Source organism: Hibiscus syriacus, unplaced genomic scaffold (genome assembly GCF_006381635.1).
Source record: "Hibiscus syriacus cultivar Baekdansim isolate YM2019G1 unplaced genomic scaffold, ASM638163v2 tig00110372_pilon, whole genome shotgun sequence".
Classification (NCBI taxonomy): Eukaryota; Viridiplantae; Streptophyta; class Magnoliopsida; order Malvales; family Malvaceae; genus Hibiscus; species Hibiscus syriacus.
In genome coordinates this window covers 1098001-1234230 of record NW_024062709.1, presented here as the reverse complement: position 1 = coordinate 1234230, position 136230 = coordinate 1098001, and the positions used below count along the sequence as shown (strand labels likewise).

General features: G+C 34.2%; 4 protein-coding genes and 4 pseudogenes across 5 annotated transcripts; 5 read left to right on the top strand and 3 right to left on the bottom strand.

The window, feature by feature from the left end:
• Nucleotides 1-25519: 25519 nt before the first annotated feature.
• Nucleotides 25520-36703, top strand: LOC120121382 (annotated as a pseudogene).
• Nucleotides 36704-37606: 903 nt separating this feature from the next.
• On the top strand, nucleotides 37607-39913 carry LOC120121465 (heat stress transcription factor A-1e-like). Its single transcript, XM_039140817.1, has 2 exons — nucleotides 37607-38060; nucleotides 38691-39913. The coding sequence occupies exons 1-2, from the start codon at nucleotides 37824-37826 to the stop codon at nucleotides 39774-39776; spliced, it is 1323 nt and encodes a 440-aa protein (XP_038996748.1). The 5' UTR covers nucleotides 37607-37823; the 3' UTR covers nucleotides 39777-39913.
• Nucleotides 39914-40053: 140 nt separating this feature from the next.
• On the top strand, nucleotides 40054-42583 carry LOC120121381 (annotated as a pseudogene).
• An 8596-nt stretch (nucleotides 42584-51179) lies between these two features.
• Nucleotides 51180-89304, top strand: LOC120121380 (annotated as a pseudogene).
• Nucleotides 82787-96726, bottom strand: LOC120121434 (feruloyl CoA ortho-hydroxylase F6H1-3-like). Of its 2 annotated transcripts, XM_039140784.1 has the most exons (4): nucleotides 96173-96726; nucleotides 95462-96055; nucleotides 95038-95046; nucleotides 82787-82797 (listed from the first exon to the last, which is right to left on the bottom strand). In XM_039140784.1, exons 1-2 carry the CDS (start codon nucleotides 96676-96678, stop codon nucleotides 95482-95484), a joined length of 1080 nt encoding a protein of 359 aa, XP_038996715.1. In that variant the 5' UTR covers nucleotides 96679-96726; the 3' UTR covers nucleotides 82787-82797; nucleotides 95038-95046; nucleotides 95462-95481. The 2 variants fall into 2 exon arrangements, with proteins under 2 accessions (XP_038996715.1, XP_038996716.1); XM_039140785.1 differs by lacking the exons at nucleotides 82787-82797; nucleotides 95038-95046 and having other exon boundaries at nucleotides 95438-96055.
• Nucleotides 89872-91476, bottom strand: LOC120121379 (NADH dehydrogenase [ubiquinone] iron-sulfur protein 6, mitochondrial-like). Its single transcript, XM_039140743.1, has 4 exons — nucleotides 91462-91476; nucleotides 91353-91397; nucleotides 90301-90387; nucleotides 89872-90114 (listed from the first exon to the last, which is right to left on the bottom strand). Exons 1-4 carry the CDS (start codon nucleotides 91474-91476, stop codon nucleotides 90007-90009), a joined length of 255 nt encoding a protein of 84 aa, XP_038996674.1. The 3' UTR covers nucleotides 89872-90006.
• Nucleotides 92733-94272, top strand: LOC120121432 (UDP-glycosyltransferase 73C1-like). Its single transcript, XM_039140782.1, has one exon. It carries the CDS (start codon nucleotides 92770-92772, stop codon nucleotides 94267-94269), a length of 1500 nt encoding a protein of 499 aa, XP_038996713.1. The 5' UTR covers nucleotides 92733-92769; the 3' UTR covers nucleotides 94270-94272.
• Nucleotides 96727-102341: 5615 nt separating the features above from the next.
• LOC120121435 lies at nucleotides 102342-103575 on the bottom strand (annotated as a pseudogene).
• Nucleotides 103576-136230: the final 32655 nt, after the last annotated feature.

The following is a 136230-nucleotide window of genomic DNA, read 5'->3' as shown; positions in this document are numbered from 1 at the left end:
TGGTCATCGATGATAAATTGACCCCCTCGTGTTTCTTCCGAAAGTAAGAATGACTTTCCGTTTACGTTAAACCAATTTATATAGCCAGGTGAAACCATGTAACCAATTTCTAATATATATTATCGATGGGACAAGCGTTGATGCCGAATCTCCCACATCACCAACCAGTCTCTGTATTTCACCAACCAATTCACCTTTTTTCCCCTCCTATCAACGTTATGCATCTTGTCCATGTTTCTTGGTGCTTCGAGAATGTATTGTGTAAAACCAAATTGACGAATCATGTAATCAATTGAATGCCACTCAACAATAGCATAACAAATAAGTGACACAACCATCATTCATACATCCAATAGCCCACTCAAGTTAGGTGGGATGCAAACCCTTAATTCATCGTCCAAATACGACAACCATTTTAACTAAAACAAAAAAAATATAAATTTCTTATCAAAATTAAAATGAGATTCAAATTATGTCAATACAATTAAATAAAAATGATAATAAAAAATGTACATCTCCACCAGCTTTTTAATCAATCAATAATTGAATATCTTCTAATTCTTGTGGGATATCACGATGATTTTTAGTCTTGATACCTTGACAATAATAGAAATGCCTATGGGTCATTCACGATCGAACACAAAAAAGGCATGCAGTACCATGCCCATTGGAGAAGCACGAGACACCCGCCAATAACAGTCTTACTATATTTTGTTGACCGACACATTTCTCTAAATAAAAATACCAACATTGCAGACCCCAACTCAATGTGTCAACTTCTTCAACATCAATCAGATGTTGCAACCACATACAATGCATTTGATTTTGAGATTTTTTAGGCATTAATAGCCCTCCAATGAGTTGTAGAATATATGCCCAACAAAATGCTTTTGCGTTGTCCTTCGAACAATTTTTGGGCAATTCTTTAAATTCACTTTTCAGTCATGGTAATCTTATTCGACTACCTTTGAAATTGGGCGGCGTTTTCCGAAGATACTCCATGCATAGACCCCCCAATCATCATCTGCCATAACACATATGGCAGTTCCATCTACTGGTAGCCCAAGTTACACTGAAAATCCTCTAGTATAATAGTGCACTCCCCATATGGTAGATGAAATGTGTGTGTCTTTAGCCTCTATCTCTCAATGACTGCAGAAATCAGGGTGGCTTCAAGTTTACAACCTCCTTTAACTTTTTCTAAGTAATCGAATCCAACCATAGACAAATATGTTTAGATACGCCTCGATGTTGTCATCTTCTGATTGCAAATAAAAACTTCTAATATACGATCATTTTCCTAACAAATAAATTTTGAGCATTAAAATTTGAACTACAATTTATGTGTTCTTGAAATAAATTCTAACAATTTAAATCATATATAATTGATTTCATAATATTCGTAAATTTAAAAAGAATATAGTTCCATATTCTTATCGTATCAGCAAAATGACTCAAAATATGTTCAACATCCAATCGCAATAATGTGCCTTTCATTTTTTTACCTGAAATTAAAAACATTAAATAAATTTGTTTATAATAAATACAAAATAAATAATAAAATAAATTTTTTTTTACTTAAAGCTAAATAATTATATAAACAATTATACATTGTTTATATATATATATAATAGATTGAAAGAAGATAGAATTTAGGTGTATTTTTTGAGTTGGGGAAGGGGGTTTATATAGGGAGTAGGTTGGGGAGTTTGGCGAGAGAAATCAGGCGGGAAGGTTCAAGCAGGAAGCTTCGGGCGGTAAAAGGGGCGGGAACGGTGAAAGGCGTGCCCTAAGGGTAACACCTGTTAGAAAATTAAGGGGAAGGGGTGCCCCATGGGATGCACCTTCCAAAGGCGCGTCTGTCCGTTCGGTATGAGTACTATAAATGGGTGTAGATATATGTGCAAGTATACACAATCGAACAAGTAATAAAGTGATAAGTAGAGTATCGTCTCCACAGGGAATTGGAGAAGTCAAATAGGTTTGTCAAGGCACTTTACTTTGTCACCTAAGTAAAGTTAGTAATGGTATATACAAATGATAATGATGTGGGAAAATGAGATGGATGTTGTGGAAATGAAATGGTGGTACAGTAGCAAATGGATATGTCGTGGCAAAGTGGATGGAAATGTCGTGGCAAATTAAATTGTGATAAGTGCAAACAAATAAAAATATCAAGGCAAAATAAAATGTAAATATATGAATTGATTAATAGGACTTTGGTTTTCTCACACGACAAGCAACTATGGAAGTGAGTGATAGGAGTCACTCTGGAAAATCTAAGTTTACTTCTCCGAACAATCTTATCTCTATGCCTCTTCTGCCCGACAGAGTATACTAAGGTGCCCTATGCTATCTCTAGTAAGGGACTCGATAGATTGAAGATGCCCTGGCAAAACCGGTTGGCGTAAACCCCTGCAGTGATCCTATTGGTCCAGATAACAGGATATGTCTCGGCAATACCTTTTTACGGTAGCATTAACATCTAACCTATCACTCATGCACAACTCCTTTTAGTCGAATGAAATCTTAGTTTATCTTTAAGGTGGATTAGGCCTAATTACTACCTAGAACCCCTTGTTTATGTAGTTCCTCCCTAGTTTCTCTCGAACACTAAGGATATGTTACCAAGGTATTCTCTCGAACCCTAAGAATCTCCTAAGAAATGGCTACTATCGTAGCTCCTACAACCTTAAGGCATTAAACTCTATAAACAAAACAAATTATAGCATAGAAAAGCAACTATTCATTGAAATAAAACTTAAACATCCAAGTGAACTCCCACCAAATAGGCTTAGTTCATGGTGGGGTTCGAAATAAACAAGCACAAAGCAAGTTTCATCCGTTCCTTACAACCCAATAACAAAATATGAAAGCAAAGAACTAAGGGAAGGAGAAAAAGCCTTCGACGTGCACTGTCGGAGCTTCCATCGGCCACCATGAACTGCCCCCAGCGAACTAGCTCCTCTCGGATGTCTAGAACGCCACTCTCTCAAGCTTGTCACGGAGAAATGCCACAGCAAGTAGGATTGACGAAGAAAGATGAGACCTTCTCTCTCTAACTTTTTAAGCTCAAATATGGGTGGAACCAAAGTCTTTTCCAATGTGGCTTCATCCTCTATTTATAGGGGAAAACAAATCCTAGGATTTGGTGTTAACTATCCTAGGAAACCCCAAAACCATGGTTAAGTTGCTTGGGAGTTGAGCAAGACAGGCTATGATACAACCTGGGTAGCTGGTTGAGTGCCCGACATAATCCCGTGGCAGACGCCCAAGGACAGCCAGGATCTGTAGGGTCAGGTGGCGTCATCAGTAGAACCGGCAGTTGTAGCGCTGATCCCTCCAGGCATATCTTAGAGGTGGATTTCTCGGGCAGAGCTCTCGGACAGCTGGATACAGCTGGCTTCAAAAATATCTTCCCGCACTTTAAGCACTTTTGATATGTCGGATGAACTTGGCAAATTCATTTTTCTCAGCACTCTCCTTATGTCATGACATTTTCTTTCTTCTTTTCCTTGCTCTCAATACCTGCGCATCATCAGACAAGTACCTTTCCTATAAAGTAGCACCGCTGTAAAAATAAAATGCCACGGCAAACTGAAATCCACCACATGAAACTAAATACTTCTAAATGCATCTACATGGTCCTAAATGAGCTTTTAAACATTCAATAACCTAAGTTAAAAGGCCCCAAAATATCTTTTACAAAGTTATCACACCCCCAAACTTAAGCTATTACTTGCCCTCAAGCAATGGATAGTGATAAGTAAAACAAAAATACCATGACAAGTTTAGAAGCAGAATAGTCTTATGGGATAAAATTTCAGCCCTCAGCACATATGGCTTCAACATGCTAGACTATGTTTGAGAAATCTAGTATTGTCCCCTAGGGCAAGATTCTTTGTATGGGTGTGTGCGTGTTGTATCCAGCCCATGCTTAACAAATTTATACATTTTCTAAGCAAGCTTTCTTAATTTGCCATGACATTCACAAAATTTACTCCCACCTTGCTTTCTTTTCTTTAATTCTGCTACGAGGGGAGTCAGCTCATCACTTTACCATCCTACACTCTAGGTGAAAAGCAGCATATCTTCCACCCCTGAGCTAGTCAGGTAAAGTCATCTCGTGACTACTTTCATTCACTCATATGCCATGGCATAGCGGAGTGTCCCTCTACAGATATGCCGAGGCATTTATTCACAACTTCATTTTTTTCTTCTTTTTTGTTCAATTTTTTTTCATTTTTAGTGGGTTTTTCATCATTCAAACTTTTATGCCACAACATTTTAAGAATTTTCTTATAAAAAATTTCTAAGTTTCTCAAGCATGAAAAATATACAATCGTGTGTTCAAGGATTTCAAAGAAGCAAGTCCTAAAGTTAGTTCTATCATCCTCAACCAGTCATATACATTTTATCCTAGTCATCAAGATTCATCATCATCGGGCATCCTTAACTAATTCTAGAAAACTATTCAAGCATTTACTCATGTCATGGCATATTTATTTAACTAGTACTATCATGCAATGATGCGAGAACCCTACTTCCCCTAAACTTGAGAGAAACATTGTCCCCAATGCTTACTAAAACTAAGAAAAATAAAACTACATGCTATGAAATATAATGCAATGCAATGTACCTTGACTTCATGCAGGTGGTGTGCAGCGGTCGCACGACAAGTGTGCTTTCTCAACTTGGCGGGGTTGGAATGTTCGGAGTCAGACGCAGGTACGGTTGGAGGTTATGTGGACCCTAACCTTGCAAATAAAAACAAAATAGTCAATTAAAAGGAAGTTGAATAAAAAAATAATGAAATAAACATTTATTTATGCACAGGAATAAATCCCAAATGTAACGGCATCCTCAAGATGCTTAACCAGTTTTGACATCGTGTAAGAGAATTGTAGATTTGTCGCGCTCGACCGGAGCACCAGTGTAAATCAAAATGCCCCACACATATAATAGTTCTGCCTTCAAAATAGTTTGCCCTGGCATTTCGTGTCTTTCATATCTGATTTGTAGGACCTTTGCAGTAGTCCTCTCTTCTTCAAAGTGCTCTCTGCATGAAGCTGAATGGTAGTGGAATGAGACCTCTTTTTGCTCCTTTTTGTTGTGGCAACTTGAAATCATTTGGGCAGCAAATTCGTTGGAGAGGTTGAGGTCATCCCTATGACAGTAGCCACCATCGTGTATGGCCTTGTTCTTTCCTAGGTTGTTCAAGTAAGGAAGCAAAACAACACTAATAAGAAAATTGACAATGTCAGCATACCAAAAAATTACTGCGGCAAATAATAATTTCTCATTAGGGAATTTTTCCTTAATCTCCATTTCATTCCTTAGCTCTTTCACAATTTCTAGCCTAAAAAAATGAGCAACTACTTAGGGTTTAGGATGAGTAAATTAAATAGGATTCAAAGGTTTAAATTTCATACCTGGTCTAGCTATGGGTGAGCTAGACTTACTCATCTCCTTTGGAATATCCTCGAGCTCCTCTTCGTCTTCTTCATCAAGATTAAAGTGATTATCACTGCATAAAAATTTATTATGGCAAAATTCTGCAGCTTTCCTTTGGTCATCAACTCCTACTGGTGGGGGCTTTTCTTTTGCCGTGGTAAAATTTTTCTTGTCTTTATTGGCTGCACTCTTCGAACCCTTATCATTATTTTCCAGTAAATATAAATCTTCTTGCACCTTCGAATCTTCGTGCACAATCTCATAACCGGGCTCTCCGAGTGTCTCTCCCCCAAACTTAACATCTTTGTAGCCACTCCTTAAGGTGAATGTACCACAATGCTCCTTGTCTTGAGCCTTAGTGACTTCAGTATCACTAGGTAGACTGCCATATGGGCAAAAATGTAATGCAGTGGCAATTTGGCCAACCTGACCCTCCAAGGCCCTCAAAGACGAGTTGTGTCTTTAATGCAAAGCTTCTTGGCTTTTTATAGAGGTCGTATGGTCATGAAGCATGGTCTTCGTTGTTGCGATAAAATCTTGCATCGTGGCCTCCAAAGAGCTTGTGTTAGATGAAGATGGTACTCCCTCGTTAGAATTATGCCATGGCATATTCGTTTGAAAACCCTGGGAGTCACTGAAGTTCTGCTGCCTAGCGGGCTGACTAGAGTTATTGGTTCATTGATTTCCCCACAAAAAGTTTGGATGTTGACGTCATCCAAGATTATATGTGTTAGAATAGGGGTTGTTGTTGCCTCGATTGTAGTTGCCCACATAGTTGATGGATTCTTGATTGATCGGACACTCACTCTCATTGTGATTGTCGTGGCATAATAAACATGCTGAATTGGCTGCCTTCACTTGTCTCACCTCGCTTAGACTTTGTAAGTTCTTCAATATATTGGTAATAGAAGCAAGTTAGGCGGACATCATCGTATCCTTAGAATCTAGCTCGAAAGCTCCATGTGATTTTCGCCCAAGGTCAAGCCTTGTAGATGAAAATTGGTAATCATTAGTGGTAATCCTATCCAGAATGTCAAATGCCTCTACTGGTGATTTGTCAAGTAATTTCCCATTTGTCGAGGCATCTAGCATCATCCTCGTGAGCACATTAACTCCATTATAGAACATCACAACTTGAGTCCGGTCGTGGAATCCATGATTGAGGCACTTGCGAAGCAAACTTTTGTATCGATCACAGCACTCATACATAGACTCTTCATCGTATTGGTGAAAAGATGCTATGACATTTCTAAGATAGTTATTCATATCGGGTTGATTATGCCATAGTAAAAAAAATTTGCACAAGTCAGCCCAAGACCTTATCGAGCCGGAAGGCAATCCATTAAGCCATGCCCTGGCCTGATCTTTCAAAGAATATGGAAATAACTTCAATTTCAATACATCTTTATGCACACCTTGTTGTCGAAAGCAGTCACAAACCTTTAAAAATGCCCGAACATATTACCTTGCATCCTCATGAGGAGCACAACCAAACTGTCCAATAAAGTCCAACATGTCAAACATAACCGGTTTGAGCTCGACGTGGGCTTCCTGAATCATGGGTGCCACAATTCTAGGATATATGTTATCCATGATAGGGTTTAAATGATCTCGAATAGTATGAGGCCTAGCTGCATTCCCAGCATTTGGAATTGTCTCGGCATTCTGATCTTCCACTTGACCCATTTCTTGATTTCCAATTTGGTACATCTTTGCTTGAGCACGTTGAGTGCGTAAAATAAAAGCCTGAAAAAGACAAGGAAAATAACAAGTAAAACTATACAAAAAAAATTAAACATGTAAAATAAAAATGCTATGACAAAACTAATTAACTTCCAGTTGCCAATCCCCGGCAACGGCGCCAAAAACTTGTCCGATCAGTTTGAGTACTATAAATGGTGTGGATATATGTGTAAGTTTACACAATCGAACAAGTAATAAAGTGATAAGTAGAGTATCGTCTCCACAGGAAATTGGAGAAGTCAAATAGGTTTGTCAAGGCACTTTACTTTGTCACCGAAGTAAAGTTAGTAATGGTATATACAAATGATAATGATGTGGGAAAATGAGATGGATGTTGTGGAAATGAAATGGTGGTACGGTAGCAAAGTGGATGGAAATGTCGTGGCAAATTAAATTGTGATAAGTGCAAACAAATAAAAATGTCAAGGCAAAATAAAATGTAAATATATGATTTGATTAATAGGACTTTGGTTTTCTCACACGACAAGCAACTATGGAAGTGAGTGATAGGAGTCACTCTGGAAAATCTAAGTTTACTTCTCCGAACAATCTTATCTATATGCCTCTTCTGCCCGACAGAGTATACTAAGGTGCCCTATGCTATCTCTAGTAAGGGACTCGACAGATTAAAGATGCCCTGGCAAAACCGGTTGGCGTAAACCCCTGCAGTGATCCTATTGGTCCAGATAACAGGATATGTCTCGCCAATACCTTTTTGCGACAGCATTAACATCTAACCTATCGCTCATGCACAACTCCTTTTAGTCGAATGAAATCCTAGCTTTATCTCTAAGGTGTATTAGGCCTAGTTACTACCTAGAATCCCTTGTTTATGTAGTTCCTCCCTAGTTTCTCTCGAACACTAAGGATATGTTACCTAGGTATTCTCTCGAACCCTAAGAATCTCCTAAAAAATGGCTACTCTCGTAGCTCCTACAACCTTAAGGCATTAAACTCCATAAACAAAACAGATTATAGCATAGAAAAGCAACCATTCATTGAAATAAAACTTAAACATCCAAGTGAACTCCCACCAAATAGGTTTAGTTCATGGTGGGGTTCGAAATAAACAAGCACAAAGAAAGTTTCATCCGTTCCTTACAACCCAATAACAAAATATGAAAGCAAAGAACTAAGGGAAGGAGAAAAAGCCTTCGACGTGCACTGCCGGAGCTTTCCTCGACCACCACGAACTGCCCCCAGCAAACTAGCTCCTCTCGGATGTCTAGAACGCCACTCCCTCAAGCTTGTCACGGAGAAATACCACGTCAAGTAGGATTGACGGAGGAAGATGAGACCTTCTCTCTCTAACTTTTTAAGCTCAAATATGGGTGGAACCAAAGTCTTCTTCAATGTGGCATCATCCTCTATTTATATGGGAAAACAAATCCTAGGATTTGGTGTTAACTATCTTAGGAAACCTTAAAATCATGGTTGAGTTGCTTGGGAGTCGAGCAGGACAGGCAATGATACAACCTGGGTAGCTGGCTGAGTGCCCGACATAATCCCATGGCAGACGCCCAAGGACAGCCAGGATCTGTAGGGTCAGGTGGCGTCATCAGTAGAACCGGCAGTTGTAGCGCTGATTCTTCCAGGCGTATCTTCGAGGTGGATTTCTCGGGCAGAGCTCTCGGACAGCTCGCTTCAAAAATATCTTCCCGCACTTTAAGCACTTTCGATATGCCGGATGAACTTGGCAAATTCATTTTGCTCAGCACTCTCCTTATGTCATGGCATTTTCTTTCTTCTTTTCCTTGCTCTCAATACCTGCACATCATCAGACAAGTACATTTCCCATAAAGTAGCACCACTGTAAAAATAAAATGCCACGGCAAACCGAAATCCACCACATGCAACTAAATGAATCTACATGGTCCTAAATGAGCTTTTAAACTTTTAATAACCTAAGTTAAAAGGCCCCAAAATGTGGTCTTTTACGGAGTTATCAGCGTCCGGGCATGCGCCTTCCAAGGGATATCCAATCCAAGCAGTTTTGTAGGTAAGACGCGTTTCACCGAGTGTACCTTACTATTTTCCCCGATAATACGTGCTCCCTCAAATGCGTCTCCTTCTCTCAGGTGTTAGATCGGGAAATTTTTTGAACTCGGTGACTGATCGGTAATATTTTATTTTAATTGTATTTTTTTTCAAAAAGCCATTATTGTGTGGGATATATTGTCGACTTCTAAAAGTGGATTTAATTGGCGAGTAATGGAAGATCGGATAATTGTATGAATCTGTTCCTTTTTCTTCTTTATTTTAGAAAATATCTTTAATGATTTTTTGGTCGTCCTCCAATTTGAAGATTTTGTCTGGACTAATTTAGAACAATTTGAGTTGCACACCTAACTTTGATGGATAATTTCTCACCATAGATTTTCTGCATACACAAGAATTTGAACATGAGATCTTGCTTAAGCGATATCAAGTTTCATAAACAATGTCTATACATATACATTATTGATACTCATTTAAGTATGTATTACTAATATACATTATAGACATTTATTTTCTTAAACACCTTACACTGTAAATTCTAAAATCTAAAATCCCATTTGCAAAATATAAACTTAAATCTTAAACAATAACACTAAAACTATAAATTTATATCCTACATTCTAACTCATACCCGTACCATTAAAATGAACCACTATATAAATTAAATTTATATAATATATTACATAAATCTTTTATTTTAATATACTATTATTGTTAGTTGACTTCATAATTAAGTTTTCTTGTTGAAAGTATTAAATAAAGGATTAATCAGGTCTTAAATTCAAATCAGTATGTATGTAGAAAATTATCAATGGGAGGCTCGCCTACTAAAAATCAAGTTTGCCATACATATCTATCTAAATTAACAAAGACAAAATCTTGAAATTAGAAAAGAAAAAAAAAGGATTTATCAAACATTTCGAGCACATGCTAAAGTTGGACAAAGATCTGGACTTCAAAGTGATTTTCACTTGCCCTACATAACTGACAGCTGATGAGATATAAATAATCAATGTTGGATGGATTCGGATAAGCCAAAAATATGGGGGTAAAAAAGAATAATTTCCTCACAAACGTTAATAGATGATAAGCCACACCAATAATGGGGAACAATTTATTAGTTTATTAGGCCCAGTTTTTCTTTAAGGTCTGACTTTGAAAAACATTTTTCAAAAAATATATGTATTTTTTATTTTATTGAATTTGTCTATTATTAACCGTTTTAATCACATTATTGTAATATAGACTCTTTACTATTTAAAATCTATTATTCATGAAAATGTGAAAAAAATATAATTTAAAATATTTAATCAAGTAACTTTTAAATTTATATTTTATAAAATTTAGTTGTTTATAATATTTAAAATAATCATTGTCAAAATTTAAAAATTTTGACTTTTAAAAAGTTAGTAAGAGACAATTTGAATAGGACGGAGATGATAACAAACAAATATATTTGTTAATTAAAATGTTTAATACAACAACAATAAAACCCTATTCTCATATGCAATGGGATAAGGGAGAGGTAGGTTAGTAGGCTGCCCCCAACACTAGGTTGAGAGTAGCTTCCGTGGAAGACCTCCGGCAATCAGAAAATTAAAAATAAATATAAAATATAATGCATGTATAAATAAATACATAGTTGAACAATCTTCATATGCAGTCATTCATATGTGCATCTGTACTGGGGAAATAATCATTGCAAATAAATCCCTTCCTAAAAATCTTTGCATATAGACAGAAACGTAAGTCCCGACTAAATTTAAAAATAGGAAACATGAAGAGAAGGATACACAGAAGTCAGTGATAACAAGCTACGAGAAGGAATAAAGTCAAAATGGATTAAAACCTAAACAAAGGCAACACTACTCCGCTACCCTAGTTCTAAGCCTTCATAAATTCCAATGACATAAACGTATAAAAAGTAGAGGTCATGAAAATTACAACAAAGACAATTAAAAAGAAGACATATATGCTACACCCTATGGCTGTTGACCCACACTACTCGGCTACCCTGGTCTTAAGTCTCCATACTTTCCTATCAGAGGTCATGTCCTTGGTAAGGGATAAATCCTTCAAATCAGATCTCAAACAGTCTACCCACTTCCTCCTTGGTCGTCCTCTCCTTCTGGCACCGTCGACTGTAATCGACTCTACCCTCCTGACCGCATCCGACGGTTATCGCCTAAGGACATACCCAAACCACCGTAGTCTTCCCTCCCTCAATTTTTCGGGTACAAGCACCACCCCAAGGACATCCTAATAGCATAGTTTGGTGTCATGCCCCACAGAGCCCTACCACATGCCTATCGAAGCATTCTCATTTCTGCGGCCTACATCCTTCTTACGTAATCCTTCTTGATTGCCCAACATTCTGATCCATACAATAGCGCTGGTCTTATTGCCATTATATAAAATGTTCTCTTGAGTTTTAGAGGCACCTTCTTATCACACAAAACTCCAGTAGCATCCCTCCACTTTAGTATCATCTACACCCTCATCTTTATGTATCATAGACCCTAGGTACTTGAAACAATTCTTTGAGGGGAGAACGTGTCCTTCGATGCATACTTCTACATCTTCATCGTTTTGGTTCCCACTGAAGTTTGAACATAAATACTCTGTCTTTTCAATATTGATCCTTAGACATTTTTCTTCCAAAGCAGTCATTCAGGTAGTAAGTCTACTATTCAGCTCATTTTTTGTTTCAGTAACTAGGACAATGTCATCAGCGAAAAGCATACACCATGGAACATCGTCCGGTGTCGCACAATAGATGTCATCCATAATCAAGGCGAAGATGTAAGGGCTAAGAGCTGACCCCTGGTGGAGTCTGATTTCCATCGGGAAAGCCTCGGTGTCGCTAACTGTAGTCCTGACGTATGTAGTAGATCTACAGTACATATCACGAATCGCCCGGATATAAGCAGTTGGGATCCGTCTCGTTTCCAAGGTCTTCCAGATTGTATCACGAGGTACGCTATCATACGCATTCTCAAGGTCAATGAACGCCATGTGAAAATCTCTATTTTTTCCATATATTTCTCCATAAGCCGTCGAAGTAGATGAATCGCCTCCGTAGTAGACATGCCTGGCATAAAGCCAAATTGGTTTTCTGAAATCCTAGTAACCTGTCTCAACCTAGCCTCTATCACTCTTTCACATAGCTTCATGGTATGACTGAGTAGTTTAATACCTTTGTAGTTACCACAACGTTGGGGATCTCCTTTATTCTTATAGATTGGTTACACCGTAGATAGGCCTGTAAATGAACTGAACGTTCAGCGAACCGTTCATGAACCGTGCGGCGGGAAGTTCGTTTATATGCGTTTATTTATTAAATGAACGAACATGAACAAGATTTTTTGTTCGTTTAATTAAATGAACGAACATGAACATAGGTCTCGTTCGTTCATTTACGTTCGTGAACGTTCGGTTATGTTCGTTTATGTTCGTTCGATTATGTTCGTTTATGTTCATTCATTTATGTTTAACCCAATCTTCTTAAATCAATTTTGGTGACCAATTTGTAAGTATCTTAAAAATATTAATTAATATGATATTCTGATGACCAACTCCATAATTAATCCAATTTTATTTGGAGATTAAATCCAATATGTTAACCTGTGAGGCACCTCGCACCTATATTCATTTCCCCCTTTTTTTCCCAAACCCTAGTGTTCACTAGAGAGTGGAGACAATCGCTGAAAGCTTCAAAACAAGTTATATTATAGTGCAATATGAAGTTTTACATGTTTGTTTTCATCTCTTTCTCTGTTTTATTTGGCTTAATAGTTGATATGTAAAGTTATTGCAGGTATCTTCACATCTAAAACTCAAGAAAACATCATACTTCTTTCTAGAAATAGATGGGAATATAAAGGTAACAATCGGAAGTATACGAGCATCAGTAAAGAGAAAAATATATAGAATTTGCCAGAAAACAAAACAAAGGTTTCTATGCAATTTCTGAAAAAGAGTGTAATAGGAGAAAATGATTGTTCATATGTAATCATGGACCACTAAGATAAATGTTATAACGTTAAATTAAAGTTGTGTGAATCATTTAATATCTTTAAAATATCGATCGAAATATTTGATATCTTCAAACATTTCATCACTGCTAATCAACTCTTACGCTATTTATCACTGTAGATTTGGTTGATTTGCATTGTCGACTATTTTTCATGAAAGAACAATGGAAGGTAGGGTCTCTAACGTTTATGTTCGTGTTCGTTTATGTTCGTGTTCGTTTATTTATTAAATGAACGAACATGAACAAATTATATTCCTTAATAAACGAACATGAACAAAAAAAATTTGTTCGTTTATGTTCGTGTTCGTTTATGTTCGTCTATTTATTAAATGAACGAATATGAACATACCTCCGTTCGTGTGCGTTCGGTTCGTTTACAGGCCTAACCGTAGACTCTCTCCACTCCTCTGGCATCTTGACAGACTCTAAAATAATATTAAAGATGTTAGTCAACCACTGAACTCCCTCTTCTCCTAGGGTCAACCACACAGTGATAGGAATGCTTAATATTATTGTTAAAATATAAAGTGAAAATGTTAAACATTTATTTTTTATATATAAAATTTAGAAAATTTTATAAACAAAATTTAAGAGTTAATTTTTTTAAGTTTTGTAAAAAAAAACTAGTTTTGCAAACATCTTTTTATTAAAAAAATATTTTTAGCTTTTCTCTTTATTATATTTAATATCAAAAGTATATTTATTCCTAAAATTAACGTAGAAAACAATGGATAATTGACCAAAAGTGTGACATTGCTATAAAATTATTATGATAAATTAAGATGTGTGTTTTAAACATAATATTAGAAAGTAAAAAAAACAATAAGTAAATAGAGTTTTAAATATATTTATATACATACATAAATTCTTATATATGAAATTAAAATGTAATCTATGTCGGCCAGATATAAAATAGACGTTGATGGGACAGTTGTATTTTAAAAAATTTAAATTCTAAAATAATGTATTTATATAGAGAAAATAACCTCAGTGACCAAAAATGCCTTATAATATACGATTTTAACCAACTTTTTTTGGATTTGCCAAAATGACCAACTAAATCGCAATGCGATCGATAATTCGAAACGCGATCTCCGGTATCGCAAATCAGTTTCCAGATTCGCAACGCGATTCTGACTATCGCATTGCGATTTCCCAAATTCGCGTTGCGATTTTCCTAATTCGCAATGCGAATACGTAAATCGCAACGCGAATTTAGAAAATCGCAATGCGATTACGTAAATCGCAATGCGAATACGTAAATCGCAATGCGAATACGTAAATCGCAATGCGAATACGTAAATCGCAACGACTATCGCAACGAGATTCTGACTATCGCAATACTGAATTTCAAATTCGCAACTCGATTTCTGAATTCGCAACAGGTTTTAGTTTCGCAACACAAATGTTTTGGGTATATAACTACGCAGCAGCAACAACTCATAACTAAATCCCTAAATCGCAACTCATTCCAACTCCATCTATCACTCTCTCCGGCGACATCCGTTCCTATATCCAACGACATCCTTCCCCATCCGGCAACATGTTTTAGTTTCGCAGCTCGTTTGTTTAGTAAATTAATTTACAATAATAAATCATATAATATTGATCATGTTTGGATATATTTGTGTTTTGGAGGGTCATGGGAGAATGTTCATGGTGTTTTACAATATATGCCTTTACCCATGAATCTTCAACTAAAACTGTCATTAAAAAATTTAACTTATGAAACTCTAATGTTACGTGTTGCAAATAAATTGAATTTAGATCCCCTAAGTGGATTTAGGCTATCTTATCAGAGAAATGGTAAAGTTTATTTGTTAACCGACAATGAAGATGTTGAACGATTCATTGCTTACATTAGTGTTTCAAGTGATGATGTTACATTGTATGTTGTTGAACCTAGAAGTAGTGAAGTTGGGTCAGTTGCGGGTAGTAATCAACTAAGTTTTTCAACCCCAGTTTATGGTGCTCAAAATTTAATGGTTCCACCACAATTTCATCACCAAGCAAATATTGTTTCACCACATTTCTAATACCAAACACAATCTCAAAACCCACAACCTTTCCCTAATCCAAATCCCAATCAACTTTCAGCACCAAATTCCGATTTTCGTATTGACCAGTTAGACGATGATGAGCCAACAGAAAAAAATTGTGAGTACTAGTCAGTATTCGAAATTTGATCTTGGTCAATACCCGAACTTTGATCTTGGTCAATACTCGGATTTTGATGATTTTTCAGAAGAAGAAACAGACCCTGCGTGTAATGATTTTGATATTGGTCAATACCCGAATTTTGATGATGAAACAGTCGTTGCCGAGGAAGATGTTGTTGATGATAATGAGGAGGAAGTTACGACTGTAAATGAACATGTTGAACATCCATTCTGTAATTCATATAACACTGAAGAAGAAAAAGAAGAAGAAGAAATCCCCAAAGAAAAGTCCCCAAAGAAAATACCACGGGAGTATAATTGGAATATGCCAGAATTACTTCAGATACTGGAAGAAAAGTTGGTAAAGATATCAGTTGATTGTTACAAAAAATTATTCGTATCAAGAAAGATGATTGTTTTGATACAAAGGAAGACTTGAAGATAGCTTTGTATACGAAATGTGTGGAAGATGGCTATCAACTAAAAGTTAACAAATCAAGCAAAGATCGTTTCGAAACAAGGTGTATGATTGACAAAAACTGTACGTGGCGTATGATTGCAAAGAGGATAAAAGATTGCGAAATGTTTCAAGTTAGGACTTTTATTGATAAACATACATGTTCAAGAACCCAAGTTTTTCCTCACCATAGACAGGCAAACAAAAAGGTGTTGGGTGGTTTTCTGGCTGAGTTAATGTTTTTGAATGGCAGGGTATATCGGGGACATGAAATTATGACTAACATGAATGCTCGGTTCAAGATTAGTATCTCATATTCTCAAGCTTGGAGAGCCAAATGTTATGCCTTGGAATTGTTGAGGGGGTCGCCAGAAGCATCGTTTGCCCAACTGCCGGCTTATTGTCACAATTTAAAGCTGAAAAATCCTGGGTCGGTAACTCATATCAAAACAGATAGAGATGGACACTTTGAGTTGCTGTTTATCGCCATTGGTACTGCGGTTAGTAAATCAATATAATTTTGTTGACTCATTTTTGTTAGTTCCATGTATTTCACATTTAAATGATTATATTTCTTGTGTATATGATTTTGTAGATTCGTTCGTTTATTAATTGCATGCGCCCAGTTATTATAGTTGACGGAGCACATTTAAAAGGTCGATATCTTGGAGTAAACTTATTAGCAGTAGCCATGGATGCTAACAATGGGATACTGCCAATAGCTTACGGGGTTGGCAAATCTGAAACCTCTGGTTCATGGACATGGTTTATGGGGCATCTTAGGGATTGCATAGGTCCTATTAGCAATCTGACAATCATATCCGATAGGGCAAACTCAATTGACAACGCTGTTAGAAGGTGTTTCTCAGATGCTTTTCATGGACTTTGTGGTGTTCATTTGTATAGAAATCTAAAATCAAGGTTTTGCTGGTATAAAAAATCACAAATGGACATACTGGAAGGCTGTAAAAGCTTATCGGGAAATGGATTTTAATAAGCATATAAACTGTTTAAGACGTGTTTTGCCTCAGTGTGCTCAAACACTAGAAGTATTCGGGTTTGAAAGATGGTCAAGAGTACATCAACTTGGAGCAAGATATGGTTTCATGACGTATAATAGTGCAGAATCAATCAACGCTCTAAGTCGTCATTCCCGAAAATTACACATTACTATGTTAATGGAGTTTTTTCGAGCCTCTATTCAACAGTGGTACTACAAGAAAAGAAACAATGCAGGTATTATTTCTTTAAATTCGTAACTTATCATATATTTTACTAAGTATTATTTATTTAAATTTACAGGAATATTGGAACATCGTGTTACACCATGGACTGAAAAAAGATAACGAAACGTGTTGTGAAGTCAACGTCATGGAGAGTTGAACCATGTTCAAACACTTTGTTTGAAGTACTGGATAATAACTTAAATGGGCTTGTCGATCTAAATGCAAAGACGTGTAGTTGTATGAAATGGCAAACATCTGGTTATCCGTGTGGCCATGTTATAAAAGTTTCTCTTCATCTAAACCAAGATGATTCAAGCGCATACGCTATGGATTGCTACACTACAGAAGTATATCGACAGACTTATGGCGAGATTGTCTACCCTATTCCACATCATTCTGAGTGAGACATACCAGATGACTTACAAACAGTTTTACCACCAGCCATGTACAGAAGGCTACCTGCCGACCAAAAAGTCACGATCGTATACCGTCTAAGGGTGAAGAGAATAAGAGATCGACATGTAGTTGGTGCAAGGAAAGTGGTCATACAAGGTTGACATGTGGATCACTAGTGCCATCACAATCATCTTTTCCTCTACCAAAATATGGATCCTCATCAAAATCCCAATCACAACCGGCTTCACCTTTTGGGACTGTTAACTTAGGTGATTTTTAAATGCAAACGTTGTATTATGTGTATATTATGTGTGAACTTTTAACATTTTCAGTTAGGCATGTATTAGTAACTTGAGTTTGAACATTGCTATGATATGTTCAGTTGTTATCACTTATTAGACATTCATTTGACTATCGCAATGCGGAAATCGCAACGCGAATATGACTATCGCAACACGAAAATGACTATCGCAACAAAGAATTGACTATCGCAACGAGAGAATCGCAATGCGAAATGAAAATCGCAATGAGTGAATCGCAATGCGAAAATGAAAATCGCAACGCGAAATCACGCGTTGCGATTTTCATTTCGCATTGTGATTCTCTCGTTGCGATAGTCATTTCCGCGTTGCGATAGTCTGTTTTGCATTCAACATAATGCAGATTGAAATCAACAAATCAACAATTACATTTCAATCAATTAAACAAGCACAAATAATAATTATGTACACATCAATTAAATAAATCAACATTTACAAATCATCTTTTACAAATCAATTAAACAATCAAAAAATAATAATGAATTATTTCCTCATCAATTATTGAATCAACTTTTGCACCCATACATCCATTTCACGCAGCTCACTTCAGGATTAACCTGTAGAAACCAAACATTGAATCAACAACACTTTCTACACATCTAAAACCTACAAACAACAAATTATTGAATTCTAGCTACTTAACCAAACATTTTCAAACCAAAAAGAGTATATATGTTTAACAACACTTGAATTTGACTTATAAATTGTTTGTGGACACTTTCATAACGCGGATGTAGGTAGGCAGCGTCTCGCATATATCGCTCCAGCCATAAAATGTCGAAACCACAAGCCTACTGCACCTCTATCTCTATCGGAGGGAGGTAGAAAATGTGTACTTCCTGTCGTCAAACGCTCCAAGCACATGCATACGAGAGGACCACAATCCCCTCTGGCTTCCTTCGTTTGTTGTGGCACGGTCTCGTCTCTGATAACTGTAACATTGAACTTCTTTGGCTTCTTGTTTCCAGACTTAGTCCAATAATTAATTGCATCCAAGAATTTAGCCAAATGAGAGCTCCATCCCTTAATAATATCTCTCAAATCAGACAATGATATGTAATTTATCATGCTGTCATATACTATTATCTTTAGGGATGGGAGCTGAAGCTCGACGAGAAGCCAATGAGTACGGTCCAAAACAGGGATAAACACCTGCATCGAAATGTAATAATTCAAATTGCGCACTTATTTATGAACACCTTTAAAATATTTAAACAAATATACTAACCTTATCGACCTCCCACCATGCATGATAAAGTTTAGCTTGTCCATTAGCCAACACATATGATTCCTGTCGTTGATTCTTCAAGTGAACTACGTGAAAAGACGTTGGCATAATTGTATATCGCGTTTTTTAATATTTTTCTTCAATTTCCTTACAATTAGAAGACGTGTCACCCATGCATCAATATGTTGTTTTACAAAAAAAGACATATATTAGTGAATTACATAAATTTTAAAAAAAATTAATCAAACTGAAATATAAGAAGAAATATAAGACTTACCCCCCATCGAAATAGTCGTTGTCTTCAACCCCTAATAATACACCCCACCAAGACCGTTCAATCAATAAATGCATATCATCGTTGAGTTTGTATATGTCAGCGTAACACCCTTGGCTCCGCTCATGTAGATAAAAATCAACTGCGGTCTTAGCCCAAAGGGTATTATCCAGAATTGTTTACGGTAGTTGTTTCCTCTGCACTTCATCTGCCGGAATGGTACTGGCTAGTAACTTATACGAAAGCCAACAGTCATCCATCATGTCCGGCACGTGAGGGTGCTTCTCAATAATTCGATATATTACGTCGTGTGAATCGGGCTCTAGAATGTTGGGAGGGACCTCTTCAACGATGACAGTGGCCTCTTGAACGGTGGGAGGGGACTTTTGAGGGATAATAGGGGCCTCTAGAACGATAGGGGAGGCCTCTTGAACGATGACAGGTGAGTCGGGCTTTTTCTTATGGATTCTTCGCACTATTGGGGTGAACGGAGACGTAATGGCACGTGCACGCCGTCTGATGCGTGAACTCCGTCTTGCAAGAAAAATCCGACGTAGAGCATCCACCTTAGCGGGCCGCTAAAAATAAATTAATACATAAATCAGTAAATAAACAGACATGATATTAAACAGTGAAAACAAAGACAAATATATTTCAAACTTGCACGGTATTCACCCAAGTCATTATTATATCATTGTTCACAAAATGCATCAGATAACATTCCAGAAGTAAGCACTTATATAAACATTTAAAAGGATAACATATAGGTTTAGTGCAGGTTCAATGACAACCTAAAGAGTAGTAGTTTATTCTTGAAACTTAAATTTTCAACACTGTGAAGTTAGTATTTATCTTTTGGTTGAAGTAATGCAATTCATTCAAGTTTCAATTTGCAGAAGAAGAATAGAATCTGAAACTTAAAATCGCAACACGAAAATGACTATCGCAACGCGAAAATGACTATCGCAATGAGAGAATCACAATGCGAAATGAAAATCGCAACAACAAAATCGCAACGCGAAAATGACTATCGCAATGCGAATTTGACTATCGCAACGAGAGAATCACAATGCGATTTTCATTTCGCATTGCGATTCTTTCGTTGCGATAGTCAAATTCGCATTGCGATAGTCATTTTCACATTGCGATAGTCATTTTCGCATTGCAATAGTCATTTTCGCATTGCGATAGTCATTTTCGCATTACGATTTTCATTTCGCATTGCGATTCTCTCGTTGCGATAGTCATTTTCGCGTTGCGATAGTCATTTTCGCATTGCGATAGTAAACTATTATTCTTCTGCAAATTGAAACTTGAATGGATTGCATTACTTCAACCAAAAGATAACCAAAAACAAATACTAACTTCACAGGGTTAAAGAATAAACAGTTAAATAGTATTGGCAGCAACCGAATGAATTTACTAAGCAATCTAAGTGAAATTACGAGTAAATTTATCATCAAGTTAAATATGAAAAATATTAAACTTACCTCGTTGCGTAGAGTATGAACCTCGTTCTGCAACGATGCTACAATCTCATGTAGAGCTGCTACCTCACCACGTAAAGTAGACACCTCAACACGCCATGCACCATTGCCATCACGTAAAGTACCGACCTCCTCATGCAAGGCATTGACCTCATTATGTAACTCCCCTAACTCATCCCGTGGAGGTAGAGGTGGAGGTGGAGAACAGGGAGCTAAACGTAGTAGAATTTTTACCGGTCGCCTATCATGAGGTGATGGTGGAGAAGAGGCTCGATGATGTGACAGAATAGGTGATGACTCTCGTTGTGGAGGTGTATATTCGGGTCGATCAGGTGATGGCTCTGGGTTAGGTGATGGCTCTCGAAGTGGTGGCTGCTCATCATCCGTGCCATAAAAAAAAGCTTACTAGCTTGTCACCAATCAGTGGCAAGCTCAACTTCCGTGGGTGTCAGCCTCTGTAATGGAGTGTTGGCCTCCTAACAATATAAAAGCTCAAACAAAGTTAAACGTGTACTAGTAATAACTTGTTTATAAACATATGGTAGTATTTGTGTTAACTTACATTATTTATTGTAGTATACGGTAGTAAATCTTCCCATTGATGCAAGGACCGTTTCCTCTTCCAGGAAATAGCCCTAGGAATATCATTAGAAGTTTTTAATGCATATGTCTGCATGGCGGGAAAGGCCTCAAATATCAAAATCTACAAACAATATAATAACAAACATTAGTAATTGTTAAAGAATTAATTATAATTTTGGAAACATTATATAAAAAATTATTACCTTAAAGGCCCAAATAAAGCCTGACAAAGTGTATTTGGAACCATCGCCACGCAAACTTTTCCGATCATTAAAGGCAGACGACAACTTATTCTATGTAGCTCTCCATAGATACAAACCCCACGGAAACAGGTTCCATGCATTTATGTCCTCTACCAATTTAATTAGATCATTAGGAATAGGTTGTCGGGCCTCTCTGCCTAAAAAGCCGACTTGCAAAAGTATTAGAAGGCATACTCGGACAACATCGACGTCATCCATCCGAGTAAAACCATCTTTCTTATTCAATAATCTCGTCAAGTCTTCCACGTGTAAATTCGACTTCTCCGTTGACAGCTCAGGAAAAACCCGGGAAAACCATGATAGGCGGGTAATATGTCTAGTGTACCGATCTACATCATCATGTCAGAAGCGTAGACCGGTGATTAAGCAAAACTCCTCCCGCCCAAAACACATATACGCCGGTGGAAAATCAAACCATATATCTTCATCACGACGTTGTATAGTCTCTGGTAGATCGCTAGTCATGGTTTGAAGAAACAGATGGGTCAACATAGCATCTCCACCCGGATGTTGTACTTTCAGCCATGGCCCGAAGCAAGTATCCTCAAATATTTTTCTTTGTGCAGGTGAAAGCTTCGACGCAATTGTTTTGGCCAGGCTTACTTTATTTCTTAAGGTCAATTGAGCCAAATAAAAGTTATGCAAAAACAATAAACATTCCAATTTAGATATACCAAAAACTACACTGTGAAGATATGAACAATAAACATAAAGAGTAGTAGTTTATTCTTCAAACTTAAATTTGCAACACTGTGAATTTAGTATTTGTTATTTGGTTGAAGTAATGCAATTCATTCAAGTTTCAATTTGCAGAAGAAGAATAGTTTCTGAAACTTTAAATCGCAACATGAAAATGAAAATCGCAACACGAAAATGACTATCGCAACGCGAATTTGACTATCGCAAAGCAAGAATCGCAACGCGAAATGAAAATCGCAGCGACAGAATCGCATTGCGATAGTCATTCTCGGTTTCAAATACTAAAATTGAAAGAAACTTGAATGGATTGCATTACTTCAACCAAAAGACAAAACAAAGACAGATACTAACTTCACAGGGTTAAAGACTAAACAGTTTAGCAGTATTGGCAGCAATCGAATGAATATAATAAGCAATCTAAGTGAAATGGTTAATCTATTATTGAAAACACCAGTAAACTTATCATCAATTTCAATATGAAAAACCTAATAATAATGCAAAAATTTCAAAATAAAAATAATTAAAAAAAGTAACCATCGGTGGTTGATTTGGTTGATTTTCCATTTCTATCCATGAATGATTTTGCCGGAGATGGAGACTGATATCGTCGGCGATGGGGACTGATTTCGTCGGAGATGGGGACGGATGTCGCCTTAGAGAGTGAGAGATGAAGATGAGACTGAGTTGCGATTTAGGGTTTTAGGTTATGAGTTGCGATTACGGGATATACTGTGAACGGTTCAGTGTTCCGATATATTAATATATTCGTGTTTGGAATTTGAAAAAAAAATACGCGTTGGATACGAATGACGCTATGTAAATCGCATTGCGATAGTCAGATTCGCATTGCGATTTACGTATTCGCATTACGATTTTCCAAATTCGCGTTGCGATTTACGTATTCGCATTGCGAATTAGGAAAATCGCAACGCGAATTTGGGAAATCGCAATGCAATAGTCAGAATCGCGTTGCGAATCTGGAAACTGATTTGCGATATCAGAGATCGCGTTGCGAATTATCGATCGCATTGCGATTTAGTTGGTCATTTTGGAAATCCAAAAAAAAATGGTTAAAATCGTATATTATAAGGCATTTTTAGTCACTGAGGTTATTTTCTCATTTATATATATAAAATTTATATTTTTTATTAATAATATGTTTTTACTCTATTAAAATTTTATAAATTTATCTCTCAACAAAAGAAAAATTATTAGATTAATTCCGCTCATCACGTCATCTGTGGTCTCAACAAATAATAATTTTTCATTTTATTTTTTCAAGGTGAATCTTCACTTATTTTCTACGTGTAAACAAAGAGTAGACACTTATTTAAAAATTATTTTAAAATTAATAAATATGATTTACTAGAATCATAAATGACACGATAAACCGATTCTATAAAATAATTTATTCACAACATAAAGTCATGCCTCCGTGTCTAAACGTCACAAATCATTAGTAAACAAATTTTAATGTATTGACAGAGTTATATTACTGTCTGAAGTAGAGCTATTAATTTTAAAATTATAAAATGTCAATAACTTTTTATTTTTTTAAATATAATATAAATTATTTATTTTTAAAAATAATAAAAATCTTAAATAAAATTAAGCCATTATAATAAACATAATTACAGTACAATAATTTTTAAAATAAATAAATAAATAGCGATATAATTTATATAATAAATTATAATTTTATTTTTTTTAAGAAATATAAGATTTTTTAATGTTAGTAAAAATAGTTAGTTTTATTAAAAAAATAAAATTTTAAAATTATATGATTTTATGATCATTAGCACCATAAGAAGGAAATATTAAAGAATAAGTATTGATAAAAATAACGTGAATAAAATAAAGATGCAAATAGATTTGACTGTAATGAAAAATGAACTACAATAGGGGATCAAGTAATTGAAAGACTACTGAAAATCGTGAATCAGAGTCGAGCGTTAAGAGAAAACTATCTCTGAACACAAATTACATATCCAAATTCATACGAGGGTCCAAAGTAAGGTAGATCAATAAGATAATAAATAAGTGTCATATTGATCAGCCGAAGCGATGTTAAATCCAACCTTAAAAAAGTTAAAAAAACATCTAAATGGTTGATAGAGAAGATCGATAACGTGCCAAAAGTCAGAGAAAAACGTGCCACAAACACAAATAATATCGTGTCATAAATGCATAGTGATTAAAAATTGAAAAACAAAAAATATTAAAATGCAATATAAAAAAATAGAAAAATAGAAAATAGATAAAAAAAAGAAATATCGACATTCAACGACCAACATTAAGATTAATTTTGTAGCTGGCAAACTTATAAGAAAAAAAATGAAAAACCTAGAAAAAAGTGTAAGAGTTAAAAATGAATAAATAAAGTATATCAATTATATTTATAGCTTATGTATAGTATAAGCACTAAGAATAAAATTTGACCAAGTAAATAAAATCATTGCTAGATAATAGAAAAGAACTACAAATGGCAACGGGCGGGTTCTGGGCGGGTTTTGCTCCCCGTCCTCGAAATGAATCTTCGTCCCCGTCCTCGCCTAATTCCCCGTCGGATTTTTTATCGGGGGCGTCCCGTTGGGGATTTTTTTACCCTGTCCCTGAATCCGACCCGAAATATTGTACCTGAACCCGATCTTGAGAAAAACCTAGCAGCCGTAGTTTTCATAAAAATAAAAAAACGATCACAAAAAACTAGAAAATTAGTCTACATAATTTACAATTCAAACTACAGTCATAAATTCAGACCCAATTCTAAATAATTATCTAAATTCCAAAATAAAACACATACACAATTAAATACAAACTTGTTCCGATATTGAAATCATACAACGAAGATGTATACGTAATATTAAGTCAAAAAAATATCCAAAATCGTCGTGTCACTTTTGTCACTTTCTTTGGTAGCTCCCTACGTTGAGAAATTTATCAATAAATCAACCAAATTTTACTTTAATAATTAATATAAAAATAAAAAATATTATATATATATATATATATATAAATATATATAATCGGGGCGGGATACCTTGCCTCATCCCCGAACACGAACCTAAAAAAATCCCTAAATTTTACCCCGATACTCAACCCGACGAATATTATTTAAACCCGATCTGATCTGAATTTAACCGGATATTATATAAACGGGCGTTCTGCCATTCCTAAAAACAACTTAAACCCTAAAACCAAAGTAAACTAAACCCTTCCGTTGCCGGCGTCCCCCCGTCTAGCCTCCGCTTTAACATCCACGCCTCTCTTAGATCCTTGGCTTGCTTCCTGCACCCACGGTAAGCTGACAGCTCGAGGCAAAGGCAAACTTGGTTTGTTTTGTTTCCTTGCTCTTTCCGGCCTACAGCTGAGTTAAATCATTGTAAGTTTTCCTTTACAATCAATTCTATTTATTGTTATTAATTTTTCTAATTTTTGAAGAAATTATTATTATAAATTTTTGGTTGGATGCTGCTTTGCATTGGCAGAATGTTTTCGTTTTTTTTGTTGTTGTTGCCTTTCTTCCTTTTTTGAGTTATTTTTCAATTGATTGCAACAAGTTGCTTATGAAAGTATGGGTTTTCTTGTTCGCAAAAGTTTGGATTTATTTATGGGAATCAAAGTTGGCTTTGTTTCGCCTCCTCGTGTCTTTGACTGTTTAGCTTGCTAAACAGAGATTTCAATTAGAGCCGATACAACTAAAACCAAAAACCTTACAGGCAAAACCCCCAATGCCAAAAAAAAAATTCAACATATCTCTTTTCTGTTCTTTCAGGGAAAAATGGCGTCAGTGACATTAAAAAGGAACTATCGATGCTCTCAATCGCTGCAACAGTTTTATAGTGGTGGGCCTTTTGTGGTCTCTTCTGATGGCTCTTTCCTTGGTTGTGCATGCGGCGAATCCATAAAGATTGTGGATTCATCAAACGCCTCAACGAAATCTACCATTGAGGCCGAGTCAGGTACCATCACAGCACTGGCTTTAAGTCCCAATGATAAGCTTTTATTCTCTGCTGGACATAGTAGACAAATTAAGGTCTGGGACTTGGATACTTTCAAATGCCTACGCTCTTGGAAGGTCAGCCTTTACGTCTTTATTTTTCTCCCTCAAGTAATGTTATGAGGATGTTGAACTTGTTCTTTGATTATATAACTATGAACCCAAAAAGTGGTTTTTGATGTTAAAGCAAATTATGTTTTTGAATAACCAAAATTTACTATTGTAATTTTGTTAGGAACATAAGGTAGCATTTTTTTTGCTTAGATGAAGTAAATAGAAATATGTTTTTTTAAATTAGTTCAATTAAACTGCACCTGAAAGAAATTAGTAGCAAAAGTAACAACAGGGTGAAGTATTACTTACTGTAATGATTTCTTTTTATAAATCGCATGACTTATTAAGTACATATATTATTGTGTCAATGTTAATATGAAGCATTTATTATTATAATGACTTGTATAAAGTTCAAGTCAGTGGGTCTCATAACCAACTTCAATTTCAAGTAAAGAAGAATCGTACATCAAAATGGACTTCAATTTTAACTGAGCTTAACATAGGATAGGTCTTTAATTAGGGTACAATGGCATTTTATGATCCAAATTGCTGATTTTGCATTGAGGGGAAAAAGTCGAAGTGCTTGCTAGATGTATGACATATATGTTTTTTGTTGTTGTTAATGTATATTTAATGTTATGTTCACAAACTTGGCGGAGCTTTTGGCCTTATTTTTTATTTTAATATTTACCTCTGAGTAGGGCCATGATGGTCCTATAATGGGTATGGCTTGCCATGGATCTGGTGGGTTGCTTGCAACTGCAGGAGCTGATAGGAAAGTTCTTGTTTGGGATGTTTATGGTGGTTTCTGTACTCATTACTTCAAAGGTCATAAAGGTGTTGTGACTAGTATTATGTTTCATCCTGATATAAATAAAAGCCTTGTAAGTTCCAACTCCGCCTATTTAGTCTTTATTTTTTTTAAATTTTAACCCTTACACTAGTAATTGCTTGCTTTATTTTTCCCTGTAAATGCAATTTTGTCTGATCCTTTTCCTTGTTTCTGTAGACTACTGTTCGAGTCTGGGATCTTCTAGTCAAGAAGTGTGTTGCAGTATTAGAAAAACATTTCTTAGTAGTTTCTTCTGTGGCAGTGTCTGAAGATGGATGGACGTTACTAAGCGCCGGAAGAGATAAGGTAAGGCCGTAGGGGCACTACAATTTTTAAACAGTTGGAATTGACTGTAAGTGGTAATCCTATTTTTGACAGAATTAATGCTTTTTGGGAAACTCTACTTGTTCTCCTTTTAGGTTATTTTAACTTGTGGTTATTGTTTCTTCTATATTTTTATCCCTTCAATTGTATCTCTAACTGTATCTGGTTTCTTCTTCTGTATGATTGTTCACTAGTTTTCAATATTTTGGAGTATCTTGCTAGTGCTTTGTACTTCTAGAGATTTGTGTTAATATTTGCCTACATTCTTGGGTGCTCTGCTTTATGTTATGTTTGACTGGTGTCTATAGATCCTTGTTTCTTGTAATCTAAAAAAAGTTCAGCAATCAATTGTATCAAATTGTCAACCAGAAAGCATTTCTTTGTCATCTCAGGTTGTAAATTTGTGGGACCTTCATGACTATAAGTGCAAGAGTATAGTCCCAACATATGAGGTGCTTGAAGCTGTGTGTATAATTTATTCTGGGAGTCATTTTGCCTCATCTCTGGGTGAATTCCTTCAGCAAAGTGGAAAGAAAAAAGTGGGTCAATTGGAATTTATTTTATCACAGTGGTGATCGTGGAATTTTAGAAATCAGAGTAATTCTCTGTAATTTCTTATTCTTTTCAATAGGACAAATTACATATTTATATACAAATCATCTCTCTAAATTAGGAAACTCTAAGATAAGAAAAATATTAATCCTAGGAGATATGACCCTTAAAATAAGGGATTGTAGAATATTTACAGAATCACTTAATTAAAGGATATTTACATAATCATATATTTCTATAATTTCTACATTCCCCCTCAAGCTGGAGAATATACATTGTATAATCCCAGCTTGAATAGGAATTTATTGAAAACAGGCTTTGGCAAAGCCTTAGTAAGAATGTCTGCAACTTGTTCTTCTGAAGGAATGTATGAAAGTATGGTTGTTTTTTTGTTAACTTGATCAACAATAAAATGCCTATCAATCTCAACATGCTTTGTCCGATCATGTTGAACTGGGTTCTTGGCAATTTGAATAGCATATTGATTATCACACAAAACTTCAAAGTTATCCTCTTGATTAGTGACAAGTTCTTTCAGTAGTTTAAGTAGCCAAATTCCTTCTCATATTCCCAATGCTAGTGCTCTGAATTCAGCTTCAGCACTACTTCTTGAAACGACAGATTGTTTCTTACTTCTCCAAGTTGTAAGGTTTCCCCAAACAAAGGTGCAGTAGCCACTAGTGGATCTCCTTTCAGTAAGGTCTTCGGCCCAACTAGAATATGTAAAGATCTTAAAAGTTCTGTTTTGTGTTTTCTTAAACATTAAACCGTGTCCTGGAGTTTTCTTCAAGTACTTGAGAATTCTATTTGCTGCTGCCATATGCTCTTCAGTAGGATTAGTCATGTGTTGACTTATCACATTTACAGAAATGCTATATCTGGCCTTGTTAAGGATAAATAAATTAGTTTCACAACTAATCTTTGAAATTTCTCTTTCTCTACCAAGGACTCATCTTCTTTGTTAAATTTCAAGCTTGCCTCCATTGGTGTATCATTCGGCTTACAACCAAGAAAACCAGTTTCTTTGAGTAAATCAAGTACATATTTTCTTTGGTTGATCACAAGTCCTTCTTTTGACCTTGCCACCTCTATTCCTAGGAAATACCTTAGCTTTCCCAAGTCTTTGGTTTCAAATTCCTTATTTAACAACTTCTTCAAATTACAAATCTCTTCTTCATCATCTCCGGTAAGAATTATGTCATCCACGTACACAATAAGGATAGCTTTCTTATTTGTAGAAGTTATCTTGATGAAAAGAGTGTGATCGGCGAGGGATTGCTTGTAGTCTTTTTTTAAGATGACTTTAGTGAACCTCTCGAACCAAGCTCTGGGTGATTGTTTTAACCCGTATAGAGACTTGTTGAGCTTGCACACCTTGTTACTTCCTTCAATAGACTTTAAGCCAGGTGGCAACTTCATATAGACTTCTTCTTCTAGCTTGCCATTAAGAAAAGCGTTTTTTACATCAAGTTGGTGTAATTTCCAATCGCAATTTACAGCCAAACTTAGGAGTACTCGAACAGTATTCAACTTCGCCATAGGTGCAAAAGTTTCTGTGAAATCTATCCCATATGTTTGTGTAAAGCCTCTGACCACTAGTCTCGCTTTGTATCGTTGGATGCTAACATTTGAGTTATACTTTACAGTAAAGATCAATTTACAACCAACAACCTTTTTTCCTTGAGGAAGGTTCGTAACAGTCCAAGTAGCATTTTTCTCCAGTGCACAAATTTCCTCTTCAACAACCCTTCTCCATTTTGAATTCTTTATAGCTTCAGCTATGCTTGTGGGAACCTGTTCTTTATCCAAGTTTGCTGTAAATGCTTGAAAAGACGGTATCAATGAATTATAACCAACAAATTTATCAATAGGATGCTTGGTGCACTGTCTAACCCCTTTTCTAATAGCAATAGGGAAGTCATCTAGAGTAGGGGAAGTGGACTTATTGATTTCTTCTTCTATTTCGGCAGCTGGACCCAAATCTAATTCTCGGCAAGCATCAGATTGCAAAACAGCCTCAGAAATATGTTTTCTTTTCCTTGTATAGAAACGGAGTTGTTTGATTGGTGTTGTTTGTGGAATATTTTGAATGAGAGTAGGTGTATTTTCAGGAAGGGTATTTAAAGTGGGTATGGGTGAAGTAGTGATAGATACTACCGATGGATCAATGGGAGTAGTTACAGGTGACAAATCTGTAGGTAAGGACAAAATTGGTGACAATTCTGAAGGTTGAGAATGAAGAGTAGGAGAAGATACCTGATATGGCTGAAAATCCTTCCATGTCTCCCCCTGAATTTTAGCCTAAGTGAAATAGGGATCCTGCTCATAAAATGTTATATCCATAGTGGTAAAAAAATCGTTTTGAAGGAGGAGGATAGCATTTATAACCCTTCTTAAGTGAAGAATACCCAACCAGTACACACTTTAATGATTTAGGATCTAACTTGGATTTATTAGGAGCAATGTTTTGGATAAAAACAGTACAACCAAATATTTTAAGTGGAAGAATGGAGGAGATAGGTTTAAAATGGGGAAAGTATTGCAAAAATATAGATTGAGTTGTTTGAAATTGTAAAACCTTACTAGGCATTCGATTGATTAAATATGTGGCAGTTAATAAGGCTTCTCCCCACAAATATTTTGGAACATTAGTGGTAAATAGAAGAGAACGAGCAACTTCAAGGAGGTGTTTATTTTTTCTTTCGGCAATACCGTTTTGTTGTGGGGTGTCAACACAAGAACTAATCTGAACTATTCAATTTTCCCTGAAAAACGCACCCAAAGACTTAGCAAAAAATTCACTGCCATTATCAGATTTAAAGAGCTGAATTTTAGACCCAAATTGAGTGAGAACCATGTTATAAAATTGGGTAAAAACACCAGCAGTTTCAGATTTATCTTTTAGCAAATAAGTCCAAGTTATCCTACTGTGATCATCAATGAAAGTGATAAACCACTTACAATTATCATCATTCTTCACCCGAGAAGGACCCCAAATATCACTGTGGATCAAAGCAAAAGGGTGAGAAGACTTATATGTAGAAGGAGAATAAGTTGATTTAGTATGTTTGGCAAGAGAGCAAACTTTGCAAGAAAAAGAATTTGGCCTTTTATGAATGAATAGAGCAGGAAAAACTTTTGCAAGATAGTGAAAACTAGGATGACCTAAACGATAGTGCCATAACATAACATTATCAACTTTTTCTAAAGCGGTGAAAGATTTCGAGATTTCGGTTTTAGTAGAGGCAGGAAGAATGTAGAGACCATTCTGCAAGCTGGCCTTACCAATCATCTTCTTCGAGTTCAGTGCCTGCAAAGTACAATCAATATCATTAAAAATTGCAGAGCAGTGCAAGTCGGTGGAAAGTTTACTAACGGAAACGAGATTGCAAGCCAGATTTGGTACGAAGAGGACATTTTTAAGTACAATCTGGTCATTGAGAATAACAGTGACATGTCCTTCTATTTTGCACAAAGAACCATCAACTTTGACAGCTTTACCAAAGTTTGGAAAAAAATTGCAAAACAAATCCTTATTACCAGTCATATGATCCATAGCACCAGAATCGAGGATCCAATTAGGAGACGACTGGGAGGAGAAAAAAACTGTAGCATGAGGTTTACCTTCTGGTTCTTTCATGACCAGATTACCTTCTGATTGAGCAGCAGAACCAAAAAAATTTCTGGGTTTGAAGTGATCTCCGGAGTAGGAGAAGAAGTTGTGGACATCATCTAGGTTGGAAAGAAACTGTAACCTAAGCTGATACCATGTAGAAATCAGAGTAATTCTCTGTAATTTCTTATTCTTTTCAATAGGACAGATTACATATTTATATACAAATCATCTCTCTAAAGTAGGAAACTCTAAGAAAGGAAAAATACTAATCTTAGGAGATATGATCCCTTAAAATAAGGGATTGTAGAATATTTACAGAATCCCTTAATTAAAGGATATTTACATAATCATATATTTCTATAATTCCTACAGAATTGTACACGTCTGGACCTCTGAAGGGTAATAACATGGAATTCTTATTGTAATTTCTTCTTTAAGATTCAAGTTTGATGATATAGATTTCCCTCCGGGATTTTTTTGTCATCCATCCGAGGATACACATCTTCACTTTTACATATACAAAATAAATCTATTTGTTTCCTTCATTGAAGAGTAATAAAGTGGCATCTTTTACTAAATTTATTTTGAATAATTTGGAGGCCGCTTTGTTGTTCTCCTCCATGAAGATACATGTCTTTGCATTGATATATACTAAATATATTTTATTTTGTCATTTACTTTGACAGAGCAATTTGCTTGTACGAGCAGGAGTCCTCAGATGTTACTGTTAGCTCAGACATGGATGAAGATTCTACAAGGGGTTTCATAAGTGCAACTATGCTACCCTTGGATCAAGGATTACTTTGTGTGACAGCTGATCAGCAGTTTCTCTTCTATTCTCCAGCAGAGCATCTGGATGAAAAGTGGTCTTTAAAATTGACCAAAAGGCTTGTGGGTTTCAATGATTAGATTGTGGATATGAAGTTTCTTGATGATGAGGAACATTATCTAGCTGTTGCTACTAATCTTGAACAGGTGACTTAGTAAAGCTTGTTGATGGTGCATTTGGACATTGTACTACATAGAGATTACTTATTTTGATGTTCAATGATCCAATTGTTATCTTGATTTCAATTTTGGATTGAATTGTGCTCCTTGTTGGCCCTTTTCATGTTGTTTTACCCAATTATATTTGATAGATTTCTGCGGTAGTTTCTTGTCTGGATTGATTTTATTAATGTGTTCTCCTTGAAGAGGCTTTCTGTGTGCCTTGTTTGAGTTTACAGACCCTTGATGTGTGTGCATGTGTATGTTTTTCTGCACTTACGATTTATGTGGATGAAGATGTAATTGTCTAATATGTATCGATTAACACATATGCAGGTTCGAGTGTATGACCTTTCCTCCATGTCATGTTCCTACGTGTTGGCCGGTCATACCGATACTATTCTTTGCCATGATACATCTATTTCTGATAACAGAAGGCTTATTCTAACAGGGAGAAAGGACAATAGCGTATGTTTTCCTTCTCTATCCATCATATATATATATATATATATATATGCTTTGCTACTAAGAGTTGAGCCGTGTTAGGGGGGATGGCTGAGCCTGACGATGCTAAGTATTTTTGCATGGTGCATGGTGTGGTCTCTTTTGCCACAAACATTCTCATAGAACATGCATCTTTATTTTCTTCATCTACATTTTTAGTTAAGGTTGTGGGAATCAGAAAGACGATGTTGCATAGGAATTGGCATAGGTCACATGGGAGCGGTTGGAGCTGTTGCTTTTTCCAAGAAGCGCCAAGATTTTTTTTGTTAGTGGCAGTAGGTGAGCACTTATTTTCAGAATCTTGTCTGTTTGGTTGCAATCTAATTTTATTACATGTGCTGTGCACTCTCTGTTATGATCGCTTCTAAACTTTCTTATGAGTTAGTCAAACAACATGATGCTTAATTGCCTGATTGTTCTCGTTCTGTGTTTGTGGCAGGAGTGAAGTGCTAAGATTTAACCATCTCTTATGTAACCTAAAAGTGCTTATTGTTCTCCTTGACAAATGTAATTAGGTTTTGGGTTGTAGTTGACTTAAGATACACTGGGCATTATGTCTTCAAAATTGTCAGCCTCTTTTGGTTGGCAGCATGACATTAAATCATGTTTTAACTTAGAGATTGGGGTATTCTTAAAAGACAATAGAGAAATGAGTTCACGATGCATCTTGGACCTTGTTTTTTGTAAGTTATGCTACATGATGGGGTCATGTTTCCTTAGAACCTGTGGAGTGGTTGTTTTAGATTTGGTACTTTAAAGTATTATTGTTTTCTCCATGTTTTTATTTTGTGCTGATAACCTTATGTTGTTTGGAAGTAGAAACAAAAAAAGGAAACAAAAGTATGGGAGCTTTTAATCATAGCTGTTGGATGCAAATAAGCCCCTTCTAATCCTAGCCATTCAAACTCATTAAAAAAAGAGCACATCCTAGTTATATGACCAAATAAATATAAACATATTTAGTACCCTTAACTAAAGTAGAACAGAAAACATAACGGAAAAATATATATATATATAAACTACTTGAGTGCTTCTGTGATATCTTTATATTTTTCTTTTCTAAGAACTTGTGATTTAAGAATTTATGGTTGCAAACCGTTGCCAAGTTTGCAACTTACTGATTTTATTCTCTTTTTCTTTCTTTTGCATGATAATGGTTTTCTATTCTCACACATGTACCATATTCTTCAGCGATCGTACCATTAAGGTTTGGAACTTTGATGGACTCTCAGTTGACATTGAACAACCTATTAATTCAAAAGCAAAGGCAGTTGTAGCAGCGCATGATAAAGACATAAATTCTCTGGCTGTTGCACCAAATGACAGTCTAGTGTGTAGTGGTTCTCAGGTTAGTAGGCAATGCATCTCAGTCAGCCTCCTATTCTGTTATGGCCTTATTGATTTTCTTTTATTAGTGGAGACTGAAACTACATATATTATCTTTGAGGCATCCTTTAATGATTCCAAAGATACATTTAAAGGTTTAAAATGTGTTTGTTTGGCAATCAGGATCGTACTGCTTGTGTTTGGAGGCTTCCAGAACTGGTACTTGTGGTTAAATTTACAGGGCATAAACGAGGTATCTGGTGTGTAGAGTTTTCACTTGTTGATCAATGTGTCATAACGGCATCAGGTGACAAGATTGTAAAGATATGGGCAATAGCCGATGGTTCATGCATAAAAACATTTGAAGGGCATACATCAAGTGTATTAAAAGCATCATTTCTTACATGTGGAACCCAGTTTGTTTCATGCGGTAATTTCTTCTTTCTCTTCACTCATTAGATTTCTTCCATTTTAGCATTTTGGTGACATTAAGCATGTGATTCACCATTCAGGTGCTGATGGGTTGGTTAAGCTGTGGACAATCAAAACAAATGAATGCATTGCTACCTATGATCAGCATGAGGACAAGGTTTTGAATTATTATTTGTTTATTTTAATGTTTGGGTACGTGCATATATCTTTACTTGCTGTGCATGGAGGAAGATGAAAAGATTTTTAAGAGCTTCACTCGCACATGGAGGAAGGTGAAGCTATGTGGCATTAATGCTTTTAAATTTTTATGATAAAATTTGCTCTGCAGGTTTGGGCATTGGCTGTTGGGAAAAAGACAGAAATGTTAGCAACAGGTGTTAGTGATGCAGTGATCAATCTGTGGTATGATGCAACTGCTGCAGAGAAAGAGGAAGCTTTCCGTAAAGAGGTATGTCATCTATACTTTTGTACTTTGATATTGTTTCCTCTTGGAGATAATGGAACGTATAATTTGACAAATTTAGTATAGGCCCTTGGATATGTTAAGAGAAAATCGTGGTGGAATTATTGTTGTGTAAATTATGTATTAGTAGCAAAAATTTTGACTTTGTTTTTCCATTCCGACGCAGGAAGAAGGGGTTTTGAGAGGGAAAGAATTAGAAAATGCAGTGTTAGATGCCGAGTACACAAAGGCAATACAATTTGCTTTGGAGCTCCGGAGGCCTCATAAACTTTTCGAGTTGTTTTCTGAGCTCTGCAGGTTAGTAATACCTAGTCATATAAGTGATTCCTTAGTCCTACACAACATTTTCTCATAAGAATGCTAAATAGGATGAGAGAAGCTGGGGATCATATAGACAAGGCTCTTCATGCCCTTGGCAAAGAAGAATTTCTTCTACTTTTTGGGTATATACGAGAATGGAATACAAAGCCAAAGCTGTGTCATGTTGCCCAATCTGTTATTTTTCGAGCTTTCAACATTCTTCCTCCAAAAGTGATTATCGAGGTATTCTTTAGCAATAGCTACTTGATATTAATAGCCCCATTTGTCCTTTATTATTGAAGTTGAATTTTAATGCCCGATCTCTTCCTAAATTTTCAATATTATTGTATCTAAATGCGCTTTACGGTCCTAGAAGCAAAATGTTATTTGAAAATGTAAGAAGCATCGCATTCAGGGTTTTCATCCAGGCTCATTGATGTTTAAGTGTTTATTTTTGTTTGATATAATAGTTTTTATACCCACTGAATTGAGCGCTTGAACAAACTATGTTGCAGATTAAAGGCATCAGTGAACTGCTTGAGGGTCTTATCCCATATTCTCAGAGACATTTCAGCAGGATAGACAGGCTTATAAGAAGCACATTTCTCTTGGACTACACTGTCACTCGAATGTCCGTTATTGAACCCGTGACTCAGGATGATTTGAAGACCAAGTCTTCATCACATTCCAGGAAAAACACGGATGATGCGCTTTTAACAGATAATGCTGAAGAAGATCAAAAACAAGTTTCTGAAGGACCGAAGTCGAAGGCCTCAGCAAGAAAGAGGAAATCACGCAAATCTGGTGACACTTGTCGCTCATGTAAGAGGGTCAAGGATAGCTCAGTTCATGCAAGTAATACGGCCGTGCCATTGCGGGCGTAACTGGATGTAAGTTGGATCCTCTTTTCTCATCTGCATGCACATCCATACAGTAAGAGTTTGGCAAATCATCTGAGTAGGGGGAAATGCAGTTAAGATTTTGTTTGTTGTTGACTAAACCTTGGTTATAGATACGTCTATAAAATATACGAAATTTCCATTTTTGCTGCAATGTTGATTTTCAAAAGGAAAAATGATAAATTTTTTTTGAAAATATGATTGATCTTATTTCCATCTGATTTCAAGTTCTATTCAGCGGGCATTCCCATTACTTTTATTACTTGTCTTCATTCTTTGCTTGAATGAATTGAAATATCAATTTGATTTTCAACAGGGGCGTGTATACGGGACTGGAGCTTACTTTTAAAATTAATGTGATGAAAATTTTTAATAATTTAAATTATTATTTTTACTCTTTCATTAATATTTTAATTTTATGCAAATTATAAACAAACTTTATAAAATTAATATATTTAATTTTTTACTAATAAATTTATTTTTATTGAAGGACTCTAAATTATTAAAAAAAACTAATATATGAGTGCAAAGCACCGATAGTTAAAATGAAAATGATCAGTTCTGATGATGTAAATTTTAATACAGGGCAAACGGCAAAGCAGTAATTACAAACATTTTAAAAGTGAAGCGATCATTCATATGCCAAATTATGTAAATTTTAATACATATTAATATGTTTATTTTAAAATTTAAAGAAATTTTAGTTTTTGTTTTATTTTAGTATCATATCGTTAAAATTTTTAGTTTTTATTTCACTTTAATATTATCGTTTAAAATTTAACATTAAATTTTAAAAAGATTAAAAGTATAGTTACTAAAATAAGCTTAAACTGATAGTTTAAGTACTAAATGAGTTAAATTATTAACGATTAGATATTAAAATGAAATAAAATAGATATAATTTTAAAAATTTAAAAATTTAAATACATAATTTAATCTAGATTCTATTTATGTGGCCAAGTAAGTCACCGTGTCTTTTTCGTGGTTAGCTTTGCCACTGAAACAATCAAATCAAAGGAACCTACTGACCTTTCCTTTCCCATTAACTTCTCTTTCGACCTATCCTTTTTACCTACTTCACCCAACAAATTACCGTCGTTTCCTCTCCCTCAAACAATCTAGGTTTAGGAAGGTCCCCTGATAATCTGATCCCAACACCAGTATTTTCCGATACCCTCTCTATCTCTCTCTCTTTCAATTATTCAAAACCGAATGGATTCACTAACAGCTCTGAATGGGTCCGCCGCTGCCAACTGTTATACGGTGTCTCCATTTCTGAGCAAAACCTTCGACGTGGTGGATGACCCATCGACCGACTCGCTCGTATCGTGGAGTAGTGATAACAACAGCTTCGTTGTCTGGAAAGTGCCGGAGCTTGAAAGGGACCTCTTGCCCAAGTATTTTAAGCACAATAACTTCTCTAGCTTCATCAGACAGCTTAATACTTATGTGGGTATTTCTTCGGTTTTCTACTTAATTTTTCTGTTTAATGTTGCAACTTGCACTGTTTTATACTTGTGAAGGCTAATTAGACCTTAGCTTTATGGGAGTTTTAGGGTTTAGGGCTTTAATATTGCTTCTAAAAAATTGATATGACTGAGGTTTACTGTGAATAATCTTCAGTTGGTGGAGCGGAAGCCTGAAGGGAGTTTTCAGAAAACATATGGCTGTTGGGTCATGATTTTATGCATATTTATGTTGTAAGACGAATTAAAAGGAATACGGGGTTGATTGAATGGTGATATTAATTTTGATTAGTTATGTTAAATAACCCAAATCTTGGTTTTTGCTTTTCAGACTTGGATATTTGTATAGTTTTTAGCTGTTGCAGATGACATATTTTCTTTTTCTTGAACTGAAGAACTCATCAAATTGCAATTGTGTTTGTTATCTGCAGGTTTAAGTATGTTCTTGTAATTACTAATTGATTGTGGTCAGGCAGGCAGCGGGGATCAACGGAGCAGATGATATGTGATTCAATTACATATTGAACTTCAATCCTGCTTTAGTCGTGTGTGGGCTTGCTATACTCGGTTTTGCAAATTAATAGTCTTTGATTTTCCTATTTTTTTCCTATAGGGTTTTAGGAAAGTTGACGCTAACCGTTGGGAATTTGCTAATGAGGGATTCCTAAGAGGTCAGAAACATCTCTTGACAACTATCAGCAGGCGGAAACCCGCTAATGTTCACTGTATTCAGCAACCTCAAGTTCAGAGTTTGTCAGTTGGAGCTAGCGTTGAGGTAGGGAAGTTTGGGCTCGGAGAGGAGGTTGAAGCACTTAAGAGAGGCAAGAATATTCTGATGCAGGAGCTTGTTAGGTTAAGGCAGCAACAGCAAGCCACAGATAATCAGTTACAAGCTTTTGGCCAGCGCATACATTTGATGGAGCAGAGACAGCAGCAAATGATGTCTTTCCTTGCTAAGGCGATGCAAAATCCAGGTTTCTTAAACCAGCTTGTAGAGCAGCAAAATGAAGGCAACGGCCACCTGACTGGAGCAAACAAGAAGAGGAGACTCTGTAGGCAGGATGAAGAAAATTTAACTTGTGAAAATGGTGCCATATCTCCAAATGGGCAGATTGTGAAGTTCCAGCCTTTGCTTAATGAGGCAGCAAAGACAATGCTGCATCATTCGTTGCAGATGAACACATTGCCTTGGCCGGAACCTGGTGCTTTGATGACTGATGGCGTTCCACCTTCCAGTGCATTAGACAGCAGGTGCTCCTCCAGTCAGATTTCGGGTACGACTCTTTCCAAAGTCCCACCATCTTCTAGGCAATCTTATTTGCGAGCAGTAACTGCCGCTCATTTAATATGTGAGTATCCTAAGGTGGATCAAATTTCTAAGACCAGTGAGTATCCTGATAACACTGTAAGGCCTGAGGGCATGAATGCAGAGTATCTTGATCCAGTGTCGGCTGTCTTGAACGGTACAATGCCGGCTGACCATGATATGGACACCATGCTTGATGGAAGCCCTGAGCTTCCAGCAATTAATGATGTTTTCTGGGATCAGTTTCTTACAAGAAGTCCACTCACGGGTCACGCAGATGAAATTAACGCTATCTCCCTGGAAAATTGTTCAAATGGGTATTCGGTAGATGAGCCTATGGATCATATTTCTGAGCAAATGGGCCTTCTTATATCAAATAGCATGATGGGGTAATGTCAAAAAATTATACATATATTTCTTGCTTTTATGAGGTGAATCTTTTAACCGACTATTCCCCCGATATGATGTGTAATACCGGCAAAAAATGTTTTTATTATTTTATTTTCAAAGAGAGATTTTTGTTGTTAAAAGCGTAGTTATTTTACATGTACTAAGAACACAAATAGTATTCTTTTTATGCTGTACAAAATAGTTTGTGAGATACTCCATAAATGAATATGTAATTGTAATATCTAATTTGTAGTCAGAAGGAAAAGAGAAAAAGTAAAAGATGGGATCAATCTACAAATGCTACCTAGAAGATGGGGTGGGTCTACCAAATTAAAAATTGAAGACATTCAATTGACGGAGATGCCAAGCGATTTTTCATTAAATAAATTTATTTATGTAATTATAAACATAAAATATTTTCGATATTTTAATCATCTTTTAACAGTAAAATAAGCGATTAGGTTGGTTTAGCCTCAGCTCGGTTTTTGTAAGCAAATTTTAAGGACAGTAATTAAAAGCATAAGATATTGATAAATAAAAACAGAAATAACTTCTTCATATCACTAATGTATGGCCGTGTTTAAATCAACTATGCTTCTTATATTGCATGGAAACTATCAAAATATCCTCGACTGTTGCTTCAAAACGACACAGTTTCATTTAACTAGTATAAAAATAAATAACATTATTGTCCACCCCGTAACATCGTTAACGTCCTAACTGTCTCTCTCGGGTAACAAACAAAATACACCTTCGTTTCCTTTAAATTTTGCTGGAAAAAAAAAAAGAAGCAAAGAAAAAAGAGAATATATTTTTCCTGCGAAGAAAGGTTCGATCTTTTTACCATAAACGGAATTCATGGAGGTTAGTGTAATGTTTATGGTTTTTTTTTATATCTTGTTTGGTTGCCAAGAAAATTGATGACTATTTTCTTCTCATTTCATTATATAGTACTGCCATTTATCTATCTATTTCTTAGCAATTATGTATATGAAGTTGTACATTTTTTATACTATTGAGCGTGATAAAAAGATATAGATTATATATCTATATTGGATTTGTGTAAAACTATATAGGGATCTGTTTGATTCCGTTTCGTCGTGGGTGTATGATCATATGCTAATTGGAAATTGATTGCGTGGATAAAAGAAAATTGCTTAAATTAATGCTTCCTGTAAAAAGATTTACAGGATTTAACTCGTGCAAAGGCTTCCATAATTTGAATTTAATAATTGTGTATGTTTGCATTCCAGCTTGTGCTTGGGAAATTTGCTTTTGATTTAGCCATGTTTTCTCGGCGAGAATGGTTGTAACAATGGGGGATAAAATGTTATTTTGTCTTAACTTTTCATAGTTGGACATGGATTTAAGAATACAATCCTCCAAGTATACACACAATATATTTTACAAAAATGAACATTGACAGGCATCTGTATCCAGCATTGACACTTGAATCCGAATAATATGGTTTACATATTTCTTTTAACAGATCCGATCGGTGAAAGTGAACAACATCTCCTTGAGAGCATCCGAGCAAGACATTAACGAGTTCTTTATCTTCTCCGGTGAAATCGAATATGTTGAAATGCATAGGCTAGTCACTATCTAGACGTTTAAATTTCATCGACTCTTTTTTATTGACATGCTCTTCTCCACTGTACTGGATACAAAGAAAAAAAGTTGGAATCACTTCCCATGCCTTGTGATTCATGTAATTGTTCTGGTATAGTGATGTTCCAAAATCATTTGAACAGTTTCTTCTCTAGGTTTCTTATGGCTTTCCTTTATCTTCTTTCAGTGATAATGAGGGATCACAAGTTGCATATATTACTTTTAAGGATTCACAGGGAGCAGAGACTGCAGCTCTTCTTTCAGTATGAACATGTCTCATTTCTTATGTCGGCCACACACTGTATTGCATTTACTTTGGGATGATACAATCATAGTCCATACACATGTTTGAATGCGTAGGACATACATAAAGGACGAGTACTTTAAGGAGAATGAAGAGTCGGAGTACATAGGTTTAAAGTATTTTCATTCCATTCTTATTAATTCGGAATACGCGGTTTTCTTCAGGGGGCAACGATTGTCGATCAGTCTGTTATGGTAGAGCTGGCTCCGGATTACAAGCTGCCTGATAATGCTTGTACAACACCGGTAGGACATTACTTAAATCCTCTTTGGTTTCAATTACTAATTCATGATTTGTTTGATGACTTTAGGCAACGGGGAACAATACCGGGCAGGGAGAAGAACGTTTAAAGAAGGCAGAGGATGTTGTTAGCACCATGCTAGCCAAGGGATTCATTGTTGGAAAAGACACATTGAACAAAGCAAAGGCCTTCGATGAGAAGCATCGAGTCACTTCGACCGCCTCCGCCAAGATTGCTTCTCTGGATCAGAAGGTTGGTTTCTCTGAGAAACTTAGTGCTGGCAAAATCGCGGTAAATGAAAAGATGAGGGAGGTGGACCAGAAGTATCAGGTTTCTGTGAAGTCGAAGTCCGCATTGGAAGCCGCCGAGCAGTCGGTCAGCAGCGCCAAATCTTCCGCCATGAAGAACCGTTACGTTTTTGCAGGAGCCACGTGGTTTACTGCTGCATACAAAAGGGTTACTAAAGCAGCCGAAGATGTGGGGCAGAAGACGAGAGAAAAGGTTTTGGCTGAGGAAGGAGCTCAGAAACCAGAGGGACAAGCACACGACAACGCGTCTACTTCTCCCAGAGCTGCTAAACACGAAACCAGCGAGCAACCGTCCGATCCCTCGCCAGGACCAGGTCTACTCCTCCTCGATGGTGCAGGAAAATAGAAGGAATGACCATTGGTTTACTTGTTGAGAAAGATTTAAAATTGCAAGGAATATTTCCATCAATTATTTAGTAAAGTTTAAAAGTGTATTTTTACAATTCTGTGTTTATTAAAAATATTCATTTCTGGTTTAATATACGATGAATATTTTAATACGTACTATTTTTAAAAAATATATGTGAATCTTAAAATTAAATTAATTTTATATATTTAAATATATATATCTAAGGGTGTAAACTAAACTAATTTGAACTAATAAAGTTATATTTTTTTATTTGTCTATTTTTTTAAACTATTCATATTCTATAGGTGTTCATTTAAATTTATAATAATGTATTTATTTAACTTTAAATGTATTTATCTCTGATTTGTTTAACACTAGAGAACATATTTGTTTCATGTTAGACCAGTCCCATTTAACATTAAGCAACCATTATTATTTTTTACTTGCAACCCAAAGAAAAATGATGAAATTATACCACTAGTCCTTAAACTCCTTAGGTTTTATAATTTTAAGCTCCAAAATTTATCCAATGTTCAATTTAGTTTATCTTAATCAATATTTAAAATATAAAAGCATAAAAAGAAAATGAAAATCTAATAAACAAGCTTATAAATGAGTTAGTGTTGGAACCGTCTTTCGGGTGGGGCCGTAATTGGGCTTCGACTTAGATTAAATGAATTGGAGTTGCCACCGATCATTTATTTTAAAGCAAATGGGTTGATCGGATACATTATTTCTTACCTCATCTGCGTCTTACCAAAGATGTGTTGGATTTGGGAGTCGGTTACAGTCAAGGAAGGGTTAGCACCCTTGAACTTCCCTTTCGAAACTACGTAATTTCCAGTTGTCTTTAATTATGAAAATTGTAATTTAAAATAAAAGGTAATATAACGATCCAGATTACTTACTTTAGATTGATTTGAAAACATCCTTAAAAGGTCAAGAAATGTGTTAGATAAAAAAAGGTAATAAACCCAACAAAATAAAAAAAAATGAAATAAAGAAGATAAAATAAAATGAGTAAAGAAAAATAAAGAAAATATTAATAATAAAATAAAGATAACAAGTAAATAAAATAAAAAAAATGATAATAAAGAAACAAAAATAAAAAATAAGGAAAATAAATAAATAAATAAACAAAATGAAAAAAATAAAATGAAAAAAAATAAAAAAATAAAGACAAGGAAAAAAAATAAAATATAGGAAAATAATAGTGAAAATAATATACATAGTAAATAAAAATAGATAAATAAATAGAACAAATATAAAGAAAATAAATAATAAAAATAATATATATATATATATATATATATAAAATAATGATATAAAAAATAGATATATATATATATATATAATAGAATAAAATACTAAAAAGTAATAATAATAAATAAATGAAAAAAATAATAAAGAAAATAAATAATAATTAAATATATATATAAATACTAATGAAAAATGAAATAAATTAAAAAATATAATATAATATTTAAATAGATAAAAATAAGAAAATTAAAAAAAATCAAACTATGAAGGGATTAAATTGAAAGAAAACAAAATCGGGAGTCAAATTTATAATAAATTCAGGGTTAAAATTAGATTTAGGGGGCCAAATTAAAGCATTTAAACCATGAGGGACCAAATGGGAATTATCCCACTAATTGTTGAAAACATGCAGACCCAGTGGATCGGGTCGGGTCCACACGCAGATCTTACTCGGGTCGACGGGTCAACTATTTAAGTCATTTTTTTAAATTTCTTCATTCTCTTCATTTAAACAGAAAACCCCTCCCCATCCTTTGCTTCATCATCTCGTTTGTTTATCCAAAGGATGAACACAGTCGTGGGTCTCGATGAACCCATAAAATCAGCCACTATCGCCACCTCGCTGGCTGCCTGCAGCAAAATTAATTTTTTTTTACTTTCGAAAACCTTTTCTTCTCATTTTTTACGAAATCAAAACATTTTTTTTTTTTGAAAAAATAGGCCTCGGAGGCTAGATCTACGAAAGAAGATCTCGAAAACGCCCCTTTTCATCGTCCTTTTGATGCAAAAACGAAAAAAGAGAGGGACAAGCCACATGCAAGGGAGAACCGAAGCAATATACGTAAAAATGCCTCTTTTATTTCTCTTTGAACCGTACAAACACTTTGATTTGCTCGTATTTCCTTTGCCTTTTTCGTGTATATTCTGTGTGTTTTGTGTTTGATTTACATGGGTATTTATAAGTAAAAAAGATACCTATTTTTAGTATCCTATTCGAAATAGAGTCCTAATGCTTGTTGGTTGCTATTCTTTGTTTCCTTATGTGGCTTGGTAATGGCCGAGAAAATCGACGGTGGACTCAGGCTGTTGGAGAAGAGGCGCTGGATGAGATGAGGCTATTGCAACTAGGGTTAATCTAGGCCCTTGGATCATCCCTTGATCTGACGGTTGGGGTGGAGCAGCGTAAATGGAAAACAAGGGTTCTAGAAACCTTAGCACCAGTTCGAGTAGGGTGCTTCAGTGGGCCGGTTTGCGAGTCTATATCTGGGTCGCGTGTTGGACCACTGCTGGGTCACTTGTTATTTGCAAAACAAGCTGTTGATATGTAGTGCCTGCACTTGTGCTTTTTTTATTTGCGTGTAATGGGCCCTGAAGATGCAATAAAATAAATAATGAATATATAATTATATTATATAATATAATATAAAAATAGATAAAATTTGGTGTCTTTAACTGACCCTCTTTGCTCATTATCATGTAAGAAAAATAGAGCAAAGATTAAAAGACACAAATTCCGTCCATATCAAACGTCCTCTGTCGTAGATTTGAAATTCGATATTAGGATTAGTTTATCAATTTTAAATGAATCACGAAATGACTCCCTCGCCGTGAGGTTGAGTTGAACTGGAAAATTTTGAGCACGATATCCTTCATCGTGAAGTTGAAATCAAACTCAAAGCTTTGGCAAGTAGCCCTTGAATTGTCTTCTAGCTCAAGATACTTCGTTATGAAGCTAAAACCTGACCTGAAAACTTTGGTGTTGATGTGTTGCAGATGACTCCTTCGTCGTGAAGTTGGGTCAATCTTTTGGGGTACGATATCCTTCGTCGTGAAGTTGAAATCTTAGATGGCTCATTTGCTGTGAAGTTGAGCTTTAAATTGAAAATGCTTCGTTATGAAGTTGAAATCCAACCTTGTGAGAGTACCATTGTTTTGAGGCCAATATCATTCGTTGTGAAGTTGAAATTGACTCTGAATAAAACTGGAAAGCTCATTCATTGTGAAGTTGAGCTTTGAATTGGATATCCTTCGTCGTGAAGTTGAAATCCAATCTAGAGTTGTCACGATATCCTTCGTCGTGAAGTTGAAATCGTGGATGGCCCTTTCATTGTGAAGTTGAGCCTTGAATTGGATATCCTTCGTCGTGAAGTTGAAATCCAATCTAAATATGAATGTTGTGGTGGGCATGATATCTTTCGTCGTGAAGTTAAATCATGGATGAACCCTTCTGTAACATCCTCAATATCGGGTTAGTGACCAAATTATTAAATTTTAGAATTTAATGACTAAAGTAGAATAATTAAAGAGTTTAAGGACTTATATGAAAATATTGTGTAGGATTAAAATATAAAGAGTGAAGAATTAAAGGACAAAACAATCATTTATAAGGAAAATAATTAAATATGGTTATATATATATTAACCACGTGGGGGAAAGAGGGGAAACTAAGTGAGTTTCCAGAGTTCTCTTCTCCTCTTTTCTTCTTCACGTGTGGAAGCCAAGAGCCAAAGGTGAGTTTCTGGTTAATTGATTTATTGTTAAATTTAAGGTTGAGTTTTGATTATTAGGTGATAATTAAGCTTAAGAAGAGCTTAAATTGTCTTGAAACAATAAGATGAAGATAATAGAGGGAATTAAAGAAAAGAGAGGAATAAGTGAAATCTTGAAAGAGGGTTCTTTAATGAGGTTTAAAAGTGAATTTGACTTGTCATCAATCTAATTAACATGTATGAAGTGTTAGAATTGGATTTCTAACATGTTTAAAATTTGGGTATGATTCTTGAATTTCATAAGGAGGAGAGGATATTGAGGTTAAAGAAGTGTTTATTGAGTAGAAATGAGTGCAAGTATGTGTATGAAAGTTAGGAATATTAAAGGAGGTGAAAGATGAAGATTTAAGCTGAAAAGAGAGTGAATTTCGTGCTTAAAATGGAATTTTTGGGTTGTGTGCATCGGTACATCTTAAATGTGTACCGATGCACTCTCAAATAAATGAGCATCGAATGCAATTAGTGCATCGATGTACCCCTTTAAAATACAAACATCGAATGTAATTTGTGTACCGATGCATAGGTAGTGCATCAATACACGCGTTTAGGAATGCATCGACGCACTATAGTGTGTACCGATGCACTTCAAGGGGAAATAGAATAAACATTTCTTTTGGTCTAAGAAATGATAGATTAGAGTATATCAATTGGATATTGATATGTATCTATGTATGATTATGTAGATATCGAGCACGAACAAGTTCCGGGACGACTATCAAGTTAAGATTCGATCAAAAGAAAGGAAATCATAAAAGGGGATTGGAACTTAGTGAGGCCAAGGTGGTGCATACTAGTTGTAAATGATGTATATGGAAACAAGACTCGCGATGAGTCTAATTCCAATACTTGATTGCATAAATATAGGAATATTAGTGTATGTTTTGAGATGACTAGTACGTATGCATGAATACATGGATAGATTCGTAAAAATTATATTTTATATGAGTGATAATGAATATATGAAATTATAATATAAGTTAGGTGGTATTGACATAAGTGATTATAGGAACATGTAATATAAGATAAGTGAACTCAAAATAATGAATACATGGAAATGATATTTAATTAACGTGATGTATATGTAAACATATGTGAACAAGTTATGGCATAAGTGGTTACATGAACATAGATGGAATAATATAAATTATTAGACATGATATATGTGATTACATGTTATATGATATGAGATTGGTGTTTACACATACATGTGGTATGTGATAGAAGAGGAGGAACATGTGATTAGAGAGCTATAGGTATAGTTAGCATGCCAAGAGTCGAGGGTTACCTATGTCTTTCGAGATATATGGACAGTTTACCTATGCCCTTCGGGACATATGGACAGTGTTACCTATGTTCTTCGGAACATATGGATAGGTTCTTCGGACACATATTTCATATGCCACTTAGTGGATTTTATATGAGTTTGGTGACAACATATGTGTACAACCTCATAGTACTCGTATACCTTGAGTTCTCAATTGTGTGCATGGGCTTATAAAAGATGTAAATAGCGTGTACATGTTTACATGTTAATATGTTATCGTTGTTTATATTGATTCCTGTATGACCATGTGAATGTATAATGTAATATGTATAATTGTTATTAGATACTAGATTATATGTTTATGATTATTGAAATTCTTTATTATATGTTTATGCCTCACTAAGTCTATGATTTAGCGTGTAAGTGATTTACACGTAGGTATCGAAGAATAAGAAGACCAGCCTTAGGAGCAGTAGAGCAGTATATCTTTGTGTGACGATCAGATCAGAAGTACTTTGCACAGTATGTTTTGGTTATGTAATAGATATGTTGGCATGTAAATAGAGTCTTAAAGTATGCATGCTCTGATCAATTTTTTAATGTGTCGAAATCAATTATGTATATATGACTTTTGTGTTATAAAAGTTTACATTTACCATGGTTTTTATAAATGTATGTGCTTTGGAAAGTCAGTGTGACACTTCGGGTTCATATTCGGGTTGGATACGGACTGGGGGTGTTACACCTTCGTTGTGAACTTTAGCCTCAAATTGGATATCCTTCGTCGTGAAGTTGAAATCCAATCTTTTTGCTTCACCAAATTGGTTGTTGAATATCCTTCGTCCTGAAGTTGAAATCCAATCTTTGTTTCAACAATTTGGTATTGAGTTAGATATCCTTCGTTGTGAAGTTGAAATCCAATCTCGAGTAAGTCGTGTCGCTTTGAATTTAATATCCTTCGCTGCATAGTTGAAATTGACTCTAGCTAGAACATGAGTGTTATGCATATACGTGATTATATGGATGCAATGCTCTTAGGTGTGCCTAAAATGCACATGCAAAATATGTTATTTTGGGGCTCTGGAGAGAAATCTCGATCTCCGGTTGCCTATCTTGTTAACTCTTGATTCTGGAATCTTGAGGTTCTGATTCCTGATCTTGAATTCTTCAAACATTTGAATATGATATTCTTTGATCCTTGATTTGGGAAATACTTTTCGATCATCTCAAGTATGTGCATAAGCCTTAATCGACTTTTCGAGTACCTGTATTTTTCAAAGAATCTTTGTACAGTAATATGCGATTATCTTTTGTAGAAGTAAATAAATCATTACGTTTAAGTTCATTCCAAGATGCTCAAAAGAAATTGATTTAGAGAAAAGATTGTATTTATTCATAAGGGAAAAAGAACAAACGATACATGAAAAACTTTATGGAAAATAAATACATAAATGAAGAATGAATGAATGTCTTAGATCTCAATAATGTGGGCATTGTTGAACTGATAAGCTGTTAGGTGACCTTGAACGCAACTTTTGCCAAGGGATCTTCGAAAATGCGACAACGTTCAGGAGAGTGCAACATTTCTCCGACTCATGAAGTCTGTAGAAGATTTAGATGTCGGGATGTTTCCACTACTTGAAATAATATCCAAATCACCCTTTTGGGTTTTCAACTTGGACCCATAATTGGTTGCAAGACGCCCTTTGCAGGTTTTCATCTTGAACCCACCTTATTTTTCTTTTTCTTTTTTCTTTTCTCTTTTGTTATTTTTCTCTTTTTTCAATTCAGGGTGCCCTTTCAGGTTTTCACCCCAAAAATTTTTCTCTTTTTTTGTTCTTTTCTTTTTTTTCTTTTTCTTCTCCGACTTAGGACGCCCTCTCAGGTGTTCATCCTAAGCGAAGTATTTCTTGATTGCATCCGAATTAACGGGATGTGGCAATTTCGGTCCATCCATTTCAACATAGACAATGGCTCCTCCGGAAAAGACCTTTTTCACGACATAAGGTCCTTCCGAATTTGGCGTCCATTTTCTTCTAAAATCTTTCTGGTTTGGCCAAACTCTTTTTAGCACCAGATCTCCTTCCCAGAATATTCTCGGGCACACCTTCTTGTCATGTGCTCGAATAATTCATTTCTGATAGATTTGACCATGATGAATGGCTTTCAGTCTCTTTTCATCTATCAGGTTCAGCTGATCATAGCAGGATTGCACCCATTCTGCATCATCCAGTTTGACTTCAATGGGCAGCACTGCTTTCATTCCATAAGCTAGTGAAAATGGAGTTACCCCAGTCGAGGTTCGTACCGAGGTTCGGTAAGTGAACAAAGCGAAAAGCAATTTCTCGTGCCAATCCTTGTAAGTTTCAGTTGTTTTCTCCATTATCTTTTTGATGTTTTGTTTACTGCTTCTACTACTCCGTTCATCTTTGGTCTGTAAGAAGTATAATTATGATGCTTTATGTTGAATTATTCACAAGCAGTATTCATCATTTTATTGTTCAAGTTTGTAGCATTGTCAGTAATGATCATTTCATAAACCATACCGACATATGATCTATTTCTTCAAAAACTTACAAATAGTGGACTGATTGACACTGGCATATGATGCAACCTCTACTCATTTCTTGAAATAATCAATTGCCATGAGAATGAAATGATCACCATTCGAAGCCTTCGGATGGATTTGCCCGATAACATCCATGCCCCACATAGAGAAAGGTCATGCTGATGTCATCACATGAAGTGGATGAGATGAAACATTTATTTTATCTTCTTAAATTTGACATTTATATCATCTTCTAGCATAGTTGATGCAATCATTTTCCAGTGTGGACCAAAAATATCTGCCTCGACATCATATGTTCATTCGCATGTATTCCACAAACTCCGTCGTGTACTTCTTCCACTATCATTTTGCCTCTTCTGCATCGACACACCTTAACAGGACTTGATCATGATTTTTCTTGTACAAGACCTCCCTGTCAAGGACATATCCAGTTGCAATCCTTCTAATGGTTCTTTTATCAGTTTCAGTGGCTTCCTTTGGATAACTTCGATGATTGATATATTGCAGAATGTCGTAGTACCAAGGCTTAATGTCTTTCACTTCTTTGATTTGGTAGCAATGAGCTGGGTACTCATAAGACTGCATGTCAATTGGCATCATCTCAGACTCCCCGCTACCTTGAATGCAGCTGCCAAGGTAGCTAAAGCATCTATCATTTATTTTCTTCTCTTGGCACATAGTGGAAGGTGACTTTATCGAACTCTTCGAACAGATCCAATATTAGTTTCCGGTACTCTACCAGCATTACATCCTTGGTTTTTTATTCTCCATGGAGCTAATAGATTACTAAGGTTGAATCTCCGTATACCCGCAAGGTCTTTATATTTTGCCAGTGCAGCTCGAATTCCCAAGACACAGGCTTCATACTCTGCCATTTTATTGGTGTAATCAAAGTTCAGTATGCTAGTAAATGTGTAGTGATTCCCTTATAGGGAGATGAGTATATCCCCGATGTCATGTCCTAATGCATTGGATGCACCATCGAAATGCATTATCCAGGAATTGTCTGTTGAAGTACCTGCTTCTTCTAAGGATATAACCTTCAAGTTTCATCTGGGAAATCAAAGTTCAATGGCTCGTAATTCTCATCAGTTCTTCTTGCCAAGAACTCCGATATGACACTTCCCTTTATGACTTTCTGGCTCATATACTTGATGTCAAATTCAGACAACATCATATGCCATCGGGCTAACCTTTCAGAGAGAACAGGTACACCCATCATGTACTTTAAAGGATCTAACTTGGAAATCAACCAAGTGGTATGATACATCATGTATTGTCGGAGTCTTTTGTAGCCCAGACTAGAGCACAACAAACCTTTTTGATAGGAGGATATCTGACCTCGTAATCGGTGAACTTTTTGCTCAAATAGTAGATGACCCTTTATTCCTTCCGGATTCATCATATTGACCCAGGACATAACCCATCAAATTCTCGAATATGGATAGATATAAGAATAGAAGTTTGCTTGGGATGGGAGACATCAAGATAAGAGTGTGAGATAAGTACTCTTTTACTTTCTCGAATGCAATCTGGCAGTTTTCATCCCATGCTCTGGGGTTGTTGTTTTGGAGAAGGCAGAAGATTGGGTCACATTTTTCGGTTAACTGAGATATGAACCGTGCTATTTAGTTCAATCTGCCAAGAAAACCTCGGACCTCTTTTTGTGTTCGCGGGGGAGGTAGATTCTGAATAGCCTTAACTTTATCAGGATCAACCTCTATGCCTTTCCTACTGACCACAAAGCCTAATAACTTCCCGGATGTTACCATGAAGGTGCACTTATTAGGGTTCAGTCCAAGCTGGAACTTTCTCAATCTCTGAAAGAGCTTTATCAAATTCTTGACATGTTCATTCTCAGTCTATACCTTGATAATCATGTCATCGACATAAACCTCTATTTTTATGTATCATATCGTGGAACAGGGTCACCATAGCTCTTTAATATGTTGTCCTAGTATTCTTCAAACCGAAGGGCATCACTTTGTAGTAGAAAGTTCCCCACATCGTGACGAACGTGGCCTTTTCCATGTCTTCGGGATGCATCTTGATCTGATTATACCCGAGAATCTATCCATGAATGAAAAGAAAGCGTTCCCGGCTGTATTGTCCACCAGAGTGTCTATGTGTGACAGAGGAAAGTTATCTTTGGGACTTGCCTTGTTAAGGTCCCGGTAATCAACGCACATGTGAACCTTCTTATTTTTCTTCGGAACTGGCAAAATATTGGCAACCCACTCCGGATACTTGGCCACTTAGAGGAAACCAGCATCGAATTGCTTATTGACTTCTTCTTTGATTTTAAGGAGCATCTCAGGTCGCATCCTTCTCATTTTTTGTTGCACGGGTTTGCATTCTGGTTTGATAGGCAGTTTGTGAACTACCATGTCTTTGTCTAACCCTGTCATGTCTTGATACAACCATGCGAACACATCTTTGTATTCCTAAAATAAGACTATCAAGTTTTATCTTGCTTTAGCCTAAAAAGTTTTGCCGATTTTAACCTCCTTTCTATCCTCCTCAGTGTCCAGATTCAAGATCTAGATCTTCTCCTCATGAGGCATTATTTGTTTTTCTTCTCTTTCTACCATTCTCAACAAGTCGGTAGGTAAGTTGTACTCTTCTTCATTGTCGCATTCATTAAATTCCCCAAGACAAATGACCGTTAAAAATCCACCTCCAGTTCAGGATCATCAGTGTCTGCATTATCATTATCTAGGAACCTAAAGGAAAAGAGAAATATGTAAGAATCCACGTTCTTCCCAAAAGATAGTTGTAAGAATGCATGATATACATAACTAAAAACTCAATATTATAGGTGGCATGTCCAATGGTCAATGACACCTCGATCTTGCCAATTACCTCTCTTTGGTCCCATCAAATGCTCAGACCACGTTCTAGCAGGTTCTCATATACGAGGTATCAATTGGTAACCTTTTCAATGTAACTAAAGGCATTATGTTCAAGGCTAAACCGTTATCGATTAAAACAATTGGTAAAGCGTGCCCCTTACAGTAGGTAGTAATGTGTAATGCCTTTGTTCAGCCTCTCTCTCCGAATGAAATCTCATCATCTGAGAATGAGATGAGATTATCAGCTTGAATATTATTTACCAATCGATCCATCTTACTGACAGGTATGTTATGTGGCATGAATGTCTGATTTAGGGTTTTCAACAGTACTTCTCTGTGTGCCTCTGATTTTAATAATAGTGCCAACATTGAAGTCTGCATCAGTAAGTTGTGGAGCTGTTCTACAACGTTATACTTGCTGTACTTTAAGAACTTGAGGAACTCTTTAGCTTTCTTCTCCTTTATGGTTCGTTGATAGATAACACATCATTCTTGAAAGGTTCAAGTGGTCTTTGCCCAACTTTGCTACCATATTCTTTCAAAGTACTCACCTGACATTTGTACTTCCACGACACTTGTCGATTATCCTTGTATTGAAAAGGTCGGGTTGCTATGATCACCACCTTTACTTGTGTCATTGTTATCGTCTTTTCTTTAGGGGTAATTATCAAAGGACTACCGCTACCGAATCTTTTTTCTTATAACTCTCCAGTAGCGCAAACGTCTACTTTCGGAGAATCTTGTATCTCTACATAAAATTTCAGCTTCTTCCTGTCCATCATGAGTTGGAGTAATGCTTTGAACTCTGGGAAATCCTGCACCTTATGCCTATCCTGATCGTGGTAACATCAATGGTTACTGTTTCCATTCCTGGTTGCCTCTGACTGGGGTGCAAGAAGCACTGCTTTTACCATTTGGCTCCATATTCAAGCCAAAATGGATTTTACCTCTAAAATACTTAATTTGACTCTCTTGCCCTTCTCATTAGTGACTGCGTTAATCCCAGTTTCCTGATGATTAGGTAAGGGATTTTGTGCGATGTTTGGTGTTCCAGAGTTGAAATGGATCCAATTCTTGTTTCACATTCGTTGTACAAACCACTTGAATGTGAGATAATTTTCAATCGAATGCCCCTGTACAACGCCATGGTATTCGCAGTGAGTGTTCTCGTCATACCATCTCGGGTAAGGGGGCTTAATTGGCTCCATGGTATAGTTGTAGTGGTTTTTGAACTTGAGATCGTAACACCTTTGTTGGAGTTGTAGGTGTTGACATTGTTGATCCCTCTATCTTTATTCTTCATGGGAGGCTTTTTACTGGAGTCCCCTCCCTTAATTTTTCCTTGTTTTATGGCCAATTTGATCATCTCACCGGCCATAACTAGATCTGAGAAACTTCCCGATATGATTGCCACTAGGTGCCCAAAGTAAGGGGCCTTCAAGGTCTGAACAAACAACTTCCTAGTTTGATGCATGCACCAGAGTCCATAATACATGCTTCTTTGAACTAATGTTTCTACTCGAACCTATTAGAAGAACAAAGTCTCAAAGATTCAAAGCATATCTATTCGGTAAGTATAATGTGAATGAATCATTAAACGATTCTAATGTTGCTCCCTTTAATGTTTTAGATTCGAGGTCAAATCTTTTTGAAGAAATGGAGGATGATACATGCATCACAAGGCTCACATCAAAGGAAGAAGTAATAACTCTTCCAAATGATCCACTCGTCCAAGCATTGGAAAAGAAGATCAGAACAGAAACAGACTTACGACGACTTTTTGAATAGGATCCTGATCTTATTTAGTTAATATGTATTCTGAAGATACAACCTTATGTATCTTATCTTTCCAACGGTTCTTGAATCGCATCAATCCGATATCGAGAACTCAAGATATGGCTATTTTACTAAAGACGGTGCATGCAGAAAATCCTATACGGGATTAATACGGGATTTTGTAAATATTACGAATTTTCAATATTTTTATTGATTATTTGTAATATAACTTAAAATAGGATGATGCATTATCTTTTAGGATTAGATTTATTATTTTATTAGGAATTAAGGTTGGGTTAAAAATATTATCTTTAGTTATTATTATTTTATTAGGAATTAGAGTTAAGATATGTTTAGTTTATTATTATTTTATTCATTTGTTATTTAGGACCTTTAGAACTTAGCCCATATATAAAGGAGGCTTCATTAAACTTTGTAATTCAAGATTTCTTTGATTAATAATACAACGAGAGTTCGTTTTTGCAAGTGCTGATTGCCTTGTGCCTTCGAAGCTTCTTCTCATTGAGTTCTTTCAAGTTCTTGTGAGGGAGATTAATCTTCACACTCCAATTTGCCTTTTCATCGCGACTAGGAGGGTTGGTTAGAGCCATATTATCGTGTTTGCCTTTTCATTGCGACTAGGAGGGCTCAATAGGAGATTATCCATTGATTTTCCACATATCCATCCACGTCATCAATCATCTTTATCGTTCACCTTAATAAGGGAGATCTTTTGATTTCTTGGTTATCTTATTTTATTTGCAATTCATTTATCTTTTCTTTATCTTTTTTTAATCTTATTTTATCTTGTTTCCAGCACCAAAAAGAAACCCTATCTATTGCCGCCACCTTCCCGATTCATCCCTTATTGTTCTTCATCGAGTCTAGATCTTTTCTAGGTTTGATTCTTCAACAAGAGCAACGTTCATCAACCCGCCACCGCTTCCCTATCAATTGGTATCAGATTTGGGCAGATTCTTAGAAAGAAGCAAGAAATCTTGCTTGTTCTTGCACACAAAACCGTCAAGGTATCCCAACGGAGCTAGTCCAGAAAAGATTCATCGTTTCAGGTTCTTTTTATTTAATTTTAATTTAGATTCAAATCCTTCTTGTTAGTTTGCTACTTTTTTTTAAAAAAAAAAGCCAAAATATTGAAAGTATTGAAAACGAAGGTATTTAGGGCTAATTTTATACAGATATCATATTCATCCTAATATAAATCTCCAGTCCGAAATTTACTCAAATCGGAGTTCATTAGAGCCTTCAAATACGCTCTTCAAGTTTCATCCGCAGATTTGGTCTAGGATCTTGTAGGATTTCTTGAAACTTATAAAGGAGAAATTTCGTGGTGAAAATTTACATATTTTAACTTCATATATTTAAGATCATTCACACAAAAAATCAGAATTTTTGGAGATCAAGAACAACTTCGAACAAAGCGATCAAGAAAAACAGATTGTTTGAGGACTGACTTGTTCAACAAAGTCTACTGGATACTAATGAAGGTATTTGGTTCTGAACCTTTACAGGTGGTTTCTTGACGTATCGAAAGACATTCAAGAATTTTTTCATAATTTTTGGATACCGGTATCCCCCTTAAAAACGTTGCTCAAGTTGATCCAGCGTTTTCTAGGTTTTCTGGTTTGGTCTTTTTTTTCTTTGACTCTTAGTGCTTTAAGTTCTTTTGTTTTTTCTTTTTATTGTTCTTGTGCATTATCTAACACATTATATTTCTTGTGTTAGTAGGACTAAAGAGTTTGCATACTTCTTCCTTCTTTGCATTCTCGTTCTCTTGGAGTCTAACCCTTGTTTGGCCTCTTAGAACTTTTAAGTTTTTTCTTATCGCCTTTGCAAGTAATCAAACTCCAATATGAACTGTGGAAGACTACTTGGTAAAGTGAGTTTTAAAGAGTACAAGATCGACTTACTTGCCTCTCGTTGTGTTACTTTCTTGGAGTGACTTGTGAGGTTTCTTGCTTTGTTGAATTTTCTTCCTTTTATTTTTATATTACTTTAAAATTTTCTTTTGAGTGTTATGATTTTAGGATGGGCGACAATAACAACAAGACACTTACGGCTATCTTAGCCACACTTACCCGACTCACGACTCAAGTTGAAAGATTTGATGAAATCGTGAGAGAACGACAAAAACCACCACTGGATCTACCAAACCAGAATCCAAGACCTAACAATGCTGAACTTTTGGTACCCGGGCGAGAACAACCACGTTTTCAAGTACCCGAACTCTTTGCAAAACCAAAGTTCACGATCCCGTCTTTCAAAGGAGACAATGATCCAAACAGGTACATCGAATGGGAAGGAAAAGTTGATCTCATGTTTGCATACCATGACTGCCCCTAAGCTAAACAAGTTCACCTCATAACCACACAATTCGAAGGATATGCTCGAACTTGGTGGATCCAAACAAGGAAAAAGATCCAGAACTTGCAAATTCCAATAATCAATTCTTGGACCGACCTCAAACAAACCATGAGGAACCGATTCCTATCGACACATTATACACGAGAAGTTAAACAACGACTACACCGACTTCGACAAGGTAGAAGTTCAGTTGAAGATTACTACAAGGAGATGCAGTCCTTACTCAATAGGGCTAACATAACCGAAAAAGAAAAAGTCACCGTGTCAAGATTCGTTGTCGGCTTAAACTCAAACATCACTGATCTTCTTGATCTACAAGGGTACAAAAACCTTGAAGATACACAAAGCAATGAAAATCAAAGCACAAATCCAAAGGAGATCTCGATTCAGTGAACATTACCAAGGTACTTCAACCTCTTACCAAGGTAATCCTTCAAATCCTTCCTCGTCTTCTACTCAATCTTCTTTAAAAAAGCCAAGAGATGACAAACCTGACAAGGAGAAAGAATGACCAGAAAAGAATGACACACTTCCGGTCCTTAAAGATCAAATGATAATTTGTGAGGAGGTAGGGAAAGCAAAAAAAGAAAAAGTTGAGAAAGAGACAAAAGCAAAAAAGGTCACTAGTTATAAAAGCCAAAAGAATAATGACCCATGGGAGGTGAGTGAACCTAAATGTGAGAAGAAAAGAGTGGCTCAAAATCTATGTGTGAACACAAAGAATTGAGAGAGAACCTTCTTTACAAACAACCTTTCATCCTTGTTCGCTTTAGGGAATCAATTGTTTCGATTTCTAACATTAACAAGGATTTGCCTAGTGTGTTTTCATCTTTGTTACAGGATTTTCGAGAAGAGTTAGGTGATCCACCTAACAAATTACCACCGAAAAGAGGAAAACAACACCAAACCAATCTAATTCAAGGTTCCATCATACCTCTTCAAACATACAATATCGAAGAAACCAAAGAGTTAGTTTTGTTACGAAAAGGCTACATCCAGGAAAGCCTTAGTCGTGATGTCATCTTACTGATGAAACATGATTCGAACAACTCCACAGGCTTCATAGTTCGTGCACCGGGAATCCATGTAAATGATGAGAAAATAAAAACAACACGAGACTGGCCCACACCATCTTCCATCAGTAAGAGTTGTCGAATAGTGCTAGGTTACCCTCCTGACAGGTTACCACCTGAAAGCCCTAATCACTATGCCATATCAATAAAGTGTCACCATTTACTAGAGTCCAGAGACCGAGGTAAGCAAAACACAGTAGACGATGCACTACCACGAAAGTATACTCTTACCTATAAAACGCATACTACTATTCTGAGAATTGAACATATCAAAGATGTATATCACAATAACTCGGATATTTCTGATATTTCTACCCATACTTTTAAAAGTTCTTTTAATGAGCTTTATCTTGTATATGAGTTTCCTTGTCAACTAAACAGGTTCTACAGTCCATAAATCTCTTCCCGAGAATTTTTAATTCATGAACCATACTTAGGAGACTTAAGGGATTACCTTAACAATCCAGTTTACATGGTTTTTAAACACTCATTCTCGCCACACACGAATATAACCATGGAGAAATTATCTGAAGCAATCATACAGAAAGGCAACAGTGGTCGGCGCCATGTTGAATTTTAACCAAAACATCAGATTACAAGACTTGTATGCAAAAGAGGATTTCAAGACTACAAGAAATCAGTTCCTACAAAGAAGAAACCTCGACTAAAACGCATAAAGAGACATCACATTGATCCTGGTAAATGTTTCACAAGTTTCCTTTCAACATATCTAATTCTCTTTGTTTTGGATTTTCAGATTCGAGGACGAATCCTTTTTGAGGAGTGGGGGAATGATACATGCACCAGAGTCCATAATACATGCTTCTTTGAACTAATGTTTCTACTCGAACCTATTAGAAGAACAAAGTCTCGAAGATTCAAAGCATATCTATTCGGTAAGTATAATGTGAATGAATCATTAAACGATTCTAATGTTTCTCCCTTTAATGTTTTAGATTCGAGGTCAAATCTTTTTGAATAAAGGAAGGATGATACATGCATCACAAGGCTCACATCAAAGGAATAAGTAATAACTCTTCCAAATGATCCACTCGTCCAAGCATTGGAAAAGAAGATCAGAACAGAAACATACTTACGACGACTTTTTGAATGGGATACTGATCTTATTTAGTCAAGATGTATTCTGGAGATACAACCTTCTGTCTCTTATCTTTCCAAATGTTCTTGAATCGCATCAATCCGATATCGAGAACTCAAGATATGGCTATTTTACTGAAGACGGTGCATGCAGAAAATCCTATACGGGATTAATACGGGATTTTGTAAATATTACGAATTTTCAATATTTTTTTTGATTATTTGTAATATACTTAATATAGGATGATGCATTATCTTTTAGGATTAGATTTATTATTTTATTAGGAATTAAGGTTGGGTTAAAAATATTATCTTTAGTTATTATTTTATTAGGAATTAGAGTTAAGATATGTTTAGTTATTATTATTTTATTCATTAGTTATTTAGGACCTTTAGAACTCAGCCCCTATATAAAGGAGGCTTCATTAAACTTTGTAATTCAAGATTTCTTTGATTAATAATACAACGAGAGTTCGTTTTTGCAAGTGCTGATTGCATTGTGCCTTCGAAGCTTCTTCTCCTTGAGTTCTTTCAAGTTCTTGTGAGGGAGATTAATCTTCACACTCCAATTTGCCTTTTCATCGCGACTAGGGAGGGTTGGTTAGAGCCATATTATCGTGTTTACCTTTTCATTGCGACTAAGAGGGCTCGATAGGACATTATCCATCGATTTTCCACATATCCATCCACGTCATCAATCATCTTTATCGTTCACCTTCATAAGGGAGATCTTTTGATTTCTTGGTTATCTTATTTTATTTGCAATTCATTTATCTTTTCTTTATCTTGTTTTAATCTTATTTTTATCTTGTTTCCAGCACCAAAAAGAAACCCTATCTATTGCCGCCACCTTCCCGATTCATCCCTTATTATTCTTCATCGAGTCTAGATCTTTTCTAGGTTTGATTCTTCAACAAGAGCAACGTTCATCAACCCGCCACCGCTTCCCTATCAATTGGTATCAGATTTGGGCCGATTCTTGGAAAGAAGCAAGTAAATCTTGCTTGTTCTTGCACTCAAAACCGTCAAGGTATCCCAACGGAGCTAGTCCAGAAAAGATTCATCATTTCAGGTTCTTTTTATTTAATTTTAATTTAGATTCAAATCCTTCTTGTTAGTTTGCTATTTTTTAAAAAAAAAACAAAAAAGCCAAAATTTAAAAAAAATTGAAAACGGAGGTATTTAGGGCTGATTTTATCCAGATATCATATTCATCCTTATATAAATCTCCAGTCCAAAATTTATCCAAATCGGAGTTCATTAGAGCCTTCAAATACGCTCTTCAAGTTTTATCCGCAGATTTGGTCTAGGATCTTGTCGGATTTCTTGAAACTTCTAAAGGATGAATTTCGTGGTGAAAATTTTCCATATTTCAACTTCATATATTGAAGATCATTCACACAAAAAAATCAGAATTTTTGGAGATCAAGAATAACTTCGAACAAAGCGATCAAGAAAAACATATTGTTTGAGGACTGACCGTTCAACAAAGTCTACTGGATACTAATGAAGGTATTTGGTTCTTAACTTTTACAGGTGGTTTCTTTACGTATCGAAAGACATTCAAGAATTTTTTCAGAATTTTTGGATACAGGTAACCCCCTCAAAAACGTTGCTCAAGTTGATCCAGCGTTTTCTAGGTTTTCTGGTTTGGTCCTTTTTTTCTTTGACTCTTAGTGCTTTAAGTTCTTTTGTTTTTTCTTTTTATTGTTCTTGTGCTTTATCTAACACATTATATTTCTTGTGTTAGTAGGAATAAAGAGTTTGCATACTTCTTCCTTCTTTGCATTCTGGTTCTCTTGGAGTCTAACCCTTGTTTGGCCTCTTAGAACTTTTAAGTTTTTTCTTATCGCCTTTGCTAGTAATCAAACTCCGATACGAACTGTGGAAGACTACTTGGTAAAGTGAGTTTTAAAGAGTACAAGATCGGCTTACTTTTCTCTCGTTGTGTTACTTTCTTGGAGTGACTTGTGAGGTTTCTTGCTTTGTTGAATTTTCTTCCTTTTATTTTTATTTTACTTTAAAATTTTCTTTTGAGTGTTATGATTTCAGGATGGGCGACAATAACAACAAGACACTTACGGCTATCTTAGCCACATTTACCCGACTCACGACTCAAGTTGAAAAGATTTGATGAAATCGTGAGAGAACGACAAAAACCACCACTGGATCTACCAAACCAGAATCCAAGACCTAACAATGCTGAACTTTTGGTACCCGGGCGAGAACAACCACGTTTTCAAGCACCCGAACTCTTTGCAAAACCAAAGTTCACGATCCCGTCTTTCAAAGGAGACAATGATCCAGACAGGTACATCGAATGGGAAGGAAAAGTTGATCTCATGTTTGTATACCATGACTGCCCCCAAGCTAAACAAGTTCACCTCATAACCACACAATTCGAAGGATATGCTGAAACTTGGTGGATGCAAACAAGGAAAAAGATCCAGAACTTCCAAATTCCAACAATCAATTCTTGGACCGACCTCAAACAAACCATGAGGAACCGATTCCTACCGACACATTATACACGAGAAGTTAAACAACGACTACACCGACTTCGACAAGGTAGAAGTTTAGTTGAAGATTACTACAAGGAGATGCAGTCCTTACTCAATAGGGCTAACATAACCGAAAAAGAAGAAGTCACCGTGTCAAGATTCGTTGTCGGCTTAAACTCAAACATCACTGATCTTCTTGATCTACAAGGGTACAAAAACCTTGAAGATACACAAAGCAATGAAAATCGAAGCACAAATCCAAAGGAGATCTCGATTCAGTGAACATTACCAAGGTACTTCAACCTCTTACCAAGGTAATCCTTCAAATCCTTCCTCATATTCTACTCCATCTTCTTTGAAAAAGCCAAGAGATGACAAACCTGACAAGGAGAAAGAACGACCAGCAAAGAATGACACACTTCCAGTCCCTAAAGATCAAATGATAATTTGTGAGGAGGTAGGGAAAGCAAAAAAAAGAAAAAGTTGAGAAAGAGGCAAAAGCAAAAAAGGTTACTAGTTATAAAAGCCAAAAGAATAATGACCCATGGGAGGTGAGTGAACCTAAATGTGAGAAGAAAAGAGTGGCTCAAAATCTATGTGTGAGCACAAAAGAATTGAGAGAGAACCTTCTTTACAAACAACCTTTCATCCTTGTTCGCTTTAGGGAATCAATTGTTTCGATTTCTAACATTAACAAGGATTTGCCTAGTGTGTTTTCATCTTTGTTACAGGATTTTTGAGAAGAGTTAGGTGATCCACCTAACAAATTACCACCGGAAAGAGGAAAACAACACCAAACCAATCTAATTCAAGGTTTCATCATACCTCTTCAAACATACAATATCGAAGAAACCAAAGAGTTAGTTTTGTTACGAAAAGGCTACATCCAGGAAAGCCTTAGTCGTGATGTCATCTTAATGACGAAACATGATTCGAACAACTCCACAGGCTTCATAGTTCGTGCACCGGGAATCCATGTAAATGATGAGAAAGTAAAAACAACACGAGATTGGCCCACACCATCTTCCATCAGTAAGAGTTGTCGAATAGTGCTAGGTTACCCTCCTGACAGGTTACCACCTGAAAGCCCTAATCACTATGCCATATCAATGAAGTGCCACCATTTACTAGAGTCCAGAGACCAAGGTAAGCAAAACACAGTAGACGATGCACTACCACGAAAGTATACTCTTACCTATAAAACGCATACTACTATTCTGAGAATTGAACATATCAAAGATGTATATCACAATAACTCGGATATTTCTGATATTTCTACCCATACTTTTAAAAGTTCTTTTAATGAGCTTTATCTTGTATATGAGTTTCCTTGTCAACTAAACAGGTTCTACAGTCCATAAATCTCTTCCCGAGAATTTTTAATTCATGAACCATACTTAGGAGACTTAAGGGATTACCTTAACAATCCAGTTTACATGGTTTTTAAACACTCATTCTCACCACACACGAATATAACCATGGAGAAATTATCTGAAGCAATCATACAGAAAGCCAACAGTGGTCGGCGCCATATTGAATTTCAACCAAAACATCATATTACAAGACTTGTATGCAAAAGAGGATTTCAAGACTACAAGAAATCAGTTCCTACAAAGAAGAAACCTCGACTAAAACGCATAAAGAGACATCACATTGATCCTGGTAAATGTTTCACAAGTTTTCCTTTCAACATATCTAATTCTCTTTGTTTTGGATTTTCAGATTCGAGGATGAATCCTTTTTGAGGAGTGGGGGAATGATACATGCACCAGAGTCCATAATACATGCTTCTTTGAACTAATGTTTCTACTCGAACCTATTAGAAGAACAAAGTCTCGAAGATTCAAAGCATATCTATTCGGTAAGTATAATGTGAATGAATCATTAAACGATTCTAATGTTGCTCCCTTTAATGTTTTAGATTCGAGGTCAAATCTTTTTGAAGAAAGGGAGGATGATACATGCATCACAAGGCTCACATCAAAGGAAGAAGTAATAACTCTTCCAAATGATCCACTCGTCCAAGCATTGGAAAAGAAGATCAGAACATAAACAGACTTACGACGACTTTTTGAATGGGATACTGATATTATTTAGTCATGATGTATTCTGGAGATACAACCTTCTGTCTCTTATCTTTCCAACGGTTCTTGAATCGCATCAATTCCATATCGGGAACTCAAGATATGGCTATTTTACTGAAGACGGTGCATGCAGAAAATCCTATACGGGATTAATACGGGATTTTGTAAATATTACGAATTTTCAATATTTTTTTTGATTATTTGTAATATAACTTAATATAGGATGATGCATTATCTTTTAGGATTAGATTTATTATTTATTAGGAATTAAGGTTGGGTTAAAAATATTATCTTTAGTATTATTTTATTAGGAATTAGAGTTAAGATATGTTTAGTTTATTATTATTTTATTCATTAGTTATTTAGGACCTTTAGAACTCAGTCCCTATATAAAGGAGGCTTCATTAAACTTTGTAATTCAAGATTTCTTTGATTAATAATACAACGAGAGTTCGTTTTTGCAAGTGTTGATTGCCTTGTGCCTTCGAAGCTTCTTCTCCTTGAGTTCTTTCGAGTTCTTGTGAGGGAGATTAATCTTCACACTCCAATTTGCCTTTTCATCGCGACTAGGAGGGTTGGTTAGAGCCATATTATCGTGTTTGCCTTTTCATTGCGACTAGGAGGGCTCGATAGGACATTATCCATCGATTTTCCACATATCCATCCACGTCATCAATCATCTTTATCGTTCACCTTCATAAGGGAGATCTTTTGATTTCTTGGTTATCTTATTTTATTTGCAATTCATTTATCTTTTCTTTATCTTGTTTTAATCTTATTTTTATCTTATTTCCAGCACCAAAAAGAAACCTTATCTATTGCCGCCACCTTCCCGATTCATCCCTTATTGTTCTTCACCGAGTCTAGATCTTTTCTAGGTTTGATTCTTCAAACAAGAGCAACGATAATCAATCCGCCACCGCTTCCCTATCATAGTTTCCTTTTCATCAAAGGGTGGATGAACTTGCACAGCCAAATCCTTCCATCTCTATGCATATTGTCGGAAACTCTCGTTATGATTTTTCTCCATGCTTTGTAGCATAACCCGGTCTGGTCTCATATCATTGATATGCTTGTACTGCTCCAAGAAAGACTTGGCTAAGTCTTTCCACATCTTGATATGAGATAAGCTCAGCTGATTGTACCACCGGATGACTGAACCGGACAGGCTCTCCTGGAAACAGTGGATCAGGAGTTGGCCATTTCCCACATATCATGTCATCTTCCGACATAACATAGTGATATGAGTTGAGGGGCAGCTATTCTCGTCGAATTTCTCGAACTCGGGGACCTTAAATTTTGGTGGAAGCACCAAATTTGGAACCAGACTCTGCTCCATTACATCCACTCCATAGTAGTCGTGGTTCTATTTAACAACTTTCATGTGATCTTCCAACATTTTAATCTTCTCTTCCATCTTTTTTGCCTTATCCTCCTCATCAAAATCCGGGATATGGTAATCACCCGGATGATTGTCAGGATTAGTTGTGGAAGTTTGCATCTTTGCAGTAGATGAGGCTTTTCCTTTCGTCCCAGATAAGTCCTCTTGTAGTCTGGGTAAGATCACGGGTGAGATAGCCACTTGTGGGTCGGTGGTATAGTTACCCCCTCAGACGCACCTTCCCCTGGTGCACTTGCTCTTTGTAAACCAGACAATTTGGCCACGATTTATCGACCAAAGACTCATGGCTTTTCGTGATAAAATCCAAGGTATTCTGACTGTTCTGGGTTATCTTATCCTCCAGCTCTTTCTATAATTTCGCCATATTCTCCTCAATTTTTTCGATTTTGGCCTCATTTGTCTCTTCTTTGTTCGAGTGTTATGTGAATGATGCGTGTCTAATGCTTGTGGGGGTAAACTCGGTGTTTGATCTTTCTTCTCCTTCTGAGACATGTTCTATTAGTTAATATGAATGTAAAAACATGGAAAATATAAAAATAAACATGAAATATAAAATGCAAAGAATATAATGCATGGTTTATGTAATTTTGATGCATTGATCCAGAAAAATGTTTGTTATTATAAATAATCCTTATTCAAACAAAAGTGTTTTATCTTTTAAGAGACATAAAAGCAATCTAAAGGTACATCCGGACTAAATCCTCTAGACCCCGAACAGTCTCTAGTAAGTTGACAAGTCTTCTTTCTTCATCTGTCACTTGTTGAATGCCTTGTCTAACGACTCTAGCTTCCATTGCTGGGCCATGTAAATGACGACTTGCCTTCTGTACTTGCTCTAGGAAATCGCGGATGACGGCATCTCTAGCCTTCACCCTTTGTTGAGCTTGCTCGTAACGGAAGCGCCACTGTAAACCTCCGTCAAAGGGCACTATTTAAAGCTCATTTGCTTGCTTCTTGAATCCATCCACAATAGCTTCTAACTCATATATGGTTTTTCCAACTTGCTCTTGTTGTTTCTGAAAGGATTTCTCCAGATCAACTACAAGTAAATAAAATAAACAAAACGATAATAAAGAAATAAAAATAAGAAATAAGAAAAATAAATAAATAAAATAAACAAAATGAAAAAAAAATAAAGACAAGGAAAAAATAAAATATAGGAAAATAATAGTGAAAATAATATATACATAGTAAATAAAAATAGATAAATAAATAGAACATATATAAAGAAAATAATAAAAATAATATATATATATATATATATATACACACACACACAAAATAATGATATAAAAAATAGATATATATATATATATATATATATATATAATAGAATAAAATGATAAAAAAATTAATAATAAATAAATAATGAAAAAAATATAAATATATATATATATATATATATAAATGAAATAAATTAATATATAATATAATATAAAATAAGAAAATTAAAAAAAATCAAACTTTGAAGGAATTAAATTAAAAGAAAAACAAAATCAGGGTTAAATTTATAAGAAATTCGGGGTTAAAGTTAGATTTAGGGGGCTAAATTAAAGCATTTAAACAATGAGGGACCAAATGGGAATTATCCTACTAATTGTTGAAAACACGCTGACCTAGTGGATTGGGTCAGGTCCACGCGCGGATCATACTCGGGTCGGCGGGTCAACTATTTAAGTCAATTTTTTTTAATTTATTCATTCTCTTCATTTCAACCGAAACCCCTTCCCCATCCTTTGCTTCGTCCTCTCGTTTGTTTATCCAAAAGAATGAACACGGTCGTGGGTCTCTACGAAAGAAGATCTCGAAAATGCCCCCTGTTCATCGGCCTTTTCAAAGCAAAAAGGGAAAAACAAAGAGGGACAAGCCACATGCAAGCGAGAACCGAAGCAATATAGGTAAAAATACCTCTTTTATTTCTCTTCGAACCGTACAAACGATTTGATTTGCTTGTATTTCCTTTGCCTTTTTCGTGTATATTATGTGTGTTTTGTGTTTGATTTACATGGGTATTTATAAGTACAAAAGAGACCTATTTTTAGTATCCTATTCGAAATAGAGTCCTAATGCTTGTTGGTTGCTCTTGTTTGTTTCCTTTTGTGGCTTGGTGATGGCCGAGAAAATCGGCGGTGGACTTGGGCTGTTGGAGAAGCGGCGTTAGACGAAATGGGGCTACAATAACTAGGGTTAATCTGGGCCCTTGGATCATCCCTTGATCCAACGGTTGGGGTGGAGCGGTGCAAATGGAAAACAAGGGTTCTGGAAACCCTAACACTAGTTCGGGTCGAGTTCTTCAGTGGGCCGGTTCGCGGGTTTGTATCCGGGTCGCTTGTTGGACCACTACTGGGTCACTTGTTCTTTGCAAAACGGGCTGTCGATGTGTAGTGTATGCACTTGGGTTTTTTTTATTTGCGTGTAATGGGCCCTGAAGATGTAATAAAATAAATAATGAATATATAATTATATTATATTATATAATATAAAAAAGGATAAAATTTGGGGTCTTCAGTTAGTAAATGAACTTATAAATGAACAATTAAATGAGTTTGTTTGTGAATATAGATGAACCAAACACACATTTATTCGTTTATTAAATGAATATAAAAATTTTATTTACAATTATTTATTTAGCTTATCAACGAATGATACATAAACAGTTTGTTTAACACTATATTCATTTACACCTCTATATAGATATATAACCTATATTCACCTCAATTTAAATGCACATATATTATATTTTTATTTAAAATTTTTATTGGTAGATCGAAACATATGTTAGTTCATGATTTTTTTTTAAAATTCAAATATTAAACCAATAAAAAATTCAAATATCAAATTAAAAAATGAAAAATTTAGATATAAATTTGTATATAAACTATAAAGCCATCTCAAAAGAATTGCGGAGTAATATAGTCGGCTCAACGGGGTTCCGGTTCAAATCAAAGGGGAATAGAGTTAAAAAAGCATGCTGAAATAGCCGCCATTCCAATTTCGACGCCTACAAAAACAAACCCTACCAAATCCCTATCTTCGACCTTTGCCCTCACATATTTTTCTTTATCGGAGCGAGAGATTCATCTAAAATTTCTTGCCCTTCAAGCCAATTGATTATAATAAATATGACTTTGAAAGTTAGAAGTCAAAACCCATTCTGTTTTTTTTTGTTCAAAAGAAAATGGCAAAACCATACATAATGGGACTAAGCTCAGCTTTTGTAGCTTCTCTTTTGCCCGAGCTAATAACAATGCCGCTTCTGCTGATGGACCCTTCAGTATTCCTTCTCCAGGCTCTCCTCAGTCTTCTCCTGCACAGTTGCAATCACAGTCGTCTGCTAAGCTGGCAGCTGCTGCTGATAAGGAGGCTTCTGGGAATATTAAGGCTAGAAATGATAATCCTAGGACGTCTTCGTCTGGGTTTGATCCTGAGGCTTTGGAGAGAGGAGCCATAGCCTTGAGGGAAATCAGCAGTAACTCTAATGCCAAAAAGGTTTCTTCAGATTTTGCTTACAAAATGCTCTTATATGATGGTTGTTGTAATCACCATTTTTACCTAACAACAACCCCTCCACGTTTCAGCTCCAACAACTGCCAGTAGTTTCAACAACAGCTGGTTCCCCACTTCAATTAGCATCCACCAGCAGCTCCATGTTCCAGCAGCTTCCATGAACAACAGCTGGTCCTCTGCTTCACACAGTAGCTGCCAGCAACCTAGCTCCACTAGCTGTCCCTCCACGTCCCAATTACAACTCACAAGCAAAACAAACAACAATCATCATTTTTGTTTTAAACATGTAAATGAGTTAATATATAACTCATACAAATCTCATTGTAAGAAAAAAAAATGGAGAGAACATTCAAATAAAAAAAATAGTGTAAAAGAAAATCTCTGCAATTTCGAATACAATGTATTTTTAGGTTCTTGTTTTCTTGTTTTTCTTTCATTTGTTTAATACCCATATTTTCTTTATTTGAAACCAAAAGCTAGAACTAAAATCGGAGAAAGTGAGACGTTTACCTTGGTTGTAGTCAGATCCGGGGTTGAGCGTTCGTTGGTGACGGTTTAGGGGGGATGTCGATGGCTATTCTGGCCACGGGGCAGTGGAGTATTAGCCCTCGAATTGGGCTATTTCTTTAGAGAGGGAATCGAATAGCGTCGGTTCACTAGGGATATGTCCTTCATCGATCCTGAATGGAGCCGGTTGGGATGAGGAACGGTCACCATGGCGGTGACCGGCGAGGTTCGGCTATGAGGGCCTTTGAGCGGCTGTGTATGAGGAAAAGAGGAGGATGAGAGCATATTAGTTTTTTTTAGGTTAGGTTGAGAGTGAAGTAGAATAAACGGGGAAGGATTTTATTTTTTTTTGGTAATTTACGAGTAAGGTTCTTTGTTTATGGAGTTTCTTATTTTGTTCATTTATTTTAAGGGCTAATCGCCAAATGATCCCCTCAATTTTAGCATCTGTTTTCGTTATAGTCACTATTTTAGGGGTTAATTAGCTTAAGTCCTCAAAGTTTAGAAGTCTATTTACATCCTGGTCACTAACCCAAGGTCGAATTACATATAGCCCACTAAACTTTTACCTTATCTTTATATTATAGTCACTTAAAATAGGAAAAATCCCTAAACAATTCCAATAATTTAGGTACATATTTAAATTTTAGTTCCCGATTTTTTTTTATATATTTCGAAATTAGTTGCTATATTTTTTTTATCTATATGCTTTATTTTATTATATTTTAGCCATTTTAATTCTATCTTTTAATCTTCTGAGCTATTTTTTTGGGCATTATATTCGATATCTTTTATTTTAGTTCTTTACTTTATATTTTAATTAATGCGATTTATTTTTATTTATTTAATTTCATTACTTTAATTTTCTATTTTTTCTTTACATTTTTCAATACTTTAATTCTAATTCTTTAACTATTTCGCTTTATTTTATGTTTAGTTTATTTTAGTCATATTAATATATGTATATATATATATATATATATATATATATATATATATATATATATATATATATATATATTATTTAATTAATTTCACAAATTAATTAAATGATAATATGTATTTATTTTTATATATTAAGAAAGGGCGGTCTTAAAGTAACTAGACGTCCTATTCTGGTACTTTAAAAAAATAAATATCCTGCTTATAAAAATATATATATTTACTTCATTATTTTTAGGAAAATTATTATAATCTTATTAATTTATTTATTAATATTAAAGAAAATGCAGTCTTAAATCAACTAGATGTTTTTTTCTAATATTTTTAAATAAATAAATACTTTATTTATAATTTATAAAAATTATTTTAATATTTTTTCCTTATTATCCAATTGAATATGAAAAGATCATAAATTAAATTTACATTCGAATTCTTAAATTTCCATTAATATAGAAAATTTATGATCGACAATGACCAATTTTGAGCGTTGTGGGGTGCTAATCATTCCTCAAACGTAATCGACCACGGATCCCTTTTTATTATTAAAAAGAATGAATTTTTGGTTAAACGCAGATCAATTTATCTTTTAAATTATGTTTTCTTAAAAACTATTTTAAAAGATGATTTTTAAGTATTTGACCTACCTAACCCAAAAAGGTCAATGGCGACTCCCAAAATATTTTTTAATCAAAATCATTTATTTATTCATATTATTTTTCCCGCCAAGTAAAAATTTGTACCCGGGCAAAACCCGATTACGATAGCTTGGCGACTCCACTGGGATCTGGTCAAGCTTTAAAATCAATTATAAATTATCTCTATTAATTAGAAATTAAAAATCCATATATTTAATTTATAATTCTTTCTTTTCAAAATTTTTATATATACTTATTATTTTCATAATATTTTTATTAATGTTTTTATTTTATTTTCAAGTATTAAATTTCATTATTTATTTGTTTGTCAGAGGTTTGAACATTTCTCCTCACACACATCACTTGGATTGCATAACATAAGCTTTATAATCAAGCTTGTCCCTTTTAAGTGGGAGTGAAAGCGATGTCTTTGTGAGAATTTATTCTCCGTGTCAGACCTAGCAAGTAGCTTTCGGGGTTTATATGCTCTATATTTTCGTGATAATTTATTCTCCGTGTCAGTCATAGAGAAATGTGTCCCCTCGAATTGAACTCGATCCACTTAAGTCTGTAATAGACTAGGATTGAGGGTCCCAAGGGGGCACCAACAAGGACAGTTCGAGTACCTTTACTCTTAGAACTGAAACCCTGCATATAATAAACCCTAGAAATTCTCCTGATCTAAGACAATACTGAAACCCTGTCTGTAGGTGTACACAAAGGAGAAATAAAATATAGCTTTTAATTTATTTGATTTCACTTTTCTTTTCTAAATAAATGCATGCGAAATAGAAATCATGCAGTTAGGTTAATTTTCCCAAACAAAGCATGGAACTAGAAAGCATGAGGTTAGGATTTATACCTTGATAAATAGAATTTTTTTCTTTCTATTAGTTGGTACTAACCAATTTTTTTTTTCTTTCTCATATTATTTTGCTCTAACTTGTTTATATTGATTTCTTTGTTTGCATTGCATGATCATAGCACAATCAAAAGGTGTTGACTTGAAAGATTGTCCAACAAATTGGAAAGAAATCGTAAATGGACAAAAAGTTTTATGATCAAACAAAATATGATGCGGCCAAGGAAAGACATCTTGAGGAAACTCCGAGGATAGAAGCGAGAAATGCACATAGAGATCTTGTTATATTAATACCAAAAGTACTCCACAAAGATCCTGCCAGATTGATACCAAAAAAGTCTATGGTAAGAGCATCAGTCAGGGTATTCAGAATAAATGTAGTTTTTATGAAGCTCAAGCATGTTAATTGAAGGATCAAAACAAGAAATTGAGCACAAAAGTGGAAATCATGCATGAAGATTTCCAGAAGATTAGTCAAGCCTTTCAAAAGGCTGGCATAGGAAACATCCCAGAAGAGTGGAAAACAGGAGTCACCAAACTGAAAAAAAACTGTAACATATATGAATATCTTGTCCAAGAACTTTTTGGACAGAAAGGTTCTCTTACAAGGGAAAACGAGCAACTCCAAGAATTGATACAGAAGATGAAAGAGAGTATCACGGAAGAAGCTGCAGTTCAGACAAGCAATATGACCCATAAGCCGATAGACTAACTTGGCTTTAGAAAAGCTAGGAGGGAAAGTTATCCTATATATGTAAAGTTTTGTTGAAGTTAAGACTGAAAGATGTCCCCTATATGTAAAGTTTTGTTTGATGCATGGAAACTTTTGTGTTCAATGAAATCTGTTCTAAGATGATCACTCTTGAGTAACACCTTTTCATATATGCATTTATATTTTGCATCTTTGCATTTTCATTTATATTTTTATGTTTGCTTTTGTATTGCACAATTTGCATTCTTATTATTACATTCACATATTTACATTTGCATTTGCATTTTGTATTTTTGCATTTTTACGTTTGTATTTACATTTACATTTTTTTCATTTGCATCTTTGCATAATTACATTTTTGTTTCAGACTGTTTTACATACATTTAATCATGATAACATGGAATAATTCGTGGAGAATTCCATGACAGAATTTTTGAAATCAAAGTGGAGCTAACTTGGTCTTCCTAAAGAGGGATAATAGCCATGAATGAGATTCTAGAAAGGGTTGGTAGAATCGAGAAATTGCAAGAGAAACTTATCAAGACTCAACAAGAAATGACTGATCATGCAAAAAAATTCCAGGCTAATTCAAAAGAACAAATGACCATGTTAATGGACATGATAAATGATATGATCCATGGAGAGAAACCTTAGAGGATCCCTCTGTGAAGGCTATGAATGAGGTTCTGAAGAATAATGATGAATTTGATGTGATAATGTATGATGATCAAGAACCTATTATTAAGTATGGTAATTCAAGACAGCTTCAAGATTTGGTCCCAAGAGGCATTGGTGAATTAATAGTGAATGAAGAAACAATGAAAGAAAAAAGTTTTGTTGTAAGAAATACGATTTACCCAAAGAAAATTGGCATAAAAAGGGTCAAAGGTTGATCAAGAAGAAAAAGAATGTACAAGGTTTTCAATTTCCTTCCTTCCACTTTTCAAGTGAAAATTTACATTAAAAAATGCTCTCCTCAGAATTAATTACTCCACAGTATATCCAACCACAATGGCCTCTAAATGAGAATTGGACCTATAAGGAGGTTCATTGGATAAACCATATTGGAATTCCAAATTGTTCAGCTAAGGTTCCTAATAACCTTGAGAGAAATTTCCAAGATCCTTTAGAGCAAGCAATTAAAAAATTCAAGGTAGAATAAGGGGTTAAAGTTCAATGCTCAGAAATTATTGCCTCGACGGAGACTAATGTGATCAAATCATGTGAAGAATATCAGACATAAGAAAATGGGAAAGGAAATCAAAGCAAAAAGGTTCCCATAGATGTAATCCGAGATTGGCCCATAGGTCTAAAAATAAACCGGGAAGATGCAACCATGAAAACATCTCAAACACCCATATTAGACTTCTTGAAGACATATGAAACTTTGGGCAGTTTAGAGAACATGACGAATACTACGCCAATCACAGCTGCAATATGTGTTCAAAACCGGGACAAAACTATTGTCACCAATAAGAATTGTTTTGAGCCCAATTTCCAACTGATAAACGAGGAGATAAGATCTGACCACAAAGCTGCTAAGAAAGAAGTAGAGATTGATACGTCTGAGGAATCATCCAAAATAAGCCCAGATAAGATAAATGATCAAGAAATGGGGGCAAGTGTGGACAATGACCCTAATCCTATTGCACACCCAACATCATAGGAGTAATGATGCATAAACAAGTGGAAGTGTTATCTACCACTGTAGTACTTTTTATTTTCAGCATCTTGTTTGAACTTGTCTTTTGTTTCTTTCTCTGTCTTGGTGTGCAATAAATAAACTTGTGTTGCTTTTATGGTTATGAGCAAGGAATCAAATTTTAATCTTGAAAATTTTGAGTATCAAGTAGATTAAATACCCTTTTCAAGAATTATAGATCTTTGGCAAGTGGTAAAATTATACATTCCATGTCCCATCCAATGCCAATTACTTGACCCTTACTAAAACCAAATCTTGACCCCACAAATATTCGAGATTCTGAAGTAATGTCTCTACCTGTTTTTGAGACACCAAATCCAGATGTTTACATTCTTTGGTAGAGTTGATTAGTTTATAACATTCCACCATATACATGACTTCAGAAGTCATATATTTATCCTTCCAAATATAAAACCATCATAAACCAAAATACCTCAAAAGAACCAAATTTTCAATTATCCGTGAATCTTCCTGCAAGAAGAGACAAGATGAGGCATCATGGACCAACTTATCGAAGATAATTTCGAGTGATTGGGGCATACTCAAAGAAGAAGAAAAAAGATTGATTTAGATAAATATATCATGCATTAATTGTTTTCATTTAAATAAAGATTAATCTTGAATATTCATCCCCCTGGGGATACCTCTTTTTCCAAAGGCTTCTGTGTATGAGATGATGAACGACATTGTTTCATTTATCTATATATATATATATATATATATATATATATATATATATATATATATATATATATATATATATATATATATATATATATATATATCCCTTGTTGTCCCCTTTTGAGCCTGTAATATTTTTTTCTGATTCAACCTTAACCAAGGATCACCCTCCACATTGGGGGGCAAGAAGAAGGATATCTGCTCACAGAGATAAAGATTGTCAATTACGAAGGCAAATCATCATGAAATGAAGAGAGTTTTGATACCACAAGGTAGATCAAATGCAAAGTGCTAGAAGATCAATCCATTCAAGAATAACAAAATAATTTCCGAAATACAAGAGGAAAATGAGGTTCTCAAAGCAATTGGAGTCATATACTCATTCATCAGAAAAGAAAAGAAAAAGAAAAAAAAGAATAAGAAAAAAAGAAAAAATTGAATCAAGATGGGTGACTCATTGAGCCTCAAGTTACAAGGTTGATCAAGCGCAATTAGTTCAAAGATTCATATTCAATAAGAAACGCAAGAAATATTGGAGATAAATGAATCTTATGGAAAAATCCCCAGCAAAGCAGATCCAAGTCAAGCAAGGCAATATTAAAGCAATCAGAATGAATTGATATTTGGTTCAACCCTTAAACACTTGTTTGAGCCTCCATTTCTTTCATAACCATGAGCTCTGGCCTACGTTACGTACCTGAAAAGTCCATTCTAATCATACATGGATTTCTATGTGAAAGAGACTATCTTCAGATTTCATTCCGCCTCTTAGGATTGATTTTTTATTTGCAAAAATTAGTTTTTTAAATCTTTAATGCATGATATAGAAGAATGATAAAAGGGGGTTCAAGATGTAAATTTTTAAATAACATCTTGGAACCAAAGGAGGATTCGAGTTAAAAACCTGAAAAGGCAACTCGAATATTGAATAGTGCAACAACGACATAAGAGACGATCTTAAGCTCTTGATGAAGCACCACACATCCAAAAGACGTTCCTGAGACTCTGTAACTAAGAAGTATCTCTATGAGATGAGCATAACAACCATTTCTTCAAGTTAGTGAAAGTTCAAAGAGACATATATGCTAGAACAACCTGAAGATACCTTACTTTACCAAAATCAACCTAAACCTTAAATCAGTCAATAATTTTGACACTTGCCATAAGACTATGATTTTTTGATTTAAAAGCATAGTTGATTTATTTGATATTCATTAAACTCATTGTTTATGATTTGATTTTATTGTGAACCTGTAAGAAGCAGTACTTTACAAAATTCTTTCATTCGTTGATAAAGAAAGGAGAGAAAAAACATTTTCAAATAAGACAGTCTCAAATAAGGAAGGTCCTTGAAGCAAATTGTTGTTTATTCTACCTCTATTGTAGAAAAAGAATGAACAAGGCCAAAATGATGAAGTATTTCACATCTCTTGAAAGTAATTGGTCCAAGAAACCAGAAAGTTTGGAGAATTGAACTTATGACGCTCTCATATGACATTATTAGCAATTCATCAAAAAATATCCTCCAATAATAGAGCTATAAGTCCCATTAAGGTGTATTATGGGAATGAACAAGTCAACACCTACCCTCTGGTTATACCGTGATACTAGTTCAAGTCTTGACACATCATTGCTTTTTCTTCCATATCAATCATTTTATTTTGTTAGGATTATATCCATTATGTCCTTCAGAAGATTGTTGAACTTGAAATTGAGAACTTATAGGCACAAAATAAGACATTGGAACATATTCTACATTTGTAGGCCTTTCATATTGGGTAACATTGGTTACAGGATTCCAAAAATAGAGATAACCAGTTTTACTATCAACCAAACCTTTACATGATTCGGGAAGAATGGGATATGGCAGTGCATATCTTAGAGCAACAAAAAAAACCAATCGTTGTAGTAGTTGTTGTAAGAAAATGCACCAAAACAAAAAAAATCCTCGAGTCCATTCAGATGATGTTTATTTCTTCCAGTAAGGTTGTTATACGGGATGCCACTGATAACAAGGTTGAATCCGCCAAATCTACTCATTAATTGCTCCAACCGATCATCATTCAATTCTTGCACATCTACTTTCAAAGGTATGCCGAGATGGTAGAAAGCAACCTCTGCACTACCGATCCCATAGAAAAGAGACATGACATTGATGTACCAGGGGAACATGTTTCTTAATACTGAAAGATGATAAGCCACTGTGTCAACCTGGAATGGATTACCAAGCGATTTATACCACTCTGTCCGACTATACCCCTCCATATCCAAAAGATGATCACCTCATTCAGAAGAGGCACATATCTAAGACATTTCCGTCAGAATGATTGAGTACTTCATAAGTTTGTGACAACATGAAGAGAATTCCTCAAAATTATTTGACAACACTGCTGTTTAGTGACACCAGAATGAGAGTATTCAAGATAAACAGATTTGGGGCACGAATAAAGCCACAAGAACACACCACAGTGCATTGTTAAAATTGGACCTCATGGGGATCATGATATTCAAGTCAAACAGATGTTGAGAGTGAACCAGAAATAGAATATTGGGGCATTTGGAAGGCCTATTTCAGACAGAAATGATCCATGTGGGGCATTTTGAAAGCTCACAATAGTATGAATATTTGAGCATTCTTGAAGACTCATATCAGCAAGAAAACAATTTTGAATTCATTTTAAACGTGCATATCAACAAATGTTGGAGCACGCTGAAAGCTCATTTCAACCAGAAATAGAATGGTAGGGCATTTTGAAGGCCACTTCAAACAAATCCATATGGGGTATTTTGAAAGCTCACATCAGTATGAAAAAAAATGTTGAGGCATTTTGAAAGCTCACATCAACAAGAAGCAAATGTTGAGGCATGTTGAAAGCCCATTTCAATCAGAAATTGAAATATTAACGCATTTTGAACGTTTATATCAGAAAATGCTGAGGCATACTGAAAGTCCTTTCAATCAGAATCAGGAATATTGATGTATTTTAAATATTTGTATCAGTAAATGTTGGGGCATGCTGAAGGTCCATATCATTTTGTAGAAAGATCATTGATTGGAGCAAATATTTCCAATAAGACAGAAATGTATGAAGAATGAAAATAGTGAAACAGTGATAGTAGAGCTGACTATACATAATTGTTTCATTCATCAGGCAGTTGTATTAGGGTCCTGTTGTTCAACAAATATCTATTCAGCAAGTATGGTTTCAAATACCCAATCTTCTTAACCATGTGTCACATGATAGCGTATTCTTTGTTAAACCACATCAAGGTTGCATTGATAAAGATGGTCCCCATGCAGACCATTCAATCTAAGGTTCAGTTCTTCAAGATCTCAGCTTCGAGTTTGGTATTTTGTGTGCCAGTAATGATTGAACATATTTCTTTGAAGTTTCTGGCAGTTAGTTTTAATCATGCTGTTGAGATTACAAAGTCGTTTTTCACATCATTTTCGCTTACTTGATAATATTGAAGAAAGAGGCTCAGTGTATGTTATTCTTATTCCCGTTGTTGCTGGGATTATCATTGCCAGTCATGATGAAATGAGTTTTCATGTATTTGGTTTATCATGTGCGTTTCATCTACAGCAGCAAGAATTCCATGGACCTCTTTCTGTATATGGCTCCTATAACTGATATGTTTCTACTTCATACAACACTCATTATGGAAGAAAACGTGATCGGTATCACACTGGCCCTTGCCCGAGATGATATCAAGACCAGTTGGTATCTCTTATTCAATTTGTCACTAGTATATCTCGTGAATTTGACCAACTTTTTGGTCATGAAACACGTCAACATTTCACTTCATTCCCACTGAGTTTTGTTCTCAAGTGGTCTTGTGACATCATACAAAAGCTTTAACATTTTGCAAAGAGCTTCCCTCACCAAAAATCTTAGCAGAAGCCACAGGAAATGATGAATGTGTTGTTAAATGTTTTACACACATCTGAACAGAAGCCACAGGAAATAATGAATGTATTATCAAATGTTTTACGAACCAGCGATTAAGGTGTTGAACTAATGTTGTGATCATATGGTTTCCATTTATTGATCCAAGATGAAGTCTGTCTTCTTCAACCCCAAGGTTAGAAGTGAGATATGATGAAGATTTCTTTCCACAGAAGGGAAGCATAAATTTTAACAATAAGAAACTAGTGGAGCCAACTAAGATTGAACAATAGGTTGTTGTTAAACATCTCGACATGATATGGTCCAAGTTGCCTTATTCGAGATTTGATTAGATGTGGACACATGAAAAGAATTAGGATAAATCTTCCTTGTGATGTGTTTCAAGAGTCAAATCAGAATAGACACTACTCTCTTAATTAATCTCTACTGAGTTTAGCATATCTACATCTACATTCTTCAAAGATGATATATTCTCTCTTCAAAGATGATAAATTCTCTCTTCAAAGATGATAGATTCTCTTTTCAAAGATGAAAACTTTATTGGATTTCTACACAAGTTCAGATGAAGAAAACCGATGTTATCAAAGACAAAAATGGGTCATCAAGGTCATAATTCTGATTACGGCAAGAGTTTCATAAATGAAAAATTTCTTCTGAGACTTTCATAAAACAAAGAAGACATAAAGATACAAGTTGATCAAATGGTTCTTCAGAAATATAGCATAAGTTGCTACACTGATATCCAAAGGTAACCCTGAAATAAATGATCAAGTGAAGAAAGACCGAGTTCACCACTTTGAAGTCAAATGAAGGGCTCAACATTCATGCATTCATAAGAACATCATTTGCATAATAGAAAATGCATTACATTGCTATATTTAATTGCATTCAAACATAAGGTTTTACAAATCTTCATATGAAAAAGAAGATTCATGATGAAAAATACCTTACAAGAATAAGGTAGAATTCAAAACCTTAAATGCAGGAATCACTCAAACATCTAAAGAATAGATGGACGCAATCCACAGAAGAAACATTATTTTGAAATGTGGCATGTTACCCAATCAACAAGTTATTTTGAAAAATGAGAAAATGATTTCCAAAGTTTCTCATTTAATCTTTTCTGAAAATGAAATTGTTGAATAGTAAGAAAACGATTTCCAAAGTTTCTTACTTAGTAAACTATTTCCCAAATTTATAAGTCCTACAGGTCATCCATAAGACCTTCAGTGTAGGATGTTTTCAAATAGTAATTTATCTCACTTGAGATTGTTTTACTTAAAACAAATTGCGTCTCTCTTGAGACAGTTTTACTCGAAACAGAAATTTATCTCACTTGAGATTATTTTTCTTAAAACAAACTGCGTCTCTCTTGAGATATTTTTACTTGAAACAGAAATTTATCTCACTTGAGATTGTTTTTCTTAAAAAAAAAATTTGTCTCGCTTGAGACAGTTTCACTTGAAACAATAATTTATCTAACTTGAGATTGTTTTTCTTAAAACAAGATTCGTCTCGCTTGAGACAGTTTCACTAGAAACAGAAATTTCCATCACTCGATGGATCAACATTTCCAGAGGAAGTTCATAATGAGAAGAACTCATCTGAAAAGGAAGAAGAAGTTCATAATGAGAAGAACTTGGTCAACATTTTGCTCGATTCTATCCCAGAATGAGATAAATCAACACCAACATTTTCAGAGGAAGTTCATAATGAGAATAACTCATCTGAAAAGGAATAAGAAATTCACAATGAGAAGAACTTGTTCAACCTTTTGCTCGATTCTAACCCAGAATGAGATAAATCAACACCAACATTTCCAGTGGAAGTTCATAATAAGAATAACTCATCTGAAAAGGAAGAAGAAATTCATAATGAGAAGAACTTGTTCAACCTTTTGCTCGATTCTAACCCAGAAGGAGATAAATCAACACCAACATTTCCAGAGGAAGTTCATAATGAGAAGAACTCATCTGAAGAATAAGAATAAGTTCATAATGAGAAGAACTTGTTCGACTTTAGTTTGATTCATCATCTATGAAGTTGAATGAAAGAAGAACCTCACTTGAGGATCAATATTTTCAGAGGAAGTTCATAATGAGAAGAACTCATCTGAAAAATGAAGAAGAAGTTCATAATGATAAGAACTTGTTCAACCCTGCCTTAATTCATTACATATGAAGTTGAATTAATAATACCCCTTTCGAGGATCAGCATTTCCAGAAGGAGTTCATAATGAGAAGAACTCATCTGATGAGAAAAAAGAAGTTTATAATGATAAGAACTTGTTTAACTTTTTACTAGATTACATCACAGAAGGAGAATCGTCATTCCAGTGGAAGAGTTCATAATAAGAAGAACTCGTCTGAAGTGAGCAAAAAGTTCATAAAGACTAGCCAAGTCGTACACCCCATTCTTCAACCCCCCCCCCACTTTTTTGCCATTGTCACTACTGGTACCTGACCCCGTCAGCTCAACATTTTCGCAAACACCGACCCTTAATCAATAGGGCAATGAAAAGAGGAGAACGAGGACAGCTGACTACCACTAAAAGTCAAACTACGAGTACACATTGTATAATTGAAAACTGTCACTACGTACGTACTATCTGGTGCTTGCAGGTCTGACTGGAGCCTTCTCTCCAACAGTTGCTTCAATCAATGTTAAGTTAAGTATGACTAAAAGGCTTCTTATCCCGCAGCTGACTACTTTTTGAAAGACCGAACAGGAAATGAAAAGTTGTACTACAACAACTGTAAACATTCCCTCGCTCTGACTCTGATCGACTTGCCCATAAAGTACCGAGAAGAACTTATAGCTCAAAAGTTTGAACAATTCAAGCTAAAAATGGTCTTTTATGTCTTTGCTCCATTTCTGTTCCACAGCAACGAGAAAAGAGGGGCAGCTGTAATCACCATTTTTACCTAACAACAGCCCCTCCACGTTTCAGCTCTAGCAACTGCTAGCAGTTTCAACAACAACTGGTTCCCCGCTCCAATTAGCATCCGCCAGCAGCTTCCACGAACAACATCTGGTTTTCTTCTCCACACAGTAGCTTCCAGCAGCCTAGCTCCACCAGTTGTCCCTCCACGTCCCGATTACAGCTCACAAGCAAAAAAAAAAACAACAATCATCATTTTTGTTTTAAACATGTAAATGAGTTAATATATAACTCATACAAATCTCATTGTAAGAAAAAAACGGAGAGAGCATTCAAATAAAAAAAACAGTGTAAAAGAAAATCCTTGCAATTTCGAATACAAGGCATTTTTAGGTTCTTATTTTCTTGTTTTCTTTCATTTGTTTAACACCCATATTTTCTTTATTTGAAACAAAAAGCTAGAACTAAAATCGGGGAAAGTGAGACGTTTACCTTGGTTGTAGTCGGATCCAGGGTTGAGCGTTCGTTGGTGACAGTTTAGGGGAGATGTCGATGGCTATTCTGGCCACGGGGCAGTGGAGTATTAGCCCTCGAATTGGGTTATTTCTTTAGAGAGGGAATCGAATAGCGTCGGTTCACTAGGGATAGGTCCTTTGTTGATCGTGAATAGAGCCATATGGGATTAGGAACGGTCACCATAACGGTGACCGGTGAGGTTCGGCTATGGGGGCCTTTGAGCGGCTGTTGTATGAGGAAAAGAGGAAGATGAGAGCATATTAGTTTTTTTTAGGTTAGGTTGAGAGTGGAGCAGAATAAACGGGGAAGGATTTTATTTTTTGGGTAATTTACGCGTAAGGTTTTTTGTTTCTGGAGTTTCTTATTTTGTTCATTTATTTTAAGGGTTAATCGCCAAATGATCCACTCAATTTTAGCGTCTTTTTTTGTTATAGTCACTATTTTAGGGGTTAATTAGCTTAAGTCCTCAAAGTTTAGGAGTCTATTTAGATCCTGGTCACTACCCAAAGTCGAATTACATATATCCCACTAAACTTTTATCTTATCTTTATATTATAGTCACTTAAAATAAGAAAAATCCCTAAATAATCCCAATAATTTAGGTACATATTTACACTTTAGTTCCCGATTTACACTTTAGTTCCCGAAATAGGAATAATCTCACTAAACATATTTTAATTTATGCGATTTATTTTTATTTATTTAATTTCATTACTTTAATTTTCTATTTTTGCTTTATATTTTTCAATACTTTATTTCTAGTTCTTTAATTATTTCTCTTTATTTTATGTTTAGATTATTTTAGTCATATTAATATATGTATATATATATATATATATATATGAAAGATCAATAAGTATTATTTAATTAATTTCACAAATTAATTAAATGATAATATGTATTTTTTTAAATATTAAGAAAGGACAGTCTTAAAGTAACTAGACGTCCTATTTTGGTACTCTAAAAATAAATAAATATCCTGCTTATAAAAATAAATATATATTTACTTCATTATTTTTAGGAAAATTATTATATTCTTATTAATTTATTTATTAATATTAAAGAAAAGGCAGTCTTAAAGCAACTAGATGTCATTTTCTAATATTTTTAAATAAATAAATATTTTATTTATAATTTATAAAAATTATTTTAATATTTTTTCCTTATTATCCAATTGAATATGAAAAGATCATAAATTAAATTTACATTCGAATTCTTAAATTTCCATTAATAGAGACAATTTATGATCGACAAGGACCAATTTTGAGCGTTGTGGGGTGCTAATCATTTCCCAAACGTAATCGACCACGGATCCCTTTTTATTATTAAAAAAATGAATTTTTGGTTAAACACATATCAATTTATCTTTTAAATTATGTTTTCTTAAAAACTATTTTAAAAGATGATTTTTATGTATTTGACATATCTAACCCAAAAAGGTCAATGACGACTCCCAAAATATTTTTTAATCAAAATCATTTATTTATTCATATTATTTTTCCCACCAAATAAACGGTTTCAATTGGTTGTTTTGAAGGGTTGATTCGGGTTGATTTGAAGGAATTTGGGATTTATTTGAAGGGTTGTTTTCAATTGGTTTGGGTTTTTCTTTTTTTAGTCTACGAGGACAACTGACTTATTTAACTTGTATATTTTCTGTAATATGGTTATTCATTTTGCTGAAATGGTGAAATTTTGATTTTAATGGCTTGTTGTTATTGTTGTTTTATGAAGAAGCAAGAAGATACAAGGCAGAACGAGTTGGCCGAAAAAGCTGCAGAGTTTAAGGCAATGCAAGCCCAAGCTGAAACTGTAAGATTTCTTCTGAAATTCTCTTCATCTTTGTACCATAATGATCAGTCACTCATGTATTTGTTGGTTTAAAGATTAAGTTTGAATTTGCAAACTGTTCCTTAATAACATCAAAGTCAATATGCTCGTTTTATATTGTGCTATGCTGAAGCTAGTTTTTAACACATATTTTCCTGAGTGGATCATGACATCAGCTATGGAACTTTTTTATACTGCATTGCAGTCCTTTTTGTGTGATTAAGTGAAGTATGTATTTTAAGTAGGTGTGTGCATTATCGGATATCTAATATTATTCGATCTGAATTTTCGGATATCCGAAAATTTCAGATAACAAAAGTAATGATTTGTATTCGATCCGAAAAATTCGGATATCCGGATCCGAATCCGATTTTTTTTTTGAAAAAAATTCAAAAAAATCAACATAATAAAAGCATTAGTCAACATAAAATTAAAAGTTTAAGTATTAAAACTGATAATTTAGATACTAAACGCCTAAATTATCCCATTGTTATTCACAATCTTATACTAAGATAGCCCATTTAATAAGCATAAAATTATTGCTCCACTTCACTCTTAAGACAACAATAGAAGACAACTGCAACCAACTTGGAAAAAAGGAGTTGGAACATTCTGTGTAAACCATGAAATTAAATAGCTCCACTTCAAATGTATTTGTGGACTGCATTATATTTTGATACGTGAAGCAACCTAAGGTCATGAACAATGAGGACTCGGTGCAGCAGACAAACCCCATGATTTTGTTTTGCAGTTGGAAATTTTCACCACATTTTCATTGTTTATTTCTTCATTCTTTCCCCATTTTTTGTTGGATGCCTTTACTTGTCCGACTTGTGCTTCAAGCTAGGTAAAATACAAGCTAGAATCCAGAAACCTATACATGTTGCATATTAAAATAATAATATTTATTATGAGGATCACACGCATATAAAGAAGAATGAATAAGGATATGGAGATAAAACCGTGAAATGAGGATCCTAGGCATCCATGCCTTATTGGTAAAATTTACAAATTCACTAATACGGTCCTTCTAACGTGTGAAGTGTGTCTTGGTCTGGTAGTGATTTATATAAAAAGTCTGTCTAAGAAGTACTAAACTCGTAAATGAGGAACTTACCTAATACGTAGTAAAGTTTGAGCTCTGTTTTCTATGAATGATATGCCTTACTATTATTGTATTTGGGATATTTTTTTTCATACTTACAGGTATCTTACAATAGGAATCCCTCATTTTCAGTATAAAATGAAAGAAACTAAATGCAAAATATGATGTTCTCTAATGAGACATTTTGTGTGTAATTTGCCAAATCCTTCATTTCAATCTTCATGTTCTAATCCTTGTGTTATCCCCACTTTGGTGGTTATGGAATACAACAACTATTTGGTGGTTATCCCCAGTTTCCAGATTAATATTCTGCTTTGCAGGTTACCGAGTTGAAGAGGAAATGGCACAGGCTGAACAAGGTTTGACTAATGTCTAATATAGCCCAAACAGCTCTGGGCTAATAATATAGCCCAAATTTTTTTCGGATTTTCGGATAATCTGAAACCAGATTTTGCTCGATCCGTATCCGATCCGAAAATTCGAAAAAAAAATTTGGATACCCGATCCGAACTATCCGAAAATTGAAAAACGAATCGAATATCCGAATTTTCGGATCGAATCAGTAGAATTGGGTTTTTTTACACACCCCTACTTTTAAGGCTAACACTTGATTTTCTACTTCAGTTTTTTCATGGATATCCTTGGCAAGTTTTGGTTATTCGAATGATTTGTAGGGTCCCCCCCCCCCCCCACACACCCAAAAAAAAAAAACAACCACCACCACCCTCATGTGAAGCTCCTTTATTTCTCAGTGAACTAGTCTATGCAGGAACATATGCTTTTTAAACTTGTCGGCGAATTGTTTCCTTATTTATTAACAAGTTTATCAGGTTCTGGAAACACAATGTTCTAGATTTTGTGTGCTTTTCATGTTTATTTTCTGACTTTTTCCCCCAAATGTGCAAATGGAACTCTGTTGTGGTGTTGCCATTTTTCTTGGTTTTTAAATACTTGCTTGCATCCTTGTTGGGCAGGAGAGACAAAGTGTCATATATGATGAACAGAAGAATTTAACTCAGCATCAAGCCCAAACGAAGTCACAGATGGCTCGATATGAGGATGAGTTGGCAAGGAAGAGGATGCAGGCATGTCGTATTGGCCCTTTCTCAATCACGAAATTGTTACCATGTATTAACATTTATGGAAAATAGTATAAATGTTTTATGTTACTGTAGGCAGAAAATGAATACCAAAGATAGAGAAATCAAGAACTACTAAAACTGCAGGAGGAATCAGCAATTAGACAGGAGCAAGCTCGACAAGCTACAGAAGAACAAATTCAGGCACAGCGGCGACAAACAGAGAGGGAAAAAGCTGGTATTGAAAGCGAAACTATCCGAGTGAGAGCTATGGCTGAAGCAGAAGGAAGAGCCCATGAAGCAAAACTTGCTGAAGAAGTTAATAGGCGCATTGCTCATAGATCGTGCAAATGCGGAAAGAGAGAAATGGGTTGCTGCAATAAATATTAATTTTGACCATATTGGAGGTATCAATCCAATTACATGCACTCAATCATTGTAGAAAGCTTTAAATAGCTAGATTCAGAATATGGCATTCTCATTTTAATATTTTGTCAAAAGAGCTGTAACTTCAAAAGATAGTCCATCTGTTATGGAGGGAAAAGGAGGCAGGTGCCATTTTCTCTGTCTTCCTAGTTTCTGTATGATCTAGACCTAGTAAATAAAAATAGTGGCACTAATCGACCTGTTGCTTCTATGTTTAGGGTGGTTGTAATAACTACAATCAGATTATTTATTTCTTTATTAAATAATTTATTCTTCTACTGGCCTGACAAAGAATTTCTGCTGAATTTTGACTTTTTAATGTTGTTTAAGTCCCATTTGTTAATCTTTTATTGGTTAATGTGTGGCTTAATGTGGAACATGCTTGTTCTTTCTAGGTGGCTTGCGAGCCATTTTGACAGATCAAAACAAGCTGGTTATGGCTGTTGGGGGGGACGACTGCTCTTGCTGCAGGATTGTACACCACCAGGTAAATGATGGATTTTGTTTGAAAATTTGTAGTTTCCCTGACTTCTAATATATACATATGACTAAGTTAGAATCAACTGGTGTGCGAGTGTCATTCTATTTTTTTATCAGAATTTGGCACTGCTGTATTTGTCACAATTCTGAGGGTAGTTTCTTATGCATTTGACACCTCTCTGAGACAGAGAAGGTGCAAGGGTGATTTGGGGCTATGTGGATAGAATACTAGGAGAACCAACACTTATCAGAGAATCTTCCAGAGGAAAGTATCCTTGGTCCAACATGTTTACACGGTCTATGAGCACTCTATCTCGCAGTGGCAATAAGGTATCACCTTCAAAAACTAGAAGTGGCTTTGGTAATGTGATTCTACTTCCTTCTTTTCAAAAAAGAATTCAGCAGCTTGCTGTTGCAACTGCCAATACAAAAGCCCACTAAGCACCATTTAGGAACATGCTTTTCTATGGCCCTCCAGGAACAGGAAAAACGATGGCTGCAAGAGAACTGGCTACTAAATCTGTATGAGCTCTTATACCTTTGTTTTTCCATTTATTGCTAGCAACTTATATACCTTCTGCTTTGCAGAAGTTCGTTTCTTCATTAAACAAGAATGCTAAATTTTATCTGAGGAAATGCATACTTCGGTTATTTGAATATATTTTAGATTCTGTTTGGTCAGAATGTTAAGAGTTTGGGTGTATATTCCATTGTATGGACAATCATGCAAGCACTGAAACTTGTCAACAGTTGATTTTGAACTTGTAAGCATCTATGCGTAATTATGGAAATGAAAGATGGGGAGTTTTTTTTTAATATATCTCGGACAATGCCTTATTTGTTGGTTTTGTATGCTTGAATGCTGCATTACTATAATTCATGACAAATGTTTGAAATCTGTTTCTTTTTTATTTATTTCATTTCATTCTCTTATACTTTTGTATTAATCTTCAAGGGTTAGATTATGCATTGATGACGGGTGGAGATGTTTCATTTGGAGCACAGGCGGTTACCAAGATACACCAGTTATTTGACTGGGCAAAGAAGTCCAAGAGGGGCTTGTTGCTGTTCATTGATGAAGCGGATGCGTTTTTGTGCGAGTAAGTGAAACCATTTAGTTTCTAGTGGTGAATGATTTTATAGTTGGACAAATATATACATGTAGGATTTTGATCAGGATGTTATGTTGTGTATATTTTTACCTTTCCTTTTGTTGACCAGGCATCAGTAACTTGTAGATTTGTTTTCTCACGTCTAACCATGATATCTCAAGGAGCTTAAGTTTGCGTATAACCCGCTAATTTCTTTTGCATGATAGAAAAATAAACGATTTATTCTAAACAGTCATCCTTTACAGGAATTAGTCTGTTAACAATTTCCAGAATTAGAATTGTTATGATTGATTATTTGGAAGGCCTAGCTTTGAATGTTGATTTTATGAGGCTCAACTCTTTTCCAGATGGAATAAAACCTACATGCGCGAAGCTCAAAGAAGTGCACTCAATGCCCTTCTTTTCCGCACAGGTGATCAGTCCAAGGACATAGTCCTTGCTCTTGCTACAAATCGTCCTGGTGATCTCGATTCAGCTGTGGCTGATCGTATTGATGAAGTATTGGAATTCCCTTTGCCTGGGGAAGACGAACGCTTCAAACTAGTAAAGCTCTATCTAGACAAGTACATAGCTCAGGCTGGCTCGAGAAAACCTGGTGTGCTTCAGAATATCATCAAAAAGCAGCACAGCAGCAGAAGATCGATATCAAGGGACTGACTGATGATATCTTAAGAGAAGCTGCAGCTAAAACCGAAGGATTTTCCGGAAGGGAAATAGCCAAACTGATGGCTAGTGTTCAAGCGGCTGTTTATGGAAGTGAGCATTCTGTGCTTGACCCAACCCTATATTCGTGAAGTGGTGGATTATAAGGTTGCGGAACACCAACAAAAAAGAAAACTGGCTGCTGCTGCTGCTGCAGGAGGTCAGGTTTGATTTATTTTCGAGTTCCGTTTGTTGAATTCGCATTGAGGTGGAAAATTTTGGCCATAACTGTTGGTTCAACTGATTAAATGGCCCCATTTTTTGAGTTTAGGGTATAACGTTGTCTTTAATCTCTTTATTCGAAGAAGGTTGGTACTTCTAAAACAATAACAAAATCCTATTCTCATATGCAATAGGATAAGGGGAAGGTAAGGTAATAGACTGCTCTTAATGCCAGGTTGAGAACAACTTTCATAGAAGACATCCGACAGTCAAAAAATTAAAAATAAAGATAAAATTCAATTCATGTATAAATAAATAAATAACTACATAGTTGAACAGATATTAACTCGAGGCAAATAAGAAAATAAATTCAATACAAGAATGGGAGAACTCAGTTTATTTTCTCGTGTCAAAAAATTGCCTATCTAGAAAATATCGTAGAGATTTTTCCAATTAAAAACTGAAAATAATTGCAAGCTACGTAAAATTTAGATTTCATAATCTTATATATTTTAATCGTAGTTTCATGTTACTGAAAATTAGATGTAACTGTCGGATATGTGTACTTGACACATATGCATCTCCCATGATAGGAGATAAGAAAATTACTCAAGCTGGGAAATTAAAGATATTGTCATAGTTATACAAATGGAAAATTAGACTATATGGGCTCCAATTTACTTTGGAAATATCTTCTCAAATGACAACTTCAAACACTTATTATGTGAAAAAGAAGGGGGGGGGCATTACATTAAAATGGGTTCAACGAATTTGTTACCAACAGCTTTAACAGAGAAGCACACAAATGCTGCAAAATAACAAATATCCCAACAGCCTGAGAAAGACATAACAGCAGTTCTAGTGATGATGCTTCTGAACGTAGCTCAGGTCAAAATACATGCATACAGCGGGCTCTTTCAAGTCAAGGCATATGAATTCAATTGGGTGTCCCAATGCAGGATTGTCTAAAACCAACAAACCCCAGGGTAACTTTTGTATCAGCAAAAATATTCGTGCAACTTATGTACAGATCTCAACCAATTTGCTCATTTTTTATAAATAAGTATGATTTTAGGTTACTGTGACAGTACTTAATTTATCTACTAATCAGCTTGTTAACGAAAAGTGAAGGAAAATCAAGGGTAAGGACTAATCTCCTTCACAAGCAACAATCCGGCCTTCAACTTTGATTGGAGGGACTTCATTGATTATCTCCATAGGAGATTTCTTGCTTGTATCCTGCAAATTTGGGGTAAAAATGCTTAAATTCTTCATTTCATTGCCCTCGTATTTCAGGAGGCAAAGGCCAATAACTTAATGATCACGCTTTTTACAAGGCACATACTGTGTTATTGGACTTGACTTTACCCTAACGTACATCAATTTTCTTAGGCACTTGTAATATGAGGTAACCATGTTGAGACTTGAGAGTTGAGACAAACATATGCTAACACCATATTCCCATGTCTATGTAACAAGGCATTCATGCACAGGGATAAAGAAACAAGCAGTATAATCAAGGCTGCTCAATAATAGAAATCCTTCTCCAAAATCAATGGATAAAGTCAGTGGGAAACAAAGACCACATATGTAAAACTAGAAAACATCTGCAAAGCATTCTACTTTGTTTGTAAACATGTTATGGACGTTTAAAGGCCGTTTCACGTTATTATATTGTTTCAAGCGTTGATATTCAGCCAACATCTTCAATAATTCAGATCACCAAAAAAACACTATTAGAACACTTGACAAACAACTGCAGGTAGACTGGAAAAAATTGAAAATTTTCAATTAAATTAGGGTTCCAAACCTTCAATATACTCAATTTACAGAATTAAGCACCAAAAACAATGAAAATATAAGGACCAAATAACAAGAGAGACAATAATTTCCATATTTTAGTAAAACATAAAGAAAAAGGGTGGAAAACTTATTTGTTCTTTACGGATAACTGAAATTTAAGCTTGTTATCAGAAATCGACGAAATAGAACACATTATCAAGTAGAGAACCTAATAACTGAATTCAGATTCCACAAGAACGTTAAAAAACAGAAAGAAACACCAACCGATGTTATTCTGATAATCATTTCTTTATACTAATTTCAAGGAAAATCTATAACGGACCTGAAAGATAACATCAACATTCCACAAAATTTTGAGCAGAAAACGAAACGAAAAAGGTGAAAAATATGAGATTAGGTACCTGCATCCATTTCGCAGTGTGATTTCTAATTTGGGTACTAACATACTGAAATTACGAGTCGTAGATCCCAAAGACCCAAACACGATGATCTGATTAGGGTTTTCAGAACACCCGAATATGCCATTTTTATCCTTAAGAAAAAAGACCTCTTTTCCTCGGTGATTGAATTCGAAGCCCGGACGAGCGAGATTCGATGGTTATTAGTTAAAGAGCCTTCACGCGAAGATTATTGGGCTCAGTCTTTGTGGATTGATGCTTGGTCCGTGTTCAACAACTAAAAGGTGAAGCATAGATCACTGAATTATTCAAAAATGATCTCGGTCACTAAATTTATAAAATAAATATTTAAATAAAATAATCACTTAGATATTATATTAATTATAAAATTTTGATAAATTTAACATTTTCTAAATAATTTTATAAATTTTATTGATCATTTTGTAAAATTTGATAAAATTTAGTAATTATTTAATAAAATAGATAAATTTAATGATTAATTTATAATTTTTTAAAATTTAAAAATTAAAATAAATATTTAAGTATTATTTATTTTTTAATATATTTTATTTAATAATAAAATAAAAAACAAAGCCCGATTATTATTTCCCAATTTCAAAAGATATTTATATGCAAGATATAATAAATATTTGATAAAAGTTTAAATTTAAGTTTAATTAATGAAGTGATAATAAATGTAAGTATATTAAATTTGTATTTAATATTTTTATTTATTTTATAATATTAAGTATTTTTTAAAATATTTTAATTATTCGTAATAGATTGACTTTTAATAAAAAAATTAACCTCCATTCTCTATTTAAAAAAAATACTTTTGAGATTAGATACAATGCAGAATATGTAGCTTTTTAGTCCTGAAATAAATTTTAAAATTAATTTAAAAAGTGCTTTTTGAAAAATTAACAAACTTATTTTTAGAAACATTTTAAATAAAATTAGTCATAAAAATAAACTATTTGTATGCTATTACCTAAAAATAATTTTTCACAGAGACGTTCAATTTTAAATAAAATAAACGTTTCAAATTATTTTCAAAAATAATTTACAGCAAAAGTATGGTCAAATTGTCAGAAACTTTACGTATTGTGGGGTTATAAGTTAACATCACTTGATAAAGGACTAAACATTCATTGTCCGCCAAGCATTTGAATTGCAACTGACGAGAATGACCTCACCATTTTCCACATAAACAAACAAAAATGCTTATGTATGCTCTTAGATCATCACCAAGTCCAATTATACTTAAGCTTTCCTTTTTCACATAAAATAAATAAAAATAATAATTGGAATTCAAAAAGAATATAAATACATGTACATGTTAAAATTTATATAATTACTAAATTAAAATTATAACTGCTAACACCAGGCTAAGCTCATAGTTTAGTTTTGAACAGTTTCCATGGCTAGTGCATTGGAGCAGCAGCTTCACTTTGTTGTGTTTCCCTTCATGGCTCAAGGCCATATGACCCCCATGATCGACATAGCTAGATTGCTGGCCAAGCGAGGCGTCGTCATAACCATCGTCACAACGCCTCGCAACGCCGATAGATTCCGAGTAATCCTCGATCGTGCCGTGGAATCGGGGCTCTCGATCCGTCTAGTCGAATTCTCGTTTCCGTGTGCCGAATTCGGATTGCCGGAAGGGTGCGAGAGCTTCGACATGCTGCCTTCCTTCAGCTTAGCCTTGAATTTCTTCCAAGCAGCCAACACGCTAGAAAAGCCCGTCCAAAAACTGTTCCATGAGCTAACCCCACCACCCAGCTGCATCGTATCCGATGCCTTGTTCACTTACACACACGGCCTCGCCAACCAATTTCGGGTGCCGAGGATTGTGTTCCATGGAGTATGTTGCTTTCTCCTTCATTGTCTCCATTGTTTACGCGTCTCCAACGTTCTCGATCGCGTAAACTCGGAGACAGAGTACTTCGTTCTGCCTAACATCCCCGACAAAGTTGAATTCACTAAATTACAGCTCCCACAATTCATGTATGAAAACCTCAAGGAATTTTCCGAGGAAAGGAAGAAGGTGGATCAAGACGCGTACGGCGTCATCGTCAACACTTTCGAAGAGATGGAGCCTGCATACGTTAATGAATTCAAGAAGACAAGGGGGGACAAAGTATGGTGCATCGGTCCGGTTTCTCTATGTAACAAGGATGTCATTGATAAAGCTCATAGAGGCAACAAGGGCTCGGTTGATGAACAACAACGCTTGTTAAGATGGCTTGATTCCCAAGAAACATGTAGTGTCATCTATGCTTGTTTGGGAAGCCTATCGAATGTGATACCTTCGCAATCAATCGAACTCGGTTTAGGCTTAGAGGCATCAAATAAACCGTTTATTTGGGTCATAAGAGGAAGTGATGCATCAAATGAAGTAGAGAGATGGATTTCGGTGAACGGTTTTGAGGAAAGAACGAAAGGAAGAGGCCTAGTGGTCCGGGGTTGGGCGCCGCAAGTTCTAATACTGTCGCATCCGGCTATCGGAGGGTTCTTAACACATTGCGGTTGGAACTCGACGATCGAAGGCATCTCGGCCGGGGTGCCTTTGATAACTTGGCCGCTATTCGCGGACCAATTTGCTAATGAGAAACTGGCTGTGCAAATACTTGGAATCGGAGTGAGGGTGGGAGTGGAGGAGCCAATGAGGTGGGCAGAGGAAGAGAAGATTGGAGTTTTAGTGAAGAAAGAAGATGTTAAAGAAGCTATTGAGAAGCTAATGGATGAAGACGAGAGAAGAAAGAGAGCCAAGAAACTTGGAGAAATGGCAAAGAAAGCTGTGAAGATAGGGGGATCTTCTCACCTTAACATTACACGGTTAATCCAAGATATAAGGCAAAGAGTTGTGAAGCAAACTAGCACTTCATGTTCATTTTTGTTGAATCTTATTCTGATATAAGAAAGAAAGAGATATTTTTATTCTATAACCAATAAAATCTCAATGTATTTATCATAATTTCTTTTATATCAAATTACAATTTTCTTTAAATAAAATTAAATGATAAATGAAAATTTAACTTTAATTAATTGTTGGATTGATTAAAATATAGTAAGGATTAAAAATTTTAAATAGCATCATAAGCTAATAGGGTGACGTGGTGTGGTTGGTTATCTCGTCAGTCTAACACACTGAAGGTCTCCGGTTCGAATCCGGGCGACATCCGATATGTATTGTTTTGCAACTTTTTCTTTTCTAAAAAATAAATAATGCCGTTGCCGTGGACCGAGCCCAGATCACTAGCGTAACTGGCAAGAGTACTCACCACTGTACTACAACGACTGGTTGATATAAGGTTTATAATTGTTTCTAAGAATATATTAATACGTACAGGATAATCCGCGCACGATAAAAAGTTGAGAAAATTTAAATTAGAAATAATCTAATTTGAAGCCTTACCGCCTCTAGGTTCTACACAGATGTTTTGCTGAGATTGAGTACTAGACTTCAATTCTTTTTATGTAAAAAAAAATATTTTAATAATTCTCTATTTGTGCCACTTATAAGTATATATTTTTATTTTATAATAATTAGTGTATAGAATAAGCAAAATAATGGTTTTATTTGACATTGTTGAAGAAAACTTCTATCTGATAAAACTGATAGATGTTAAGTCTTTATCAACATATTGAACATGAAAATTGAGAACAATTTATGTTTGGTGAGAACCATTCAAAACTTTTAGTTAACATCTCTTACATATTCAGAGGGGGGAACAAATTCGCAGATAGTTAGCCACAAGAACTCATCCACGGTTGAATACCATCTGATATCCATGGGCACCTCTCGGTTGATGCCCTCATAATAATCTTTTTAGGCATTTGTTCATATCATCAAAAGTTTCGCCTCACTATATATCAACCATTTCACACTAATGGAATCAAATAATAAATTTCAAAGGTTTAAGATTTAAACTTACAAAAGAATAAAAATAAAATAAATAATAAGATTGAAAATGTAATTATTCTAAAATAAAAAATAATATTATTTTGATCTTTTACAGAATACATGATTTAGGAGATTATGGCAAGTTTTGGGTAGATGTTGTTTATCTTTTTTTCATTACAAAATCAATAACAACATTATATTAGACAAAGAAACACAATATGATGTTTATAATTCAGCAAATTCAACTGTTTTCTTGCCGTCATGTGCTTTACGAAAGAAATATTTGACGTAATCTGAATAAAGAATTTGTTTGTAAATTGGTTTCTCACCACTTGCAATTAATTCAGGTAATGGTCCTATCATATCAGCAGGTCTTGGATTCACAAAAATGGGAATTGAAATCCTGTTTTTATTTCCGTTAGCGACCACACGATGTTCAACACTCCTATACCTTCCGTTGCTCATTATTTGCAAGGCATCTCCAACATTGATCACTAGGGAACCTTTAATTGGAGGAACATGGTTCCAATTATCTCCGTCGTTTTCCCTTACAAAAAGTCCCCCGATCTCATCTTGAAGGAGAATTGTGAGGGTAGAGACATCAGAGTGACGACCTACTCCAACAGTAAGTTCAGGATTTGGACATTTAGGATAGTAATTAAGGTTAGTCCTCATTGAACCCATCAACAATGATTCTTTTTTCTCATCAATCTCATTGACATTTAAACCCTTCATTAGAACTTGCAATAGTTGTTTGATAACAACTTCCGACTTCTTCATGTAATCTAACACTTGTTCCCTATAAATTTATCACAATAAATTTATCACAAAAGGTTGGTTAATATTTGTTTGACAAATATGGTGAATGTTATAAAATTTAATGATTCAAGAAAATTCACCAAGTATTTTTTTTTACCTGCAGACTGAAGGCCATAATGCAGAAGTCTCTTCTCCAGATACATAAAATAGACTAAGATAATCTTTCCATTCAAGAGCCTTTTCTGCTTGAGGAGTAAAACTTGTGCCAAACCTCACATTGTTTGAAGAAGAATGGTCCTTGGAATACTTGTTTTTGACCTCAGCTGGCAGCCTAAAGAACCTATAAGTGGCATCCTTGACATTGTCCAACACATGAACGGGGACATCATGGTTAACAACTTGGAAGAAACCCCATTTGGAAGCAGCATCGCATATGGATTTGGCCACCTTGGGGTCTTCCCAATTGGACATATCTATGATGGGAATGGATTCTTGGGGTGCGACATTGGACATGCAGGTCCTCTCTTCCAGAGGTTGAATATATTGCTTAGGGAGAGCTTTGAGATCCAATTCGGACAAACCCTTCACTCCATTCCCTTCGTTGATAACAAACTCACGGAGAGCCGAAGAGTCACTGAAAGGATCGGCAAGTGCAGGGGCCATTGGTTTGAGTAAATTGCGAGTGGAAAAGAGCGAGGTGGTGTTTGAGGAAGATGATATGTAGAGTGTTAGAAGAGAAGGCAGTTGTGCTTCTTGGTTTCAATGGAGAGGATCTTTATATAGAGAAATTTGGAGGTGGTGGTAAAAGAAATTGGTCTTAATTTGAATTCTCACCAACCCAACCCAACTATGCCGCACGCTGCACGCAGTTACCGCCACAAAACCTAATTCGGGCATCAAAATATTTGCAATAATCACCTCAAACAGTACGCCCAAGATGGTTGGCTGAACTCCACCGTTGACATCAAAGTCATATACTACTGTACAGTTTATTTAATATTTTATATGACTCCACCGTCAACTCAGAGTGGTCTATTCTATTCGTAAGTTTAAGGTTTGGACATATGAGATAATAATCAAGTTTAGCCCTTATTGAATCCATCAATTTTGATTCATTAATTTCGAAAACATTTAGATCATTTATTAACGTTTGTAATTTATTTATTTCTAATAAAAACATGTTTTAATTTGTTATCATAATTGTATGTTTTTTAATTTTTTAATATTGTACCTAAAGTAATCATTTATATTAATAGAATTATATTTTGATAATAATACTGAACTCTTAAATCTTAAACTATTTAAAGTACTTTCGTGCACTATCTTTTTATACTTTGAATGCGTTAGGAAAGCGGGCTCACCAAGTCAAGTATGCGCATGCTGCACGCAGTTACTACCAACCTTCTTTAGCATAAATCCTAATGGAAATGCCACAGATATGGGAATGTACCTTTTAAAGTCCAAGATGAGAGGCTCATGGTTGGAAGAATTTTGCCCTCCGTACAAGATTATATAGTCATATATATTATATCGCAAGCGTAAATTTAATGTAATTTTTATTATAAGTTTTCTTTTTATAAATTGTTATATGTTTTATAATTAAATGATTCTCGACTTGCATTTTATGTTAATTTATTAATCTGAGTTAAGTACAAGTCAATATATGTTCATATATAACTCTCAATCATTTGATATTAAACGCTCACACCCCTGATATTTCTGATGCTCGAATATGGGATCTTAAGAAATAACAACAGTTCCTTTACTACCGAGATCACTTGGTTCGTGATGTTATATTTATGGATATTTGATATATTAAAATTTTTAAAAAAATTCTATTGGTTTCTTTCTTCTTTTGAGAATGGCAACGCCAATTGTGTTCTATATTTTTTCCGAGTTTATGAATATTGATATGGATGGCAATGAGTCTCGTTAGTATCAGGTTTTTGGTTAATTCGGATCGATCCAAAATATATATCATCCACTTGAATTTGATTCGACCCGATAATTATATATATCTTTCAGCTGATTCGGCCGGTCCCAAAAAATATATATCCTCTACCCAACTCCAATCCTGACCCGACTTGGTAAAAAATAAAGATTTAATTAAAAATAATAAATTCTTAAAGAAAATTCATTATTATCCTCGTGTCGGGTCTGAGTTTTTTCACTCTCTGCTTGAACCTGATCCGACTCAACCTCACCCCTTAAATCCAACTCGACCTAAACCCAATTTTTTAAAAAAAAAATCTGACACTATCAGATTTGATCAAGTCAGAACCCATCAATTTCAGGTTAAATTACCATCCCTAATCATGAAATATTATGTTAATAATTGGGATAACATTCATATCATAATTACACAAAATAAATTTACTTTTAAGATAATGATTTTTCCACGACACAATAATATTTTTTATGGGTAAAGTATAGTAATGGTCACTAGACTTTTTTGAAGTTTGTATTTAGGTCCCCCAACTTTTAAAACTTGCAATACAATCCTCCAACATTTAGTCCGTTTGTAATATGGTCCCTGACGTAACCGGCCGTTTGATGTCGTTAGAAGAAGATGACGTGGTAGTCCCCTAACATTTAGTTCGTTTGCAATATGGTCACTGAACTTTTCAGGCGCTTGCATTTAGGTTCCCCAACTTTTAAAACTTGCAACACAATCCTCAATTTCATTCTAAACTCCAAATTCCAAAATAATTCAATTATATTTTAAACCCTAAATTTTAAAATACTTCAATTTAGGGTTTTGAATATAATTAAAGTATTTTGGAATTTGGGGTTTAGAATGTAATTGAAGTGTTTTGGAATTTTGAACATGAATATGTTATTTGATAGTGTTTACTTTAATATAAATTTGAGGTTTGTTGTATGCACATCCAACGGCTGTCGTACTTTGAACATGAAAAGTGCACCTATCACATTTATTGCATAAACCGTTGAAGTTAAAGTAACAAGGCAAATTTTTCTTGTTCGTAGCTGCTGCACTTTGGTATGACAATCCAATAGGTTTGGATGGAACTTGAGCATGCACATCCAACGACTGCGAAAATAGTAAAGAATTTTAGTTCATAGGACTACAACATACAACCAAGCAATAACTAAAATAAACCAAGAATATCAATTAATAACTCATTCAAAACGAGGACTTAATAAATAAAGGGAAAGAGGTTTGGTCATAGTCACTCTAAAAGCTAAGGCTTCAAATGGGTTGTTTAAGATAGACATTAGATGCCAAATACAACATTAACAGTTGCAAATGCATTAATGGCCTACCCTTTTAACATATAATTGCTTCTAATGCTCCATGTTTAATGTTCCTCAATAGCCAAAAATGATGAGAATCTAAAGCAAATAGCGGAACTAAAATCATAGGTCCCCATAATTCTTGTAAATTCATGGCATGTCAACAATAAAAGACATTGTAAAACATAGAGGACACTGAAACAAACATATATATGCCAGAAATGAAGGTGCAAATATGCAATGACCGGGCAACATATCAAGTAGCTGCTCCAAATATACTACCATGTCATGATGCCTTTCGAATCGCGTGCATGTAGAATTGTCTTCTAAAGCTATAATTCAATACAAATTCAATTGTAAAATTTCCAAAACATGTAAACAATCCAATTCATTCATGATATATCAGTCCCATAATTAACATGAACTTATTAAAAAGAATACGAGCTCACAGGATGCCGAAAACCACATGTTGGATCAATACAATTCCCAGTAAAATAGTACCAGCAGTCTCTCGGATTGAGCCTGAAGATTTCACTATATCGATACTCACAACCAATTCCCTGATTTAAAGAAAAACCAAACAAGAAGATCAAAAAAATTAAGCCTAGGACCCTCTTTCACTTCTATTTTGATGGACTGAATATCTTTCATAAAGAGTACTAAAAGTTTTGATTAAGAAGAATGAAAGAAAATTAGATGGTTTTGGTTCAAAACTAACACTAAATATCCAGATCCTTGACATGCAGTTCCAAAAACATAAAAAATTCAATAAAAACATACAATGTGAGCTGATATGGGAAAGTGAAAAAGAGGAAAAGATTACTTCCGGATAGCCCAAAAGAGAAAATAAATACCTTCTTGCAAGTGAGGGGAGAGCCTAAGAAATAAACGTAATCGGTGTTGCGTTCCAACAATTCTTTCTCCATTTTTTCTTTGTAAATAGAAAAGCTGAAAGACAGAGCACTACTTGGGTTTACAATTTTACATGGCAGAAAACTGAAGAACAAAAACCAAACGAGAATGCATGTGAGCGAAAGAGACTGAGAGGTGAAGGTGTTGTTTGGGATTTCATTATATTTGATCATTTGCTAGAAAATCTTTAACCACAAGTATTAAACAAGGAAATTATTATATGCCATTTATAATAAATAATTCTAGCTTTGTTGGTGACTTTCAACAATGATACTTAGTTAATCTTAGTAGTATTTGTCGACTCTGCATTTTTAACCCCATTTTTTTCTCACAAGCATTTCATCGAACATCTATGCTTCACCTGAGATGACATGTATCTAACATTACACCTTAATCGTTGATGGTCCCGATAGACCATTGGTCGGGTTTTCTCTCAATGGACCCTTATTCAAGTCATCACCTCCACAGAATTCAAAGTTAGATTAGTATTTCCCGTGCATCTTCGACTGAAAAAGTTACGCTGGAAATGAGAAGAGAGAAGAGAAAAAGGAAATTTGACATTGAAAATGAATTTAGGGTTTAGAATGAAATTAAGGACTGTGTTGCAAGTTTTAAAAGTTGGGGGACCTAAATGCAAGCACCTAAAAAGTTCAGTGATCATATTGCAAACGTGCTAACGGTAATGTAACGGCATCAAACAGACGGTTAAGTCAGGGACCATATTGCAAACGGACTAAATGTTGGATGACTATATTGTAAGTTTTAAAAGTTTGAGGACCTAAATGCAAGCTTTCAAAAAATTCAGTGACCATTACTATACTTTACCTTTTTTTATTTGTTTATCAAGTTTATATTTTCAACAAGAATAACAATTTGTTTTATCATAATTTATATTTCAATGATGTTCACGTTATCCTTTATGATACCCTAACCTTTATATTAAAGTATCCTAGACTAACTTAAACATAAAAAAGTGTCCTAAAAATCAAATTTTGGCGTCTCTTAATTATTTAAACCACACTGTTAAAGAAGATTTATGATTCACCTTTTTAAAAAATAGTGATGATTCAAATTGAATTAAAACTTATTTATTTATTTATTTTATAATTAATTTTATTTTGATATTATAAACAAGTATTTATAGTTAAAATAATAATAAAAACTTAATATGATATATAAGAATTATTAAATTATATTTAAATAAAATTTAATTATTTAAAAAATATTTATAATTTTTTTGAAACTTTACTGCATAAAATCTAAAAAACATAAACTTTTAGAAAATCTGAAAATAACAATCGAACTAAATCATTATAAATAATTTAAAAAAGTGTCCTAACTTTTTTTTGTTAAAATTAAATTCAATAAATTAAAATCTGAAAAATCAACATAAGAAAAGAACAATCGAACTAAATCATTATAAATAATTTAAACTTTTAGAAAATCAAATTTAATAATAAATAAAAGAGATAAATAAAATAAAATAAATTACTATTATTGAATTTCTTTTAAAATATTACATGCGTTAATTTTATTTTACAAAGCAAAAAACCATTAAATGAAAAGTAAGGAAATAAAGGTTAATGGCAAAACTTTGTTTTTTTACTAGTTAATTTAATACACGTGTTTTAATCTAAATGGTGGAACACATACAGGGCAGAGGAATTCCATTCGTGTTCGTATTTCTTAAAAATTCTAAATTTTTACGTGATTAAATATTTTGTTTACATTTTTTTATTGATGATTTACTTTTATATTTTAAAAATTTTATAATCTTACATATTTAAATTTCTATTGTAACCTCTTAAAAATTCGTACATCTAATATAAAATCTTGTACCTATTTAATCATCAACGTACCACACTAAAAATCTCATTAAGAGCTGTCGAAACACATGTAATCACAGTGGTTTGCTTAAGGCTAAAAATAACAACTTTCAAGCCCTTAGCATTGAAAATTACAAAAAAAAAAGAAAATTAATAAAAGCTTAAAACTAAAAATGTAGTCGTATCAAATCAATAGAAGATATCATTTTGATTTTACATAAGATACATATTTATGTAGATAATAACTTTGGATACATATCATTTATCTTAGTCATTTTTTATTACAAACAACAATTTTATTATATCAGAGAAAGAAAGAAAAAAACATTACATTTATAATTCAGCAAATTCGGTTGTTTTCTTACCGTCATGTGCTTTACGAAAGAAATGCTTGACGTAATCTGAATAAAGAACTTGTTTGTAAATTGGTTTTTCACCACTTGCAATCAATTCATGTAACGGTCCTATCATATTGCAGGTCTTGGATTCACAAAAATAGGGACCAAAATTCTATTATTACTTCCATTAGCGACCACACGATGCTCGACACTCCTATATCTCCCATTGCTTATTATTTGCAGGGCATCTCCAACATTGATTACAAGAGATCCTTTAATCGGAGGAACATGAACCCAATTATCTCTCTCGTTTTCTCTTACGAAGAGGCCTCCTATCTCATCCTGAAGGAGAATTGTGAGAGTCGAGACATCAGAGTGACGACCTACTCTGACAGTAAGTTCAGGGTTTGGACATTTGGGATAGTAGTTAAGATTAGTCCTCATTGAACCCATCAACAATGATTCTCTTGTCTCATCAATCTCATTAATATTTAAACCCTTCATTAGAACTTGTAATAGTTGTTTGATGACAACTTCAGACTTCTTCATGTAATCTAACACCTGTTCCCTACAAATTTATCAAAGTAGGTCGATTAATATAATATTTTGAAAAATAGGATGTATGTTATATGAAGTTTAACGATTCAAGAAAATCTAACAAGTAATTTTTTTTACCTGCAGGCTGAAGGCCATAATGTAGAAGCTTCTTCTTCAGAGACGTAAAAGAAGCTTAGATAATATTTCCATTCAAGAGCCTTTTCAGCTTGAGGGGTAAAACTTGTGCCAAACCTCACATTGTTTGAAGATGAATGGTCCTTGGAATACTTAAATTTTACCTCAGCTGGCAGCCTGAAGAACCTGTAGGTAGCATCCTTAACAGTGTCCAACACATGAATGGGGACATCATGATTAACAATTTGAAAGAAACCCCATTTAGAAGCAGCATCGCATATGGATTTGGCTACCTTGGGGTCCTCCCAATTGGACATATCAATGATGGGAATGGATTCTTGAGGTACGACATTGGACATGCAGGTCCTCTCTTCCGAAGGTTGGATATATTGCTTAGGAAGGGCTTTGAGACCCAATTCGGACAAACCCTTCACACCATTCCCTTGGTTGATAACAAATTCAAGGAGAGCCGAAGAGTCACTGAAAGGATCAGCAAGTGTTGGGGCCATTGGTTAGGGTAAATTATTAGTCGAAAGAACGAGGTTGTGTTTGAGGAAGAAGATAACAAGAGAAGGCAGTGATGCTTGTTGGTTTCAATGGAGTGGACATTTATATTGAAAATTTGTGAAGGGAGGCTCAGCAACCCAAGTAAGACACGCTGCACGCAGCTACTAAAGATACTATTTTTTTTCTCTCCATTTTCTATTATTATTTATTATTATTATTATTATTATTTTATATATTATTATTATTATTATTATTATTATTATTATTATTATTATTTTATATATTATTATTATTATTATTTTATTTATTATTATTAAAATTATTATTATTACAAACAGGCCAAGTTCGGCCCAACCCAGACGAGCCCAGTTACAAGAGACCAAGCCCAAATCCCAGGCCCAACCAGAACCGGCCAGACCCAAAAGGAAACCCTAAACTAATTTAGGGTTTTAGCTAGGGTTTCCAAACCCTAGCTTACAGCCGCCGCTTCCAGTGAGTTCCAGCCGCCCCACGTCTACACTGCGACGCCTCCACTTCCAGATGTCTAAGCCCGCCGTTGCCATGATGCCACGCCTCGAAGAAGCCTCCAGAAGCACCATGAAGCCACACACGTTGAAGCCCTATGGTGAGTCACCACCATAGCTATGGTGACTCACCGAAGCTTCCCCCTTTGGACTGGTCCGATCCGAGCACTGTGGTGGCTATAAAAAGCCACCACCAAACCTGAAAAAAAAAGGACGGGGAGGGAGAATCGGAGAAAAACGGAGAGCAAAAATAGAAAAAAAAACAGAGACCAACTCACAACAACTAGCAATCAAACCGAGAAGAGAGAAGGAAGAGTTTACCTTATCAGAGAACCCCAAACGACGTCTGAGAACCAAAAATACCGAAGGTATTTTCCTTAGATCTAGGAAAATCCATAACTTTTTAGGATAAAAGAATGGTGAAATCGGGTTTAGGGTACTCGAATTTAGAGTTTGGGAAATTTTAGTATTCTCCGGCCACCAGTGACGGTGCCCGGCGACGAGGTTGGCGGTGGTGCATGGCTGCCGCCCGGTGACCGGCTTCCCTCCGGTGAGGGAAGCTAGAGAGAAGCGAGAGAGAGTTTAAACTCTCTCAGTTTAGAGAGAGGAAGGAAATGAGAGAAATGAGAGCTGGCCCTTCGGGCCAGCCGTTGAGGACTTAAATACCCCTCCCCGAACGACGCCGTTTTGGAGAGGGGTATGTCTATAATTAATTAAAGTTAAACCCTTTCCGCAGCCATCATAACTTTGTAACTTTATATTTTGGTCACTAAATCAAATTTTAGATTTTTCTAATACGGCGCATGAATTTTAATTTCTTTATATTCTAGTCACTAATTTAATTATATGTAAAACAACCTAATTAGTTATTATGATTTTAATAATTTATATTTTAGTCATGAATAACATGTTTTAATTTCTTTCAATTTGATGTTCGAACTTTATATAATTTTATTTCAGTCCCTAAATAAAAAATATTAATATTACATATTTAGTATAATATTAAATAATTATTTACTAATTAGAAATTTAATTTTAATTTAGTCATTAAATTTAAATTATTAGTTTTTATTATTTTTACTTTAATTTTTTATAGTTATTATTTAAACTTTATATATATATATTTAAAATATTATTATTATAAATACATATATAAATAATTATTATTTTTAAATCTTTTATATAAATTATTTTATTCTATTTTAATTAAAGAAAATGGTTGTCTTAAAACACCCAGAAGTCCGTTTTCTGATATTTTATCCTACAAAATATATATTAATTTTTGAGAAATATTTTATTAATATTTATTTATTTTTTAATATTAAGAAATGAGCTGTCTTAAAGCACCTAGAAGCTCTTTTTCGATATTTCTAAATAAATAAATACCTTATTTATATAAATTAATATATTTTCTTAAAATTATAAATTTGAAATAATAATATTATAAATTAAATATATCTTTGAACTTTTAAATTTCCAATAATAGAGACAATTTATAATTAAAAAGTACCAATTTTGGGCGTTCTAGGGATGCTAATCCTTCCCTAAACGTAACCGACCACGAATCCCTTTTTATTATTAAAAAGAACGAATTTTTGGTTAAAACGCAGATCAGTTTATCTTTCAATCGATGTTTTCTTAAAAGCTCTTTTAAAAGATAATTTTTAGGTATTCGACCTACCTGACCCAAAAAGTCGATGCGACTCCCAAATCATTTTAAAAACATTTATAAACATCACTTTTCCCGCCAAATAAAAAATTCATGCCCGGACGAAAACCGGTTACGACAGCTTGGCGACTCTGCTGGGGACTGTCAAACTTTAAAATTAATTTTAAATTGTCTCTATTAATTAGAAATTAAAAATTCATTTATTTAATTTTTAATTCTTTTCTTTCAAATTTTTATTACTTATGATTTTCATAATATTCATTATATTTTTATTTTTTATTTTTACTTTATTTTCAGATATTAAATTTTATTTTTTATTGTCTGTCAAAGGTTTGAATATTTCTCCTCACACACAACACTTGCATTGCATAACATAAGCTTTCTAATCAAGTTTGTCCCTTTTAAGTGGGAGTGAAAGCGATGTCTTCGTGAGAATTTATTTCCGTGTCAGACCTAGCAAGTAACTTTCGGGGTTCATATACTCTATGTCTTCATGAGAATTTATTCTCCGTGTCAGGCATAGAGAAGTGTATCCCCTCGAATTGAACTCAATCCACTTTAGTCTGTGATGGACTAGGATTGAGGGTTAACAGCCCAAGGGGGCACTAACAAGGACAATTCGGGTACCTTTACACCTAGAACTGAAAACCTGCATATAATAAACCCTAGAAACTCTTTCGATCTGAAACCATGCCGAAATTTTGTCAGTAGGTATACACAAAGGAGAAATAAGCTCTAGCTTTTAATTCCTTTTCTATTTCTTGAATAAATGCCTGCGAACTAGAAAACATGCAGTTAGATTAATTTTTCCAAACAAAGCATGGAACTAGAAAGCATGATGTTAGGATTTATATTTTGATAAATAGGATCTTTTCTTTCCATTAATTGGTACTAACCAATTTCTTTTTTCACTTCTCATTTTTTTCATACATAATGTTTTCTCTAAACTTGTTTATATTTGATTTCTTTTGTTTGCATTGCATGATCATGGCATAATCAAAAGGTGTTGACTTGAAAGACTGTTCATCAAATTGGAAAGAAATCGTAAATGGATAAAAAGTTTTATGATCAAACAAAATATGATGCGGCCAAGGAAAGACATCCTGAAGAAACTCTGAAGATAGAAATGAGCAATGCACACAGAGATCCTGTTATATTAATACCAAAAGTACTCCACAAAGATTCTGCCAGATTGATACCAAAAGCAGTCTATGGTAAGAACAACAGTCAGGGCATTCAGAGTAGTGGAGGTTTTTATGAAGCTCAAGCACGTTATTTGAAGAACTTGAACGACCAAAATAAGAAATTGAGCACATAAATGAAAACCATGCATGAAGATTTTCAGAAGATCAGTCAAACCTTTCAAAATGCTGGCCTAGGAAGTACCCCAGAAGAGTGGATAACAGGGGTCACCAAGCTGAAAAAGAGCTGCAACATATATGAGGATCTTGTTCAAGAACTTCTTGGACATAAAGTTTCTCTTACAAGGGAAAATGAGCAACTCCGATAAATGACACAGAAGATGAAAGAAAATGTCATGGAAGAAGTTGCAGTCCAGACAAGCAATATGGTCCTTAAATGATAGATTTAGCTGACTTTACAAGGAGATGAAGCAGATTGAAGACTCAATGGAAACTAACTGGGCTTTGGAGAAGTTAGAAGTGAAAGATATCCATATATGTAAAGTTTTGTTTAATGTACCGAAACTTTTGTGTTCAATGAAATCTGTTCTAAGATGATCACTCTTGAGTAACACCTTTTCATGCATACATTTGCATTTTGCATCCTTGCATTTTTCATTTTGCATTTATACTTTTATATTTGCTTTTGCACTATACAATTTGCATTTTTATTGTTACATTCACATATTTACATTTGCATTTACATTTGCATTTTTTTTACGTTTATATTTACATTTTCATAATTACATTTTATTTCAAACTATTTTACATGCATTTAATCATGACAACATGGAATAATTCGTGGAGAATTCCATGACAGAATCAAAGTGGAGTTAACTTGGTCTTCCTAAAGAAGGATAATAGCCATGAATGAGATTTTAGCAAGGGTTGGTAGAATTGAGAAATTGCAAGAACAACTTATCAAGACTCAACAAGAAATGACTGATCATGCAAAAAAGTTTCAGAATGATTCAAAAGAGCAAATGACCAAGCTGATGAACCTGATGAATGTTGTGATACATGGAGAGAATCCCTTAGAGGATCCTGTTGTGAAAGATTTGAATAGGATTATGAATAATGTAGATGATACAATGGAAACAAATGACCATAACTTTGCCAAGGAATGTGGAAATTCGATAAATCTCCAAAAATTGGGTATGACCCCAGAAGATGAGACAAAGATCAGGTTGAAGAGAAACATAGAAGAAATTTCAGTACCATTGAAGAAAGCTAAACAAAGCAAACATCTAGATCGTAAGTCACAAGATCTTCAAGAAAGCAAAGAAAATAATTGTAATGTGACAGTGATGTCAGGGGAAATTCTACCCAAGTTTCCTTCAGTTTTATGCAGCAAGTTATATCCTGAGTTACTCAAAGCCCATCTTATTGGCCCATGTCAGGCTAGGCCTTTGTTGCCTCCTTACCCGAGATGGTATAATGAGAAAGTCTTTTGTGAATATCATGCTGGAATCCGAGGACACTCCATCGAGAATTGCGGTAACTTTAAAAGACAAGTTCAAGACCTTTTGGTTCATAAAATCATAAGAGTGGATGTTAACAGTCAATCCATTTTGATCAAACAACCGGGATTCAAACCCCAAAATGAAATTAACATGGTCAAGGCAAATGAAGATCATACAGCAGAAGATATTGAAAAGAAAAAAGGCAAAATTAAGGAATATGAAGTATGTATGACAGATTCAACTCCTGATACTTCTCTGATACTAAAGAATGAAAAAGAAATGAGAAGAGAGGTAATTCGAGATTGGCCCACCAGTTTAAGAATGAATGGGAAAAATGTAACTCTGAAGAAACCTTAAACATTTGTATCAGATATTCTAAGGACAAGTGAAGCAATGGGAAATATAAAGAGTCTAGTGAATACTACTCCAATCACAGCTACAAGATGCATTCAGAATCAGAACAAAACTTTCATCACCAAAGGAAGCTATTCTGAATATAAAATTGAGCCCAATTTCCACTTGGGGAAGAAGAAAATGATGATAGAGACTGGTCAGGAAGAAGCAAAAGAAATGATCAATAAATGGGGGGCTAATAAGGATAAAAATCTTGGGCTAAGTACACACCCAACATTAGAGGAGTAATGATACAGAAATAAGTGGAAGTGTTATCTACCACTGTAGTACTTTCTATTTTCAGCATCTTGTTTGAATATGTTTTTTTGTTCCTTTCTCCACCTTTTGTGCAATAAATAAATGTGTGTTGCCTTTATGGTTATGAGCAAGGAATCAAGTTTTAACCTTGAGATTATTGAGTATCAAGTAGATTAAATATTCTTTTAATTTTTCAAGAGTTATAGATCTTTGGCAAGTGGTAAAATTATATCTTCCATATCCCATTCAACGCCAATTACTCGACCCTTACCAAAACCAAATCCTGACACTACATTTATCTGAGACTCTGAAGTAATGTCTCCACCTATTTTTGAGACACCTACTCCAGATGTTTACTTTTTCGGGTAGAGTTGATCGATTCATTATACTACCTTCTACCATATATACGACTTCAAAAGTCACACATTTGTCCTTCCAAACACAAAACCACCATAAACCAAATAACCTCAAAAGAACCAAACTTTCAATTATCCGTGAATCTTCCTGCAAGAGGAGACGAGATGAGGCATTATGGACCAGCTTATCGAACATAATTTCGAGTGATTGGAGCATACTCAGAGAACAAAAAATGATTGATTGAAATAAATATATCATGCATTAATTGCATTTTTCATGTAAGTAAAATTAATCTTGAATATTCATCCCCCTGGAAATACCTTTTTTTACAAAGGTTTTTGTGTATGAGATGACGAACGACATTGTTTCATTTATCTTTTAATATATATATATATATGCTTTGTTGTCCCCACTTGAGCCTAAATGATTTTTCTTCTGATTCAACCCTAACCAAGGATTACCCTCCACATTAGGGGGTAAGGTGAAGGATATTTGCTCACAAGAATAAAGATTGTCAATACATTTTTATTACGAAGACAAGTTTCCATGAAGTCAAGAAAGTTTTGAACTACAAGGTATGTCAAATACAGAGTGCTTGAAGATCAATCCAATCAAGAATAATGGAAAACCTCCAAAATTCAAAAGGAAAAGGAGGTATTCAAAACAGTTGAAGTCTTATATTCATCCAGCAAAGAAAGAAAAAAGAAAAATCCAGCAAAGAAAGAAAAAAAAAGATGAAAAAGGAAAAATGAGGAAAGGAAAAAAAAAGGAAAAAGAAGAAGGGGAGAAATTGAATCAAGATGGGTGACTCCAGGGAGCCTCAAGTTACAAGATAGATCAAGTACAATTAATTCAGATTCATCAAGATAAGAAAGAAATGATGAAGATATGAGAAAATGGAAACGAACCCAAAATTCGGCAGTCTAGAGGGATCCAGATGATAGAAAAATCCCCAGCAAGGCAGATCCAAGTCAAGCAAAGCAAAATTGAAGGCATCCAATTAAGAGAGAATATCTTCAGAATTCATTCCGCCTCTCAAGATTGATTTTTATTTGCAAAAATTGGTTTTTAAAATCTTTAATGCATGATATAAAAATGATAAAAGGGGGGTTCAAGATGTAAATTTTTAAATAACATCTTGAAACCAAAGGAGGATTCGTGTTGAAAACCTAAAAAGGCGGCTCGAATATTGAATGGTGCAACAACGACATAAGAGACGATTTTAAGCTCTTAAAAGAAGCACCACACATCTCAAAAACGTTCCTGAGATTCTGGAAACGAGAAGCATCTCTACAAGATGAGCATAACAACCATTTCTTCAAGTTAGTGAAAGCCCGAAGCGACATACTGAACCAACTTAAAAGAATATACTTTATCAGAATCCACCTACACCTTAAATCAGTCAATAGTTTTGACACTTGCCATAGGACTATGATTTTTGAATGATTTAAAAGTGTAGTTGATTTATTTGATATTCATTAAAACTCATTGTTTATGATTCGATTATATTGTGAACCTGAAAGGGGTAATACTTTGCAAAATTCTTTCATTCTTCAATAAAGAAAGGAGAAAAAAACATTTTCAAACAGGACAATCTCAAATGAGGAAGGTCCTTGAAGCAATTGTTGCTTATTCTACCTCTGTTGTAGAAAAAGAATGAATGAGGCCAGAATAATGAAGCACTTCACATTTTGAAGGCAAGTGGTCCAAGAAGCCAGAAAGTCTGGAGATTTGAACTTGTGACACTCTCCTATGACATTATTAGCGGCTCGTCAAGAAAGATTATCGTTTATCTCATGCTGAGGGCGATAAGCATCACCAAACAGATTATTTTCCCCAACCATCAATTCATGTTCTCTAGAAGATTACATCACAAAGCCATGAACAAGTCACTACCTGCACTCTGGTTATACCGTGATGCTGGCTCAAGTCTTGATACATTATTGCTACTTCTTCTATGCCGATCATTTTCTTTGTCAAGATGATATTCATTATGTCCTTCAGAAGATTGCTGAATTTGAATTTGAGGACTTATGGGACAGAATAAGACATTGGAACAGAATCTACCCTTATAGGTCTTTTATATAGGGTAACATTGGTTACAGAATTTCGAAAGTTGAAGATGACTAGTTTTACTGTTAACTAAACTGTTCCATGATTCGAAAAGAGTGGGATATATTGAAACAGCAAAAGAGGCAGTCACTGTAGCAATCATTGCAAGGAAATGCACCAAAAAAATCGTCTAGCTCATCCTGATGATGTTTATTTCTTTCAGTAAGGTTGTTACGCTGGATGCCACTGACAACAAGGTCGAATTCGACAAAACTACTCATCAATTGCTCCAACCGATCATCATTCAGTTCTTGCACATCTGTTTTCAAAAGTATGCCAAGACAGTAAAAGGTAACTTCTGCATCATTGATCCCAGAAGAAAGAGACAGGACAATGATACCACCATGGAACATGTCTCTATACAGATCCTCATGTATGGTTTTTAGGGAAACCTAGAAGCATTTCCACCTCATTAGGTTCAAGTGGAGTAACTTTATTCCTTCCAACCCATACCAGATTCCATTTTCAGCACTCATCAAGAACATACTTTTGGACACTCGAAGGTGGCTCATTGTCATAAGCTTCAAGAGCCTTACAGATCCTTTCTGTCAATTTGGCACTTCCTGTACATGTTTATAAACAGTTCAACTTTGTTCTTGGATCCCAGGAAGGCCATCATTTCTTTGTCAATGGAAAAGCATCATGTATGACACATGAAGGAAGCAGAATAAGAGGAAATCTGTTCTCAATTGGCAGATTATGAACATAGCCCATTTTCAGTGTAGCAGTATGAAAATACTTTGAATCTACAAGTTTTGGTTTTACAACATCAGTACTGTGACATTTCAGTCCAAACATTAACTGGAGCAAGTGCCATGTTCTCGTAGTAGAAATAAGAAGACACAATAGCATCTTCTGGAAGTGTTCTTTGAGATTATCTAATCTGATTTGGTATGAACCCCAAAACCAATCATTGGATTTGAAAGATAAATTTGCTCATAGTAGAAATAAGGAGACCCAATAGCATCTTCTGGAAGTGTTCTTTAAGTTATCTGATCTGGTTAGGTATGGACCCCAAAACCAATCATTGGATTTGAAAGATGAAGTTGCTCATAGTAGAAATAAGGAGACCCAATAGCATCTTCTGGAAGTGTTCTTTGAGTTATCTGATCTGGTTCAGTAGGAACCCCAGAACCAATCATTGAAATTGAAAGATGAACTGCATGATCGTCTTCATTAAGAAGCTTCTTTTCAAGCTTCCTCTGCTTCTTCCTTTAAAAAAAATCATAGCCCAAGTTTCGCCTTTGCTTGTAATTGGGGTCATTGTATAATGAATTCCTACCTTCTACTGGAAGAAGTACGTCAGCAGCCTTAGCCATTTGATCAGTACATATAAAATCTGTCAACTCTGTAATTGATGAATATTGACCACATCTCTCTATGGCTATTGAAGCCTCAGCCTCTAAGAATCCCATTTTTGTCAAGTATAACAGTTTACTCTCCTCATTAGAATCAGAATTCAGGATTTCCTTAATATCAGAAGAACTATCAATATTTGTGAAATCATCCTGAAATATCGCTTCATAATCAGATGAGTTGTTATCAGAATCAACATGTTGCATGGGTGCAGATTTTTTAAAAGCCTGTACCACTGTATATGTAGTCTTGTTATTGCATCAGATTACTGTTCACATAAATTGGTTTCTCTCCCACAGAAAAGTATATTCCAGAAATGGCCTTCACTGAAAACAAGGTTCACTATGTCAGCCTGGAATGAATTACCAAGCAATTTATACTACTCTGTCTGACTAGATCCCTCCATATCTAAAAAAATGGGCACCTCATTCAGAAGAGGCACTTATCTTAGATATTTCAACATTTCTTAAGTTTGTGACAACATGAAGAAGAATTCATCCAGTTACTTGATAACACTGCTGTTTAGTGACACCAGAATGAGAGTATTCAAGATAAACAGATTTGGGGTACGAATAAAGCCACAAGTACCCATAACAGTGCATTGTCAAAATTGAACCTCGTAGGGATCATGAGATTCAAGTCAAACAGACATTGAAAGTAAACCAGAATTAGAATGTTAGGGCATTTTGAAGGTTACTTCAGAAAGATCCATATGGGGCATGCTGAAAGCCCCTTTCAATCAGAATCAGGAATATTGATATATTTTGAACGTTTGTATTAGCAAATGTTGAGGCATATCGAAAGCCCATTTCAGACAGAAATGATTCACGTGGGGCATTCTGAGGGCCCACGTCAGTATGAATATTTGGGCATTTTGAAAGCTCATATCAACAAGAAGCAAATATCAGGGTATGCTGAAAACTCATTTCAATCATAATCAGGAATATTGACGCGTTTTGAATATTCACGTTAACAAATGTTGGGGCATACTGAAAGCCCACTTTAATCAGAAATTGGAATAACATTTTGAATATTCATATCAGCAAATGTTGGGGCATGCTAATGGCCCACATCATTATGTGTTAAAGATCATTGCTTTGAGAAAAAATTCCAATGAGATAGAAAGATATGATGAATGAAAATAGTGAAATAGTGACAGTTGAGCTGACTATACATAATTGCTTCGTTCATCAGGCAGTTACATTATGATCATGTTGTTGAACAAATATCTACTCAGCAAATATGTTTTCAAATACCCAATCTTCTTAACCATGTGTCACACGATAGCGTGTTCCTTGTTAAGCTACATCATAATCGCATGAATAAAGATGGTCCCCCATGCTGACTACTCGATCCAGGGTTTAGTTCCTGAAGATCTCAGCTTTGAATTTTGCATTATCGGTGTTGGTGATAATTGAAAATATTTCTTTGAGATTCCTGTCAGTTAGTTTCAACCATACTGTTGAGGTTACGAAGTTGTTTTTCACATCAGTTTTGTTTACTTGATGACATTGGAAAGGGAGGCTCGACTCACTTATATTACTGTTATTCTCGTTGTTATTAGGATCATCATTGCTAGTCAAGATGAACTGAGTTTTCATCTATTTTGGTTTTATCGTGTGTGTTTCATCCCCAGCTGCAAGAATTCCATGGATATCTTTCTGTACATTGATCCTATAGTTGAAGTGTTTATACTTTCTACAATGCTCATTATGAAAGAAAGCATGATCAGTATCACATTTGCCTTTTCCAGAGATGATATCAAGATTTGTTGGTATCTCCTATTCAATTCGACACCAGCACATTTTGTGAATTTGACCAACTTTTTTGTCATACCAACATTACACTTGAATTCCTATTAAGTTTTGTTCTCAAGTGGTCTTGTGACGTCATTCAAAAACTTTGAACAATAGGTAAAGAGCTTCAATAATTGAGAAATCTGAGCAGAAGCCACAGAAAAAGATGAATGTATTGTCAAATGCTTTACGAACATCTGAGCAGAAGCCACAGAAAAGGATGAATGTGTTGTCAAGTGTTTTACATCTGAGCTGAAACCACATGAGATGAAGAATGTGTTGTCAAATGTTTTACGAACATCTGAGCAGAAGCCACAGGAAAGGATGAATGTGCTGTCAAATGTTTTACGAACCTACTATTCTGATGTTGAACCAATGTTGTGATCATATGGTTTCCATTTATTGATCCAATATGAAGTTTGTCTTTTTCAACTTCAAGATTATAAGATGAGATATGATGAAGATTTCTTTCCACAGAAGGAGAGCTGAAATTTTAACAACAAGAAACTAATGACACCAACTAAGGTTGAACGACAGGTTGTTGTTAAACATCTCGACATGATATGGTCCAAGTTACCGTATTCGAGATTGGATTAGATATGGATACATGAAAGGAATTAGGATAAATCCTCCTTGTGATATGTTTCAAGAGTCAAATCAGAACAAACTCTACTCTCCTAATTAATCACTGCTGATTCAGGCATATCTACATCTACACTCTTCAAAGATGATAGATTCCCTTTTTAAACATGACATATTCTCTTTTCAAAGATGAAAGCTTTATCAGATTTCTGCAAAACTCCAAGCAAAGAAAGTTGGTTTTATCCAAGATAAAATGGGGCATCAAGGTCATAGTTCTGACTACGAAAAGAGTTCCACAAATGAAACAATTCTTCTGAGACTTTCATGAAGCAAAAAAGACATAAAGATACAAGTTGATCAGATGGTTCTTCAGAAATGCAAGTTTGATAGCATAAGTTGCTACACTGATATCTAGAGGTGACCCTGGCAATAAATGATGAAGTGGAGGACAACCGAGTTCACCATTTTGAAGTCAAATGAAGATTGCATCAACATTCATGCATCATATTTAGACATTTGCAAAATAGGAGCATTTTCATTCATTTTATCCATGTTAAATTTTGACAGGAATTTGAAAGATTTTAGCAAAGATTTAAATCCATCATTTAATGGATCAACATTTTCAGTTAGAGTTCATAATAAGAAGAACAACTCATTTGAAGAAGGAAGAAGAAGTTCATAATGAGAAGAACTTGTTCAACCTTTTGCTCGAATTCATCATTCGATGGATCAGCATTGCCAGGTCGAGTTCATAATGAGAAGAACTCATCTGAAGAATGAAGAAGAAGTTCATAATGAGAAGAACTTGTTCAACCTTTTGCTAAAATCCATCACTTGATGGATCAGCATTTCCAGAGAAAGTTCATAATGAGAAGAACTCATCTGAAGAGGAAGAAGAAGTTCATAATGAGAAGAATTTGTTCAACCTTTGGCATGACTTTATCACAGAAGGAGATAGATTAGCATACACTTTTCCAGAGAAAGTTCATAATGAGAAGAACTTGTTCAACTTTTTGTTTGAATTCATCATTCGATGGATCAGCATTTCCAGGTAGAGTTCATAATGAGAAGAACTCATCTGAAGAAGGAAGAAGAAGTTCATAATGAGAAGAACTTGTTCAAATTTTTACTTGAATTCATCATTCGATGGATCAGCATTGTCAAATAGAGAAGAACTCATCTGAAGAGGAAGAAGAAGTTCATAATGAGAAGAGCTTGTTCAACCTTTTGCATGACTCTATCACAGAAATAGATAGATCATCATCAATATTTCCAGGTAGAATTCATAATGAGAAGAACTCATCTGAAGAAGGAAAAAAAGAAGTTCATAATGAGAAGAACTTGTTCAACCCTTTTCCAAATTACATCACAAAAGGAGATATTATCATCCCCAGCGGAAAGTTCATAATGAGAAGAACTCATCTAACTCATCTGAAGAAAGAGAAGAATTTATTCAACATCTCCATATTAATCAAGTGAATTCAAATGGATAAAAAAATTATTATCTTTTCGTCTTTGCTCTATTCTTGTTAACACGAGAATGAGCAAAGAGGGGCAGCTGAAGATACTATTTTTTTCTCTCCATTTTCTATTATTATTATTTATTATTATTATTTTATATTTTATATATTATTATTATTATTATTTTATATATTATTATTATTATTATTTTATTTATTATTATTAAAATTATTATTATTACAAACAGGCCAAGTCCGGCCCAACCCAGACGAGCCCAATTACAAGAGACCAAGCCCAAATCCCAGGCCCAACCAGAACTGGCCCAGACCCAAAAAGAAACCCTAAACCAATTTAGGGTTTCAGCTAGGGTTTCCAAACCCTAGCTCCCAGCCACCGCTTCTAGTGAGTTCCAGTCGCCCCACGTCTACACTGCCGACGCCTCCACTTCCAGATGTCTAAGCCCGCCGTTGCCATGATGCCACGCCTCGAAGAAGCCTCCAGAAACACCACGAAGCCACACACGTTGAAGCCCTATGGTGAATCACCACCATAGCTATGGTGACTCACCGAAGCTTCCCCCTTTGGACTGGTCCGATCCGAGCACTGTGGTGGCTATAAAAAGCCACCACCAAACCTGAAAAAAAGGACGGGGAGGGAGAATCGGAGAAAAACGGAGAGCAAAAATAGAAAAAAAAACAGAGACCAACTCAAAACAACCAGCAATCAAACCGAGAAGAGAGAAGGAAGAGTTTACCTTACCGGAGAACCCCAAACGGCGCCTGAGAACCAAATAATGGTGAAATCGGGTTTAGGGTACTCGGATTTAGAGTTTGGGAAATTTTGGTATTCTCCGGCCACCAGTGACGGTGGTCGGCGGCGAGGTTGGCGGTGGTGCACGGCTGCCGCCCGGTGACCGGCTTCCCTCCAGTGAGGGAAGCTAGAGAGAAGCGAGAGAGAGTTTAAACTCTCTCAGTTTAGAGAGAGGAAGGAAATGAGAGAAATGAGAGCTGGCCCTTCGGGCCAGCCGTTGAGGGACTTAAATACCCCTCCCCGAACGACGCCGTTTTGGGGAGGGGTCTGACTGTAATTAATTAAAAGTTAAACCCTTTCCGCAGCCATCATAACTTTGTAACTTTATATTTTGGTCACTAAATCAAATTTTAGATTTTTCTAATACGGCGCATGAATTTTAATTTCTTTATATTCTAGTCACTAATTTAATTATATGTAAAACAACCTAATTAGTTATTATGATTTTAATAATTTATATTTTAGTCATGAATAACATGTTTTAATTTCTTTCAATTTGATGTTCGAACTTTATATAATTTTATTTCAGTCCCTAAATAAAAAATATTAAATATTACATATTTAGTCATTATAATATTAAATAATTATTTACTAATTAGAAATTTAATTTTAATTTAGTCATTAAATTTAAATTATTAGTTTTTATTATTTTTACGTTCATTTTTTATAGTTATTATTTAAACTTTATATATATATATATATAAATATTATTATTATAAATACATATATAAATAATTATTATTTTTAAATCTTTTATATAAATTATTTTATTCTATTTTAATTAAAGAAAATGGCTGTCTTAAAACACCCAGAAGTCCGTTTTCTGATATTTTATCCTACAAAATATATATTAATTTTTGAGAAATATTTTATTAATATTTATTTATTTTTTAATATTAAGAAAGGAGCTGTCTTATAGCACCTAGAAGCTCTTTTCCGATATTTCTAAATAAATAAATATCTTATTTATATAAATTAATATATTTTCTTAAAATTATAAATTTGAAATAATAATATTATAAATTAAATATATCTTTGAACTTTTAAATTTCCAATAATAGAGACAATTTATAATTAAAAAGTACCAATTTTGGGCGTTGTAGGGGTGCTAATCCTTCCCTAAACGTAACCGACCACGAATCCCTTTTTATTATTAAAAAGAAAGAATTTTTGGTTAAAATGCAGATCAGTTTATCTTTCAATCGATGTTTTCTTAAAAGCTCTTTTAAAAGATAATTTTTGGGTATTCGACCTACCTGACCCAAAAAGTCGATGGCGACTCCCAAATCATTTTAAAAACATTTATTCACATCACTTTTCCCAAAAATCGTGCCCGGACGAAAACCGGTTACGACATCTACACCAACCTTCATTGTTTGGCGCAAAGCCTCATGGAAATGAAAAATATTTGCATTCACGTTTTAAATTTAGTCCAAACTGGCAGTCTGGGTTCAACCATGGAAAATTCATATATAATTAATTTTAGGCTTAGCAACCCAAAGGTTGGATATATTATAGTACTGTACAGTTTATTTAAATTTTTTATATCACTTCTTCATATTATTCAGTTGTTGCATTTCATTTAAATTGTTGTTCGATAATTTTTTTTATCTTACACAAGGTAAACGTCTTCATAGACATTAACTAATTCTCGATGCATAATATTTTTATTTGCCATTTTTATTTATTGATCAATTAACAACATTGGAAGAAAGAACGTACAACATTATAATTATATATTTTAATGTGTTTAATTATTTTTTTCTTCTCACGTGTTTTTATAAAAAAAATCATCCGACGTAATTTAAGATAAAGAATTTATTTAAAATTAATTTTTAACCACTTATAATAAACTCGAACAATGATCCTATCATATCAACATGTCTTGAATTCATAAAACTAAGGATCAAAATTTTTTGTCTTACTCCCATTAGCAAAAACATTGTGTTCAGCACAGTTGTACCTTCCATTGCTCATTATTTTGAAAGAGAAATGTGAGTGACGAAATGTTAGAATAACGGTCTATTCTATTAGTAAGTTTAAGGTTTGGACATATGAGATAATAATAAAGTTTAGCCCTTATTGAATCCATCAATTTTGATTCATTAATTTCGATAACATTTAGATCATTTATTAACGTTTGTAATTTATTTATTTCTAATAAAAACATGTTTTAATTTGTTATCATAATTGTATTTTTTTAATTTTTAATATTGTACCTAAAGCAATCATTTATATTAATAGAATTATATTTTGATAATAATACTAAACTCTTAAATCTTAAACTATTTAAAGTACTTTCGTGCACTATCTTTTTATACTTTGAATGCGTTTGGAAGGCGGGCTCACCAACTCAAGTATGCGCATGCTGCACGCAGTTACTACCAACCTTCTTTAGCATAAATCCTAATGGAAATGCCACAGATATGGGAATGTACCTTTTAAAGTCCAAGATGAGAGGCTCATGGTTGGAAGAATTTTGCCCTCCGTACAAGATTATATAGTCATATATATTATATCGCTAGCGTAAATTTAATGTAATTTTTATTATAAGTTTTCTTTTTATAAATTGTTATATGTTTTATAATTAAATGGTTCTCCACTTGCATTTTATGTTAATTTATTAATCTGAGTTAAGTACAAGTCAGTATCTGTTCATAAATAAATCTCCATCATTTGATATTAAACGCTCACACCCCTGATATTTCTGATGCTCGAATATGGGATCTTAAGAAATAACAACAGTTCATTTACTACCGAGATCACTTGGTTCGTGATGTTATATTTATGTATATTTGATATATTAAAATTTTTAAATTTTTTAAAAAAAATTCTATTGGTTTCTTTCTTCTTTTGAGAATGGCAACGTCAATTGTGTTCTATTGTTTTTTCCGAGTTTATGAATATTGATAGGGATGGCAACGAGTCTGTTAGTATCAGGTTTTTGGTTAATTCGGATCGATCCAAAATATATATCATCCACTTGAATTTGACTCGACCCGATAATTATATATCTTTCAGCCGATCCGACCCGTTCCCAAAAAAATATATATCCTCTACCCAACTCCAATCCTAACCCGACTTGGTATAAAATAAAGATTTAATTAAAAATAATAAATTCTTAAAGAAATTACATTATTATCCTCGTGTCGGGTTTAAGTTTTTTCACTCTCCGCTTGAACCTGACCCGACCCGACCTCACCCCTTAAATCCAACTCGACCAGAACCCAATTATTTTTTTAAAAAAATCTGACACTATCGGATTTGATCAAGTCGGAACCCATCAATTTCAGGTTAAATTACCATCCCTAATCTTGAAATATTATGTTAATATTTGGGATAACATTCATATCATAATTACACAAAATAAATTTACTTTTAAGATAATGATTTTCCACGACACAATAGGTAAAGTATAGTGATGGTCACTGAACTTTTCTGAAGCTTGCATTTAGGTCCCCCAACTTTTAAAACTTTCAATACAGTCCTCCAATATTTAGTCTGTTTGCAATATGGTCCCCGACGTAATCGGCCGTTTGACGCAGTTACACTGCCGTTAGAAGAAGATGACATGGCAGTCCTCTAATATTTAGTTCGTTTGCAATACGGTCACTGAACTTTTCAGGTGCTTGCATTTAGGTACCCAACTTTTAAAACTTGCAACACATTTCTCGATTTCATTATAAACACAAAATTTCAAAATAATTCAATTATATTTTAAACCCTAAATTCTAAAATACTTTATTTTAAGGTTTAGAATATAATCAAAGTATTTTTGGAATTTTGGGGTTTAGAATGTAATTGAAGTATTTTGGATTTTTGAACATGAATTTGCTATTTGATAGTGTTTACTTCAATATAAATTTGAGGTTTGTTGCATGCACATTCAACGGCTGCCGCACTTTGAACATGAAAAGTGCACCAATCACGTTTATTGCATAAATCGCTGAAGTAAAAGTAACAAGGACAATTTGTCTTGTTCGTAGATGCCGCACTTTGTTATGACAATCCAATAGGTTTGGATGGAACTTAAGCATGCATATCCAACGGCTGCGAAAATAATAAAGAGTTTTAGTTCATAGGACTACAACATACAACCAAGCAATAACTAAAATAAACCAAGAATATCAATTAATAACTCATTCAAAAGGAGGACGTAATAAATAAAGGGAAAGAGGTTAGGTCATAGTCACTCCAAAAGCTAAGGCGTCAAATGGGTTGTTTAAGATAGACATTAGATGTCAAATACAACATTACCAATTGCAAATGCATTAATGGCCTACCCTTTTAACATATAATTGCTTATAATGCTCTATATTTAATGTTCCTCAATAGCCAAACATAATGAGAATCTAAAGCAGATAGCGGAACTAAAATCATAGGACCCCATAATTCTTGTAAATTCATGGCATGTCAGCAATAAAAGACATTGTAAAACATAGAGGACACTGCAACAAACATATATATGCCAGAAATGAAGGTGCAAATGTGTAATGACCAGACAATATATCAAGTAGCTGCTCCAAATATACTACCCTGTCATGATGTCTTTCGAGTTGTGTGTATACAGAATTGTATTCTAAAGCTATAATTCAATACAGATTCAACTGTAAAATTTCCAAAAACATGTAAAAAAAATCGAATTCGTTCACGATATATCAGTCTCATAATCAGCATGAACTTATTAAAAAGAATACCAGCTCACAAGACGCCGAAAACCACAGGTTGAATCAATACAATTCCCAATAAACTAGTATCAACAGTCTCTCGGATTAAACCTGGCGATTTCACTATGTCGATACTCACATCCAATTCCCTGATTTAAAGAAATACCAAACAAGAAGATAAAAAAAATTAGCATAGAACCCTATTTCACTTCTATTCTGATGGACTGAATATCTTTCATAAGGAGTACTAAAAGTTTTGATTAAGAAGAAAGAAAGAAAATTAGACAGTTTTGGTTCAAAACTAACTTTAAATATCCAGATCCTTGACATGCAGTTCCAAAAACATAAAATTTTGAACAAAAAACATACAATGTGAGCTGAAAATGGGAAAGTGCGAAAGTGGAAAAACTTACTTCCAGATAGCCCGAAAGAGAAAATAAATACCTTCTTGCAAGTGAGGGTGATCCTAAGAAATAAGTGTAATCGGTGTTGCGTTCCAGAAATTCTTCCTTCATTTTTTCTTTGTAAATAAAAAGCTGAAAGATAGAGCACTACTTGGGTTTACAATTTAACATGGCGGAAAACTGAAGAACAAAAACCAAACGAGAGTGCATATGAGCGAAAGAGACTGAGAGGTGAAGGCACTGTTTGGGATTTCATTATATATGATCATCTGTTGGAAAATCTTTAACCACAAGGATTAAACGAAGAAATTATTCTATGCCATTTATACAAAATAATTCCAGCTTTGTTGGTGACTTTCAACAATGATACTTAGTTCATCTAAGTAGTATTTGTCAACTCTACATTTCTAACCCCATTTTTTTCTCACAAGTATTTCATCGAACATCTATGCTTCACAAGCATTTTTTGTCAACTTTGTATCTAACATTGCACCTTGAATCTTTGATGGTCCCGATAGTCCCTTGGTCGGGTCTTCTCTCAATGGACCCTTATTCAAGTCAACATCTCCACATAATTCAAATTTAGATTAGAATTTCCCATGCATCCCTGACTGAAAAGTTACGCTAGAAATGAGAAGAGAGAAGAGAAAAAGGAATTTTGAGATCGAAAATGAATTTGAGGTTTAGAATGAAATTGAGGACTGTGTTGCAAGTTTTAAAAGTTGGGGGGACCTAAATGCAAGCATCTGAAAAGTTCAGTGATCATATTGCAAACATACTAACGACAGTGTAATGACGTCAAACGGCCGGTTACGTCGGGGACCATATTGCAAACAGACTAAATGTTGGAGGACTGTATTGCAAGTTTTAAAAGTTGGAGGACCTAAATACAAGCTTTAGAAAAGTTCAGTAACATTACTATACTTTACCCTTTTAAATTTTTTATCGAGTTTATAATTTTCATCAAGAATAATAATTTTTTTTATCATAATTTATTTTTTAATGATGTTCACATTATCCTTTATGATATCATAACCTTTATATTAAAGTATCCTAGACTAACTTAAACATAAAAAAGTGTCCTAAAAATCAAATTTTTACGTATTTTAATTTACTTTCATCTTATATGAATCTAAAACAACCTTATTTATCTCCGATCTAACATGTTTTAAAAATGACATAACAAATAATTTAGTGGTTAAAGGAATAATTGTTATCCTTAAATATTCTAAATTTGAGTACGAGTGATTATAGGATATCACTTATAAATAGCTTAAATTAATAATAAAAAAATGACATAAACACCCATCGTCATAAAGCAGCCCGATCCATGCTAAAGTGTTTGTAATTAGGTTGTTTTTCTTAATTATTTACTAATAGAATTTTTAATAACTCTCAAATGAAATGATGTCAGCGTTGCAAAATTTGGACAAAACTCTGAAAAAAAATGGAAAGTAAACATTAAGACATCACTAGAGGAACGACACAATTTAATCATCTTAATAGACATCATAATTTGGCAACTTCATATATCTTTGAGGGTGCATTTGGTTCACGAAATGTAAGATTATTAGTGGGAATAAAAGATTATTAGGGAATATGATTACTGGGAATGTTGTATTTTGTGTTTGGTTAGTTTAGCATGAATGTAAGATTACCGTGTTTGGTTAAAGGAAAAAAATTATTGAAATGTATATTTGACCAAATTGTCCTTATTATATATTTGTATAATATTATAAGTTGTAAAATATTTATATATTTTCTTTAAAAAAATTAAATTCATAATATTTATATAAATTTTTTACAAAATTAAAAATATAAAAAAAGTTTAATGAAAGGGTAAAATTTTATTTTAACCCCAGAACTTTATATAAAATTTTAATTATAGATTTTTTTTGTAAATCTAAAATAAATTATGGATAAATTTATAATTTAACCTTCACAGAATTTTTATTATTCAATAACAGAAGAATGATATTTTTGAAATAAAAATAAAAATTTAAGGGCATTTTAGTCCAAAACGCCGGTAATGTTACAATACCTAAAGGAATAGAGGTAATGATATTTCCGATAATATACCCAAAAAATCTACTATTAATAATAAAACATTACCGAAAATGATATTCCCTACCAAACTAAACGGGAATGTGGATTTTATTCCCGGAAAAATCCTACATTCCCCCGTCCAAACGTCTCATGAAGGTATTTTTTTTGGGTAAGCAAAGAAATAAACATAATTGATTACAAAAGCCACCAGTTTTGACGGTAGAGAGTAGGAATTAGTTGATGGAGTGCTATAGGAATGGAGTTCCTCTGCCCTATCTTCTGCCCCTATGTATGCCCTCACCATTTAGATTAAAACACGTGTAATAAGATTAACTAGTAAACTAATAGAGTTTTGCCTTTATCCTTTATTTCCTTATTTTTCAATGGTTTTTTGTTTTGTAAAATAAAGTTAACGCGTGTAACTTTTTAAAAGAAATTCATTAATAGTATTTTATTTTATTTTATTTTATTTATCTCTTTTATTTATTATTAAATTTTATTTTCTAAAAGTTTAAATTATTTCTAATTATTTAGTTCAATTGATTTTTATCTTCTTGATAAGTGCTTAATTTAATTAATATTTAGCTTTTAAATTACTCCTAAATCATTGATTTTTATGGGTTAATTATTCGTTTTTATTCATTTTCTGTGCAGGACGTCAGATTCTGAAAATTGTATTAAAAGGAAAGAATTCTACAGTTTTCTTATTTTCGGAATCGAAGCTGGATTAGTAGGCATGAACTTGGGCATGAAACATCCGACGAGGCGATGACGTCAGCACATTCTAGAATCAAACTCAAGTTTAGGATAATATTTTAAACATTATATTTTATATTTATATTTTAGTTTAAATAGGTTTTAGTATTTCAATTATGATTTAGTATATTATTTTAAATAGTATTTTAGTTTATCTTTGTTTTAGGTTTTTTAGTTTAAATAGTTTTAAGTGTTTTTATTAGGATAAAATATATTATTTTAGGAATTATCTTTAGGTTATTTTTAGGAATTTGAAGGCTCTAAATACTCTCTAAGGGGGAGCCTAGAAACATATCTCTCTCATCTGAGAATTAAATATTCTTTTTCTCTCTAGCTTTCTCTCTATTTTTCGCATACTTCTTTATTTTCTTTTAAATTTTATTTTCAACAATTATGCTAAGTATGATTTTGGTCATGCTTAGCTAATTTTCTTTTAAGCCGAAGGTTAAAGCGAATGCTCAATTCCAAACGTGAGAATTTTAAGGTACTTAAATCGCTTCGGATTTCTCTCTATGTTTTCCTGAGTTTACTTTTTAAATCAAAACGATTACGACATTGGTCTTGATGTTGTTATGGTTAACGTTTGAAGAAGGATTTGCTTATTGAAGCATATTCGACTTTCCGAGAACGCACTTAGCAAAATTGTTTGCTAAGAGGAAACGAAAATCGGAATCAGTTACTGTTGAAACAACATAATCCGAGTCGGTAGCGAGGAATTGTTCTTGTAGTAACCGACGTGAATCTTGAAGTAAAAATATGTTTCGATGATCTGATGAATTTCAGGAAAACTGAAGTCTGATGTTGTTTTCACTATAAGTTTTTCTTTATCTCAATCTCTTTAGATTATTTATTTAATTATTTTCTTTTATTTAACTCTTATCTTTTATTTTAAAAATAACTTTTAAAAACACTTTTTTATCTTTACTACTATTATTTATTATTTTATTATTTCCCTTTTTATTTATTATTATTTATTTTATTATTCTTTCTTTTTAAATTATAATTATTTATTTTTATTTTATTATATCTTTTCAACTTCATCTGGAACTATATTTTCTTTTAAATCAAGAAACAGTTTTACTAAATCAGAAACACCACAGTCCTTGTGGATCAACCCTGCTTCTTTATACTACTTTTCCTTTCTATTTATTAAGAATCCGAAATTATTTTGATAGTAAAATGTCGATCATCAAATTGGCGTCGTTTTCCGGGGACTAACGATAAGTACTAATTTATTTTTCTAGTTTTTAATTTTTGACCAGAAGAAACTCAGGTGAATTAGTATATCTAGATCCGGAGATCGAAGCACGAGCACAAAGAATCCACGCACAAACGCTTCGAGAAAAAAGAAAAATACAATAAGAACAAGAGCAGAATTCAGAAGTATAATCAAATCCGGAGACAAACTCTGAAGCACACAACATCCCAATGGTAGAAGAAGAACAAACGATCTGATAACTAGCCACAGCTCCTGTCACTCAGACGCCATTATGCATCAATTTTCCTAGTGGCGAGACTCCGTTTCAATTAAAGACGTGACTCATTCATCTTCTTCTCATCTTCCATGGCTTTCCCACTGAAGATCTGCACAAACACTTGTTGGAATTCCACATGGTTTGCACAAATATGAAACTACAAGGAGTTACCGAGGATCAAATTAAATTGAGGGCTTTCCCTTTCTCTTTAGCTGACTTGGCTAAAGATTGGTTATTTTATTTACATCCTAATTCAGTTAATCCATGGGCTAACATTATTCGAATTTTTCTTGACAAGTTCTTTCCAGCGGCTAAAGCAAGCGAGTTATGAAGGAGCATTATTTTCATTCAACAAAAGAGGAAAAAAAGTCTTTATGACTATTGTGAGCGATTTAAAAAGCTTTGCCAATGGAGATGAAAATGGTAGATGCCGCCAGTGGAGGAGCATTAGTCAACATGACACCAACAACAGCAAGGGAATTGATTTCAACCATGACAGCCAACTCTCAACAGTTTTCAAGTGAACCCAGCCAACGGGTTCACGAGATAAATACATTTTCCCTTGAAAATAAGTTAGATAAATTAACTGAAGTAGTTAATTCACTTGTTGCAGGAAAATCTAGAGCAACAATATCATGTGAGATACGCACAAAGCTAGACCATCCGATAGATTGCTGCCCATTGATACAAGAAGGATGCAATTCAGAAATCAATGTCGTAAGGAACTTTCTAGGTCCTCCACAAAGACAATGCAACCCATACAATAATACTTATAATCCAAAATGACGAGACCACCCAAACTTCAACTATACGGCAAATCAAAGACCAACTTATCAACCAAGACTTCCTCCTCAACAGAAAACACAAAAACCATCATTGGAGGAACTCATAGGAAAGTTAGCAATTTCATAAGAAAAGTTCATTGCATCCCAGGAAAAATTCCAAACCCAAACCGAAACATATCTTCAAGAGTTAGATAACCAAGTAAGCCTACTAGCTCAAACTATGGAAAAATTGGAATCACAAAGAATACTAGCTTCTCAAACAGAGTTAAATCCAAGAGAGAATGTTAGTGCCATCACACTTCGAAGTGGAACAGTCATCTCACCCGAAGTTCCAGCAGAAAAAGTTGCACATCAGGAAGAACAAGAGGAAACACCACCTCTAGAAATACAAGGTACGTCTAACGAACACCTTTCTCTTTCTTCTCATGAAATCACGCCACCACCCTTCCCATCAAGGTTGATGAAACATGATAAAAGAGCTGAAGAAAGGGAGATCTTGGAGGTGTTCCAAAAAGTTCAAGTCAACATATCTCTTCTTGAAGTAATTCGACAAGTACCAATGTATGCTCGATTTTTAAAAGAACTTTGCACTACAAAAGGTAAATTTTGGAGAACATGTCTTTGCAATTTTTCAACGAAAGCTTCCACCAAAGATGAAGGATAAAGGTATGTTCGTTATACCTTGTAAAATAGGTAATTTTAAAATTAAACGTATAATGTGTGATTTAGGAGTTTCAATTAACGTTATGCCATTTTTAATTTATAAAATGATTACTAACGATCATTTGAAGGAAACGAGAGTAACTATACAGTTGGTTGATCGGTCCGTGATCTATCCAGTGGGAGTGATGGAAAATGTCTTAGTAAAGGACAATGTATTATTTTTTTCCTGTAGATTTCTATGTCATTGACATGGAACATGATAGGTCGGATTCTTATTCCGAAGTACTCTTAGGCCGAACCTTCCTAAGCATCGTACATACAAAGATCCATGTTAGAAATGGTATACTAACAATCGAATTTGATGGTGAGATCATTGAGTTTGATGTTTACAAAGCAATGAGATACCCTGATCGAGTTGAAAGAATTAATTATGTTGATATTTTAGATCTATTAATTGATGAATATATTTAATCTAATCCTTCCATGGATCTTGAACTTTGCCACAAAGAGGATAAAATTGAGTTTGAAAATATTTTTTTCAATCAATTCTGATTTATACCTTCATCTAAAAATAAAATTTTACCAAGTGTTTTGCAGGCACCTGAGATATAATTGAAACAAATGATGAAATACTTAAAGAATGCTTTTTTAGGAGAAAATACTACTTCGTCGGTTATTATTTTGGATAAGCTTTTAAAGCTAAAAAAGATTCGAAGAAAAACCTTGAGAAAGCCAAAATCTACAAGAAAAAAAAAGAATTATATGATCGTAGAATTTCTCATAAGGAAGTTCTAAGTTGGAAAAAGCATATGAAGTGGAGGAAGTATTTCCCTCGAACCCTATAGTCTGAATCAGGTCGTCGAGCTAAAGACGTTAAACAAAAGTGCTTGATGGGAGACAACTCATTTCGTTCTATTTTTATTTTATTTCATTTTATTTTCGTTTGATTTTTATTTTATTTTTAGCAAACTTTATTTTCATTCTATTTATTTTATTTTATTTTAATTAATTTTATTTTATTTTTCTCTAAACAGATTCAAATTCCGATCGAATATTTGACAAAAAGAACAATGTTCACGTCTGGAAGTAGGAAGAGGTGCATGTTGGCAAAACCCAACCCCTAAGAGGCGCACGTTAGCAAACCCCCGATTTTTGTTGTTCCCTCATTTGCTGAAAATTCCAAGTTTAAAACCACTTTTGTTTCAAAATTCTTTTTATGGGACCCACATTATCTATCACTATATCAACCTTTACAATTCTAAACCAATCCCAGCACTATTTCATTCCACCTTTTTAGTTTGACTAAAAATCAAACTCTTTTATTCTTCTTTTCTACCCCAATGAAAAACCCACATAACCTAACAATCTTCTTTCTTCATTCCAGCTGCACGTCCCTTACCCTTCATTTCTTTGTTTCTTTCGATCGGCCACCATAAACTTTACATCACCGCCGATCAAGCTTCGTCGCCACCCAACCTTGAAGGCCACGGTAGCTACTAGATTGGGGAGTATTCTTTTTTCCTTTATTTGTTTTTAAATTTAATATATGTTTTGGGGACAAAACGAAATAAGTGTGGGGAAAAGGATAAGCATGTCATCAATTTTTTCCTTAACTTGTTTAATTTTTTGAAATTGAGTTATTCTGATGTTGAAATATTGAGGTCATTGGTTGCTAGTCTTGAACTTCGCTTTATACTCTTGCTTCCTTTTGGATTGTGATCATGTTTTGATCGAATTTAATTTGCATGATTGGTAATTGGTATAGTTGATGAATTTTTTGTTGAGTATTGATATTTCATGCTTTTATCGATAGAGATGAACTTAACTCAGTGAACATTAACTTTTCTTATGAGATTTGAGCCTAACGAGTATATATATTCTTTCTTGCTCATTGTTTGACTTGTGTGTGCCGGACTAATTAGGATGTTCTAGAACTTGTAATCACAATGCATATCGAGATTAAATGTTGAATGTAATGTTTTAATGTGATAGGGGCACATAGGATAAACCCACTTTTCCCAAAAAGCCTACCTGTTTACACATCCACTAGTGAACCACATTTGAACCTATTTCTCTTTCATTGTTTTACACCTCATAATCAAACCCGAAGCCTTTCTTTTTATTTTTCTTATCTTTTCACGCCCTTGCCGAGACTTGAGATCTTGTATCAATCTTGTTTCACAAAAAAATTCACTGTTTCGAAAATTGAAAAAAAAACAATCTATTCACTATTTCGAACAACATAAAAAAAGAGAGAGAAAAACATATCCTTTGTTCGAAAAAAAGGAAGGAAAAATCAAACATTTCAATTGTCTTTCATATATTCTTTTTCCTTGTTTTATTTTTCATTGCGCTTCATGTTAATTCGTGGATTGCTCTTAATTATTTTGATCTCTTGTTTCAGTATTTTAAACCTTTCTTTTTGGCTTTTTTCCTACCCTAACCTAAGCCTCGTTACACCTTGTTAAAGACTCATTGATTATTGCATTATGGTAATATTTTGGTTAGTCTCGGTTTGAGCAATTTCATTTACCTTAAACACTTTGGGTGGATATGTGTGAATCTTTGTGAGGTATTGAGTCATGTTTTATTGAAGTTGGCAATTAATTGGGATGTCTTGCTTACCTTAATTTTTTAGTTATGTCTTTGCTTGATTGTAACTTGAATTCGGCAAATGTCATGAACTTAGTTCGATTGGAGGTTTGAGGAATAAATTGAAATTGAAGATGACAACTTATGATTTTGATATGTTAATTGATGAATGCTTGAGGACAATCAATTAATTAGTGAGGGGGAATTTGATAAGTGTTTAATTTATTTAATATTTAGCTTTTAAATTACTCCTTAATTATTGGTTTTTGTGGCTTAATTGTTCGTTTTCATTCATTTTCTGTGCAGAACGTCAGATTCTGAAAATTGCACTAAAAGGAAAGAATTCTGCAGTTTTTTTATTTTCGGAATCGAAGCTGGATTATTGGGCATGAACTCGGGCATGAAACATCCGACGAGGCGATGAAGTCAACACCTTCTAGAAGATCCAGTCATCGTTTCTAGAAGAACGAATGAATTGACTGCACGTTTCTAGAATATGGATTTGAATCAAACTCAAGTTTAGGATAATATTTTAAACATTATATTTTATCTTTGTATTTTAGTTTAAATAGTTTTTAGTATTTCAATTAGGATTTAGGATATTATTTTAAATAGTATCTTAGTTTATCTTTGTTTTAGGTTTTTTAGTTTAAATAGTTTTAAGTGTTTTTATTAGGATAAAAAATATTATTTTAGGAATTATCTTTAGCTTATTTTTAGGAATTTGAAGGTTATAAATACCCTCTAAGGGTGAGCCTAGAAACATATCTCTCTCATCTGAGAATTAAATCTTCTTTTTCTCTCTAGCTTTCTCTCTATTTTTCGCACACTTCTTTATTTTATTTTAAATTTTGTTTTCAACAATTATGCTAAGTATGACTTTGGTCATACTTAGCTAATTTTTCTTTTAGGCCGAAGGCTAAAGCGAAGGCTCAATTCCAAACGTGAGAATTGTAAAGTACTTAAATCACTATGAATTTCTCTCTCTGTATTTCTGAGCTTACTTTTCAAATCAAAACGATTTCGACTTTGGTCTGGATGTTGTTATGGTTAACGTTTGAAGAAGGATTTGCTTATTGAAGCATATTCGACTTCCCGATAACACACTTACAAAAATTGTTTGCTAATAGGAAACGAAGATCGAAATCAGTTACTGTTGAAACAACATAATCCGAGTCGACAGTGAGGAATTGTTCTTGTAGTAACCAACGTGAATTTTGAAGTAAAAATATGTTTCGATGATCCGAGGAATTTGAGGCAAAGGTGAAGTCTAAGGCTGCTTTCACTATAAGTTTCTCTTTATCTCAATCTCTTTAAATTATTTTCTTTTATTTAATTCTTATCTTTTATTTAAAAAAAACTTTTAAAAACAACTTTTTATCTTTACTACTATTATTTATTATTTTATTATTTTCCCTTTTTATTTATTATTATTTATTTTATTATTCTTTCTTTTTAAATTATAATTATTTGTTTTTATTTTATATATCTTTTCAACTTCATCTGGAACTCTATTTTCTTTTAAATCAAGAAACAATATTACTAAATCAAAAATACCACAGTCCCTGTGGACTGACCCTACTTCTTTATACTACTTTTCCTTTCTATTTATTAAGAACCCGGAATTATTTTGATAGCAAAACGGCAGTTATCACTTCTTCTCTTATGTTGATTTTTCAGATTTTAATTTATTGAATTTAATTTTAACCAAAAAAAATTCATTTATGTTTTTTTAGATTTTAAGCAGTAAAGTTTCAAAAAAAATTAGAAACATTTTAAAAATAATTAAATTTCAGTTAAAATAAATGTAATAACCCTTATATATCATATTAAGTTATTTTTATTATTTTAACATTAAATACTTTTTTAATAACATCAAAATAAAAGTAATTATAAAATAAATAAATAAATTTAATTCAATTTGAATCATCACTATTTAAAAAATAATCATAAATAATCTGAACACTATAGTTTAAATATTTTTCTCTCTCAATCCTATAAAAGTTTATCAAATCACGAATTATCCAAACGCTATGACATTTACTTTTAAATTATAAATCATCAAAATAGTATTTGGTTTTTAAAAATTGTTATATCTCTGGAAGTCACTTCTAAAAATTACTCATTATTCGCTAGATAAAACCTCCTAAAAAGATCTCTAGGTTTAGTAAGGCCTCCAATGAAATCATATTATCTTAACATTGGAATACAATACATAATCAACACTTCTAACCGACCCATGTTATTTATCATAGTGAAATTCAAAAAATTTAACAACTAGATCTATTTATCTCGCTGACTGACGATTAGTCATAATGATCTTGTATCTTGTTTCATCTATATATAGTCATTAGAAATACCCCGTAGCTACAACTGAGAGGTGATCTTTCGACTGCATTCTTCTTCACTCTTATATATCCTCTTTATGTTTTCATCTCCCCCACAAGAATACACCGATTGATATTCATTTTCTCACCGACTAAGATTCTCCACTCAATTAGAAGGGATAAATTGCCAAGGAAAACTTATTCCCATAAAAATAATTTAAATATATTATATAAGAATTATTAATTATTTTTTATTAGATTTTATTTGATAAAAATTCAAAAATAAATTATAATTATTTTACAAATAATTAAATATAAGTCAAATGATAAAAATTAATAATTCTTATATATCATGTTAAGTTTTTTTATTATTTTAAATAGAAATACTTTTTATAATTTCAAAATTAGTTTTTAGAAAAATAATTTTAGTTATAGTTTTTTGACATTATGTGAATAAATTTAACATTTTCCATAAATAATTTAAAAAATAGTTAATAATTCTTATATAATATATTTAAATTATTTTTTATGGGAATAAGTTTGTCTTGAGAATTTATCCCTTCTGAATTGAGTGAAGAATCTTAGTCGATGAGAAAATGAATATTGACCTGTGTATTATTGGGGGGGGGGATGAAGACATAAAGAGGGGATATAAGAGTGAAAAAGAAGGCTGTCGAGAGATCCCCTCTCAGTTGTAGCTAAGGGATATTTATAATGAATCTATATGGATGGAACAAGATACAAGATCATTATGACTACTCGTCATTCAACGGGATAAATAGATCTAGTCGTCAAATTTTGAATTTCACTATGATAACAACGTGGGTCGGTTAGAAGTATTGTTTATGTATTGTATTCCTATGTTAGGATGATATGAGTTCATTGGAGGCTTAAGTAGACCGATAGATCTTTCTAGGAGGTCTTATCTAGCGAAGAACGAGACCTCCAGAGGTATAACAATTTTTAAAAAACCAAATACTTTTTTTGATGATTTATAATTTAGAAGTAAATGTAATCGGTGTTGCGTTCCAACAATTCTTTCTCCATTTTTTCTTTGTAAATAGAAAAGCAGAAAGACATAGCACTACTTTGGTTTACAATTTTACATGGCAGAAAACTGAAGAACAAAAACCAAACGAGAATGCATGTGAGCGAAAGAGACTGAGAGGTGAAGCCGCTGTTTGGGATTTCATTATATTTGATCATTTGCTAGAAAATCTTTAACCACAAGGATTAAACAAGGAAATTATTATATGCCATTTATAATAAATAATTCTAGCTTTGTTGGTGACTTTCAACAATGATACTTAGTTAATCTTAGTAGTATTTGTCGACTTTGCATTTTTAACCCCATTTTTTTCTCACAAGCATTTCATCGAACATCTATGCTTCACCTGAGATGACATGTATCTAACATTACACCTTGAATCGTTGATGGTCCTGATAGACCATTGGTCGAGTTTTCTCTCAATGGACCCTTATTCAAGTCATCACCTCCACAGAATTCAAAGTTAGATTAGTATTTCCCGTGCATCTTCGACTGAAAAAGTTACGCTGGAAATGAGAAGAGAGAAGAGAAAAAGGAAATTTGACATTGAAAATGAATTTAGGGTTTAAAATGAAATTAAGGACTGTGTTGTAAGTTTTAAAAGTTGGGGGACCTAAATGCAAGCGCCTAAAAAGTTCAGTGATCATATTGCAAACGTGCTAACGGTAATGTAACGGCGTCAAACGGACGGTTAAGTCGGGGACCATATTGCAAACGGACTAAATATTGGATGACTATATTGCAAGTTTTAAAAGTTAGAGGACCTAAATGCAAGCTTTCAAAAAATTCAGTGACCATTACTATACTTTACCTTTTTTTATTTGTTTATCGAGTTTATATTTTTCATAAAGAATAACGATTTGTTTTATCATAATTTATATTTCAATGATGTTCACGTTATCCTTTATGATATCCTAACCTTTATATTAAAGTATCCTAGACTAACTTAAACATAAAAAAGTGTCCTAAAAATCAAATTTTTAAGTCTCTTAATTATTTAAACCACACTGTTAAAGAAGATTTATGATTCACCTTTTTAAAAAATAGTGATGATTCAAATTGAATTAAAACTTATTTATTTATTTATTTTATAATTAATTTTATTTTGATATTATAAACAAGTATTTATAGTTAAAATAATAATAAAAACTTAATATGATATATAAGAATTATTAAATTTTATTTAAATAAAATTTAATTATTTAAAAAGTATTTATAATTTTTTTGAAACTTTACTGCATAAAATCTAAAAAACATAAACTAACTTTTTTTTTGTTAAAATTAAATTCAATAAATTAAAATCTGAAAAATCAACATAAGAAAAGAACAATCGAACTAAATCATTATAAATAATTTAAACTTTTAGAAAATCAAATTTAATAATAAATAAAAGAGATAAATAAAATAAAATAAATTACTATTATTGAATTTCTTTTAAAATATTACATGCGTTAATTTTATTTTACAAAGCAAAAAAACCATTAAATGAAAAGTAAGGAAATAAAGGTTAATGGCAAAACTTTGTTTGTTTACTAGTTAATTTAATACACGTGTTTTAATCTAAATGGTGGAGCACATACAGGGGCAGGGGAATTCCATTCTTGTTCGTATTTCTTAAAAATTCTAAATTTTTACGTGATTAAATATTTTGTTTACTTTTTTTATTGATGATTTACTTTTATATTTTTAAAATTTTATAATCTTACATATTTAAATTTCTAGTGTAACCTCTTAAAAATCCGTACATCTAATATAAAATCTTGTACCTATTTAATCATCAACGTACCACACTAAGAATCTCATTAAGAGCTGTCGAAACACATGTAATCACAGTGGTTTGCTTAAAGTTAAAAATAATAACTTTCAAGCCCTTAGCATTGAAAATTACAAAAGAGAAGAAAATTAAGAAAAGCTTAAAACTAAAAATGTAATCGTATCAAATCAATAGAAGATATCATTTTGATTTTACATAAGATACAT

What these genes read in the sequence shown, in the direction of transcription:
- LOC120121465 (XM_039140817.1), top strand. Translation starts at nt 37,824, where the DNA reads ATGGATTCACTAACAGCTCTGAATGGGTCCGCCGCTGCCAACTGTTAT. An exon ending in TCAGACAGCTTAATACTTAT is followed by an intron (nt 38,061 to 38,690) that starts GTGGGTATTTCT and finishes TTTTTCCTATAG; the next exon opens with GGTTTTAGGAAAGTTGACGC.
- LOC120121379 (XM_039140743.1), bottom strand. An exon ending in ACACTGCGAAATGGATGCAG is followed by an intron (nt 90,388 to 91,352) that starts GTACCTAATCTC and finishes CCAAATTTGCAG; the next exon opens with GATACAAGCAAGAAATCTCC. An exon ending in TTGTTGCTTGTGAAGGAGAT is followed by an intron (nt 90,115 to 90,300) that starts TAGTCCTTACCC and finishes TTGTTGGTTTTA; the next exon opens with GACAATCCTGCATTGGGACA.
- LOC120121432 (XM_039140782.1), top strand. Translation starts at nt 92,770, where the DNA reads ATGGCTAGTGCATTGGAGCAGCAGCTTCACTTTGTTGTGTTTCCCTTC.
- LOC120121434 (XM_039140784.1), bottom strand. Translation starts at nt 96,678, where the DNA reads ATGGCCCCTGCACTTGCCGATCCTTTCAGTGACTCTTCGGCTCTCCGT. An exon ending in TTATGGCCTTCAGTCTGCAG is followed by an intron (nt 96,056 to 96,172) that starts GTAAAAAAAAAT and finishes ATAAATTTATAG; the next exon opens with GGAACAAGTGTTAGATTACA.